The sequence below is a fragment of the Talpa occidentalis genome, unplaced genomic scaffold, assembly GCF_014898055.3.
Source record: "Talpa occidentalis isolate TD23 unplaced genomic scaffold, MPIMG_talOcc4v2.1 talOcc4.12, whole genome shotgun sequence".
In the NCBI taxonomy this organism is placed as follows: Eukaryota; Metazoa; Chordata; class Mammalia; order Eulipotyphla; family Talpidae; genus Talpa; species Talpa occidentalis.
Window position 1 is genome coordinate 79,372,660 of NW_023601212.1, and position 123,143 is coordinate 79,495,802.

The 123,143-nt window shown below is 51.2% G+C and overlaps 5 protein-coding genes, 1 long non-coding RNA gene and 1 pseudogene across 14 annotated transcripts; 5 read left to right on the forward strand and 2 right to left on the reverse strand.

Moving 5' to 3' along the window:
• Positions 1-10,883: 10,883 nt before the first annotated feature.
• Positions 10,884-22,029, reverse strand: SSC4D (scavenger receptor cysteine rich family member with 4 domains). Its single transcript, XM_037506867.2, has 11 exons — positions 21,705-22,029; positions 19,299-19,497; positions 17,903-17,938; positions 17,301-17,606; positions 16,507-16,584; positions 15,456-15,770; positions 14,448-14,525; positions 13,834-13,908; positions 13,409-13,720; positions 12,599-12,676; positions 10,884-11,923 (listed from the first exon to the last, which is right to left on the reverse strand). Exons 2-11 carry the CDS (start codon positions 19,462-19,464, stop codon positions 11,610-11,612), a joined length of 1,758 nt encoding a protein of 585 aa, XP_037362764.1. The 5' UTR covers positions 19,465-19,497; positions 21,705-22,029; the 3' UTR covers positions 10,884-11,609.
• LOC129145519 (uncharacterized) lies at positions 13,763-25,054 on the forward strand. Its single transcript, XR_008551214.1, has 3 exons — positions 13,763-14,000; positions 24,726-24,867; positions 24,978-25,054. It is a non-coding gene; the product is annotated as an uncharacterized LOC129145519 (long non-coding RNA).
• A 7,603-nt stretch (positions 25,055-32,657) lies between these two features.
• Positions 32,658-39,834, forward strand: ZP3 (zona pellucida glycoprotein 3). The gene is made up of 8 exons (XM_037504510.1): positions 32,658-32,973; positions 35,373-35,491; positions 37,023-37,126; positions 37,212-37,389; positions 37,748-37,865; positions 38,650-38,741; positions 38,819-38,946; positions 39,341-39,834. Exons 1-8 carry the CDS (start codon positions 32,668-32,670, stop codon positions 39,556-39,558), a joined length of 1,263 nt encoding a protein of 420 aa, XP_037360407.1. The 5' UTR covers positions 32,658-32,667; the 3' UTR covers positions 39,559-39,834.
• A 7,607-nt stretch (positions 39,835-47,441) lies between these two features.
• Positions 47,442-83,920, forward strand: DTX2 (deltex E3 ubiquitin ligase 2). Of its 7 annotated transcripts, none has more exons than XM_037506870.2 (12): positions 47,442-47,572; positions 48,786-48,948; positions 50,139-50,403; positions 60,994-61,345; positions 63,698-64,334; positions 70,593-70,693; positions 75,393-75,533; positions 78,145-78,218; positions 79,640-79,798; positions 80,423-80,584; positions 81,293-81,382; positions 82,632-83,920. In XM_037506870.2, the coding sequence occupies exons 4-12, from the start codon at positions 61,078-61,080 to the stop codon at positions 82,857-82,859; spliced, it is 1,860 nt and encodes a 619-aa protein (XP_037362767.1). In that variant the 5' UTR covers positions 47,442-47,572; positions 48,786-48,948; positions 50,139-50,403; positions 60,994-61,077; the 3' UTR covers positions 82,860-83,920. The 7 variants fall into 7 exon arrangements, with proteins under 7 accessions (XP_037362767.1, XP_037362768.1, XP_037362765.1 ...); XM_037506871.2 differs by lacking the exon at positions 50,139-50,403 and adding an exon at positions 59,207-59,331; XM_037506868.2 differs by lacking the exon at positions 50,139-50,403.
• Positions 56,530-56,627, reverse strand: LOC119242410 (U6 spliceosomal RNA; annotated as a pseudogene).
• Positions 83,921-86,483: 2,563 nt separating the features above from the next.
• UPK3B (uroplakin 3B) lies at positions 86,484-93,735 on the forward strand. Of its 3 annotated transcripts, none has more exons than XM_037506875.2 (6): positions 86,484-86,744; positions 86,892-87,041; positions 87,315-87,546; positions 88,624-88,703; positions 89,409-89,538; positions 93,208-93,735. In XM_037506875.2, the coding sequence occupies exons 1-6, from the start codon at positions 86,660-86,662 to the stop codon at positions 93,545-93,547; spliced, it is 1,017 nt and encodes a 338-aa protein (XP_037362772.2). In that variant the 5' UTR covers positions 86,484-86,659; the 3' UTR covers positions 93,548-93,735. The 3 variants fall into 3 exon arrangements, with proteins under 3 accessions (XP_037362772.2, XP_037362773.1, XP_037362775.1); XM_037506876.2 differs by lacking the exon at positions 93,208-93,735 and adding an exon at positions 89,856-90,905 and having other exon boundaries at positions 86,487-86,744; XM_037506878.2 differs by lacking the exon at positions 93,208-93,735 and adding an exon at positions 90,864-91,798 and having other exon boundaries at positions 86,488-86,744.
• An 11,783-nt stretch (positions 93,736-105,518) lies between these two features.
• Positions 105,519-109,697, forward strand: LOC119242326 (uroplakin-3b-like protein 1). Its single transcript, XM_037508050.1, has 6 exons — positions 105,519-105,600; positions 107,215-107,367; positions 107,554-107,773; positions 108,258-108,334; positions 108,596-108,704; positions 109,589-109,697. The coding sequence occupies exons 1-6, from the start codon at positions 105,519-105,521 to the stop codon at positions 109,695-109,697; spliced, it is 750 nt and encodes a 249-aa protein (XP_037363947.1).
• Positions 109,698-123,143: the final 13,446 nt, after the last annotated feature.

Genomic DNA, 123,143 nt, shown 5'->3' on the forward strand with positions numbered 1-123,143 from the left:
CCTCCACAAATGGGCTGGAAGAGACCCTCCTGATCACTGAGTTACTTGCAAACTGATCTTACCCTGCATCTTCACCATTCACTGGCTCCTTCCCTCATTCATTCATTCCAATGCTGAATGTTTACAAGGTGCATACAATCTGGTAGGTGACACAGATAATGACCTGTAATGAGAGGATGAGCCCAGGACAGTACATCACCTTATGTGCACCTCTCCAAATTCATGGCCTTTGGCCACAGCTAAAATGCTCCCTCTCCCAGAAAGCTTCCCAGAACTTCTACTAGGAATGAATTCTTCTGCCTCTGAGCTCATACTGCTTCTTCTCCAATGCCCAGCCCTCAACAGTCTTATGTGCCAGGCCCATATAATGTATAATCATTCTGTCCCTATAGATTGTAGCAGCACCGGAGCTTCCATACCAGTTGTGTGTCTTTGACCCTAAAGAAGTTTGGCAGCTACATAATACTTGATATCTTTAAGCCTCAGTCTCCTCATTTATAAAGTGGGGGTAATAATTTTCACTTCCCAGTGTGGCCAGATGGATCAAGTGAGATATAGCATGTGAAGTCCCCTGGCAAGCTGGAGGCTGTAAAACCGCGCAGCCGTGGGTTGTTGCTAATAATACAGCAATCTCCAGGCTGGAGATGGACTCAAGAGAGGCAGGGAGCAGGCGCCCCTCTGTCTGCAGTTTCTCCTCCTGCCTGACAGTGGTGGAGGGCCTTTTTGAGTCTGAAACAACCAAATGGGGCCAGTCAGACTGCAGAGGGAAGAGAGGGCAGTGAGAGCCCAGATCCCAACTTTCCAGGGTTGACCTTAAACAAGTCAGTGCTTTCTTGGAGCATCAGTTTCTCCATCTGACAAGCAGGAATTATGATCTCCAGCGGGCTGGCAGCAGAGATGAGGTGAGTTCCTGGTGAGAGTCTGAATACATAGGATCCCCACATCAACATTCAAATACTGTGCAGGTATGGGGTCACAGTGAGGTCTGTGCTAACCCTTGGCGGACATCACCCCTTCCCGTCCTCTTCCTGCCTGGATCAGACAGCAGCCCCTCCCTCTCCACAGAGACTGGGCATAATTTCTGACTGAACGGTGCTCAAAGATTTGTTGCATGAATGAGTGAATAAATGAACAAATACATGAATGGGGCAATGGGAGGAGGGTGGGGGAGCAGCACTCTAAGGCTCCTGAAGCAATTCATCCTCTTTGATCAGCTCTTTCACCGCCACTAGAGTCCAAACAAGCACCATCTCTCCCCTGCATTATTGTGGCAGTCTCCAAACTGGTTTCCTTGCTTCCATCTTATTCTCCTTCTACCTTTCTCTTCTCCAAAAGATACCTGAATGACTCTTTAAAAATCAGATCTGGGCCTCCCCTGGTGGTGCAGAGGGTTGAGCGCTGCACTGTGAAGCTGTCCACAGCCTCTGCAGCGCCGGTTCAATCCCAGCCAGCCGGCGAGGGTCCCATGTGGCACGGCAGACCTCTCCTGTCTTGCCCGCTGCTCCCCTCAGCAGTGTATTTCAGTCAATCTGCCTCTTCTGTTCCCCACTCTGTCTCTGGTGAATCCTCTCACCCTACCGCACATCTGGCCTGTACCCCAGTTCCTGTGTAAATGAATAAATAAATCTTAAAAAAAAAATCAGATCTTACTATGACTCTTCTCTACTGTAGTTAGGTTCCTAGACCCTTAGGCTAAGATCCCATATCTCCAATGTGCCTACAAGGCTCTCTACCCTTCTCAATCCACTATCTCCCTTGAACCTCTGCTCCAGTCATGTGATTCTTACTCCTTTTCCTTTTATGAAGTTATTTTTGTTCAAAAGCTTCCTTGAACACTCCCCCCCGCCCCCCGTCATCCCCCTCCGTGGACACAAACACTAAGTTAGGCACCCCTGCGACCTGCCGAGCTTTACACTTTGTTCTTCCTCATTGCAACTCCCAGGAAGCTTTGATAAAACTGGGTGGTCTGTCTCCCACCCAGGCTGTGATGATTCTTTTCACCCCTGCCTGGCACAGAAAGGGGCTCAAACATTTGTTGAGTGGCTAAGTGAGCTGGAAAGGAAGAAGGGCTGCACTGAGTCTTTCAAAGTAAGATCAGCTCAAACTGACCAAGACACATCAGGAGCAGAGGCACATTGGGTGGGTGGAGAGGGCCAGGGCCAGCATGGGAGATGTTTGAGAAGCATAAGTTTGAGGTGCAACTCCCAGGAGCACGCTGGGTGATTGGCTCAGAGAACCATAGAGATCCATAGGCCACCAACCCTCTTCCCCAACATACACACCTACCCCGCCTCTTTCCTACATCTCAAAGGGGCCTGAGATCCAGAGACCACAGGCCATATCCTCAGTATATTTCCACACCCTTTTGCTGGGGTGCCTCTATGCAGCTGGTTGCTGAAGCTCTGTCTAGAGTGCATGTGTGCCGGCTCCTTTCTCATCTGCCTTATGGAAACTGGCCTGGTAATTTTAGCAGGGCTCTCTAGGTTACTCTTGTATGAAATCAAGAATAAAGACCCCAGCCCCGTCTGACTGGGGGACCAAATGCTCTGCACACTGCCAATGGTCTGGCCGCACAGACCAGAAAAAGTGCCCCTCACCACTAGCTCTTGAGCAATCTTCCAGATCCTTCCTTCCAGTCGGCACAGAGGCCGCCTCAGGGTTGCGGAGCTCAGGGTTCTGCCCCGCCCCTCCTGTCGCGGAGCTCAGGATGGTCCCAAAAGTCCCTAGGGCCGCGCAGGGTGCGGGTAGACAGAATGGGAGGAGGCGCGTGTCGCCTTTGCCCTTGGCCCCGCCTCACCTGTACTCCGCAGCTTGCTGTGATTAGCTGTTGCAGTCCCTGGCTCTCCAATCAGGAGGCTGAGGCGGAACCAGGGGTAGGGCTTAGGACCCCACCAGGGACTGGCTCCTGCCCCCCAGCCTCCGCCCCTCTCCACGGCGGTGAGTCAGCGGGAAGGCGCGACCCAGAGGGCCGGAAGGGCCGAGCCACGCTGCTCTCATCCGCTTCACGCCGTGGAGTGGTTGGGCTTGTGGGGTGTGGATTTGTGGGGCGACATGGGAGCCCTGGTCCTCGATTTTTCTGTGTGACTAAGAAAAATCGGCCTTTCTCTACTCAGTGCAGTGGAGATTAGGATGAGCACGTCCTGGGGCCATCATGAGCTAGTTCTAGTTTGTCAGTAGGAAGTTGGGCTTTCGAATTTGTTAAGAGTTCGAAAACTGCCTTACATAGTTAGCTAGCTGTGTAATCCTGGCCAGTCCCTCAGTCGTCACGTGTAAAATCTGAGGAGTTTTACCTCAGTCTCACAGCTTGTGACAGTGAAATGAGAAGAGAAACAATGACTTAGTTTCCTAGGGGAGCCAACTTTGATGAGCAAAATAAAAGGGCAAGTTTGGAAATTTGGAAAGCTGGTCCTGAAGGCCAGGCAGTAGCATCTACTAGATGGCTAGAAATGAGCAAGAACCCCATTGCAAAATTGACTTGAATGGACATTCCCCGAAGAAGTTATGACAATAGCAATAGCCGATACAAGATATGCAACACAGTCATTAGGGAAAAGCAAATGAAACCAACAGATACCATGTCACGCCCACTAGTGTGGCTAAAATTAAAAAACATTAAAAGAGCTTGCAAGAATATGGAGAATTGGAATCATTGTGTATTGCTGGTGAGAATGTAAAATGGTAAAACCGCTGTGGAAAGCAGTTTGACCATTTTTTTAAAGATTTATTTATTTATGCATACAAGAGCTGGGGTACAGGCCAGAAGTGCAGGGGGTGAGAAGATTCACCAGAGACAAAGCGGGGAACAGAACAGGCAGAGCAACTGAAACACACTGCCAAGGGGAGCAGCGGGCAAGACAGGAGAGGTCTGCTGCGCCATGTGGGTTACTCCCTGGCCCACCGGGGATCGAACCCGTGCTGCAGAGGCTGTGAATAGCTTCATAGTGGGTTGCTTAACCCCTTGCGCCACCAGGGAGGCCCCAGTTTGACCATTCTTCAAAATGTTAAACAGAATTACCACGTGGCATAGCAGTTCCACCGTTAGGTATATTTCCAAGAGAACTGAAAACCAGAATGCAACAAATACTTTACATGTAGCCACAAGGGCATTATTCCTAATAGCCAAAGGTGGATACAGCCCAAGAGTCTATCAGCAGGATGTCAGGGTGACCTGGCTGTGACATCTGCCATCTCAATGATCACAGGGTAGATTTAGCAGATCTGGCTGGCTTGGTGGTATCCCTTCCTCCCTTACCGCTCCATGTGTGTCCATCTGGAAGCTGTGTGTTTGGTCCAAGAGGAGAACCTTTTGCAAGTAGTACTATACCCAGTCAAAGGTATAGGAGTAGCTGTGCTCCCCTGCTAGAACCTTCAAACAAGCTCTCAAGAGGAATGAATAAATACAATGTGGTAAATCTATATGTTAACTGAAAATAAAGTCTTAATGGTAGCTAGAGTTTATTAGAAAATCAAAGTGAGGATTCAAACCCAGGAAGCAGTCCCACAGATCTTACTCTGTTCCAATAAACACAAGTTTGAATTTATACAGGTAATGCCAGCGAGTCATTGACATTAAGAATGTAATTATTCTTTGTTAAATTTTATTTATTGATGCACACAAGAACTGGGGTGTAGGCCAGAGGTGCAGGGGAGGGAGCGAGAGGGTTCACCAGAGACAGAGTGGGGAGCAGAACAGGCAGATCCACTGCACTGCTGAGGGGAGCAGTGGACGAGACAGAGAGGTCTGCTGTGCTATGTGGGTTAGCTCCCTGGCTGGGGATTGAACTCGTGCTGCATTACCTGCCAATAGCTTCATAGTGCTGAGACTTAACCACTTGTACCACCTGGGAAGCCCAAGAATGTAATTATTCTTGAGAGAAGGGGCTTCGTTCTAAATTGAATCAACCTAAAGATAAACTGATGCTAGAGGAAAGTAATGAAGGATTTAATCTCTTCCTTTCTAAAGAATGCACCTGCCAAAATGCAAATGCTGAGTACCTATCGCTCAACCTTTTTTTATCTGACTCCTTGGTCATCAGTGGGGACTAAACATCAGATTTTGCCTAGTTGTTTCAGACATCAAGTATATGCATATGGCTTTGCTCTCTTGCCTGCTTGGGGGTGGGGGTGCAGAAAATGTAACAATATGTTCACACATATAAAGCAATATCATTTTCTCATTAAAAAAGAATGAAGTATTGATACATGCTACAATGCAAATGCACATTAAAAAACATGAAATGATAGAAGCCAGACACAAAAGGCTACGATTTGCACAATTTCTTATTTACAAAATGTCTAGAATAGGGAAATCCATAGAGATAGAAAATAGATTAATGGTTGCCAGGGACTGGGGGGAAGGGAGAGGACCTGCTAGTGGGTATGAAGGTCAGCCAGTAGCCACCTACAAGGGGGGCGGTGGGTGTGGGAAGGGAAGAAATGAAATATTTTGGAAACAGATAGGGTGATGGTTGCTCAATCTGCCAAGATACTAGAAACCACTAAATTGTACACTTTAATAGGGTAAACTTTATGGTGTGTGAATAATAGTTCAATAAAGTTGTTATTTAAAAAATAAAGCAATGAGCAAAAAATGTGGGACTCAGAAGACTTGCAAACTAGGGAGCAGGAAGGCAGTTGTAGGACTGTGGGAGGTTCCCTGCCCTGGGTAGGCCAGGCCCCCAGATAGGTCTAGAGTAATAAAAATTATCTGGGAGTATGTACATGGATGGTGGGGGTTGGGGGTGGCGATATGTGTAAATATGCCAGGGCTTTTTTAAAACAGGGTATCTGATTTTCAATTTTCAGTTGGCTGTTGGGTTCTTGCTCTAAATCATCAGCCAAGTGTGCTATGCACACACCCTGGAAGAACTTCAGGAGTGAAGGGCTTAGTCAGTGAAGAGGAAAGAGGAAAGTTGGAGAGAAGGGAGGGAATAGCAGATGGGAGATTCAGAAATCAGAAAAAGTCAGAGGCGCTTAGCAGAATCTAAGCTCCCTGAGAATTCTTAAGGTTTTTGGTAGGGTTGCTGGCACCCTATTTTAATGAAACTCACCTGGCTGGGTCATTTTAATTAAATCTTAAGAGGCAAGGTAAATTCAGCAAGTTGGAAGAAGTGGGAACTATTCAGAGGCTGACATCTGGGGTGCCTATCTCAATAATCTGCTGACTGATTCTCATCACCTTTAGAATAAAACTCCTCCCTGTGACCTAGAAAACCCTGAGTGGTCTGGCCCTTATCACATTTTCAGACTCTTAGCATATTCCTCTTAGTATATTCCTCCAAACACAATGCCCTTCTCTCTGGTCCTTCTGCAGAAGAGGCTCAATCCCCAATGAAGGGCCTGGAGCCATCCTTCTCAAACTTTTTCATGGTCAAAAGGTCATGGCCAGCCAACTCCCTCTCATTACTCAAGTTCAATCCAAGCCCCTCCTCAGAGGCCTCCCCTCACCTTCCAGTCCCTACCATCACACCCTGCTTTATGTTCTTTATTCCTTAAAGCACTCATCACTAGGCAGCTCTCCTGCCCACCTGTGACTGTGCAGATGCCTCTCTTTTTCTTTCTCCTTTTCCTAATAAACCTGTCCTTTTAAAATGTGGGGGGATAAAAACTCTCATCACTACCTCAAATTCTCTTGGGTCTTGAGTTGTTTGAAGGTAATATCCTTGAAGGCAATCTCTATGTCTTGCAAACAGGAAACTAGTCTGGATCTCTCCTTGCTCTGCAGCCCCAGAGCCTAGCATGCTCCAGAAATATTTGCTCATGCTCTTCATTCACTCGATGGATATCTGAGCACTGACTGTGTGTGAGATCTTGTGCACAAAGTTGGGGACAACAGGCCCAGCCTCCGTCTTCAAAGGGCCCTCGGGTCAGTGGTAGATACAGGCAAGCCAGCAATCTGCTGAGATGCAAGGGTGAGTGACATCCGAGAGAGGTACAGGGTGTGATGGCAGCTCCTAGTCCAGACCCTGGGTGGGAGGGGATAGATCAGTGAAGGCCTTCTGGAGAAAATGAAAGCTGAGATGGGAGGCTAAATAAGAATTGACTAAGGGGAAGGAGGGGAGAGGGTGATGCGTATTCCAGGCAGAGAGAACAGCATGTGCAGAGGCCCGGTGGGACGAGAGCCCAGACATTAGAGGAATTGAAAGTGGTCCAACCTGGCTAGATCTTGGCAGCAAGTGGCGAGGGGTGGTGCCGAAAACACAGGCAGAGCCAGACTGTGCAGAACCTTGTAAACTGAACTAAAAGTTGAGGAAGAGCACTGGGGAGCCATGGAAAGGATTTGGCAAAGGGATGGACAGCATCAGATGTGTTTACATTAGTAAGCTCGATGTTCTGGTTGGGGACAGGGAGATGGTGAAGAGGGTGTGGTAAGAAATGGAGAAAAGTGGACAGTGGGGCTGGAGAGAAGTGGACAGAGTCCATTCTATTTGGGAGATAGAATCAATAGGAAATGGTGATTCATTTGTTTGGGGTGGGGAGGGAATTATTGGAGATAACACCCAGGTTTCTAGCTTAGGTGATAGATTAGTAGTGCTACTTACCAAACAGGGGAGCCCAGCTGTAGGTGACAAAGTTCTGAGTGGGACAGGCTGTTTTTCAGGTGACAGCAGTGCCCTCACATAGGCACTGGATTATTCTGTGAGTTTTTCAAGGGCAAAAGTCCTTACTTTCCATGCACTACCAATCCCAGTAGGCCCTGGCCCACAGAACACCAAAGTGTGCACAGAACACAGTGAACAAAACCAGCCTTAGTAACTGGCTGAAAAACAGGTTGCAAGTAAACTCCACAGGACAGGGCAAAATTTAGCAGCCTCAGTGTCTCCATCAGGATGGGCTAGGTTATGTTGCTCTGATTAACGACCCAAATTGCAGTAGTTTATATCAGCAGTGATGTTCCAGGTGGCTCTCACATAGGAACAAAGGTCCATGATGCCATCACCACCTGGAATGTCACAGTCACCTTGAAGGAAGGGAAACTAGCAAACTGTGTGCAGTTCTTTGATGGCTTCTGCACTGCGAGGACATTGATACTCAAATTTCATTAACTGAAGCATGCCATAGGGATGTGCCAGGAAAGGGAGAGGTGGGCACATTGGTATCCACTAATAATGGGCACCAAGAATCTGAGGGCCATGGGCCTCCCTGGTGGTGCAGTGCTGCACCTCCCCCTGCAGTGACCCTCAGGGCTAATGGCTCTTGCCATGGTCCCTGAGGTCCGACGTGGGCAAGGAACCATGCGCGCAGGGGGAGAACAGCAAACTCCCTAAGATGCAGAGAAGCCGAATGCCTGCCAAGAGATAACGACCACCAGAAGCTGCCACAAAGATGATTAAAAGAAATGCTGACCACCTGGAACCTTATCTCGCTTTCTCAAGGCCCACAAACTTTATTCTGCTACAACTGTCTCTCTAAAATCTTTCCTTTTTCTGGTCATTGATTGCTAATTAAAAAACATACGTAATTTAATAATTAGGCTAATGCAAATGAAACATTACTAAACACTGTGTTATAATAGAATTGTTGGTTTAATAATCTTTCTGTTATGTGCTTGAATTTAGTACCTTTGATATTAACTGCATGATAATGTAAATTCACCCATGACAATTAATTATGAGTAAACATGAGTAGGTAGTAGTAGTAGTAGTAAGTACAACAAGAATATAATTATGTAGAACAAGAATATAAAGAGTTAATAGCCTGTCTACTTAGGAATACGGCTAGGTCCAGATGTATTTTGGACATAGATCACTGCCCTGTCAATGATAAACTAAACCTATGAGCAAGCTGATTTCTTTGATGTTCACTGTTCTATGCTTTTAGAAAACATATATATACTGACCACTGACTCAAATAAAGTTACACTCAGATTTACACTTTCTTGAAGTGTGTCTGTTTGTCATTTCTTTAACCGAATCCCTGACCACCCTGCGCAGTCTCTCAACCCTGAGACGGCCTCATCGTCTACTGCTGTGCTGGTCTGCGGCAGTGCAGAGGTTAAAGTCTCAGCACTATCAAGTCATCACCAGCCACTGCAACATGAGTTTGATCCCCAACCAGGGAGCTGACCCACATGGCGCAGCAGACCTCTCTTGTCTCACCCACTGCTCCCCTCAGCAGTGTATTTCATTCAGTCTGCCTGTTCTGTTCCCCGCTCTGTCTCTGATGAATCCTCTCACCTCCACCCCCTGCCCCTGGCACATCTGGCCTACACCCCAGTAAATATAAATAAATAAATAAATAAATAAATAAATAAAATAAAAAGGGACTATCATACTATCACCAGAGAGCTGCTCTGAGGATAAACTGAGACTGTCAGTGCAAACAGTTTGTTTAGCTGGGAAAGGGAATGTCAGGGGTGGGAAGTCAAGATATTTCTTAGGACAAGGGGGAGACACACTGAAACGTGTGTTAGAAATGTGGAGTGGCTAGGAGTGCGGACTAAGCAGAATCTCAGTGTGCTGCACTTAGATCTGGGGCTGCAGGGGTTTCTAGAGAGTCCCAGCATTCAACTCCCTGAATGCTTAAGTATTTTTATTCTTCCATCCTCCATCCCTCTAATGACACAGTGCATCTCAGAGAGCTCCTTGACAAATGGAGACAAATCCATTACTGCCAAGAACTGGTGGAATCTGGAGCTCAAGAATCTGCTTCACTCCTCAGATGGAGCCAGGACCCAATTTTGGAGCCTGCAGGATGCAGAACAATGGCCCCCAAAGATGTCCATGTCCTAATCACTGGAGTTGGTGGAAAATGTTACTTTGCAAGGCTCAAGAGATTTTGCAGAGGGCCTCTCCTGTGGCTCAGTGGTTGAGCGCTGGGCTGCGAAGCTGCCCGTAGCCTCTGCAGTGCGGGTTCAGTCCCCGGCCACCGGGCGAGGGTCCCACATGGCACGACAGACCTCTCCTGCCACACCCACTGCTCCCCTCAACAGTGTACTTCGGTCCTTCTGCCTGTTCTGCTCCCTGCTCTGGCTCTGGTGAATTCTCTCACCCTCCTGCACTTCTGACTGTACCCAGTGCTTGTGTAAATAAATAAGTAAATCTTCAAAAAAAAAATTTGCAGATGTGATTAAATTATCCTAGCGGGTCTCATATAATCACAAAGGGCCTTAGAGAATGGAAGAGGGAGGCAGAAGAGTCAGAAAATAGGTGAAGATGATGGAAGCAGCGGTTAAAGTCATATGGTTGCTGGTGGGAGGTCATGAGCAGGTATGGAATGCAGGAAGCCCCTAGAAGCTAGAAAAAGGCTCTTCTAGACTCTCCAGAAAGACAATCCTACTGACACCTTTAGTTTAGCCCAGGGGGATCCATGAAAGACCTGTGACCTCAAGAACTGTAAGATAAATGTGTGTTGTTTCAAGCCACTAAGTTTGTGGTCATCTGGTACAGCAGTAAGCCTGCGAGCTGGATCTGGAGGACAGAAGTTTGACCTGGATAGTTGTTACTGGCAAGCCACCCTTCCCCTCCCCCACCCCTCCCTGACAGAGGCTCTGGCAGCATCCTCACTTCTCTCTGCCCTGGAGGTCCAGGTGGGGTGCCCCAGGAGCAGACTTTAGGATGCCCCAGTATACTTTTCCCCTCACTTCCTCCTTTGCTTTCTCAGACCCACTCTCCTCTCAAGAATTTTTTCTATTGTAGTGACCCTACCACCTTGCTATGTGACCTTGAAGAGACCCCTTCCTTTGGCAGAACCTAGAATTCTCTACCTGTAAAAGGAAAACAGGGATCCTCTAGGGTCCACCAGGCCTGACACAGTGAGTCAGCATTTCTAGGATATGATGGGTCTGCTGGCAGCTCTCTTAGGAGGCTCTTGGATTGCTCTCCTCTCCATCCCCCAGTTTCCTCCAGAGTCTGAACCAGAGGCTTTCCTGCTGCCACGAATGATGTACTGAAGTCCAAACACCTCGGTTAAAAGAGGGGGACAATGCTTTATTGACTTGGCACCTATGAACGGGTGGCTATAGGCCCCCAGGGTTCTTTGCTTCTGCAAAGTGGAGGCTCTGTGGTGGGGGCAGCACAAATCAGGGATGCTGGTTCCAGCTGCAGGGAGGGGCCACTATCCCTGCTTTGGTCCCTCCAGTCCCCATGTCCAGCCAAGCACCATCTGAGTCTGGGCCCTCATGGAGCAGGCCAGGGGCACAACTCAGGCTCTTCTGCAGCCCAGGCAGTCTAAGGCAAGAGCTGCAAGACCCTCCTGCTTTGTCTTTTAGTGGGGATCCCAAGATAGGGGAGCAGGAAAGGAGATACCCCATTTACAGAGCACCCCTGAGTTTTTAGGACCAGGGTTCTGGGGTGCTGTTAACAGGAGCCCCACCAAAGAGGAGAGTCAGGAGTCATTCCCTTCCTCCATTTTTTGCTTGGGCTGAGCAGAAAGTGGGAGCTGTCTTTGAATTGGGGCCACAAGAGTTGATGAGGTGAGGTCACACAAGTTGATGGGGTAGAGTCAGGTTCCCCCACGCAGGACCACAACTTCTGGGCAGGCTGTCTTCCAGGCAAGGAGAGAGAGGGCAGATTGAACTGCAGTTGTCACAGGAGGAGGGCTTCCTGGAGGAAGAGGGGCAGGCCACAGTAGGCTCCCAGAAGAGGGGGTCTGCAGAGTGGGCTGGGTCACTATGGCCGGCACAGGACACTGGCATCCTCACTGTGGTCACAGTTGTGAGCATCCCAGCGGATGTGAGAGCAGAGTAGCAGAGCGCTCTCGTCCCCACGACACTTGACATTGTCCACGAGGATAGGGCCTCGACCTGGGCCAAAGTGGGCCTCGCCAGGGGCTGCCAGGGCCTGGCCACAGCCCAGCTGGCGGCACAGGACACCGGCGGCTCGCAGGTCCCAAGCATCATCACAGACAGTGCCCCACCGCTGCCCAAGGAAGAGTTCTACACGCCCCTCACATCGGTGGGCTCCATTGGCCAGACGTAGGTGCCCTGCAGGGGAACAAGGCCTGGGGCTGGGAGGGGCTGGCCCATGCTAGGCCACTCCCAAGCCAGGCCCGGGAAGGGATACACAGAAGAAGCAAAGGGTGGGGGTTTGAGACACAGCACTGTCCTGGGAGCCACTGGAAGGCAGACAAGTGAGATTACAATGGGACGAGCACCAGTCAACAGTTAAGTCTCCAGACTGGAAGAACAGCCCAGCAGACATGAGAGCATAGCAGGAGGACCGGTATAAGCCTTTGTGGGATGTTCTGTGCATGCTGGGTGTTCCGCATCTGCTCTCTCCTTAGTCCTCTGTTCATAAACCAGTACTCAGCCCCGGCTCACTCTCTGGAGACTGTGATTGTGTCCTCTGAAGGCCATTGTCTCCCTCACTCCCTGAACTTCCCAGGGAAAACAGTGAATTCTTTCATTGCCATTCTCAGAACAGGAGCCCCATCACCTCATTTTGGTCCCTCCTCTAGAAATCTGTAGATTGCTGTAACTTAAAATCCATTTTCTCTTTCTGAAAACCATATCCCTATTATGAGGTCCAAGACTAGCACAAAAGAACAAAGGTTCCAGGACCTGCTACAAAACCGTGTGACATCAGGTTATGACTTTCCCAATTCAGGTCCCACTGATCTTGATGCCTCCCTCTCACTCTTAGGGGCTATGGGCACCTACCGTCCCTGGGCCGAGGAGCCGGCACCGGGGTGGTCTCAGAACCATCCTGCTGGACTTGCAGTCCTAGCTCCTCTGGGCCTGGCTTGGCAAGAACAAAGAAACAGAGGTGACGGTCACACTCAAGGAACATGTTCCCTGAGTCCAGGCTGCTCCTACCTTCTTAGGCTAGCCTGATACATGAACAGAAAGGACTTCAGAGACCCCTGACAGAGAAGTGCTCCCCAATCCTTGAATCAGAAATGTAGGTTGTGGATCTTGCAGCCTGAGGCCCAAAGCAGAACCCTTTGTAGCCTACCAGCCCTCTGTGGCCAAAGCCAGTAGCCCCAGGGTATCAAATGATGAAAGTATCAATTCCCATACCAATCAATGAACGGAAGCCTTTTAAAATGTGTCAGACTCTGCAAACTCCCCTTTCCATTGATTCTTCCCAAAGGTCAGACGCTTGTTCCCCGAAAGCTGCTCAACTCTGCTTACTAGAGCTTTGCAGATCCTTGACTCAGCTTCGCAAGAGCTCCCCAGGCCCGCCCTTCACAGACTGTCAGACCGCGTCCCTGGCTTCCGGCTCCCACCTCCGGCCCCGCCCCCGACTGCCGCAGCGCGCCCCTCCCCTCGCCCCGCCCCTCGTTTCCTCTGGCCAGAGGGCGCTCCCTTCCCAGCCCCGCCCATACGCGCAGCCGCAGAGCGCGCGGACGGTTGGGCTCCTCCTCTGCAGTGCGGCAGCGAGGCCTCGCGGCCGGCCCCGCCCGGGCCCAGCGCCGCGCCCTGATGACGCTGGCGCATGCGCCACTCCGCCCACAGGTCTGACCTCACCTGAGCAGAGCGCTCCTGCGTCCTCGTGGTGGCCGCAGTTGTGCTGGCCCCAGCCCAGGTGGAAGCAGTCGCTCAGACGGGCCTCCGTGCCGGCGCAGCCCACGTTGTCCAACAGCACCGGGCCGCGGCCGTAGCCGAAGTGGCCGAGGCCTGTGGCGCCCAGCGCGGGCCCGCAGCCCGCCTCGCGGCAGGCCACTCGCGCGTCCGCGAAGTCCCAGTCATCGTCGCACACGGTGCCCCAGCCCCCGGCGTGCAGCACCTCCACGCGGCCGCGGCACGGGCTCGGGCCGCCCACCAGCCGCAGCCGCCCGCCTGCGGGGCGCAGAGGCCCGCGGCCAGAGGGGATGGGGTGGGGCCACCAGCTCCCTGGCAGAGCCCGGGCCCCAGCCTCTCCCACCCCCAGGGAACCCCACTTCACCACTTACTTTTCTTCCCTGCTGCCCAGGCAACTGTGGTGAACAGTGCCGTCTCCCTGGAAGACAGGGCACCAATTCCTGTAGCTGCAAAGAAAGGGCAACAAGAGACTTTCAAGATAGGAAGGAGGCATCTGGCCTGCTGCAAGGGAACACGGATGTCTCCTGAGATACTGCAGGTACCACAACTGAGGCTCCATCCGCAGACATCGTTTTGTCTGGGATGGGGTCCTCAGGAAATGATTGTAATGAAACCTAATTACAGACATTATCTGAATTTCAATCCAGTGATAGATCTAGCCCTAATTCCCAAATACATCACTCCTTTCATCATTATCTCGATCTTCTCACAAAATATCTGAGTTCTCAACCTCAGCACCAACCCAAATCTTACTTCAGAGCTTTAAAGAAATCTTTTACTACCTCCTCCCACCCTGCTGAACTTTTCAGAGCTCTGGATTTCATCCTTGCTCCATCTGCTCATCTGTTCTCTCACCCACCTCTTTCCCATCTGGCCAAAAGCCCTGGCCTGCAAGTGGAGGCCTCTTTCCTGTGAATCCAAAACAACCTTCCCAATTCCCAAACCTGCCCACTTTGCCCCTGCCATTTGTGCCTGAGCTCCTTACCCCCTGGCTCTGTGTGCCAGGCCCAGTCCTCCCTTGTGGCGGATGGTGGCAGTGCTGTGAGAGTCGGAGGGCCCAGGACTAGGATAAGAGAGAAAGGAGCATGGTCAGACAGAAGTCAACGTTCTGCTTCCTGGTAAGCCTTAGATTATCAGGGATGGATGGAAGGGTCTCCCTGGGGAGGACAATACGTTTTTACATGCAGAGCTGGGATCCAAGGAGGGATGCCCCACTTTGACAGTGGTTGTCATTTACTTGTTCTGCACAGGAGTACACTTAAGTTTATACAGGGCTTTCACAGACATGCGTTTGTTTCTCTCTAATGTTCTCAGACTCAATATGTTGGTCCATGGCATGGAAATATAGAAGATGAAATAGGATGAGAAAGGGCAAGGGATAGACTGGAGACCATGCAGTGAGCTTAGCCATGGCTTTGTCAACACTGTGACCGTGGGAAAAGCTTAGTTTTCCCATCTGTAAATTGGGAATGATGGCCCCCGGGCTGCTGTGGGAGGAAGGCATTGCAGGCAAGCCCTTTACATCTTGTAGAGTGGTGTGATGTATGGATTGTTTCTATTATTCCTATTTTCCCAGAAAACCTCTCAGAATAGATGACAGCCAGGTGTGGGGGGGGGGTGGTGGGGAGAAATACCATTATTAAAGTGTCAGGACCACAAATGGCTGTGCTAGGTAATTCTGGGGACAAACCTGTGCAGCAGTGAGAATTCTGGGATTTCTGGGGCAAGTCTACGGTATTGTTACTTTACTCTGAAGCAGTTGGAAATTGCTGGGAAATACCAGACGCATTCTTGTACTGCCAAGTGATTCTGAAGTACTGGTGGAACATACTGCTGTATTACATAGCTGTGTTACATAGCTGAGAAAATCTCAGGGTGCTGAGATTTTCTAAGGCATTGCTAGAACTATACAGAGAGTTAAAAGTAATTTGGGGACTTCCTGGAGAACTGTGGGAAGCACCCAGGTAGATCCTGGCCTAGAACCCGCACATACCTGCACAGAATGCTCCAGCGTCCTCGTGGTGGCCGCAGTTGTGCACGCCCCAGCCCAGGCTTAGGCAGGCTGCAAGGCGGGTCTCACTGCCTTCGCAGTGCACGTTGTCCAGCAGGATGTGCCCAGTGCCATAGCCGAAGAAGGCGTTGGTGGTGGCTGCCACCGCTGCCCCGCAGCCCAACTGACGGCAGACAACGGCGGCGTCCGGCAGTCCCCAGTCATCGTCGCACACGGTGCCCCACAGGCCACCATGCAGGATCTCCACTCGGCCCTGACAGGGGCCCATGCCCCCAACCAGGCGCACGCTCCCCTCACCTGGTGATGGGGTGGGGGCAGGGAGCATCTCCCACAAGGCTCTCCTCCCATCCCTTCCAAAAGTGCACCTAACCAAAACTTCCACAATGCCTCAGGCTCCCCACATGCCCACTGTTCTTGGTGCCACAGAACCTAAAACCCTGGAGGAGGTGCTTAGCCACTTAGTCCCAGGCCACTGCCTCCTCCCAGTCCCAGGTTGAGGGGGGTTTGTGGGGTCAGAGGACGGATTGGCTTTGACTGTCTCTTTTTCTGCCTAAAAGCAACCCTTCATGCTCTTTCTTGTCCGTGTTGTAACAGGCTAAGTGCTGCTTCCTCATTTTTTTCTGAAAAAAATTTTCTCACCTTTCCAGGTGGAGAACCTACAACTCTTCTTCCAGGATGTCCTGTTAGATCTCTGATGGACGGGACCCTCTTTCTACTCTGGATTTCCTTTTAATCTGTCCCTCTTTTAGGGCACGTTCCCTTTTCCTGTTCTACATCACCATGGGCATTTCTATGCCCATCTGACTCTCCCATTAGATTAATTTCCAACCCCAACCTCACTGACTTTCTCTAACCTTGTGCTATTTTTAGTCATCCCATACGTTAGAATCCTCTTTCCCCATCCAGACTATGAGGCTATGAGTGGCCTGAGGGCACCTTGGTAATGCTTCTCTTCCCCGTCTGGAGCAGGGTGCTCTCCTCCTTAGACCCCTCTCCTCAAGGCCAGATGGTTCCCCACATTGCCCTTACTTACCTTTCCCATTCTGGTGGGTTGTAGTGGGTACTCTACTGGTTAACACTTTCCTTATTGGGGGCTGAGTGGATAAGAATTCTGGGAAAGAAGCAGGATGGAAAGAAGGAAGGAACATGAACCTTTTTGTTCTCCAGCCTTGCACATACACAGGTGTGGACCCCTAAGGTACCTGCTCTTCAGGGCCTCTGACCACACGAAGGGTCAAAGCCAGGAGCTCTGGGTATGAGAGGAGAAAGGACCACCTGCATCCTGAAAGCAGTAGCTTCAGTGTCCTTTACAGTGTCTTTCAACTAAAAGAACATCACTTGAAAACTTGTTAATTCAAGTTTTGCAAATTTGCAAATTCTCAGTCCGCACCCCAGCCCTGCAGTATCAGAAAACTCTGGGATGGGGGCCACAGTCTGTTTTAATGAGCTTTTTAGGTGATTTTATTGAAAACTAGGACCACTGCTTTCAAGATGAAAGCCCCTCAGAGATTTCCACTGCAGCTCTATGCCAGTGTTATGGTCAGTGTGGATGCCAGTTCTAGTTTTCAAAATAGGGAGGGGGCTTTGCTGGGACAATCAAGGCCCTACATGGAAGCAGTAAGGCTGGTTTCACCAGAAGCATCACTGGGACCTAGGGGTGTTGGCAGCCAAACTGGGGTTCTTTCCCCAGGATTGTGCACGAAGCCCCTGGCTTGGCCTTCTGCATGGAACGGAGCAGCCTTACTGCTGAGGTCCTTCCTTTGACTAGCTTACAGTCCTGCTGCCTGTCAGTCTGGCTGCCCTCCCACATTGCAGGCCTCTGCTCACCATCACACAGGACGGCCACATCCTCATAGTGAAAGCAGTTGTGGATGCCCCAGCCTCGGCTGCCGCACTCGCTCAGAGCAGCTTCCTGCCCCCGGCACTCCACGTTGTCCAGCAGGATGGGACCTCGACCCTGGCCAAAGGCCAGGGGCCGAGGCACAGGCAGTGCCAAGCCACAGCCCAGCTGCCGACACACCACATTGGCGTCCACCACGTCCCAGTCGTCGTCACAGACACTGCCCCAGGAGCCACCATGCAGGACCTCCAGGCGTCCCCGGCAGCGATTTGGGCCCCCCACCAGCCTCAGCTCTGTGGAGAAGGTTGAGCTGGCAGAAGGGGGCGTGCCGGACCCCACCTACAGGATGCCCACTTTGCCTATCTGAAGCCCACCTGAAGGCATGGGAGCCTTGGGATCAGTCCTTTCTGGGCCTTATACTTTCTGTAAAATGGGGAAACGGTCACAATCCCTTTGAGGGCATATAGAACAATGGAGAGCTGATTAGCCACTGCTCCCTGAGGTCTTCTGTCTGAGCATCTGAGTACCTGGGGGGCAAAGTACAGTGCAGGGGGGAGGAGTAGAGGGATGGAAGAGCAGAGACACCTACCTGGAAAGGCCAGTAGGGTAGGCTGTAGGGCGCTGGCTGAAACAGTGAGGAAAGCACTGACCCCTCTGTCCCCTCACATGGCTGCTGGCCCCAGGAACACAGCCTCCCCTCCCCCCACGTCCTCATCATCATGCCCTCCTCATCATTACCCCTGCCTTTCCAGAGCGCCACCTCCTCTTCCCTTAATTGTGGCCTCCTTTCCCGAGGGTCACCCAAGAGAGATCTGCCTGAGACCCAGATCTGCTTAATTCAGCCCAGTGCTAAATCCCTCAATGACTCCTCATTTCCAACAGGAATCTCCACTCCCGAGTTTTCCCTACAAAACCTTCTAGTATCTTCTGACTAGCCTCCAACTTACTTCTTAATCTTCCATTAGCCTGGTCTCCAGGTCTTTAAGCAAGCAGTCTCCTCTGCTTAGACAGTTCTGGCTACCCCTGTTCCTTACAGCTCTGCAGCTCCTTCAAGACCCAGAAAGGGAAGGCTTTCTGGAGCCCACAGCTGGAAGTGCTCTCTCTTCCTTCTCAATCCCTGGACAAGGTAGACATGCCCCTTCTGCCTGGTGATACAGCCAATGCCTACCTCACATTAGTGTCCCCCAGAGTCCCCGCCTGCTAGTCAGCATATATGCAGTAGCTCCAGTAGCTTAAGTGTTTAAGTTGACCTTGGGATTCATTATGATTTCCCAGAAAGATTTACCTAGATGAGTCCTTCTGCTTTGGCTCTCATATACATACATGCAGGCACTGTGCTCATTGCTTTATGTGGACTGGCTCGCTTAATCATTAGGACAATGTATGAAGTAGGTAGGATTATGCAGGGGGAAAACTTCAGGTTCTGTGAGGTTAGGCAAGTTGATCAAGGTCACCCAGGGTAGAACTGGGACTCTAATCCAGAGTCACATTTTTCTTCACCATACACTTGTGAGCACGTGGCCTGAGGGACAGGCAGGACACATGGAACCTGGTCTCCCTTGGGAAACTGAAAACCTATAATTGTCCCTCATTTTGCACAAGGTATGACATTTTCACATCTATCACCTCACAGAATCCTTGCAATAACCTGAGACACATACTATGTATGTGTCTTAAGTTTCTTAAGTTAGGGTAGTCCCTAGGTCATTTAATTCCATCTCTTCTACCAGTTGCTTTTCCAATCACCATCAGTGAGCTAATTCACCTCTCTCCTTCCCTATTTCCAATGTCCCCTAATTGCCCATATTTAGTACACATTAAACCCTCATCTCCAGGACTAAGCCCTCTACTCCCTGAGCTCAGACCCTTAACTTCATCAACTGAGGGGCAAATGTCAGAGTTGGAAAAAACTTCAAAAATCACCTCACTAACCACTTCCCATGCTAATTTTACAGGTGAGAGAACTGAGGGGGGGGGGCACTCACCCAGCGGCAAGAAGAAGAGGAAGGACAGGGCTGGGGGGAACGGAGGAGGAGCAATGCTTCTGTGTCCCAGCATCCACTGTTTGCTCTTCTCATCAGGCTGGGGCCCAATTTGCATCTCTGCTTCCTTGTGCATCCAGCCAGTGGATGGCCCTTCAGAAGTTTCCATTAAGGGGCGGGGGAGAAGTCACAGCTGGGACATCTGGAATTCAAAATCCCAAGTCACTTCTTCCAGCTGGAAGGGTCCAGTGAAAGCTTCAGGAGGAAGTGACATTTCCACTAGGGGTTGGCATCCCAAGTGGAGGCAGCAGCTGGGAAATGAGAAAGACAGGAGCAGGGAGGGAACTAATGAGGAGTTAGGTTTGGCTGGAGCAGAGAGTGCATGAAAGCCAAGCAGAGGAGTGGGGCAGGAGAGTTCTCTGGGCCCAAACCCAGACAGGCCCGTGCAGCTGGGCCAGAGTTTGGAGTTTATCCTCTAGGGCAGCACATGCTACAGTGTGGTGTTGATGCCACTGGTGGCCACTCACATTATTTTCAGGGGAGACAGATAGACATTTATTGTTTTATTTTCATTGTTTTATTTCTTTTTTTTTAAAGATTTATTTTTTATTTATACAATAGCTGGGGTACAGACCAGAAGCGCAAGAGTATGAGAGAATTCACCAGAGACAGTGCTGGGAACAGAACAGGCAGACTGACGAAATATACTGTTGAGAGGAGCAGCGGGTGAGACAGGAGAGGTCTGCCACACCATGTGGGTATCTCCCTGGCCAGCCTGGAATCAAACATGCGCTGCAGAGGCTACGGACAGCTTCACAGCGCTACGCTCAACCTGCTGCACCACCGGGGAGGACCCTCATTTTTTTTTTTTTTTATAGTGCCTTCTAAATATGGCAAAGAATACGGATTTTCTACTTATTGGAGCAATATAAAATTTCTCTGTAAAATTCATTTAAATCAGAAGAGATAATCAATTTAAAGAAAAAGCATCAAGGAAATATAATTCCCATGACTCACTAACAGGCAAACACAGTAAAGGCCAGGATATTAAGTAGCATTTGGGACACTGCCTTTTTGGAGTGGGAAAACCTTGAAGATTTTTTTTTTTTTAATTTTGGATGGAGGTATAGACAAACAAGAAATTGCATAATCATAAGTGCAGAGATACAGGAATGTTCACACCACGTATCTAGCATCCCAAAAGTGCCCCCAAGGTCTCTTTCCTTGCAGACTTCCAGCAGTAGTCGGTAACAGTTTGTAGATAGTGACTGGTTGGAGGAGATGGTAGCCTGCTTTAGAGAATGATTCTGTTTGGGATATATTGAGATTGAGGTACCTTGGGACATAGGTGTCCCTCCCAGCAGGACACCCCCCGCCCATCTCTCCCTGCCTCTGCCCTGGCATACAAACAGTCTGGGTTGGAGAGAGGATGAAAACCTATCTGGATGTGGGCTCAGGGTTTTCAATACCCCATTCATGGAGCTCAGTTCAGCCCCCAGTGGAATAATCAGCTTTTGTCTTCCCTCAGCCTGGCCTGCAGACAGCTGGGAGATGGGCAGTTGAGAGCTGTGAGAAGGGGGGATCCACAGTGATCTGGGGCTTCCCCCTCCTCCCAGGCTTCAGGGCCATCCACCTCTCAGGCTGCTGGGACAGTGGCTCCCCCAGGTCAGGTCAGCCTCCACTATGTGAGTATGGGGACAGAGAACCTAGCTGGGGATCTTTAAGTCCCTCCACTATCGCCGGCCGCCTAGACCCAGGAATGAGAGAGGAAGACCCTTGATCCTGACCCCCACTGACCTCAAATCCCAGCGGCCCCAAGAGCTCTCAGTGGGCCTCCCGAAGCCTGCCTCACCCCCAGGCTTGCTTTTGCCTCACCCCTTGGAAGCTTTGGTTCCCTGCCTTCCATCCACGTAGCTCTCAGGAGCCCTCAGCCCCTCCTCTGCCCTTTACTAGTACACCTTTTGTCTCTTACAGTGCAGAGCAGGCAGCATAACACCATGTTAGAAGCCACTACCTGTGTGAGTTCACCTTGTTCAACCTCTCTGTGCTATAAAATGGAGTATTAGCCTTACCTCTAACAGGTGTTGCTGGGTTAAATGAACTAAAGCTTATAGCACACTGCTTGACCCACCATAACTATGGTAGCTATTAATATTATTACTGTCTCCCCATCTAGACTGTGGGCCCTCAAGGATAGAAACCAGATCTTGTTCAATGGTAGCACCCTGCACAGGTGAGCACTCAGAAAATGATTGTTAAATGACTGAATGAAATTTAGGGCTGTAGAATCATACAATGAAGCAGCCATAAAGGGCCTGGGAATCATTAAGAATGATTGATTCCACATTTGACCAGTGAAAAACTTATCACTTATATACACACACACACACAAAAGTGAAGGATTCATACCTGGGGGAATGTTCTGGACTCTTTTTGTTCCTTCTTCTACAGTCATCCAAGGCAAAAGTTTAGAAGGAAGAAGGATCCCCTGAATGCAAATCAACACAAATTTTTCTTCTTTTCTTTCCAAAGCTGGAAGATGAGCAGAAGCCAAGGCCCGGCCATGGAGCTGGCCGGTGACTCCAGCCTGTCTCCACTGAACCTTGGGGCAGAGGAAGGCAAAGGGAGAGTGGAGGTGGCCTGCACAGTCTGGAGTAGCCCCAGAGAAGGGGCACCCAGGCAAAGGAGGAGCTATGGGGTGGCGGAGAGACTTGGACTCTCAAACCAGGCAGCCCCTCCTTCTCCCTCCCCTATCCCAGGACTCAGGTTTCAGAAAGGTCTGGGTAGGTCTCCACCCCTTTGTAGAGCAGCCAAGCATCCCTGATACAACTTAGTGCTGTTGCCTGGGGAGTCCCCTAGACCATGTCCTGACCCAGGTCCTTCCTGGGGGTTTGGAAACTGGGTCACAGGAACCAGAGTGTGTGCAGTGGACTCCCCATGTCAGCAGGGTCTCCCTGGGTGCTGCTTATTTTGCTTGATTGTGCTTCCTCTTGAGTTTGGTACCTTTTGGGCTTTTGCAGTTGTAGGTGATGGGAAGTGGCAGAGGGCTTTTTCCACAGCTTGTAGCTCCACTAAAGTGCTCCGCACCATTCTGCTAGAACAACAATTCTCTGAGCTGGAGGGGCCTTGGCGGCCCCCACAGGGTGTTTCCCAAACCTGATTGTGCATGTCCATCACCTCCCAGGGGGCACTTAGAAATTTATGATTCCTGTCCCCACTACTTCTGCCCCAGAGAGTTCCATCCAGTAGTTCAGGCATGGGGTCCCCCCAAAAGTGTATATTTGTAAAGCCCCTGAGATTAAACAAGTCTGGGGTGCAGCCTCCTAGTCTAAGTTACTTATGGTTCCGGCTGGAAGACTGAAACCCTCAGAGGAAAAGTGGACACAGCTCGCGCACCCAGAGGGACTTGGCCTCCTGACTCTCGGGCATGACCTTTCCTCCCACTTCTCAGAAAGAGAGAACCCTTGGAAAGGAGTCTGCTACCACCCACTCCCAAACCTATACACCCTTGCGTGTGTACCCATCCGGCCTTCCTCCCCTGGCCTGAGAAGCCGCTCCCCCGCAGTCCAGACCCCATCTCCTTCCGCCTTGTCAGGGACCTCCCTCTCTCCATCTGCGCAGCTTCTCTCTTCCCCGCTCAGCTGCTCGTTCCCAACTGGATTCTTTGTGCCACTGAAAGCAAACAACAGAAAACCCTTTCACCCTGAGTCACTTGAGTCCCGGGGGAGCAAGAGCAGGCCCTATGCCCTACCATACGGGGTGCCTGGCTGGGGGTGCCCCGGAGGAGGGTGGCCCTCTGCAAAGGCTGCAACAGAGGCTGAAGGCGCTGCCCTTGGAGGCTGTCAGGTCGCCGGTGAGCTCGATCTGCTCTGGAGGTCTGAGCAGAGCATAACCTGGTGCCTCCTCTGCACCAGCTGAAGCCCCACCTCTGCCCATATCACAGCCACACTTCTCTGGAGAGCCCTCTAGGGTCACTTCTCCACCCCCTTACCCTGCTCCTCAGCACCTCTGGCCGGCAGGGTCCTCACCACCCATGGCCACTAGGTCAGGAGAGTCCAGGACAACTTTGACTCCTCGCTTTCATTAGACTATGGGCTCTGGCACCTGTAATATACAGAACCTGCAGTTGTCTGCTCTGCCTAATTGTGTGCATAACCAACAGCCCCTAAATCCCAATGACTTACAGCAACACATGTTTCCTCTCTCGGTTCTGTGCGTTGCCTGCGGTGGTCTCTTTCAGGCTGTGGGCTGGCTTCAGGTCTGCAGTACATGTCTCATTCCAGGGGCCAGGTCAGAGCCTTTACCGGGGGCATGTTCCTTCCACAGAGGAAGGCAGAAGCCCCAAAGACCAAGTCAAACCCTGCAAGCACGCTTCCCACAGAACATGCAGAAGTGAAATCCCGAGCTAGAGGAGAGTATTTTTCCAAATATTTCCTCTGAGAGTCATTGAAGCTTCATTCCTTGATCCTTTCACAGACAACTATAGGAGCATGTTTGAGGAAGCACTGGTGTTGAAGGAGAGTTTTGGGTGACCAGAAGCAGGGGGCATTATGTTTGTTCAAGGCTTACTTTCAGAAACAGCCTAAGGCCGAAGGGCTGCCAAGACACACATCCCAAGGGAAAGTGCTCTTGTATTGGGCAACCTATGGCTCAGAGGAAACTTCTGGCAGCAGCTGCCACATTCTGAGAATCAAGGAAACACTTGTGGGTCAGAAACCTTTTAGTGCAATATGTGTAAACTTTAACATTTATTTTTAATTGCGGTAAAATACACCTATCATAAAATGTATCATCTTAATCAGCTTAAAGTGTACAATGTTAAGTATATTCACATTGTTGTGCAACAGATCTTCATCTTACTGAACAAAATCTGTCTCCATTAAACAACCCCTCAAATATCCCTCCCCCAGCCCGGGGCAATCACCATTCCACTTTCTGTCTCTGATTTTGATGACTCTGTGCATCTCTTATTAATGGAATTATACAGTATGTTCTTTTGCGACTGGCTTATTCCTCTCAGCATGTCCTCAAGGTTCACCCAGGTTGCAGCATGTGTTAGAATGTCTTTCCTTCTTAAGGCTGACTACAATGGTTTATGGATAGACCACATTTTATTTGTATCCATTGAAGTCATTCTTGATTCTTCTTTTCCTTGCATCCACGGTCAGCATCCATTCCGCAGCAAATCTTCACCAGCTTAGTTTCAAAATACAGCTAGAGCCCAACTTCTTCTCTTTCTCCATAATGTCACTTGAATACAGGAAAACATTTCTCATCCCCAGTGACTTCACTCCCTAGTGGGCATTTAGCAACTTCGGGAAACATTTTTGCTGTCAACAACTGGGAAGGGTAGATTTTGGGGAATCATAACCAGCTTGATGCAGTCAAATGTCCCGTACCCTCCTTAACATCCATGTGTCTGTGGCCCAGGTCCATCTGGCCTAAAGTGTCCACCAGGCTGAACTGTCTTATACTCACCACCATAAAATCTGCTCTGACTCCGGCGGTAGCCTACTGATTGGTCTCCTTGCTTCCATGAATGTCCTTCAAAATATATTCTATGCACAACCAGGTATCCTTTTTTTTTTTTTTTTAAAGATTTTTTTTTTTTATTTTATAGAGGCACGTTTATTTATTTATTTATTTGTTTGTTTGTTTTGTTTACACATGCACTGGGTACAGCCAGAAACACGGGAGGGTGAGAGAATTCACCAGAGCCAGAGCGGGGAGCAGAGCAGGCAGAAGGACCGGAGTACACTGCTGAGGGGAGCAGCGGGCGGCAGGAGAGGTCTGCGCGCCATGTGGGACCCTCCTCTGGTGGCCGGGGAGCAGCCGGGGATCGAACCAGCGGGCAGGTTCGCAACCCAGCGCTCAACTGCTGCGCCACCGGGGAGGCCCAAACCAGGTATCCTTTTAAAGGTAAATCACATCCTGCTCTCACCCCGATAGAATGAGATCTAAAAGCCCACCTGGCCCTTCATGAAGTGGTGCCTGGCTGCCTCTGAGAGCTCACTTCCTACCCCTCCCTTTCTCATTTATTAGGTTTTAGCCACACTGGCTCCTCACCATTTCTTGGACAGCCAAGTCTGCTCCCACTTCAGGGTCTTTGCATTTGTAGTTCCCTTGACTTGGACCTGTCTTGCTCCAGATACTTGCATGACTCTCTCCCTCACTGTATTCAAGTCTCTGCTCTAAAGTCAACTCCTCCTAAGACCTTTCCTGAACATCCTTTCCAAACTAAGAGTTTGCAGTCATTCTTCATCCTTCCGGTCCAGTCTGACATGTCTGGTGGTCCTGTAACTTCAATATCACACTCCTGGCCACGGGAGGTGAGCAGGTGGTCAAAAACATACACCAACTCTTGGAAAGTTCTCAGTTAGTCTTTTACTTCTGTAGCTTGACCTCTGAGGAAGACCTATAGCTCACAGTGTAAAAGATGGCCATGTCTTTAGCAGACAGAATGCATCCCATACAATCACCTGCTGGGTAGGGAATATGATATGGATAATAGCCCCCCTTGCTGGATGAGTGTAGACACTGGGGACAAGCGAGGGGGAGACAGACATATCCATAAAAGGATGGTGGGGACAAAAATGGGTTCAATGTTAGTATCTGTGAACAGTGCAAACACATATACCATTTGACCCACAAATCTGCTTCTAAGATGTGATCGACAGACAGCTCCCATGCAGATGTGTAAAGAAAGATGTACAAGAAGTTCTACTGGGTTGTCGGAAGGGTCATGACCTGTTTAAACATAGAAAAAATATATCATGACTTTTCCAACAACCCAATAGTTTGTAGCAGGGGAAAAATGCAACCATTAAAGTAAAGGTTCAGCAGGAAACCGTGGGATTAATTGTGGTACACCCATATAATGGTCTTCTCTTCAGCCAATAAAAAGAGTTCAGTGATTTCAGCACCAGAGCTGTCCCCAACATCTTGTTATATCCAAAAGAAAATTTCATTGCTGTATAGAATATGATCCCCATTTTACAGTGTATTTTTAAAATAAAATATTTCTTTTGGAATAATTTTAGATTTACAGAAGAGTTGCAAAAATCGTGCCGCGTTCCTCTCTACTCTCGTTCTACTCCTGCTTCTCCTAATGTTACTGAGAATCTTCTATAACCACACTGCATTTGTCAAAACCAAGAAATTAACTTTGGTACATTAATATTAACCAATTTCCAGATTTTTTTTGGATAGTACCAGTTTTCCCACCAACACCCTTTTTCTGTCAGGATCCAATCTAAGACACCACCTTGCATTTAACAAGCATATTTTAAAATTATTATCATGGAAGTCTTCAAGGATTCACCACAACTGTTAACAATGGTTTGGGTGGGAGAGAGTGGTTTGCATTTTGACATTAGATATTTTATTTTTTAAGGTGATTTCAAACGCTCTATAATAAAAAGCCCAAGTATTGAATAAAATACTCATTTTCCTTCACTATAAGCAAGGTCATATACTTAACCCAGTGGGGTGAATTTTACACACTATTTGCCATTTTATAATGAAATTGTTTCCCACACACTTTCAAGCCCCTTTCCTTTTATACCCCCAAATTTCCTTTCATGTCATGTCACCCACTGAATAAAAAATGTGCTAATCTGAGGACTTTGGAGTCTGTCCAGCTAAAGTGTAGTTACAGAATTAATAAAATGGCAGTCAGACCAGGAGCATATGAGTTTGTGTATCTGGCAAATTCCAGCTGCTCCACAATTCGTGGCTATTCTTATTCTGCATCTCAAGCCAGCTATTTTGTCTTCCTAGGGTGACAAACAGAAAGGAAATTCCATTTTTTTTAAAGATTTATTTATTTATGCATACAGGAACTGGGGTGTAGGCCAGAGGTGGGGGATGGGGGGTGAGTGAGAGGCTTCACCAGAGACAGAGTGGGGAGCAGAACAGGCAGATTAACTGAAATACACTGCTGAGGGGAGCAGCGGGAGAGACAGGAGAGGTCTAATTGCCTTGTGGGTTAGCGAACTGGCAAGGCAGAGATCCAACTTGTGCTGCAGTGGCTGGTGATAGATAGCTTGATAGTGCTGGATCTTTAACCCCTGCACCATCAGGGAGGCCTCAGGAAAGTCCTATTTTTTAAGCACCTAATACAAACTAGGTGGGGAGATGGGAGTGTAAATATAGCACTTATCTATATGCAAGTTATTTATTTGGGTGTATCTCTTCCTGACACACAAAATGTGTGTTATTAACTCTCAGTACAAATGTTAAAGAGACAGGTGTAGAGGCACAGGGACAGGAACTGGGGTCCAGCAGATCTGGGACTGAACTTGGGTTTGAGCCCTTGCTGGCTGCATTACCTCGGACTCTCCCTGAGTTCTTGTTTGCTCTTGTGTCACGTAGGGTTGGTGACACTTCTGAATGGGCACAAAGAAGATCAGGGCGCTTAGCCTAGCCCTGAAATATTATAAGCCAATGATAATTACTGTTAGATTTAGGCTGATTATTTATGAATATGCCCTACAAAGGCACTTTTCTTTTATGATTCGTGCTGTTTTTGCGTGTGTGAGGGGGAGAGCAGGGGTCATATTTAGTAAACACTCTCTACCTCACTCTATCCTAGGAGGTTATATTTTCTTCTAAAAGTTTTCAAGTTTTGTTTTTTCACATTCAGCTCTTTAATCTGCCTAGAATTCATTTTTATGTATGAAGTAGAAATCCAGTTTTTCCCATATGGGCAATAATTGTCACAGCTCCTTTTACCAAGCAGTCCATCTGTTCCTTCTGTCACGTATCACATTTCCACATATGCAAGTGGCTGTTGCTGGGCTCCCTTTTCTCTTCCATTGCTTTTCTCCCCCTTGTTCTAAAGCTCCCTGTTTTAATTACCTGGCTCTAAAATATGTCTCAATACCTGATAGGGTGCATCTCCCCCATTGTTCTTTTCCTTCAAGAGTCTTGGCTTCGTCAGGCCTTCGCTCTGCTATATCAATTTGTCAGGTTCCACCCACATACACATGAAAAACCTGTTGGGATTTTGATAGCAATTACGGGTTAATTTAAGGAGAATTGATCTCTTTAAGATATTGCATTTCCCATCCATGAATATGGGCTCTCCCCGTAGGCATTCTTTGGTGAATTTCAATAAAGTTTCGTGATTTTATTTTCAAAGATCTTACAAAGATCTTTTTTTTTTTTTAATTTATGCATACAAGAGCTGGGGAGTGAGAGGATTCACCAGAGACCAAGTCGGGGAGCAGAACAGGCAGACTGACTGAAATACACTGCTGAGGGGAGCAGAGGGTGAGACAGGAGAGGTCTGGTGCCCCATGGGGGTTAGCAACCTGGCCTAGGATCAAACTCATGCTGCAATGGCTGGGGATAGCTTCATAATGCTGAGACTTAACCCCTTGCACCAACAGGGAGGCCCAAATTCCTAGTGATCTCATACTTGGTTTCAGCAATTGCTCTTACATCTGGTTAACAATCTTCACCTGAAAATGGATCCCATTGTCTTCCTTTTACTTAGATCTGAAATCGAAAGGATTTTTTAACTTTTTCTTTTGAAATCCTGTAAATGAACATTTGTTACCTATAGCTCATCACCCCCCACCCCGAATACACATATATGTATGTATATATGTATATATCCCCATACAAATTTTTTTCTAACCATGGGCAACCATCCCCTCACATCAGGAAGCACCTGATGCCTTTTATCCCACTAATGGGATCATGTTTTTCCACTAATGCTTGTCAGAGTTGTCTATTCACTATAAAGTAGCCACTTTACTCCTTTGCAGTTAATAAATCTTCCTGGAGAAGCTTTGAGACTATTTAACTGTCCTATTCCTATTCAAACTTCCATTGACTGAGAGTTTTGTTTTTTCTTTATGGCAGTAAAATGTACAGAGCAAAAATGACCACTTTAACCATATTTAAGGGCATAGTTTGGTGGCATTAAGCACATTCACATTGCTGTGCTGTTATCCCCACCCTCCACCTCCAGAACCTTCCCCCTATTTATTGGGCTATAAACTGACACATAACGTCGTGTGAGTTTAGCATTCAATGTGTTGCTTTGATAACCTTAATATTGCAGAATGATGACGGCTTTACCTAGCTGACACTGCCATCAGGCCACCAACTAATTTTGAACACGCACCGCCTAAATTCTTGCCTTGATCTATTATTATGATGATGATTGCAAATGGATATTTTCTAAGTTGCTCATTCCTTCTACAATGATTTGTTGGCATTCGATGTAAGGATATTTCTCATTTATTTTTATGTGTGCATTTATCTGTCATCAGCATGGACACTCATGGACTCTTATTTTAGTCAATGGATAGCCCTTATTGTCCTTGTTCACGTGAATGCTCCTTTGTCCCTGATTTGGCCTTTGGGGACCTTGTAGCCTATTCAAACCTGCCCGTGTGTTCTTTCAAATAATCATTTTTTTGAGCATTTTTTGGTATAACAAGATGTTGCAGATTCACCTTGTTCTTTCCTGGCTGTAGCCCTAGAATCAGTCAATTCTTCAAGGAGCCCTAGGTCCTGTGTTTAGAGAGGAATAGCGTTTAGAAACTATTATTTGGATTCTGAAGAATTTTTTTTAAATAATAAATTTTATTTTTATATTCCCCATACAATTGCAACCCCCCATTCTGACCCCAATCCCTCCCCTCCCGCCACCCACCCCCCCAAAAGTGTCTCTGGTTCATAGTTTTTTGTTGATTTTGATTTTCACTTTCTTATAGTTATTCATTTTCCTGGTCCCTTATTTAAGTTTTCTAGATTCCTGCTATGAGTGAGACCATCCGGTATTTTTCTTTTTCTTTCTGGCTTATTTCGCTGAGCATGATCCCTTCCAGTGCCATCCATGTTGCTGCAAATTGCATGTGTTTATCTTTTTTGAATGCTGAGTAATATTCCATGGTGTATATGTACCACATCTTCTTGATCCAGTCATCTATTTTTGGGCGTTTGGGTTATTTCCAAAGCTTAGCTATTGTAAACAGTGCTGCTATAAACATAGGGGTACAGGTGCTCTTTGGAATTGATGTTTCTGTGTCCTTTGGGTAAATACCTAGGAGTGGAATTGCTGGATCATATGGAAGCTCTATGTTTAGTAGGTCCAGAAATCTCCACACAGCTCTCCATAGTGGTTGGACCAGTAAGGGGAACACTCTGGGTTGGTGGAGAGGCCTTTAGAGAATTATGGCCACGAGGGGGCAGCATTTCTCAGAAAAATGCAAGTAACCTGGCATCCAGACTTTTTTGGATGAGTGAGAACACCCAGGTAGGGTAGTCCTCTCTCCCAAAAAACACTAACACAGCTCCTCTCACGTGGGATCACCACCCCATGATCATACAGACGCCCATCCTCACCAGTCTTACCCCCTGCAGCGCATGCCTCACCTCACCAATTTCTTCATCTTTTTTTCTGACACCTTCTAAGAAGGTATTAGGCTCCCCACAGAGTGAGAGGCGGGGATAGTTGCAAGGCTTCAGGGAAGCCTAGATAGCTGATCTCCAGACCACTTCACTGTACTTCCAGCAAAATCTGCAAACGCAGGGCCTCCCTGGTGGCACAAGGGTTAAGAGGCAACCTATGCAGTAATTCGCAGCCACTGCAGCAGGAGTTTGATCCCCAGGCCAGCCTGGGAGCTACCCACATGGCACAGTAGACCTCTCCTGACTCTCCTGCTGCTCCCCTCAGCAGAGTACTTCGGTTAATCTGCCTGTCCTGTTCCCCACTCTGTCTCTGGTAAATCCTGTCACCCCCCCCCACCATATCTCTGGCCTGTACTCCAGCTCTTGTATGCATAAATAAATAAATCTTTAAAAAAAAAATCTGCAGGGCCTCCCTGGTGGCGCAGCGGTTGAGCGCTGGGCTGCAAAGCCACCCACAGCCTCTGCAGCGCTTGTTCTATCCTCGGCCGCCAGCAAGGGTCCCACATGGCGCGCAGACCTCTCCTGCCACACCCACTACTCCCCTCAGCAGTGTATTTCGTCGGTCTGCCTGTTCTGTTCCCCGCTCTGGCTCTGGTGAATTCTCTCACCCTCCCATGCTTCTGACTGTACCCAGTGCTTGTATAAATAAATAAATAAATAAATATATTTTTTTAAATCTGCAAATGCAGCTGTAGTTAACAAGCACAAAGGCCCCTTCCCCAGCTGGTTCCACTCCTAGTACAGTCTCCCAGCTCAGTGCACCTCAGGGGCCTCTGAAGACCACAGTCGGCTCCTTCCCTCTGGCCTGGGAGGCAGGAAACCCAGAGGGGAGGGTTTCCTCATGTGCTCTGACCTCTGACCTGCCGCTTTTTTGCTGGCTGCCTCCACCCCTACCTCTATGTTGATTGGGTCAGAGGAAGTTGTGGGATAATTTCTTCCCTCCATTATTTTCCCACATGTAGAGTACTAAAACAAATAAAAAACACCAAGGACCTTAGCTCTATAATTCAATTACTTTAGAAGCAAGCATTTGCAAGTGAGTATACACTTCTGCACCTAGGATTCAGTTTTTGAAATCTTTCTCCCTTCCTAAAGGAGTTTCACTCAGGCTTGGCATAGAATAGGCCACTAGAACTTTGCAGGAGTCCTGGCTCTTGTCTCCAATCTTGCCCATCCCCAGCCAGAGCTGTCAGATCATTACAAGCTTCAGCACCTTTCTGGGGCCTTCCTCACCTGCACAGTCCAACATCCCAGACCAGGCACCTTCATTTGTCCTGCCTTGCGCACCCTCCCACTCCCTGAGGTTCAGCAACTCTGAGCTCCTGGGGATTTTTCTGAAACCCACTCTTCCTAGCCCCCTGTTCACCCAGCTGCTACTGCCTCAACTGACCTCCACTCCTGCCTCCCATAAAGTTGACTGCAGTATAAAACTCCCTGCTCTCTTGGTGGTACCTCCCCCAGTTTTCCCACTTGAAACGAGCTCTATGACATCTCTGGTCAAACTCTCCCACCCTTCAACCAAAGCCTTTCTCCCGGTCTTGCCAGCAACTTGGGACAGCTCTTGGCTCTGGCTCTGGCTCCTTTGCTGAGAGCTTGAGGGCAGGCCCAAAAAGGGTAGACATGTGAGGGGGGGTGGGAAAGTGATGAGGAATGATGACCTACAGACCAGGTTGCCCCTGCTTCACTGACATTAATACAAAGCAGTTGGGGAGCTAGTGAACCATGGGTTCTGGGGTGGGGCTGAGAGCCTGCATTTCCAACAAGCCCAGGTGAAGCCAAGGCTGCTGGTTTGTGGGCCACCTTGCGGAGTAAGGGCTGGCCAATGGGATTGGCTCGGGAAGGGAGTCGGTTGGCAGCCCAGGTGTGGCTGGCCTTCATCCAGGGTATAAGATGGTGGGTGGCCACTGCCTAGCAGTTCCCGGGAGGGAGGGGGTGTGTAGGCGCCATGGGGCTGAGCTACTGGCTCTTCGTCTGCTTTTTGCTCTGGAGAGGCCTGGGGCTGTGCTCCCCTCAGCCCTTCTGGAAGGATTCCACCCGCCACTCCTTGCTCTCTGAACAGCCAGTGTTGGTGGAGTGTCTGGAGGCCCAGCTGGTGGTCACGGTCAGCAGAGACCTTTTCGGTACAGGGAAGCTCATCAGGCCTGCAGACCTCACCCTGGGCCCTGATAACTGTGAGCCCCTGGCCTCCATGGACACCGATGATGTGGTCAGGTTTGAAGTCGGGCTGCATGAGTGTGGCAATCACTTACAGGTGAGGCTTTGGCTCCGCAGAGGCCCTGACTTGGCTTGGGGGTGGGGGTGGGGCAGGGGAGGCACCTGGGTTGGGGAGTGTGGATGCAAAGCCAGTGGGCGGTAGGTGGGACTGGAGCAGATCTTTCACGTGTGTGTGTCTGTGTGTGTGTGTGTGTGTAGAGCAGGTGAAGCCTGAAGCTGGGCTTTGGTGGCTTTAGTGGCATGGAGGAGGGGTAGGAGTATGAATGCCTACTTCTGGTCGCTGAAATCAGGGAGTTAGGGTAGAGTCCAGAGGTGCAATCCACTTTGGGTCAGACCTGATACTCCCACTCTGACTCTTAAGGCAGCATGAGCTCCTAGAAGGAATCCAGGAGATGAAGCTCCTCGGAGGGTGTGTGATAGGAAAACCCTGCGGTTAGGCCAGCTCTTGCAGGGGATGGGGGTGGGGTGTCTCTAGAAACCTGTGGGGAAGAGAATTTTGGTCTCCCTCTCTGTTAATGACTTGAAAAGAACTAAAAAATAGCATTTGGGGGAAGGGGACCAAGGGAGCATCTTGATCAACAAGTGAAAGATCATAAAGATCTTAAACTGGGGCCCTGGAGCGAGTTCCAGTGCAGTAGGAGGAGCTTCATGTGGGAGGCAGCACAGGAAGAGTTGAGTGCACAGGGTTGGGGGTGGTGGAGAGATACTCAGCTACAGGGAGGGACTTTCCAGCAAGGCTGGGCTGGGCACAGATCCTAAGAGGCCCACATCTCTGGACTGACTTCCAATCACCCCCAAAAGAACCTATCTGTAACAGGGTGATCCCCAGGAAAGGGGGAGGTTCTAGGTTTCCTGCCCCACCCAAAAGGAGGGTGGAGCTGAGCAGGGAGGAGAAGCTGCAGAGGAGACTGAGGAAGGAAGCAGCATGGAGAGCCAGAAGGAGACCTGCAGGAGGAACATGGAGCCGGGAGACACATGAAGAAACTGCGCTTGCCTTTTGGTCATGGACTGGGTGACACAGATGTGGGTGAGAGACCCGTGGGGCGGTGACAATCGATTTTGATTTTGCTCATTTCCTTCCAGACTTGTCTGGTTGTTTCTGATCCTTTTCTGTGGGTCCCCACTGAAAGATGCTTTAGACTTGTAATAGGCTTTGGGGCCTTGTTCTGGGCCAATCCTGCTTGGGTGGACTTTTATCCACGAGAGGACAGGTAACTTTGGGTGCTTGATTTAGAAACTATATTTTTTGCCTTTCCTGTATTGTTTCCTAATTGTGTTAAAGTTCTTTTTCACTAAAGTCTCATATGTTTCGTGTTGATGCGGTGGATAGCAGAAACTATTTAGAGCAGGCAGGTTTGTGGGGCCTGGGGTGTCCCTCTCCCTACCCTGTAACAGATTCTCCCCTCTCTCAGGACCCCCACCTTGCCTGAACTTGTTACAGGGCAGGGAGAGGGGCACCCCAGAGCCCCCAAACCTGCCTGCTCTCAATAGGTTTCTGCCATCTGCCACATCAAGGCAAAACATACTCTAGTGCATACAAGCTTTAATACAATTAGTGTGCAACAAAGGGAAGAATATAGTTTACAAATCAAACACCAGAAGTGGGTAAGTGTCCAGCCAAACTGGGTTGCCCCAAAGCAGGGCCACTGAGGCCCCAAAACCTGGCACAAGTCTAAGGCACCTCTTGGTGGGAACCCATAGGAAAGGGGCAGAAGGCGCCCAGCGCATCTGGGACAGAGGAGCAAAATCAAGATAAAAGCTGCCATTGTGAACCTCCCAAGTTCTCTCATCCACATCTGCTTCACCCAGTCCAGGACCAAGAAGCAAGTGCAGCTTCTTCATATGTCTGCTCCATGTGCCTCCTCCAGGTCTCCTTCTGGCTCTCCATCCTGCTTCCTCCTAGTCTCTCTCCAACTTCTCCCTGCTCAGCTCCACCCTTCCTTGGGGAAGGGCAGGGAAACTGGAACCCCCCCCCCCTTTCCTGGGAACCACCCTCTTACAAACCCATCTGGCTGGCCTGGACTCGGTAGCTTGGCTGGGTGGACAGGACAGGCCCCGGAGCCCTCCAACAGAACTCTGGTCTTAAGTGTGGTTCCCAGGTTCCCCTTTAAGACTTCTGGCCCTTGTTTCCCTGAGGAGAGGGAGGCCAGAGCTGAAGGGGTGATTTAAGAGAATTAGTAACTCCCAACTCTGAGAACGAGAATCACCTGGGGAGTGTCCAAAGGTCCTCAGGCCCTTACCCCATGCTAAGTCAGAATCAAAGTAGAAGCTGGGTGTCTTTAAGATTCCCAGGTGACTCCCCTCTCCAGGCGCAGGTTTTGCATTCAGGGCCTGTGTTCTAGGCATTTGTTGGGCTGGCCTCTCTGCACCCTTGTGTGGGTCAGGCCCACCTGGGCAGGTGACTCCAGGAGAGCTAACCCTCCCCTTCTCTTGCAGTTGACTCATGATATGCTGGTGTACAAAACCTTCCTGCTTCACGACCCCCACCCTTGGGGAAACCTGTCCATCTTGAGGACTAACCATGTGACGGTCCCCATCGAGTGCCACTACCCCAGGTCAGCACAGGACAGGGCGTGCCCCTGGCGCAGAGGTCCCAGCAGCCTCCTGGCAGCATGGCTGAGAGAAGGCTTATAGCCCCTGTTCTCAGGCTGTAGTCGCTATTCTCAGGCCCCAGAGCAGTGGGGGACTGAGCCTGTCTGAGTTTCTGAAGTGCAGCAGGGACACAGTCCCCCGCCCACCCCACCCATCCCCCCCCCCACCTGAGAGGGTGGGATGGGACAGCCCAGGTCCCCTTGGAATTCAGTGCAGGGGTGGGTTGCGGCCTCTGACCTGGGCCATCACCACCTGTTCCTCTCCTACCACTTCTCCCCGGATGCACGGGATGAGGAAACCCCTCCAGTGCCCAGCCTAATATTATGCCTTTGACCATGAGTGTTGAGATGTGGGGAGAGGGTCACCATGACCTATAAGGAAGATGTGGGCCCTCTGCTGGGCTGAATGCACAGTGCACAGGCCTTAGAGGAGGGTTGTGGGAGGTGCTGATATCAGTGAGGGCACCAGTGATGAGCTCTGTGCCTGGGGACAGTGGGGGTGGGGAGTTCCCAACAAGACCCTGGGTCTGGGCAGTGGGTGGGGCTGAGACAGTCTGGGCTGGGCCAGGTGCACATCCTAAAGGAAGGGGATGGATCACTAATAAGGGTTGAAGCCCCATGGAGGAGAGGGAGGCTGGACGGGGAGAGCAAAACTGGGGGCTAGTCAATAAGGGGAGGGGACGGTGAAGGTATTCAGGTTCACACCTGGTGGGTACCCCTCCCTGAAGACCACGCAAAATGGTTGAAGACAGCAACAGAAGGTCATCGGGAAGCTGGTACAGACAGGTGGAAACTGGTGAGACCAGGAGGGAGGTGGGAAGGAGTGAGGTCTGAGTAGAGCAGGGCCCTCTTGAGGGAGCTAGGAGAACTGCTGGAGCTCTGCGTTGGAAGGGGCAGGAGCTGACTCCTCAGTCTCTCAGAATGTGGGGTGGCCTGCCCTAGGCTCACTGCTCTCACCTACCTCCTGACATCTGAGGCTTCTGAGAAGATGCAGCCCCTGAAGTAACCTTTCTTCCATGAGGACTGGTGGCATCAGTGGGGCCAATGCCTAGAGAGCCGATGGTTCCAAAATTTCTAGTCCCAATACAGGCTGCACAGTGGCCTCTCAAGAGCCAGAGGCCAGTCTGTGTTTATACTGAAGGACTTCCTTCCCTTCAATGAACACTCCTCTCAAGGATCTCGAGGGGCGCTGAGCAGGGGTGGGTCTCAGACCCTAAACCTCTAGGATTAACCTTGCTGAGGAGCAGTTGTGGCCTAGAAACCAGACTTGGGGCCTTCATGGCATTGTGGCTGCTAGGGAGGGCCCACTCACAGGGATGGAGTTCTGGAGGGTTGAGGGGCAGGCTCAGATTTCAGGTGTCGGTTCAGTTGTCTTGAACTAGATGCCTTGCTGGACCACGGCTGCAGGCTTGGCAATAAGGTAGAAGTGAGACCTTCCCCAATAATGCAGGGCCAGATGGGCCAGGACAGGTGTGAGCAGCTGCTGTTCTTCCAGGCAGGGCAATGTGAGCAGCCATGCCATCCTGCCCACCTGGGTGCCCTTTAGCACCACCATAACCTCAGTGGAGAAGCTGACCTTCTTTCTGTACCTGATGGAAGGTAAGCAAGGAGGGTTGTCAGGGGTGGGGGGCAGGGGTGGGCGGGAGTTGTCAGGGCCATGGCTTCTCAACCGACTGTCTTTCAGAGGACTGGAAGACAGAGAGGAAGTCCCCTACCTTCCAGCTAGGAGATACAGCCCACCTCCAGGCCTACGTCCGCACCGGCAGCCACGTGCCACTGCGATTGTTTGTGGACCACTGCATGGCTACGCCCACGCCAGATCAGAACAGTGCTCCTTCTCACACCATTGTGGACTCCCATGGGTGAGGGCTGGGCTGCCTTTCTAGGGAACCCTCATAGCATCATCTCCAGTAGTTTCCTCTGCCTTTAATTCCATTTTTTTAAAAGATTTATTTATTCAAGCACTGGGTACAGTTAGAAGCATGGGAGGGTGAGATAATTCACCAGAGCCAGAGCAGAGCAGGCAGACTGACGAAGTACACTGCTGAGGGGAGCAGCATGCGCAGCAGGAGAGGTCTGCTCACCATGTGGGACACTTGCCCGGCAGCTGGGGATCGAACTGGCGCTGCAGAGGCTGTGGGCAGCTTCGCAGCCCAGCGCTCAACCACTGCGCCACTTGGGAGGCCCTTTAATGTCACTCTTTATTCATTCTCTCTAAAGTTGTCTTGTGGATGGTCTCTCTGATGCTTCTTCGGCTTTCAAAGCCCCCAGGCCTGGGCCAGCGACTCTGCAGTTCACAGTGGACATGTTCTACTTTGCTAATGACTCCAGAAACACGGTAATAGCTTTTTTAAAAGCCTGAAATAAGACTGACCTCTGTCAGGCTGATGGGGCTACCTTCCCTGTCACTCACTAGTACCGTGGGATCTTAGGCCCCAGTTAGCTTCTTCCTAGTTCATTCTTCTGAGGCTAAGGTCGACAGCAGTTTCCTTTCCTGGAATAGGAAGGACACAGAAGGACCCCGAAGTCCTCCTCTGGTGGGGCAGATAGAAGATAGGTGGCCAGCAGTGCATCTGGGCCTATTTAAGTTTCCAGAATGGTTTCCCTGCTGGTGCACTTGGCCACTAGATGGTGATCAAGATTTGTGGCTCTGCAGAGGGCTTCAGCTGGAAGGTGGTAGAACTTCATGCAGATTTGGCGGGGAGGTGGCATCCTAGCTGGAAGGAGAGCTCTGACCTGCAGATGCCCTCTGCCAGAAGACCAGGGTCAACTTTGTAAAGTCTCCCCTACCCCTGATGGCAGGAGGGGATATTGGCCTTTTGGGGCTTGATCCTTTTCTTGTCTGAGGTTCTGATATGATGGGCCTCGGGTCAAACATACTAAGTGATAGGCTAAGTCTGAGAAGGGCTGAGGGGATAAAGATAGTGGGTTCCAATCCAGGTTCTGATTTGCTGCTGCTTGCTCGGAAGTTTTGGGTGAGTTAACCTTTGGACCACTATTGCCCCATTGCCAAAATCGAGTTTTCCTGCCCCTTCATCTTATGCAAGGGTCATATTAGAACTGGCTTTCTAAAGTCACTGCCACGGGCTAGAACTAGCTTTTGTAATTGTTTTTAATTCCAGATATACATCACCTGCCACCTGAAGGTCACGCCGATTGACCAAGTCCCGGACCAACTAAACAAAGCCTGTTCCTTCAGCAAATCCTCAGAGAGGTGAGGAGACCAGGTTTGATAGCCCACCCTTTCCCCCAGTGCAAATTGTCCCTCTAAGCCTTTGTCTTTCCCTGCAGTTGGTACCCAGTAGAGGGCACCCCTGAGATCTGTCACTGCTGTGACACAGGGGACTGTGGCTTTTCAAGCCACCCCAGTCTGGCAAGCTCAGCGAAACAGTGGCGTGAGACCCGCAACCGCAGGCACGGTAGGTCTTGGGCAGCCACCAGGTTATTGCACCTCCACTGCTCACCCCTACCCCTCCCCCCCATTACTTCAGAAAGACATTCCTCTCCCTTATCCCCCATTTAAGGCTGCTTGCCCCTAGAGGAATGTACTTTTGGGTTTTTCTCACATAGAAATCTTAAAGCCCCTCCAATTTAGCACCTCCAATTTAGCACCAAGATTCTTCCAGCAAGTGTCATGGCTACTCTGTCATCTGAGGTTCTACTGACACATAATTGGGGACATAGGGAGAAGAAAGCAGCTGTTAGGACAAAGCCGCCTCGTTCAGCCTCTAAGGCAGAGCAAAGCGCCTGGCCTGCTTCCCAGTTAGGGACAACTTTTATCTTGCTGACTCCTTATATCTTGTTGCCTTTCAGTGTCAGAAGAAGCAGATGTCACTGTGGGGCCCCTGATTTTCCTGGGAAAAGCTGAGGACCATGGTGTGGAGGAGTCGACTTCCCATACCGCTGCGGTACTAGGCTTTGGCCTGGTCACGGTGGCAGCCTTGACCCTGGCTACCCTTGCCTTGGGTTTTGCCCGGAGACATCAAGCTGCTTCCCATCCTGTGGCATGTTCTGTGTGTGCTTCCCAATAAAAGAAGAAAGTGATCTCGGGGTGGTTACTACAGTGACTACAGGTGGGGTGACCTGGGAAGGGGCAGACTGTCAAAAGGGGCCATGCGTTCGAATCACACAATTTGAGTGTGGCCACACCTCTTGGTGTGAGACTGTCTACTCGGTGGAGAGGCCAGACACCACTGTGGGCAGCATGTCCGTCCTGCCAGGCTGGTCCTCTGGGGACTAGGACACTGTGCCCTTCAAGGAAGATAAAAGCTGTTGAGGCTGAATGTAAGGTGGGCCCTGTCAGGCTAGCAAAGAGTCTTGTGCGTCTGGTCCCAGGGATCCGATTCTGGAAACAGGGAGGAAAGGAACTGAGTCCTTTGCTGGAAGCAGTCGACTAGGGGCCAGAGGTGGCTGGGGTCTGGGCAATGATCACCTTGGGCCTGAGGCTGCTGTAGTGGACGGGGAGGAGGTGGCAGTGAGCTTACTGTGGTTAGGTGACTGGTTCTGAGGTGCTTGTCTGGAGAGCTGGGATTGGCTTTGGGATTATCCTCACTGAGGGGAGCAGCCTCTTAGCTCCCCTACTTCACATTTTTCCCACATCGGTTGCCTTTTCCATCCACCCTGGCCACAGTTCCTGGGGGTAACCAGGGGAATGAGGCCCGGGGGAGGTGGCCATGTTTCATCTGAGAGATGTGAAGCCCCTCACAGCAGGCTGGCCCTCAGCTGGTTCCATCTCACCTGCAACTTGACTCCTGTCCTAATGAACTTTCCCTTCTCTGTAAAATCCCAACTTCTCTATTTCCCTTTTGTGATCCCGAGGGTCCTCATGGGCAAAATGGGGCTGGTAACTTACAAGCAGAGTTATTAGGCATAAATTGATCAGAACCAAAAGGCATTTTAATGTTGCATCTGAAATGGCTTCATGGAGTCTGGCTGAGGGAAGGGGCTCACACGTGTTGGTGGGGACATGGAGGCAGGTGTTTAAAATACATTCAGAGCAAGGCTTTGTGATTCTGGGTCTGAAGTATGGAGAGGCCCTTGATCTAGGTCCTCACTTTTTCAAGGGTGGTCTTCGAATACAGCTGGTGTCACCTGGGCCCCAGCCTAGGTTAACAATTGGATTTAAAATCAGGTGTGTGTTAAGGTGCACTGGGCAGGAGATTTGCATCAAGAAAGAATCGTGCTTCTCAAGCAAATTATGGTGAGCTGTGAAAAGAAGTAAAAGACTAGGAGGAGAAAGCTTCCTGGAAGAAGTCCTCAAAGAACAGCCTGCAACATGGGAGAGGTGGGTGCCGTGAAGGAGAGAATGGGGTCAACCTGTACTCTGGGGAACTGAAAGGGGGGTGGGCAGAGAGGCATAGGGCATAGTGACGTGCAAGTACTGACTGCCACACAAGAGTGGACCTTCCTGCCAGCAAGATGACCTGAACAGCTGCAAGCACGGTCGGTCATGAGGCAGGGGAAAGCCAGCCAGGCTCCTTTACCCTCTGACCTGGCAGATCACCTCATATGTAAGAGGAAATGTGAGGATGCAATCGGGAGGGCGAGTTGAGACAGCACTTGGTGGGGTCCTGGTTCATGCAGCAGCACTGTCTCACACCCCATCCACTCCACACGGGACGAGACCTGCTTCCACCACCCCATTTCAAAGGGCATGTCCTTGCCTTCAGGGTCATTGTGCAGGCTCATGTGGTACTTAGGATCCTGCATGCGTTCAGTTGGAGCTGCCCTGTTAACTCAGGTACTCCCAGGACACCCTGGAGTACTGTCCCTGCTACCAATACCCATCTGTCACTTGCCCTTATGTTCTTGGATGTTGCAATATCCTGGGAACTCATCTTTCATTCAACTTCTGCTGTCCTCAGCAGAAAGAGGAAGTGGCTGTGTCTGATGTGGGGAGGAAGTGTGACAAGGATGTGACCCTGAATGTCAGTCTGAGTTTCAGATGGGCCTCTGCTCAGTATAACCTGGCCCCCTGGGGAGGGCAGGAAAGACAGCCTCCAGCAGTAATGTCAAAGGGCCTGGCCTTGATTTGAGGTGGAGCTTGAGTGGGAGAGGAAGAGGAAGGGCAGGCGGCTAAGGGCTGTCTCAACTTCCACTGCTTGCTGTGGTCTCCCTCCCTAGTGTCCGGAGCAGTTTTCTATTCTGTCCTTGAAACTCTTGGTGAATCAACACTTCGTAAGTTTTAAAATTTTGTGCTTCCTGGTAGCCAGGGGGAAAGGTAGATGAGTTACGTTAAAAGGACAATTTTGACAAGTAAACCATGATGATCTAAATACAAGATGTCAAAGATCTTGTTTCAACTCAAGGAAAGCTAAGATGGAAAAGCGCTGGTTAAAAGGAGAATGCAAAGATTAAATTTCTACAAAGGTAATCAGGAATGCAGAAATGAATTTGCTGATACAAAAACGACTGCTTCCATGGAGCAGAAATCAATTGCATCTCTATGGACAAGAGTTATTTATATTACATTACTATCAGTTTTCTACAATTTATAGGATTGTAGAATTCCTTAGTAAGGCTAGGAAAAGCTTATGGAATCAAATAATCTGGACCAGCGCTTGAGAGCATGCACTTATCTTTTTGCCTACTTAAAAGTCTTTCACAATGTTTCCTGACAAGTGTTAGATTTATCAGCTATTTTATGCAAGAGATTCTAAGCAGCTCCAAGAAACAGGCAAGTTTGCAGGGGAGGGTAGGCGCCCCCAGGGACCGCATTTCCAGCCCTTAGACTAGGAAGGCTGACTTGTCAGTCAACACACAAGGAATCCCTTGCTTTTGAGCAACTCTGGATCCCAAACCAGGCTGCAGGAGTATTCATTTACAATGAGAACAATAACAGTGTGTGGGGGTGGGGGATGTACAGGTTAACTGTGACTAGTGTTAAGACAAATTTCTCTGATGAATTAACTGCAAGTAGTTAACTCAGACTTGCAGCAAGGGAAGTAGCAAGGAGGTGAAGCCAGTTCAAAACACATTCCAAGGGGGCAGGACTTAAGTAAGACAATGCTTTTAGGGAGGACAGCATCCTCAGGGCTGCAAAGCATATCATTTTTTGTTGGTTGTGTGGGTCACACCTGGGTACTGAACAACTATATGACCCGGAAATGCCAGGTGCTGTCTATTAATCAGAAATAATGAGTGAGGCAGCTGTGGCTTCTCAGCAGACAATTTCTCCAGAGTGTCAGGTGGAGGCCAATTAGCTAGGGCACTAAGCAACAAAATTCTGCTTTTGCAAGCAAAACAGGAGAAAGCGCTCCTGCCCCTTAGCGGTGACCCGGGCCTGGTATGATGCCTTTTCTCGGGTTTGGTTGATCTTTTCCTGCTCCCAGGCAAGCAGGGGGCTGGTTCCAGGATTGGAATCTTCCAAGACAGTAAGCCCTGACTCCGGAGTGCAGTTGCAGGACTTTTTAAAAAAATCTAAATTACTTTGACCACTCCCCTCCCTGTGAACATATGTAAACACTTCTGGGGACCCCAGCCATGGTCTGGTTGACAAACAACAAGCCATCTCACAGGCTCCATCTTGTATACAGAAATCTGTCTAAAGGTGTCAGTCTTCAGATAAGGATTGAACTATGGGAATCTAGCCTTTGCATCTTGCAAGGCATTATTCAGATGACGTTGAATTATTCCTCTAGCGTCAGCATATTTTTTAAAAAAAACTTAATTGACATAACACTGGTGTACAACACTGTACATGATTTAGGGGAGTAGGTTCACACCTCCTAGGATATAGGTCACCACCCCTCCCCCACCACCAAAACACCCAGTCTTTTTCTGTAGACTGCTGGGCCTGCTCCTCAGCATATGCCTAGATAAGGACAATTTAGAACCAGAGCCCCACTGATCAAGAATAATTACATTCTTAATGTCAATGACTCACTATTCCTAGTTATATAAACTATATTCAAATTTATGCTTATTCAGAACAGCCCTCGTGGAGTAAGATCAGTTTGGATTGCTTCCCGGGCACAAACCCTCACATTGATTATCTTATAAACTTTTTTTTTTTAAGAGTTTTTATTTATTTTTTATTTTATTTTTTAGATTTATTTTAATTTATTTATACAAGCACTGGGTACAGTCAGAAGCGCGGGAGGGTGAGAGAATCACCAGAGCCAGAGCGGGGAGCAGAGCAGGCAGAAGGACCGAAGTACACTGCTGAGGGGAGCAGCGGGCAGCAGGAGAGGTCTGCGTGCCATGTGGGACCCTCCTCCGGTGGCCGGGGGAGCAGCCTGGGATTGAACCGGCGCTGCAGAGGCTGCGGGCAGCTTCGCAACCCAGCACTCAACCGCTGCGCCACCAGGGAGGCCCTTATAAACTCTTTGCCTAACTATACTTGAGGTTTTATTTCAGTTAACAAGCCACAGTCTTGGGCTGTATTATTCATTCTCAGGTGCTTAGGAACTATTAAAAGTGGTGGACAGATGGGTGGCACTAACTCCAGATATGCAAAAATAAATAAAAAAAAATTTTTTTTAAAAAGCTTCCCTTGTGGGCAGACAATTTAGGCTGTTTCAGTTCCCACTCCCCCCTGGCCTGTGTGCCTTTGTGAGATGCAAAGCTAACCTGCCCTATTGTCTATACGTGGGGTGGGGGCATGCGCACATTTTTCTAATAGAAAACAAAAGCATGAGTACATAATAAATTAAAAAAAAAAACCCTCAGTTGATCCCCTTCCTTCTTGGGCCTGCTCAGATTTCCTCCCTGAAACTCGGTGCCTTGAGGCCCATGGGTGCATTTTTTCAACACAAAACAAATGCAGGTTCAGCTCTGCCCTCTGCTCTGGAAGTTCCTTTTTTTACTAAACAATAGATCTCGGCCTCCACCTCCATCAGCACCTATGAGGCTTCCTCATTCTTTATACCCAGTGTTTCAGGGTTATTTAATCAGTCCCATTCTGCAGGGTGGAGAGTTGGGTTGTTTCTGGTCCTTTCCTGAGAGCAGTTTAGAAGTGGCCAATCCTGTTTGCCTCATTTGCAGGTCCCCCAGGGGCATCCTGCTGCAGCCTCAGAGCCCAGCACACTCACACTCTACGTCTAAAAATGAAGTCCTTGCCCCCACATTTCCCTTTTGCTGCTGCCCTATTTTCCCTCTTTTCACGACCAGAACTCTATTTTTCCTAAATAAAAATAGTCATTCTTTTCAGGCTATAAAAATGGAAGCTATTCAATGGGACACATTCAATGACAAGGGAAAAGTACAAAGAAGGTGAAATCACCTGCTATCCCACCCGTGGAGTCTCTTTGATGGCTAGTGTCCTTCCGGGGCACCCAGTGCCCTGGGCAACCTTATATAAGTGGCATCATTCCACATAGGTGGGTTTGCCCGCTACTGCTCCTCCTTACTCCCTGTCCCCAATGTATGGAACACATAGGTTGTTCTTGGAAGGGTTGTCTACTCCTGGACACCATTCCTAATTTCATAACCATAGACATCTGCCCCAGCCCCTAGCTTTTCATGAAATAGCCAACATGAAATAGCCTCTCCGTAGCTCATTGAAAGTTAGAGAACTTTGTTGAAGTCAGTTAAAGGACTGAAAAAGTGAGGGGGCCGAGAATGGGGAGGCAGGGGTCCTGGGTTCCGGTTGAGGCTGCTCTCTCAGGGGAAGCCTCTGAAGAGTGTCACCACTAAGCACCTCCATCATGGGACACTTACTTGCCATTGTACTTAACCCCATGTCCCTGAGTCCAGCCTTCCAGCCCCCTGCTCCCTCCTTCCTCCTCCTCCTCGACTTCCATGTCTTATCTGTTTTTCAAAAGTCCAAGTTTCTGGACGCTGGACTTATGGCATCTTCTGTGGTGTTCCCAAGTGATTTTATTGCCTGTGACCCCAAAACTCCTATCTCTAGCCCAGATATCTGGGCTATTCTTTCCTCATCTCATACTCACCATGTTGCTGAAGCCCCTTTCTAGCATTTTCTACCTCATGGAGGGCACATCTGCGTGCCTGGTCTTCTAGGCCAGGCCCTGCTTCCTGTCCCTGTTGAGCTTCTCTACTCTGACTTTCCCCCTTACTCCACAGTGGTCCCCAACCCTGCTGGCCCCAGCAAGTCTTCATCAGAGCTTCAGCTTCTCCAGTTCTCTGGGTTTAGAGGCACCCCCCTCTCCACAGCCTAGCTTCCAGAACATTTCCAGCCAGCCTCCACTGCTGTTCTGTTTGAGTCTCCAGGTGTAGGGGTGTGTGCAGGAGTGAGTATGTGTGTGTATATGTTGAACAATACCTATCATTCCAGAGTTTCACTGAGGAGAAAGGAAGCACTTGAGAAAGTATCTTTTGAATGTTGAAAGATTTTTCTAATGTTTCATCCATTTTATCTGTAACTTCTCCCCATGAGGCCAGTTATGTGGGGTGCTCAAGTTCAAAGTTAGCCACTACCTGGGTTTAAGATCAGCTCTGCCAGTTTTTACCTGTGTGGCCTTAGCCAATATTGCCTATGTTCTGTGCCTTAGGGTCCTCATCTTTAAAATTGGAGTATAAATAGCCCTGACCTCAAAAGGCACCATGTGAGGTATGTCAGGTGCATGGCACATCCTAGCTGCTTCAGAAAGTTTATACTTGGTGATGGCTGAGAAAATTGAGCCTGAGAGGGGAGGGGAAATGTTCCCATCCTGATCAGCAACCCTGCAGGTGTCTTGTACAAGTCACAGGTAGAATGTTACCCTCCATTTTTCTGGTTCTGGGTTTAACTGGGAGAATCTGACTTTGGGGCCTCCCCAGACTCAAAACCCATATTTTCTAAGTCAGCTCCCCAGTTGTAAGAGTCTTGACTTAGGGTACCAGAGCCTGGCTGAGAACAGGTATTCACTATCCTCCTTCACTAACTCAGGGCGGGTTACTCCCTCCCTCCTGGCTTTCTTCTATGAAATGAAATGTTTGAAGTAAATGGTGGGGTGATTCTCTTCTTTCACCCCCATAAGTTTCTGAAACATCCTCAAATCCCTGATAAAGTATAAGCAGCATTAGATTGTTTAAGGAAACTTAACCAGACTCGAAGATCAGAGGACTCTCAGGCCCCTGTAGCCACATGGAAAGTTATGCATGTGTATAGTACATGAGTATGGACTCTCAGATCTGAGCATTTTTCTGGGCATAGCTTTGCTTAACTGTGTATAGGAGATCTTTGATCCCCAAAGATTAGTCTTTAGCCTGGTTCATCACCTTTGATCTGGACTATAGCAATAGCCATTGAACTCTATTCAATTCTTTTCCCCTTTGATTGATACTCCACACACCACATGAGGTAAATCTTTAAAGTGCAATGCTGGTCCCATTGTTACTCTACTTAAGTCCTTCATTGGCTCCAGTTGCCTAAATTCCTTGCATGGCATTTAAAGTCCAACATAGCTTACCCAACTTTCTCCTCATAAGCATCTCCTGCCACGCCCAAATCCATTTTCAACGCTCTCACCCCTTCGATGTACTCCTTACCCTGGCCACAGGGAACATTTCACTGCTTCCTGAATATGTCAGGCATTTTCACATCTCTTTTCCTTTTCAAAGACTTCCCTGTACTCCAACTAGGTATCACGCAGGTATCACTTCCTAACCTCTTCAAAACCAGACACAACCCTCTGTGCTTCTACTTCTTTATCACATCTATCACCCTACACTGTGAGTTTAAGTGTGTCTCATCAACTAGATACAAGCTCTCCCAGGAGGCAAATTCAGCACTACTTTCCAGCACATGGACTGGCACCATGTGTTTATAGGTAAAAACACTTCAAGTGACTGAGTAAATTAATGAAAGAGTAAGTTAATGACGGAACAGGCCAAGGAAGACGAGCTATACCTGAACAGGTGCTCGGTCCCGCCCCCTGCTGCCCCACCTCACCCTCCCGCTCGGTCCGAACTACATTTCCCACAAGGCCCCGCGTCCTGGGCACGCGCAGCGGAGCGTTCGGAAGCTGCGACGCCGAGTTTCACTCTAGCTGCCTCCTCCTCAGAGTCGGAGCCACAGCCGAAGCTGTGCCTAGGCCGAGCCGGAGCTGCAGCCCGAGCTTGGCGGTGCCTCAGGCTGCCCCCTCGCTCTCCTCAGCCTCGGTGAGAGGGGTGGGCACACCACCTGCTCTTCGCTAGGACTTGGGTCCCGACGGCGCGGGGGGCCACCGAGGGGGCAGCCGAGCTGGGACCGGAAGGGGGCGGGCGTGGGAGTGAGGGAGGGCAGGGCCGGGCCGGAGAGGAGTCCCGGGGTGAAGTGTGAGGGGGGTGTGTGTGCGGTGCTTGTGTGTGTGTGTGTGTGTGTGTGTGTGTGTGTGTTGGGGGGGGGGATTGGGAACACTAGCGTCCGGACTGTAGGTCCCAAGGCTAGAGTTGGGGGAGACTGGGAGGCGCTGGGAACTTCCAGAACTGAGCGCTGGGTGCGAGGGTGCGAGCCCTAGTCTAACTGGGGGAGGGGCACAGACCCTGGCAGTTTGGGCCGGTCGGAAAGCGTGTGCCCCTTCCCACAGGACCTGAAGGAGGCGGTGGTGATATTGCCACCGGGCTACCCAGTTAGGGTGTGGGTTCAGCTGGATCTGTCTCCAGGTGAGGGGCTCATTGGAGCTTAGGGCTGTACTTTGGAGGAGTTTGCCTGTTAACTCCGCTTCCCCACTTCTGAAGTAGGGTCCGCCTTCCAGGAAGCTCCTGTTTCCTGGGGCCTTGGGTCACATTTGGGGGGGTACATGATGTGTGCTGAATAACGTTGAGAAGACTTCCTTTTTCTGTAGCTATCTGTTCATCCTGTCTTTCTCAGCGAGCCACTGCCCTCCACCCTAGTTCGACTTCCCTAAGAGCCAACCTCGTGGAAATAGGGTGTGTACAGACATTGGGCCATTAAGAAACTCAAACTGTTTATTTCTGCGTGCCATTCTAGCTCCTCTAGAGTTCTAGAAGAGGGACTTTCTGGTAGCCAAAGTCAGGCTTTACTTAAATCATCAGGTAATTAGGCCTCTTATTCATTTGCTGTGTGACCTTGGCTAGACTGTTACCCTCTCTGGTGAGTTGATTTTCTAGATACCTACACTGCAGCCTGCTTCTGAAGTCCTTTTAGGCCTTTCTGTGAAAGGGCTCAAGTTTTTTTCTAATCATCCCCTTGATTATTGAGTGGGCCGAGGGAGACTACTGTACCTTATGCTCTGCCCAGGCTGTTGGAAAATAAATCTGGTGGTTTCCAGTCCCCAGCCACAGCACACAACCCCAACATCTGTGCATTCATTTTCACTAACTGCTGTTTTCTCAATTTAAAACCTGATCATCTTCTTCCTTGTTGGCAAAGGTGCCTTGGAATTTGTGTTGCTGAGTCAGCAAGCCTTTCAGATTTGCCCAGTTTATGTTGTTTGCATTTTCTATCAAGATGGGAACTCAAACAAGTCATTCCTCCTAAGGATCTGGTGTCTCCATCAAGAAGGGACAGTTTGTGCCAACTCTCCAGAGAAGAGGTGAGCGCTGCTGTAGGGACTTTACATTGAGGTCTTCACAATCTAGCTTGTAGTAGAAAAGGTGGGGACTGGGGAGGGTGGAATTGAGGTCTCCTGGATGAAAATGAGCCTTGGGAGTTAATTGTTGATTGCCAACTGTCTCAAATTCAAGTGGCCTCTTGCCAACAGCTTCTTTTGTTTAATTAGTCTTTGAGTATGCTTTCCACATGGTTCCCACTTGATTTGTGGGATGAAGGACACAAGTCATGATTTCTGCATTTGAAGTGCACTTTTTACTTCTTTTATTGTATGAACCTTTATTGGGTGCCTCCTTCCTATCAAACCTCATGCTCAGTGTGGGGGTACCATGATACACAGCAAGAATTCTGTCTTCTGGGAGCCCATTCTTTAGTGGAATAGACAAAGCATAGACAGTGGCAAGGTGTTGTCAGTGTGATATGTGTTGAGGAGTGGGGAATCATAGGGCTGAGCCCCTCCCTCCAACTCCTCCCAGAAGGTATAGGGTAGACGGTCAGGAAGACTTGCAGAAAGTGATAGATGAGTTGTGAAGGAGGAGAAGTAGAAAGTACAGGGAGTAGCTGGTAAAGGAGTCAGCATATGCAAAGTTGTGAAGCTTCATGCTGTGTCTGGACCACTGTAAGTATCTCAACATGGCTGGAGCTATTAATGTGTGGGGTGAGATAGAGGAGGCTGACAAGGTAGGCAGAAGACTGTGTGTGGAGGGTTTTGTGGACAATGCCAAGGCTTGAGGAACAGCAGGATTTTAGCAGAATTCCCTTAGGGCCATTTTAAATTAGTACACTAGCTGGAAAGTGTAGAATACACCACACCAGGTTCTAATAGGGGAGATAGACATGAGATTCTGCCCACATTCTCAGTGAAAGGATAAAATGGACATAAGGAACTGTAAAGGACGGACAGAATGCTGTGGACTTTAAGTTTTCTTTCAATGGGGCACATCAGAGCTTCATGGAGATTTAAATTGGGTCTTGCAGGTATGGGTAAGGTGAGAGTGGGTGGTCAGAGCTGAGGCTTGGAAGTGGGGAAACTGGATGGATATGGAGGTAGCAGGTCATTGAAGGGAAGTGCACTGGCAAATACTGCTGATAGGGAGAGACAGGGAGCAGGTTGTGATGAACTTCAATTGTCAGTGGGAGGAATTTGAACTTATTTTTATTTTGCATATCCAGGGGAGCTGTAGAAGAGATGGGATAGAGCTATACTTCAGAAAGCCCAGACTGATCTCTGAGGTGAACCAGGAGTGACAAGAGCTGGAGAAGCCAGTTAAGAGATTACATACCAAGATGAGAGGCATAAAGGTCCCATTGAGATGCTGGCAGTGGGGCTGAGGAGGGAGGAGCGCAAACCCTGGCAGCTGTTAGGGCAAATGTTGAGGAAGAGCAAGAATCCCAGGAGCCAGTGTATCCAGGAGGAAAGGGAAAATTAGGAAAGAAGGTGAGTTTGACTTCTCACATATGGCAGGTATCTAGGAGTTGGTTCCAACAGGACTGAGACTATGGGCTAGAGGGAAAAATCCCTCATTCATTTCACACATGCCTATAGAAATTGTGTGCTGAGCACTTGTGCTTGGCACTTTGGTTACAAAGATGAATGAAACACCTGTTGTGTGCTCGTTTTAATTTTTGCCCCAACTGAACAGAGAGCTAGATTAATACACATACTTGTTCATATCTGACCTGCTTTTTTGTATTTTCTAAGTTATTTTTAATGAATGTAGTAAGCGCCTAAGTTCCAGCCATGAAAACCAAAGCTAATGCCTTGAAACAAAAGGATACATCTCATCCTTTCACCTTCCTTTCCCCTTCCCATTCTGAGATAACCACTGTCCTGTTGCTTTTGTTTTTATGTAGTTTTCCTCTGCCTGTATGTTTCTAAGGAAATTGTTACATTACTAAGAATTAGCCATATTATTACATGTCAACTGGTTTATTTGATGACTGAATAACATTCCATGGTGTGAACATACCACTGTGTGTGTCTGATCTTCCATTGATGGGCACTTATTGTTGCCAGGATTTTGCTTTTGTGAAGATACTACTCTGAACATTTCCAGACCTTTCTTTCTGTGGTACATGTGTAGAGTTTCTTAGGTATGAACTTGGGGATGGTATTTTTGGTATTTTGCTGGCTTCACAGGTAAATAAGTGTTCAACTTCCACAGACATTAGCAAACTAGTTTCTGAAGTGTTTTTTTTGCCACTTTGTACTCCTCTAGCAGAGTGCATAGAACTTCCACTTGCTCCACATTCTTGTCAACACTTGCGACAGACTTTTTTATTTCTGCCAGTCTACTAGGTGTGAAATGAGATCTTTGGGATCTTGATTTCTATGCTCCTGAGCCCCAATGTTGAAAATCTCTTCCTAAGTTTATTGGCATTTGTGTTTCCTATGAAATATTTGTTCACGTCTTTTGTTAAATTTCTGTGAGGTTCTTGGTGCTCTTTTTCTATTTAGTTGATTTGTAGAGAGTTCTTTAATGTTTTCGATTTTATCAAGAAAGTCCTCTAATGTTTGGGCTCTGTAAACAGACTTTGGTTTTATTATACATGTGTATCCCGGGGCACATTGTTTGTCTTTTTGCATATTGTACATGTTGTGAATGTATAATGTATTCTCCCAGATTGTAGTTTTATCTTTCTACCTTTTTTTTATTCATATAAGAATGGGGGTACAGGCCAGAGGTGCGGGAGGTGAGAGGATTCACCAGAGACAGAGTGGGGAGCAGAACAGGCAGATCTACTGAAATGCACTGCTGAGGGGAGCAGCGGGCTAGACCAGAGAGGTCTGCTGCACCATGTGGGTCAGTTTCCTGGCCAGGGATCAAACTCATGCTGCAGTGGCTGCCAATAGCTTCATAGTGCTGAGATGTAACCCCTTACACCACCAGGGAGCCCTATCTTTCTACTTTAAGACCTCTTTGTTGAACAATCTTTCTTAATCTTAACATAGTGAAATGTGTTTTTCATTCAAGTCAGTGTTTTATCTCTTGTTTAAATAAAATCTGACCGTAATCCTTGCCTTGAAGGATCTTTGCATAGTGAAAGTAACAGGTTGATAATTGCACTCAGTATCACATGGACACTGATTGTTCAGAGTTACTGCTTCTCCAACTACATACCAGAAGTGGGTGTAGGAAAAATTTCATAGGGTAGGGCCTCCCCAGTGGCTCAGGGGTTAAAGTCTATGCACTATCAAGCTGTCACAGCCACTGTAACATGAGTTTGATCCCCGAGCCCTGGCCAGGGAACTGACCCACATGGTGCAGCAGACCTCGCCTATCTAGCCCACTGCTCCCCTCAGCAGTGTATCTCAGTAGATTCGCCTGTTCTGCTCCCTACTCTGTCTCTGGTGAATCCTCTCACTCCCTGCACCTCTGGCCTCCACCCCAGTTCTTGTATGCATAAATTAAAAAAAAAAATCTTAAAAAAAATTCATAGGGCATAGTTTCTTAAGCTGGGACTTAAGAGATGAGCAAGTGGATAGGTGGGATGGACACATTCACTGGGTGGTGAGGATCATGAAACAGCTTGGCCAATTCTGCCCCCATCTGCACCCACTGAGTTCCTGGTAACTGGAGCAGAGAGCTTGAGGGGCTCTGGAAAGGCATTTGAAGAAAGATTTAGATGAATCATGGCCTCTTGAAGATTTGGGAACAAGTAAATGGCTCCAGAGAAGTGTGGGGATGGAAAAGAGGGCAGCCAGGGCTTGACTTCCTGATAGGGAGAATAGTATCAATGTCAGGTGTGACTCTGGGAAGCTTTGGGATTTTGGTGGGGTGACCCTGAGAGCATACTAGCTGCTGTGCTGTTGGATGTTATAATTCAACCTCAGGTACTGGGCAGAGAATGGTATGTCTGAGGAGTGCAGGGCATGGCGTTGGGGTAGCTAGTTAGAGGCATAATCACTCTCCCACTTTTTGATGAGAAATTGGGTTCAGAGAAGTATTTCTCATTCTAGGACAGTGGGAGCACAGTAATAGGTGTTGGGAAGGCAGTAGGGCAGCAGTGGGCAAACCAGGGCCTGAAGACCAAATCTAGCCCACTGCCTGTTTTTAATAAAGTTTCATTGAATCATATCCATTGTGGTTAGTTATACATTGTTTGTGGCTGTTTTCTAGCTAAAGCAGGAGTGTTGCATAGTTGAAATAGACAGCCTCTCTTTTGCAAAGCTTAAAATATGTACTTTCTGGCCCTTTATAAGAAAGTGCTCACCCTACCATGGGAGTCAAGGTAACTCTGCCAGCCCCCCACGGTTGTTGCTGGGTGGATAATGAATCTAGGTCAGATCTGAAAATGTTGCCAACTTTTCTGGTTTTTGAGAAACTGGAAATATGGATTTTTTTTTTTGAAGTAGCATTGGTTTACAACACTGTATATGACTCAGCGATACAGGATCACACCTCTTCAGGTGTATATTATGGAAATGCAGATTTTTAAAAAATGGTGACTATCCCAATGTTATTTTTTTATTTTATTTTTTATTTTTTTTAAAGATTTATTTATTTATGCATACAAGAACTGGGATACAGGCCAGAAGTGCGATGAGGGGGAGTGAGAGGATTCACTAGAGACAGAATGGGGAACAGAACAGGCAGACTGCTGAGGAGAGAGCAGGCGAGACAGGAGAGGTCTGCTGTGCCATGTGGGTAGCTCCCTGGCCAGCAGGGGATCAAACTCATGCTGCAGTGGTTGCGGATAGCTTCACAGTGCTGTGCTTAACCCCTTGTGCCACCAGGGAGACCCAAATACCCAATTTTAAAATGGAAGCTTAGTTTTTAAAAAAGCTTAAAAACTGAAGGCCAGTCAAAACACTTCTGGCTGTCCGATTTGTCCAGCATTAGTTTGACTTTTTGTCTTTGGACTCTGGAAACAGATTTGAGTTTATATCTCTGCATTCTTGAGCACATTGCTTGTCATCTTTTGCCTCACTTTTCTCATTCATAAAATAGAGATAACACCTGCCTCTCACAATTGTGCAGACTAAACAAGAACACCTGTAAGGTGCCTGCACAGTGCCTGCAGCATCGTGAGCTCTTGGTAGCCATTGCTGCTATTAATTGCTACTGCACCTGCCACTGTTTTCTGTTCACCCCCAATTTGGCTTCAGGGTTGGTCTGCCCTGTGTACCTGCAAGTGGTCAGGTTGCTCCTGGTGAATAATGAGCAGCAAGTTCTTGGTGCTGGCAGAGGACACTCCCCACAAAGGAAGCAAGGGTTACTCAGGCCTGCACCATTGTCACCTTGTGGTTTTCTGAGCACTGCTTGGACGGTTATGCTCTGACCAGCCCCTGGAAGACTCGGTGGGCAGCAGCCTGAAGAGAAGTTGTCACTTCCCTTCCAGCAGCCCAGTGTGCAAGGGACAAGTATGTTAGTTCCTTCCATTTCTTAGGGACCTAGTGCAGTCTGGGTGGCACTGGCTTGAACCTTCTCTTTTCAGGACAAGTGCTTGGGCTTGCAGAGCTCATAGTTTAAGTTCCTAGTTGGTGTGTTTTACATATTTTCTTGGAACCTGAGGATAGGGAATGTGTCTCTTGTCAGAGGAGTGCTGGGGTACTTTGACAAGGCCTCCTATGAGTGAAACCACTGGGATAATAGCAGCCATTGAAAGTATTAATGGTAAGTGGCGGTGGTTTGCTTTTTATTTATATGATCTTTTAAAAGTGTGGGGCATTTCAAAGAGATTTTTTTCCCTGCTAACAACAGTAATACTGTCTCACATTAGAAACTGGAAAGTTCACAGATATAAGCAAGCTGAACAAAAGTTCTGTAGTTTTTCCACTGAAAGGCAGCGTTGTTAGCATTTGTGGTATCTTACTGTGTTTTCTCCATGTTCCTCATTTAGTTAAAATAGTGTTGTGGTGACTATCTCTGTTGAAGTTTTCCTGCAATCTTCTTAAGTTAGAATCTTAATTATTGGGACAAAGGCAGTGAACTTTCTGCAAATCTCTTGATACATATTACCAAATACTTATCTGGAAAAGATTCATCCTTCCCAGCAGTATGAAGTTGCAGTGTACTCTTTGCCAGCACTGGGTGTTGAGATTAAGTTGTTTTTTACTTTTGGTAGTCAAAAAATGGTATTCCGTTGTTTTTAATATATATTAAATTTTTTTTCTAGTAAAGTAGAGCATTTCTTTGAAGTGTTTGTGCACAGGATTCAACTTTCCCAGGGTTTGGGGAAGGCTTCTGGACAGTGGCCAGGGTGGCTGGCTGTACTGTAAGAAGTCTTTGAAGGTCATGCTTACCATGTCAGCTGGTGGGGCGTGGAGTTTCTGGCCCATGCTTCTTGGAAAGCACCCGAAAGAGAGACTAGAAAATAGGACTTGAGGTCTCATTGATCTCCCATCCATGCTCCTTGGAACTCTTTTGCTAGGCAAGAGTCTCACGAACTCTCTAGAAATAGGAATGGAGACTACCTTTATTTAAAAAAGAGCACCCCATGTTTTTGTGGTGCTCAAAAGAGCACCACATTTTATACATTGATGGGCATTATAGGATCACATCTGGAAAGGTTTTGCTGTTCACAGAATACTAGAAAACCTGTACAGCTACCTCAGCAGGTGGGCCCAGAAAAGTTGGGAGGCAACTATCCCAAGGTCACTGAGCTTGTGGGAGACTAAGTGAAACCATCAAGCCTGTGTCAGAGCCTAGGGGAGGGGCCTAATGGGTGGTCTTCATCGCCACCAGTGCCAGAGGAAGGGCAGCTCTGCAGTGCTGTGGGCTAACTCAGGTTAAGGCCAAGACCCATCCCAATTTTGGTGGGCTTTAGAGGGATGGGCTTCTCACGTGCTGGCAAGTTGACGGTCTGAACACCTGTTAAAAACACTGTGGCTTCTTCCCAGAGGCTACAGCTCTACTGGGATCCATTTGTATGGCTCACCCACCCAGAGGCTCATAATTAGGCAGGAGGCTTTTCACTCAGATTCCTGTGCCAGCTCAGATCTTGTTGTAGAGCTTTTCTAAATCCTCTGGGAGAAGAAAGACTCTTGGACACATGTAACTTGTTTCTTTTGTGTGAAAACACCTCTGGTTGAATGACAGGGCACACTGTGCCTCTCAACTGGCAGTTTTAAAAAAGCCAAACACTGTAGCTGTGTACGGGACTTTGCAACTAAATCTGACCAGAAAATGCAAAGGAAGGCAGAAGGGTGTTTTTTCTTTTTGTGGTCAAAGCTGTTGATATTAAAAAAAAAAAAAAAAAAAAGAAAAGAAACCTACCATTCTGATCATCATTGTGACCAATGTATAGCATTTACCAATACAGAAAGGTGAAGGCAAAATAGCCCATGGTTTCGTCACTCCAGTGAACATTTTATTTTAGAGTTGTTCTTTAAAGCCTTTAAAAAATTAGGTTATATGAGGTAGGAAAAACAGACTTGATGGTTTCACAGACTGGCTGCCTGACCTAAGGCAAATTTTTTTTTAAATTATATATTTGTTTATTTCAATTCAAATTTTCACAGATTGAAAGACTGCATGTTGTTAAAGTCAACTTTTGTAGGCAGTTCACAGCAAAGATTTCTCATGAAAAAAAAATGACAGTAATCACTCAGATTGCAGACAAAAATGAGGGACACTTCACGAATTTGCATGTCATCTTTGTGCAGGTGCCCTGCTTCCCTATATAGTTCCAATTTTAGGATATATACTGTCAAAGCACACACCTGGGGCAAATAGTTAATTTCTTTTGACTTCAGTTCCCTCATCTGTAACATGGGTGGATAAACACTATATTTAAGGCCAGTCAAGCGGTGAGAAAACTGAATGACAGGGCCTCCCAGGTGGCGCAGCGGTTGAGCGCTGGGTTGCGAAGCTGCCCGCAGCCTCTGTGGCGCTGGTTCGATCCCCGGCTGCTCCCCGGCCACCGGGGGAGGGTCCCACATGGCGCGCAGACCTCTCCTCCTGCCCGCTGCTCCCCTCAGCAGTGTACTTCGGTCCTTCTGCCTGCTCTGCTCCCCGCTCTGACTCTGGTGAATTCTCTCACCTTCCCGCGCTTCTGACTGTACCCAGTGCATGTATAAACAAAACAAACAAACAAACAAAATGGATAAATAAATAAAAAAACATGCCTCTATTAAAAAAAAAAAAAATGAATGACAACACTAGAATACCTGGCACGTAGTAGGTACTCAGTGCATGGCACACTCACCTGCCTAAGAGTATGGTTTGTGCAGTTATATATCCTGTATTTTTAACTTATCACAAGCATTGTCTTGGAGTCCTTAAGCTCTTTACATTCCATCTTTAGAATGTACTATAATTTATTTAAGAATTCTCTGATAAGATGTTTAGGTTGCCTCCATAGTGAAGTTTTTTTCATGAACAATTATAATAGTAATAATTTCCATAATTAAGAACACCCTAAATAGCTTCTCATTAGGAACTGAAATAAATTAGGTTTTTGAGCTGTAGTTTCTTGAAGGCTTAGGTTGTTGCAGAGAATGAGTGCCTTGAGAGGCTGCTGGCTGTGCATAATTGCTGTGGTCAAGCAAACACCCACTGGGCATTTCTAGGCTTTTCCTTAAATGTGCCCCGAGCCCCCAGAGCAGAAGGTTCTCTCTTTTGTCCTCTGGTGTTTCAGACCCTCTAGGATTTTAAGACACTCTAGGATATTCAGACCCCCTGGAAATCTCTCTTGGATTTGAAGAGCTGTAGACTCAGATCTGGGTCAGCGTAAGCTCTGCCCTCAGGGGGTTCCTGTTCTAGTGGGGAGACAGGCACTGAAACCAATAAATGCAGTCATGTTCAGAGAGTGGAATATGTGATGAAGCCACACTTGAGAGTGGAGTCGGCACTTTCTGGTGTGGGTCAGAGGACTCGGGAGAGGGAGTGCTGCGACTGAGTCTGGAAAAATGGTCAGGTTTGCTTAGGACCTTTTGTGTAGAGGGGACTGGAGCCTGGACACCTGCACAGGTGGGATGGATGGCTAGGAGGTGAGAAATAGAGCTAGAATTTGATGTGACTGGACATAACTACTGAAGGCAGAGTCCCTCCTTTGAGTGGGACATGGTGGTCTTGGAGGGCCATGACTTCCTCATCTCTGGGTCTCCAGCACCCCAGTGGGGCCTAATAGGCCCATCGTTTATGGGGGCTAAAGATTTTCATGAAAAGCTTTAGTTGAATTTTTTTTTTTTTTTTTTCAAGATTTATTTATTTATTTATACAAGCACTGGGTACAGTCAGAAGTGCGGGAGGGTGAGAGAATTCACCAGAGCCAGAGCGGGGAGCAGAGCAGGCAGAAGGACCAAAGCACACTGCTGAGGGGAGTAGCGGGCGGCAGGAGAGGTCTGCGCACCATGTGGGACCCTTGCCGGCAGTCGAGGATCAAACCGGTGCTGCAGAGGCTGCGGGCAGCTTTGCAGCCCAGCGCTCAACCGCTGTGCTGAGGCCCTAGTTGAATTTCTTTTTATATTTTTTAAGATTTATTTATTTATGCATACAAGAACTGGGGTGTAGGCCAGAGGTACAGGGTGGGGGCGCCAGTGAAAGGATTCATGAGAGACAGAGTGGGGAGCAGAATGGGCAGATCTACTGAAATACACTGCTGATGGGCGCAGTGGGCAAGAATGGAGAGGTCTGTTGCACCATGTGGGTAAGCTCCCTGGTAGGCCAGGGATTGAACTTTTGCTGCAGTGCCTGGCGATAGCTTGATAGCCTTGTGTCTTTAACCCCTGCGCCACCACGGAGGCCCCTAGCTGAATTTCTTGACTCTATGTCTGAGGTTGTTTGGCAGAATTCTGTGAGTTGGTTCATCTGGGGCTGTGTGGACTTGCTGGAATATCCCCATGTGCTGATATATGGGAGACTTGGCTGCCTGAGAGATGAGTGATGCCTGCCAGGAGGGGCCAGAAGGGAAGTCCCAGTTCAAAAGTAGTTGGCTCTGAAACCAGTCCTGTGATTTGTACCTGGATGTAGTTACAGAGACTTCTAATTGCAGGCTCTGAGCTAAGCCAACCAGCCTTCCCAAGGGCATCTTCGGTCTAATCCTCCGGGGTGGGATATGTGCTTTTGTTGCAGCAGTTGACGCTCTTCAGCGGGAGCAGTGGCAGGTGTTCAGAGTTATTGCAGGCCTGACTCATCCCCTAAGTTCTTATGCTGTGTAGTTCAGTGCTGCCCTGGGCCACCATGCCTCACCATACTTGGGTGGGTAGGTGTGGGGTTGAGGGGGCAGGGAGAGGAAGGGCAGCCAAGATTTGCTCATTATCTGCTGTGTGCCTGGTGCCATGCTGGGTGCTTTAGACATGCCTGTCCGTCTTAAAACCATGAAAAGCACTTAGGATAGAAGTGGTATCTCCATTTCTAAATGAAAAGAAGATGGTCAGAGAGGACACCTTCATCAGGATGATACAGTGAATAAGAGTCGAGTAAGTAAGCAGCATGTTGGCACCTGAGCCCTTGTCTTTTCCTTTTCTGTGCTACTCCAGATCTCCCTTTCTTTTGGGGTAGATGGCCTCGGCCTTCTCATTAAAATCTTGATGGTGTAGTACACTCTAAGGTACAACAGCAAAAGTCCAGGGCCCCAGCTTTATTAGTAGCTATTTAAATAAGTTGATGTGACTGCCTAGGCCTTGGTTTCCTCATCTGCAAAATTGGAATAAAATTTGATGTGTTTACTTCAGTGGGTGGTGGGAATCAGAGCAGATGGTCTGATGAGGAGCCCTGTTAGCACTAGGACTCTTCATGGACATGCCATGACACTGGAAGGTGCCCGGGGCTGGCAGTTCTCTCTGCCTTCCTCCTTCCTCCTCTCTAAGCAGGGACCTGTAAATGGAGCCCAAAGTAGAGTTCAGATTGAGCCTTCCTTTCTAAGAAAACGAGTGTTCAGAGCTGGATTGATTTGTGTTTTCTATGTGCCCCTTGGCAGTAAAACTATGTCCTCCAATAAGACCTTGAACCTTGGCTTCCTGTCTATAAAGTGGGAGAAATGCTATTTAGCCTGTCTGTTAGGCTTCAACGAGACATGTACATTTGGTGTTTATCGCTAAGTGTTGGTTCCCCATTCATCTGGCACTGTAGAACTGGTGCCCCGAGGATGCCATGATACAGCCTCTTTTCCCTTTTACAGCTGCAGGTGCATCATCCACTTTCATTCAGCTATGTTTGAACTAATATCTGCGTCACAATACATGACAAGGTCTGTGTTGAGTTGGTCACACCTCTGTGGGCAAGACCCTCTTACTGGGTTGCTACTATCTGGGGAGTGGGTCAGGACATGGGACTCGCCATATCCATGGCGAGTGGTCATTAGAGTGTTGGCTGGTGCTGTGAAGAAATTCATTGCTAGGTGGCTGGGTGAAGTATCCCTGAATGACAGATTGGGCCTGAAGGATGAGTAGTTTACGACAGAAGAGGATGAACTAGAGTGACTGGGAGAAGAGTGTGGACATGAGGATGAGCTCTCTGTGACCTTAGTCAGCAAGCCCAGGCCCAGGGATTAGGGTGGAGGGAGGGCTTTGGCATCTCTGGGATTTTAATGTCTACGGTGTCCTTTGTGGTCAATGCCTCCAGGGGCAGCCAGACCTATGCTTTGAGTCCCTATTCTACCATTGGGTTCCTGGTCTTTTCTGAAACATGCCTCCCCACAAACCCCCCAGTGTGTAGCATATTGGGTATTAATACGAGTCTCACAGACAGCCTGCTTTGGAAACCTTAGAATCCTCACAGAGATACAGGGGTCATCATGGCCTCATCCCCAAAGGATTTGGGGTGACTCATACATACAGTATAAAAGAATTTGCTAAGTCATTGGTCACTGGGGATGACAGGTAAAAAGGAAGAAGCGGGGCTGGTAATTAGCACTCAAAATTCACTATATTTTCTAGAATATTTGTAAGGGGGTAGGCTGTCTGATTTACTGAATGCTTCATGGCTGCCTGAGCAGAGAGACAGAATCAGGTACTTGATTCATGATGCCCTCAAAGTATTAGGTGAAAAAGTGGAAAAGCTTGATTTTTTCCCCCCTGCACTGAGACTGCCCCTGGTGGACTGCTGTGTGGTTGATAACTGCTTATCTGTCCTCTTTACAGGTCTGCTAGATGCACTGGGCAATGAACCTGAGACTCCAGGCCAGAGTGGTCTGAGGCGTTTGGGGAAGTAGAAGTTTGGAGAAGATGGCCATGGCCCCAAGTCCTTCCCTGCAACAAGTATACAGCAGCCCCGTGGCAGTGGCTGTGTGGGAATGGCAGGATGGACTGGGTACCTGGCACCCCTACAGTGCCACTGTCTGCAGCTATATCGAGCAGCAATTTGTCCAGCAGAAGGGCCAGCGCTTTGGGCTAGGAAGCCTGGCCCATAGCATCCCTTTAGGACAGGCTGACCCATCCCTGGCCCCTTACATCATTGACCTTCCCAGCTGGACTCAGTTCCGCCAGGACACTGGTAAGATGCTGCCTGCTTCCAGTATGTATCATGTTGGGGTTATAGAATAGAACTCCATCCCACCCCTAACGCACGCACACACACACACACACACACACACACACACATGATCAGGCCACAGGCCATGGGTGCTGTAAATGATAATAAGTACCACACAGTGTGAAGTAGACCTCTTTGTATAGAAAGTCCCATGAGACCACAGCACAAAGGCCTTCCCTGCCCCTTCCCCCTGGTCTCCCAAACCAAAAAATGCCTGCCTCCACCTGCAGAGTTTTAAGAGTTCCTCTGGCAGGTAAGCTTTCATGCAGGTGGTATGTCCTGCTAGTTAAGAGGCCCTGTGATAAGTTCTGGCTCCACTGCAGTGGCTCTGTGACAGAGGCAAGTTTTACTTTCTTCATTGCACTCACATTTGGATTTTTGAGAATGGGGCTACCAGCTTCCTCCCAGAGCAGTGCCTTGCCCCTCTAACCCAGAATTTTCAACTGGGAAGATTTTTTTTCCCCCAGAACATTTGGCTGTCTTTGGAGACATTTTTTTTTTTTAGATTTATTTATTTATGCAAATGAGAGCTGGCGTACAGGCCAGAGGTGCGGGAGGTGAGAGGATTCACCAGAGACAGAGTGGGGAACAGAACAGACAGATCTATTGAAATACACTGCTGAGGGGAGCAGCAGGCTAGACAGGTGAGGTCTGCTGTACCATGTGGGTCACTTCCCTGGCCAGTGTTCAAACTCAGGCTGTATTAGTTGCAGATAGCTTCATAGCGCTGATGCTTAACCCCTTGCGCCACCAGGGAGGCCCCTGGAGACATTTTTGATCATGACTTGGCGAAGGAAGATTGCTTTTGGCATCTAGTGGCTGTGGCCAGGGATGCTGCTAAACAATCTTACAGTGCACAGGGCTAGCCCCACAGCAAAGGATTACTGGTCCAGAATGTCACACTGCTCTAATCCCTGTGAGCAGAATCCTTGGATGTGTGAAGACTAAAGCTCCCAGTCATTTGCTTACAGATAAAGGTCCCTGCCTTCATGATCTTTGTAGACAATTAAGAAAGCTGCAGTAGACAAGATAAATGCCTTGAAATTGTGTGTGATTAGATGTCGATAAGTGCTCAACTCAGGGTGTGGAAGTGTAAAATGTGGGGAGGGGTCAATTTGAAGTTTGAGTTCAGGTGACCAGTTCACCAAGAAGGACTGGCGACAGACCACAGAGGGGGCAGGAGGGAGGGCAGGTTGAGCAGGAAGGATTTGGTCGGAATCTGATTTAGGGATTAAAAGTCACCCTCTGGCTTCTGTGGATGGAGGCAAGAGCTGAGACCTTGATCCCGGGTAGAAGGTAGTTGCAGTGATTATCTCCCGGCAAGTGCTTTTGGAAGCCTGGTGCAAATCGATTTTTCTTTTTCTCCTTAATCTTCAGGTTTGGTTTATTAAGAATATAAGCTAACAACAGGGTGATTGCCAGTAGTTGCTACTTGAGAAGTCAGAGTGAATGGTATATTCATATGAGAGAATTAAGTAACAATTAATAATGCATTTTATGAAATTTAGAGACAAGAAGTCCTTATGACATGATGCATGAAAGTAGCAGGAACCTTTTTCAGTCGTATTGTCAGAGACCTAAAAGCACAGACTGGAAGACTGGGGGGAGACTGTATTGCAGTACCAATGTCGTGCTTTCCTCTTGGTGGTTGCATTATGGGTGGTTTCATTTCTTTTTATTTTCTTGTTTTCATTTTTTTTTTTAAGATTGATTTATTTATGCATACGAGAGCTGGGGTACAGGCCAGAGGTGTGGGGGGTGAGAGGATTCACCAGAGACAGAGTGGGAAACAGACCAGGCAGATTGACTGAAATACGCTGCTGAGGGGAGCAGCGGGTGAGACAGGAGAGGTCTGCTGTGCCATGTGGGTAGCTCCCTGGCTGGGGATGGAACTCGTGTTGCCGTGGCTGCGGACAGCGTCACAAATTGTGTCCTAACCCCTTGCGCCACCAGGGAGGCCCTGTTTTCATTGTTTTTAAGTGAGTCTAACATTGGTTTATCATTAGTAATATTTTGAAAAGCCTGATCCAGTTTGAAACTCAGCTATTCTTTGTACTGTATTTCTGCTGAGGAGCACTGATCCCCTTTTGTTACTTGGCCCCTTTGGGCTGAAGTTTCTTCACCTAGAGAGAGAGCTCTCCCTTTCACCTGCAGCTTGGAAAGAACAACCAAAGCCAATGTTTAAGTCAGATAGCCGCGTAACCCTAAATCCACTGTGATCATATTGGTTTATTTTGGTTGTGCAAAAAGGAATTTTAAAATTGGGGAGACTGGCAGAGTAACCATTTATGTGTGACATTCCTTTGAAAATAGGTACCATGCGGGCTGTACGGAGGCATCTGTTCCCCCAGCATTCAGCTCCGGGCCGGGGCATCACCTGGGAGTGGCTGAGTGATGACGGCTCCTGGACTGCCTATGAAGCCAGCATCTGTGACTATCTGGAGCAGCAGGTGGCCCGGGGTAACCAGCTCGTGGACTTGGCTCCCCTTGGGTACAACTATACTGTCAACTACGCCACCCACACGCAGACCAACAAGACTTCCAGTTTCTGCCGTAGAGTGCGGCGCCAGGCAGGGCCCCCTTATCCGGTGACCACCGTCATTGCTCCGCCGGGCCACACGGGAGTCGCCTGCTCTTGCCACCAGTGCCTCAGCGGCAGCGGAACTGGCCCTGTGTCAGGTCGCTACCGCCACTCCATGACCAACCTCCCTGCATACCCTGTCCCTCAGCCCCCCCACAGGACTGCCATTGTCTTTGGGGCCCACCAGGCCTTTGCCCCGTACAACAAGCCCTCACTTTCTGGGGCAAGGTCTGCTCCCAGGCTGAACACCACCAACCCCTGGGGTGGGGCACCGCCCTCCTTGGGGAACCAGCCCCTCTACCACTCCAGCCTCTCTCACCTGGGACTGCAGCACCTACCCCCAGGATCGTCCACTGCCAGTGGAGCCAGGTATCTTGTGTGTGATTGAGGGTGGTTTTGTCGGCAGCCCTGGGTTTCTCCTTTTATGTAGCTGGAAGCCTCACCATATACCTGCAGGCCTGGTGCCTGCCCCTTGGTTATTCTGCTGAATTGTCTCCGTTGCTTGTACCAGGCAGTGATGAGGCATCAGACCATCCACAGCCTTATGTCCCTACGAGACTTGATACTTGAGTGCCAACAGTTGCCACATGGGTTAAAACCAGTGATCTTTTTATTACTTATGTGACAAAGTTACAGACCTTTGGCGGTGCCTGTGTGCCATATAGCTAATACCATGTACCTGGCGACATTTGACAGACTGCTATGTACTATGCACTGAAGACAGACATGGAAAATTCAGTCCTACTGAGCCCATGGTCTTGTCCAGGGGAAGGATGTGAGCCCAGTTTTGATGCTTAGAAGTTCATTGGGGACAGCCTAGAATGCTGAGTGTGGTGGGTGGCACAGTCTAGTCCAGTGTCTCAGAGCTCTCTGCGCCTCAAGAAAGATGATGAAATAGGCCTTGTCCAGAGTGGGTAACACACGAAAATGAGAAAGTGAGACTGGAGTGGCAGCAGGGACCCTGAGTTGCTTGGAGACCTGCCACTGACATGTAGAATGTTGCGGCTTGCATAACATTTTGGAAATTCAGTGTAGGCTGGCCTGGGGGCTGCTTGTGGGTAAGGGATACCTGGGCAGGTAGTGACTGGACAGGTAGGCCTATGGTTGCCCTGTTCCCTAGGGGTCAACATCTTGTTGGTTTGGGCTGAGGTTGGTCAGTCAGCATCTTAGTGCCACCTTACTCACTAGCACCATCCCTCCCTGCCCACTTGACCATGTTAAGGGATGAAGCTTCCCAAGGTGACTGAGACCTCCTTGGTTGCTTCTTAGGCCTCTAGTTATTTTTTCCAAGCTAGGTTTCAAAGGACCTGTCAGCTTCTAGACGACCCAGTAGCAGAATTGACATCCATTGAGCACACATTACAGCTAGCCCTTGTTGAGCAGGCTGCCTGAGTGAGTTCATTAAGTCTCATAACAGCCATGTGGTAGGTAGTTTCCTCAACTTACAGGTAGACTCACTGAGGCTGATGAGGTTGACAACACAGTCAAGTGGCAGATCTGGGATTCAACCCAGAATGCATGGGAGTTCCTGAAGCTCTCTTGAAGGCAAGTGAGAAAAAGGAAGGGGGTGTTCTGAGGGAGGAGTATGTAGACAGGAGGGTGAAGGACTCTAGATTAATCATAGCCTCTTCTGGGAGTTGGGGCAGGTAATCTGAGATCCTTCTGGGAATTGGGAGTATATGGAAGTTCCCCGCGGGCCCTCTGTAGACTCTCAGATGGACATAAGTGAGCAGCCCCCTCCGATCAGTGGACCAGTCTCCTAGAGAAAAATATGCTGTCTTTCACCCAGAATGGTTATCAACAGGGCTGGAGCTTCTGTTCAGTCTGTATCACATAGCCTCGTGGCCTTAAGTTCTTGCAAAGGATCTTGAGACAAATTTTCAGGCAGTTCTAGAACTGAGATTCTAGGATGGAGCCAGATGACTTAATGGACTTTGTTTCTTCTAATACATGGCTCCCATTAGTCTCCTGGATATTCCTCTGGGGTCTCCCCTTCCCAACCTGTGGGCCCAAGAGACTGCTGATGTGGGCCTTAGGGCACAGGCCAGGCAAGTTGCAGAGAGGAAGGAGGCTGGGCCGGCCATTCCTACCTTTGCTGCTGGCCTATGCATGTTGCTGCTTGCCCTGCATTATGAGCTAGGAGGGAACCAGGCCAGCCGGCTCTGTTAGTTGAAATAGCCTCAAAGGGGCCTGCCTCCTGAAGTGGGTGTTCATCTTGCTCTCCTCCAGCGTTTCAGGAGCTGGGAGGGGTATAATTCACTTGCATGGGCCTATCCCGACTTTGAAAAACAGGGTTTTCCATTTCTCATTTGTAGTGGGCCTGCTCCACTTAGCTTTTCTGTGATGGGTGTTGTAGAGCCAGGGATGGCTTAATAAATCCCTGACCTCTTAACCAGCAGGGCTGGGAGAATTGAGGACACTCTGCTTCTTGGTCTCCCTACGGGCTGTGGTTTCTTTCTGCAGCCAAATGAAAGTCAGCAACACTAGGTGAAAGTTACCATTGTATGGAGGAGTTGTGGGCTGGCAGGGCCAGGGGCTGGGGAAGCCTGGGAACCTTGTGCTTTTGTGTTACTGGTAGCCACTAGAAATAACATGAGCCAGTAAAATAAAAATTTGTGGGACCCACGTGGGGTTGTTATGGGGAACCCATGTGGTTTCACATCATTTCTTGCTCAATCTGGGTAAAACCTGGGTGACTGATTTCCTTGTGCCTGGGAGACTTTCTGAGCAGGCAGTAATATGTAGAGAAGGTGCAGCATTTGTCACTGAGCTGCTGGGTTTAAGTAAATTTCTGGTAGCTGAAGTTTATCCCTTTAAGCACCAAAACTTGCGTTTAATGGTGTTGGATGGAAAACTTTCCAAAATGTGTCATGTGTATTCTCGTCATCTTTAATAGAGGGGTGTGCCAACTCGGTTAGCATTTTGTCGACTGGGGGTGGTAATTATGATCAGCAGTCTGTTGCAGCTCCATGTGGCTCTGCCTCGGGGCACTTCACCCCTAACTGACAAGCCTAGAAAATGACTGTCCCCGTTTGCTCTCCTGGGCCCTGTTCTTGCTGCTCTATTCTCCCTGCCTTTAAAAGCACCTGACTTTCCTCGGCAGCATGCATGGTGGGAGCCCTGGGTTCCAGTGGGCTTTCTTCCTAACTGCTATAGTCCATTGGGTCAGCTCTTCATCCTTTTCCATCTTTCTTTTCTCTTAAGATTTGGGAGTTGGGCTGGTCAGTTTGCCGTGGTTTGCAGGATTTTGTAAGGGCCTGGTGGGACATTGTCTGGCGGCCCTTCAGACTTTCCTCCACTCCATTCTGCTCTGGAGACCTGAGAAGCAGTGGGCATTTGTACTGGGCTTCACATTGAACTTTACGACCACTCTTGGGAGGGCTTTTGCGATTATTCTCATTTTACAGATAGAAAAATGGAAACTTAGAAAGGGGGCTTGACCATGCCCAAGAACACTAAGAAGTGGGGTCTCTAGATTCTACATCTTTACACTCCTTGTACTGCACAAGCTCTCAGAGACTCCCAGGTCATGCTGGCTGCCCATCCTGAATGCTGAGATTACGGGGAGGTTTGGGGGAGAGGAGGTAGGTTTTGCACTTCTTTGCTTTCCAGCCTCCTGTCTCTGCCTTTTACCTAGGACTGTCAAATCCCATCTGAAGAGAGGACCAGGAGTCCTCATGGTGCATCATTTAGTTCCAGTTGGAAGCTCCAGGAGATGGTCCCAGATAGGACAGCCAAGTAGAGTCTAGTAGGTAGACCCAGGAACAAGGGAAGCAGGAGGCGTACCCAAGGTAATGAATGACTATAGGGAATTCTCAAGGAACGGCACTTCTTGGGGCAAATAATGCCCCATATGGGGGCACAGTCTGCCAGCCCAAGCCCACAGAGAAAGGGTCGGTGACAGATATTTGAGTTTCTGTCTACCCATGAGAGTGCCCCCCTTGGGAACCTGGAAGTCCTGAGCACAACAGGGAAATGTTTGGGAGAGGCGCTGGGATAAGTCTTAGGGGCAGGGGCAACATTGTGACAAGCTGGTACACTGAATTTAGTCATTCCTGGTCCCTAGTCCCAGGCAAGGTGCCTTTGGGAAACCTCACTGCTTGTCTGCAATGGGCCTAAAACTAGACCTTTTCCTGCAGATACATGTCTCTTCCCGGGAAGAAAGACCCTACTTCCTCTACTCTTCTGGACCAGTGATGCCTAGCTCATAGAGTAGCACACTAATTTTTGGAGTTATAGAGCCATGCTTTAGTTTCCTGACTTCCCAGCTAAGAGCTCAGGTTCAGTGTTCCCCAAGAGTTGACTTGGGAGGTGAAGGATGCTTGGAGAGGCTGTACTTGATGCCTTTACTTACAGAACCTGAGAATTCCCTGCAAAGAACATCAGAGATGGTTTATTTTCGTTTAAAATGAATAAATAAATATTTTCTATATATATACACACACATACACATATACATATACACACACACACACACACACACACGGAGAAACAGGCTCAGGAAGCAGTGGTGGGGCTTGTTCCATATTGAACAGTTTATTGGGGCCAGAACCTTCACCCAGGTGTCCTGAACTTCCAGCCCTTCTCCCATGGCATCAGAGTTCAGAGGAGATGAGAAGGGCAAGAAGCTGCTATTTGAGTAGCACTTCCACACAGGTTGTTCTGTTTGGGGAGAACAATCCTTAAATGAGAACATATGAGACTCTTTTTCTACTGAGACAGATAGTGGTGAATATGCTGTGCTCAAGGCCCTGATGTCTTCAGCATCAACTGAGTATGAGGTTACTGCTTTGGATCCTTTTAGTTTCCACCAGTGGAATCTGACCTGCGGTTGGTAGTAGGGAAGAAATCTGGGGTAGCTTCCAGAAGCATTTGCTGTAAATTGTTGGGTAGCTGGCAGCTGTAAGGTCAGCATAGTAGACCAGAGCTGTCCATCATTTCCTAAGGACCTTCCCAGTTCCAGGCTCTAGGCTGTGCCCAGTGGAACAAAGATGAGTGTACCCAGGCCCTGTCCATGGGGACTCCAGTGTAGACATACTTTTGTAACCCTTCTTATTTCAGTGTTTTTACCATGGGCAGATATGGATTGGGGGAGGCACATGAATGACAACAGAAAGGAGCTGGCAGTTTTCTCAGGCCTTCTGTGCCAACTTTTCACTAGTACAGGACTCCCCCCAAACCATAACGACATGGATTTGTTATCATGTTAAAAATAGGATTTAACACCAAGTGAATGATGCAAACAGAGTCACTTTAGGAGTCATACCTTTATTACTATTTTTAAAGATTTATTTATGCATATAAGAGCTGGGGTACAGGCCAGAGGTGTGGGGGTTGGGGGGTGAGAGGATTCACCAGAGACAGGGTGGGGAGCAGAACAGGTGGATTGACTGAAATACACTGCTGAGGGAGCCGTGGGCAAGACAGGAGAGGTCTGCTGCACCATGTGGGTTGCTCCCTGGCCAGGGATCGAACTCATGCCTGCAGTAGTTACGGATAGCTTCATAGTGCTGGCGCTTAATCCCTTGTGCCCAGGGAGGCCTCTAAACCTTTATTTTTAAACTAGTTTTAGATATCTTGAAGAGTTGCAAAGGAAGTACAGTTTCCACGTCTTCCTCACCCAACTTCTAGTGTTAACATCTTTCATAACCACAGTTGTCAGAGCCAGGAAATTACCAATGCATTTGGTTTAGTTAATCTGGTAAACTGATATTAACTAGACTTTTTCCAGTTTGCAGCATTTTTCCTAGTATTGTTCTCCTGTCCCAGGATCCTATGTGGAATCCCATTTTGCACTTATCATTTCTCCTCTCTCGGTTGGTAACAGTTCCGGGGTCTCTCTACATCTTTCTTAACTTTGATACTTTTAAAGAGTTACTTTGTCAAATGTGCCTTAATTTCCTTGTCAGATATTTTCTCCCCATTGAAGGAGGTTATGCAATTTGGGCAGAACTGACAAACACAGCACTCTGTCCTTGAAGCTTTGATCTGAGGCTTCTCCTACGATTTGCCTTATTACTGGTGGCTCTGGTCTTGGCTGCGCATGGGAGTGGTTTCCGCCTATCTCCCTTCTGTGCAGGAGGTAGAGTCCTCATTTGAATGAAGCTAGTGCGCTCAGCATTCTTTTAGGGTTGTCTTTGGAGTCTCTGAATGGCCCAGGGAAACATTTCTTTGACCTCACAAAGCTTTATTCCTGGTAACTTAAAAAAAAGACAAGGCTCCTAGCACCACAGTGTCCCTTTCTGTCACTGGTCGAACCAGAGGGTGTCTCTGTCCTGCCTGCCTGTCCCCTGTGTTGGCTGCAAGTTTGACTTTCCTCCCTAGATTTTCATAGATGGTGGCTCAGGCTCTGAGTTAACGTCTGAAATATTCAGGTACTCTAGGTTAGTTTGGGTCTGAGTGGTGAAATTCAGATAGCTGTGCTCCTCTTTCCAGATAATATTTATCAGGATCTTTAATTTAAAAAACTAGAAAAAACCCAAAGCTCACGCTCACAGGGGCAGTGTGAGGGCGAAGTCATGAAGGGGCCTTGGCGGCTCTGGTGTAGTCCTAACTTAGTGTTTCTCTGGCTCTCGTTCCTGCAGAGAGCCTTGCGCATGTTAAGCTCTGCTCTCTTTTCTTCCCAAGTGCCTCCCTCCCCAGCGGCCCTTCAAGCAGCCCTGGGAGTGTCCCCACCACTGTGCCCGTGCAGATGCCGAAGCCCAGCAGGGTCCAGCAAGCCCTTGCAGGTAGGCTCCTGTTCCAGAACAAACTTGAGGAGGGGAGAGGGAAGGGTATGGTGCAGAAGGATGGTGTGGGTAGGAGGGGAAGATTGTGGGGCTGGAGGTCTTGTTACCTCTGTGATCTCATAGATACCAAAGTGTTAGGGAGCTACTAAAGGTTTCTTTTAACTTATGGGAAATGTGAAATACATAGAAAGTTAGGACTAAAGAGTGTTGATGAACCTTGTCATTTAAAGGTTGAAGTGGGAGAATAAGATTAACCATAGTTCCTATGTTAGGTGAGTGACTAGAGTACAGGAGGACTAGGGTGGGGCAGGTGTAGGCGTCGAGTCAGGGAGCTACCTGTGGAGCCTGACTTCATATCTCAGGTGAGCCAGAGAGGCCTGATGAGAGCATGGCAGCAGAATGGAGGCAAGAGCTTCATATCTGGTGATTGCCTTGGTTGTGAGACAGGAGGAATAGAAGAGGCGGGTATCCAACTTTCATTATTAGTAATGAGAACTGACTAAATAACTAGGGACTGTGCATGTTTGTTAATTTATTTAATTCCAGCAACAAGTCTGTGAGGTAGGAACATTTATTTATATTTCACCTTTGAGAAAACTGAAGCACAAAGAATTCTTTTTATTTAAAAGGTTTATTTATTAACTTAAAGATTTATTTATTTGTGCATACAAGAGCTGGGGTACAGGCCAGAGGTATTGGGGGGGATGAGAGAATTCACCAGAGACAGAGCAGGGAACAGAACAGGCAGACTGAAATACACTGCTGAGGGGAGCAGCAGGCAAGTCAGGAGAGGTCTTCTGCACCATGTGGGCTTCTCCCTGGCCGGGGATCAAACTTGTGCTGCAGTGGTTGCAGATAGCTTCATAGGTTGCGTCTTAACCCCTTGCGCCACCAGGGAGGCCCCAAGATTTATTTATTTATGCATACAAGAGATGGGGTACAGGCCAGAGATGCGGGGGAGTGAGAGGATTCACTAGAGACAGAGTGGGAAACAGAGCAGGCAGACAGACTGAAATACACTGCTGAGGGTAGCAGCAGGCGAGACAGGAGAGATCTGCCTCGCCATGTGGGTTGCTCCCTGGCTGACTGGAGATTGAACTTGTGCTGCAGAGGCTGCAGATTGCTTCATAGTGCGTTGCTTAACCCCTTGCGCCACCAGGGAGGCCCAGCACAAAGAATTCTAAGCTCTTCTCCAGGGTCAGCCAACCCTTGGCCAGCTGGGATTTGGCCTCAGAATCCGGGATCTTCCTCATCACACTTTGCCCTTCTGAGTCTGGGGAGGTGGGCATTCAAAAGAGTAAGGTGTAGACAAGGCAGAGCTGACCCAAGGCCTTGAGAGTTTGGATGTGCAGCTCAGAAGAGCAGTCTAGGTGAAATGAGGTAGCCTTCTCCCTGTGCGAGTGTGTGCGTTCACAGGGACAGCAGGGGAATGGGAAGCGGTGCCATTGAAGGAAGTGGAAGGACTAGTTAGAAAGGAGGTAAAGATGAGTGGGTGGGGCCAGGAGAGCCCAGAAGGGAGACCCTGCCTAGCAGACCCTCTGGAACCTGCTTCAGCTACTCATCCATCAACCTCTGCTAGGGCCAAGAGAACAAACAATAAGCAAACATGTGACTAGAAAGTTCCTGCCCAGTTTAGGTTTTGTGGCATCAGATAACATAGGTGAGTCATACCTCTGTTTGTGTGGTTATAAACATGTGTGCATGCATGCATGTGCTTGTGTTTAATATGTGTGGCAGTGGTCTGCTAGAGAAAGATTATAGGGAAACAGGCCGGCCTGCACATGACCTAGCACCTCTCAACTCTCAGTACTAGGATCCTAAAACAGATCTTATAATAACCTCTCTAAACATATCTCTGAAGGAGTCGGGGACTGAGTAGCTCTTGCTCCCTTTCCTCTGCTCTTGAGGCTGAGGACCCTCTCTAGGCTGTATCCCAGATTATCTAAAGTGTCCCATCATCTGGGTTCACAGAGCAATCCTAGAGGCACAGGCATTTTAATCTCCATTTTGCTCATTGAGGAAATTGATCCCCACAGTTCAGAAACTTGGTCCCAGCTAAGATAGATTAAACTCTGGAGCCCATACCAGGTGCCACTTCTGAGCACAGGACTCTGGTTGTGCCTGTTGGTGGGGTTGTTGTCTAGGGTCCCAAAGGAGAAATCCTGGGATAACCCCCAAGAGGCAGCATCTGGGCGATGTGCATGGGTTCCTTCTAGAATATGCATGATTGCAGTCAGGTGGCATTTGGGCATAGGGATTAGCAGGTAGGTTTACAAGTAGCTGGTTGTGCTGAGGAAGGACTCTGTACCCTTCTGTGCTGGCAGAAGAGGTCTCCAGACAGAGGCACTACCTCCAGGTCAGGCATGCCTCAGGTGGCAGCCTTATTGGCTGTGGCCTGGCCGGGCCCACTCCTTTGTGGAGGTGGGGGGTGGGACAGCCCACAAGGCTTGGGCCAGATTCCCCAGCTTCAAGGGAGGAGGAGCTTCTCTGAATTTTATACTGCCTCAACCTGTCCAAGCTGTGTCAGCAGGGAGGGGCTGCACTGACTGGAACCCAGCTTGATAAGGCTAGAGCCAAAGGAGGAGCGCCTTGGATCTGAGCCCTGGGCACTAGACAGAAGCCCAAACTGTGGTGTCAGAAAGGTGTCTTGCAGGGACTTTACTTTCTTGGACTCCAACAGATAAAGTGAGAATCCATTCCAGTGAGTAGAGAACCCTCTACTGTGACTGGGGGTGTTAGGAGTTTAGGGGACTGTTCCTTACCCTTTGCTGTTAGGGAAAATGTGATGGTCCATTCTTGGTGTCTCCCTCTCACCCCCTCCACTGAATGTTGCTTTTGAGAAGTGTTGGGTGTGGGGAATTTCAGACCTCACAAGGAGACCCACAGACTGGATGCTTCTCTGTAGGCTTCCCAGTTGAGGTACTGTGTCTGTGCCCCAAATTCAGGGGAACAGGTGCTGCATTGACTATAGCAGGCCTCTTGAGATATCTTCATTGGGGATATCTTCATTCCCTGAGAGTCTGTGTACCTCCTATGATCAGGTGCTGCCCTGTGGGCTTAGTGGGGTAGGTGCAGGGATGACAATCACAAAACAGATATGAGCTCTTCCGGGGGGGTAAGGCTGTCACATGGAGTAAAAGGGAAAGGCTTGGAGAGGAATGTGACCTTTTAGGCAGGGTTGTGAGAGAAATGGGCCTCGAGGGAGAGGTATGGTAAAGTGAAGTGAGTGTATATTGGGGTGGAGGTCAGTCAGCACAAAGTCCCAGGTTCTCCTAAGGAAAATTCTTCCTGTTTCCTTTCTGTCCATATTTCTACTCCTTTTCGTGCTTGTTATTCTGTCCTTCTGACACTTAATTTCCAGGGGAACATGCATCTGAGTTCAGGAACAACCTCGGGGTGCTGGTAGCATTGCCCAGGTGCAAGCCTCAGCCTTCTGAGGCACAACTTGCCCAGCTCAGCTGTGTTGCCCAGGCTGTTGGCTGGCTTCTGCTTCTGCCCTGACTGAGCACATTTGCCGTCAGAGTGCCCCTGTTCTTCTGTCCCAGATGGATTCCTGAGTCCAGATTTCCCTTCCCTTGCTGAGTCACCTTTGGAGGGGGCAGCTGTCTGCTTGGCTTGTCCTGGGTGGTATATAGAGCCCTGCAGGGGCAGTGTCGCTACTTCCTGCTCCAGGATGCCCACTCTGCCTGGAAAGCCACACTCGGTGGTGCCTGAGGAGCCCCACAATCTTGGGGGAGGTGCTTTTGAGCCAGGCTGAGGACAGGGAGGGTTGAGTAGGTGCTGTGGACAGCAGGGCAGGCTGGGTAGGGCAGAGAAGTAGCAGGAAGAGGAACTCTGGCAGTTGTACTTGCTCTGTTCAAGGAACTATTGCCCTCAAAGTTCCAAGGGAGCAGTATGGGGTAAGGGCTAGCCAAGGATGCAGCACCAGGCTGAGGAATGTGGCCTTTTCCCTGTGGGCACTGGGAACAGTGGATAGTTCATCTCAGCATGGCTACCTGCTACATGTCTCACCCCCTGTGGACATGTATGCCCACCCCAGGGCAGAGGGACTTGTACCTCCTCTGAAGGCAGCAGGGAATGAAGGTGCATTCCAGCATCTTTGCTGTTCCAGAGGAGTGGTTACAAGGACACCTCCTCCACGGAGCAGGCCCAAGAGCAGCATTCCTGTGGCCCTGAAGGCACCTGGGTAACACACCACTGGAGGGCGGGTGACCAGAATCAAGAGGGCACAGTCAAGGGAGCAGAGCCTAGGGCTGTGAGTGGAGACCTGTCCAGGTCTTCATAGCTTGGCTGTGCCCTTCCGTATTGCCCATTTTGCTCTCCTTCCTGTGCCTGGCACAGGGAGACACCCCTGGAACTGCTTAGGAAGCCTCCTGGGGTGGTTCTCCCTTCTGCCCTCCTGGAGCCAACATGCTCTGGGTATGGGCCAATGGGTTGCACATATGGACACTTGGAGGACTTGGGGCAAGGCTCTGACGAGCAAAGCATTTCACTGTTTCCTGGCCAGAAGCTTAGTCCAGCCGGCTTGGTTGGGCCCAGGCAGCCTTTGGTGGTTGGGTTCTGTGGGAGATCAGTGGGTCCTGATGGCTGTTCAAGTGCCACCTCCTGGATTTGGCCAGGGTTTGTGGATGTCATGTGCTTTATGACTCCTGCTAACGTTTCTCCCCTCTCTGCATGTCTGATCTCGCATCCTGTGTAGGCATGACGAGTATTCTGATGTCAGCCATTGGACTCCCTGTGTGTCTTAACCGCGCACCTCAGCCCGCCAGCTCTCCCGCCTCCTGTCTGGCCTCTAAAAGTCACAGCTCAGTTAAGAGATTGAGGAAAATGTCCGTGAAAGGTAGTTCCTACTCACAAATCCTCTCTGGCCTCTGCTAAGCCTCCAAGTCTTGCTGCCTCTGACTGTCCCGCATTGAGCTTCTTCTCTGGACCCCCATGGTCCTCCTCTGCTTCCTTTCCCTGCTGGGGGATGGGCTCAGTGGCCCTTTTCCCTGCCCTGGGCAGCAGAAGCAGAGGTGGCCCCCTGGGAATCTACTTTCTGAGTAAGACCAGAGTCCAGGTCCTGTTTCCCTGGCGCAGTTTGAATGAGAGGGCTTACTCTTGAGGCCTCTGTGACTTTGTGAACACACAGGTGTGGGTGAGGCCTGGTTCAGGATGGGGGGGTGACTGTCACTTCCCCTAGGACCAGCGTGTGCCTCAGGACAGGCCCCCAGCCCATGTGGGGCTACTTAGAGAGCCTCCCAGTGATTCACTGCCCAGCCCAGGGAGAAAGGGGTTTCAGAATCGTGGAAGGTGTAGCGTTTTAACAGGACTTGTGTGGAGGGGCCTGTGGGTGGTACGTTCTAAAACTGCTATTTCTGAGGCCAGCTGTGGCTCGGTCAGTGATTCGGATGGCCTACGAGCAGGGAACCCAGCTCTGGCTCAGCCCCTGCTGGGTTTCAGTTTTGGCTCCAGTGCTTGGAGGCTTTGTGATCTCACCTGTCACTATTCATGCGCCGGTGCTTCCTCCTCAGCAGATAGGTTGTGGGAGGGATAGGACATACACAAATAGTGGCTGCTTTCAGCATGGCCACTGTCACTCCACAGGGAGGGAGGTCTACCCAGATCCCCCAGACCCTCTACCACCCCCAGCTGTCAGGGCAGCCCTTGGAGCTCCTGGCCTGGGAGGTGGAGATGGAACTGTGGGCAGGGCAGGCCTCCAGCTATCTGAACCTTTTGAGCTAAACCAGGGGGAATGTGTGCTCATAAGAGACCCTTTGGCCTTTCTGACCCTCTGGGCTCAGGTGTCCTGTTCATGGGGTTGATGGTCGCTGACTGGCCCCCTTTGAGAAGAGTGCTCACAGAAAGCTGGACTCGCCAGAGATTGGCCAGAAGCTAGTCTCAGCAGATGGGGTCTGGGGTCCATCTGGAGACTCACTTGTGGTCTCCAGTCTCCCCTCATTCTGAGGAGAGTCCCAGCCCCCAGGACAGCCACCCAGTGCCAGTGGTCATTGTGCTTTTAGCCTGACTTTCTCACCACAGTGACCAGAGTTGGGGTCCTGGAAGAGTGTGTGTGTGGGGGGGTGTGGAGACAGGAGTGTTTGTGTGTGTGTATATATATGGGGGGTAGTATAGTGTGTGTGTTTGTGTGTGTGTGTGTGTGTTAGGGGGAGGGTAGTATACAAGAAGTATGTGGGGATGTGTATTTATATGGGGGGGTGTGATGTAGGTGGTGTGTGTGTGTTTAGTAGGTGTGTGTATGGGTGTGTGTACAGAGGTGGTATATGAGTTGAGGGGAAATTTGTATATATGGGAGGGTATTGTGGGGTGTCTGGTACTCCTTTGCCTGTAGTTGCCATTCAGGTAATAACAGCTAATGCTTTTATAACCATCACATCCTCAGTCAGCTTTAGGCTTCCCCATTTTAGATGAAGGGTTTAGTCACATGGTGACGTGATTTGGTCACAAGAGCCAGAATCAAACCTGATGTCAGTGGGTCCCAACCTCTGCTCAGCTCCTGACTGTACCCCTGGCCTGCTCTGGTAGAAGGAGCTCAGTCACTGAGCCTTAGGCTTGAAGTCTGTACAGCACAGTCTGATCACTTTAAGTTAGGGTTAAAACTAAAGCCGACAGTGACCTTGAGGCAGGTGAGGAGCTCCTGCCAGGGTGCTGATCTCTGACCTCCCCTTTGCTCCTGCATGGGTTTTGCTGCCATCCTCTGGTTCTGCTATTGCCTTTCCTGGAGAAAGCCCAACTCTCACTGGGGGATTCTCTGGGGTGGGGCCTGTTCAGTGCAGCCCTGCCCCCCACCAGATTCATGCATGAGTATACAGAGGAGCAGGGTGGACAGGGAGTCCTTCCTGCTGCATGGACTAGGCATGTAACTGAGCCCCCACAGTCCAGGGACAGGTATGAGAAGACTTTACAGTTTATCACAAGTGTCAGTGTGGTTATCCTCTGCAGTCAGCAGGCACAGACGCCCGCTGTGCTTGGCTAATAAAACTTCTCTTAATGAGACTTTCACACAGAATGATGAAAGTTGAGTAAAATAACATCACTAGAATATGCCACAGAGTACTTCATTTCAGAAACTGCAATTTGACAATTTTGTGTGTCCTCCCAGGAACCTGGGTCTAGTTTCCTGATTGATTGTGCACAGCGACGAGGCTGGGGCCCAGCACTGCCTCCTGGGGGCTGTGACAGGCTGCTGTGTTTTCCGTACTTGCCTTCCCCGGGGCTCCTGGCCTGGGCTAGATGGCGCCCACAGTGGGTGGGTGGGCCCACATAGGGCCTTTGCCAGTTAGAGCTCTGGAGTGTTCCTCGTCTGGCATCTTTCTTGCACACTAACCCACCCTTCCTAACCCTCTAACATCCCTTGTGGCAGCTTGGACTCTCCTTGGCCTCCTTCCTCTGATTTCAGTATCTCCAGTTCCTACTTCTTGGAATACCAGTTATGTTCTTCTGTCTTCTAGGAGTGACTGCAAAGCCAGAGCCAGAGCAAGTGATAAAAAACTACACTGAAGAGCTGAAAACACCCCCAGATGAGGTATGTGTCATGGGTACTACGTTGCTTTGGAAACGAAGGGTAACTCCAGACGAGGAGGATACCCACCTGTTCTCTGCTAGAAGGGTACTTCCCCAGGTGCCTCTGAGTGCCAGGCACCAGGCTTGGGCACTTAGATTTTAATCTCTCAGTGTCCCATAGGAGGCAGGCATTGCTGAGATGCTTCAGCCATGGCTCCTGAGACCTACAATTCCCATCTTAACTCTGTCACTAACGAGCTGTGGTCCCAGGCAAAGCTGCTTTCACACAGGCCTGTGCCTCACCCACTCCCTGTGCCATCCTGGGGGTCAGGGGTCCTTGGAGACATGAGACAGGAGAGCCTGCCCCACTTCCCGCTGCTGACACTGGGGTAGATAGAAGTGGAGGGGTCTTGTCCAGGTAGCAGAACTGCCCTCTGCTGCTGGAAAAACCAGTCAGGGATCCGGTGTGATAGCACCTGCCAGACCCCCCTGCATCAGCTTCGGTAGGACCTGACTCTCTGCTGAGCCAGGTTTTGGGGACTGTAGTGCCACTTTTCTCTAGTTTGAGGCCAGGAGGATCTAGAGCAGGTGGGTTAAGATCATCAGCCAGCACAGAAGCAAATAGTCTTCACTTGCCTCTTTCCTTCAAGTCTAGCACTTGAGAAAAATCTGGTTGGTAAAGGTTTGAATAGAAACTTTACTGTCATGCTCATAACCCCCATCCTGCCTCAAGTCCTCTCTGTCCTCCCACTTCACAGCTCTTCATCTGCCTCTTTCTCTGGGCCCCTTTGTTCATCCAGCTCAGCTGGGCTGCTGTGCCTCAGTAGGCTCCTCTCCAGGCTGCCATCTACACGGGTGGCAGCAGTGACCTTGGGAGTACCTCTTCCTAACGCCCCTCAGCGGGGACCCCCTGAACAGGGAAGCTAAAGCTCTAACTTCTGAGCATGGTGATCAGAACTTTCCAGCATCTGTCCTCTCTCCTGTCCTTATCTCCTACACCAGCTTCACCCCTGCCCTCTGTAGGGGCCAGTGTCCCTCCCCAAATTACATGCTGCTTCGTGCTTCAGAATGTTCTTTCCTCTGCCTGGAATGCCAGTTCCCATGCTCGTCTACCTGACAGGCCCTTTCTATTATGAAACCCAGCTTTGAGGGCCTCTCCTGCTCTTTCCTCCCTATGTGGCTATCCCTGCTGCCCTCTGCGTCTGTGCTGCTGTTACTGCAGTGGCCCCACACTCAGTGTTGCCTGTCGTCCCCTCTTCGCTAAGTCCTTTGAGGACACAGCTCGCCATGACTCTTCTGTGTTCCCAGCCTTTGGAACTGACTGTTGAATTTACTTTGACTGTAATTCCAGCATTCCAGCAAACGAGGGCCTTTTCCTACAAGACTTGCCTTGCTGGGCACAGCTGCCAATGACAAGTGTGCTCTGTGTTTGGTCCCCTCCAGGACTGTATCATCTGCATGGAGAAGCTGTCTGTGGTGTCTGGGTACAGTGACGTGACTGACAGCAAGACCATCGGGCCGGTGACTGTGGGCCGCCTTGCCAAGTGCAGCCATGCCTTCCACCTGCTCTGCCTGCTGGCCATGTACTGCAACGGGAACAAGGTGCCCATGCACTTGGCCCATGGTGGGGGGTGGTGACCTGAGCAGGTAAGCTCAGGGGCAGCGAGGGACCTGGGGCATGCTTGCAGGCAGCCCTGAGATGTCTGTAGCCCTTGCCTTGCCCAGGGTAGGGGTCGGCAGCTAGAGTGGCATGATACCTGACTGCTCTTCTTTCAGTGGAGTTTATCAGAATGGACAGGGGTTGGGGGCAGAGAACTGAGCCATATGGCAGACCTTTAGGCCGCTGTGCATCTCCTGCCGATATCCCTGTGCCATCCTGTACCAGCCGGGGTGGCAGCATCAGTAGTTAATTTATTACAGGGTTTTGTTTGATTTTAAATGTGGTTACACTATTGAGACTTACTCAAACCTGATTTTCCTCCCTGATGCCAGTCTCTCGATACCTTACCCATTAATGAAAATGGCTTCACAAGTTTCCAGTGCAACACTTGCCTTTCCAAGGAAGCTGTTGAATTGAGTTTCTGTGAGGGGAGGTGGCCTGGGATCCCTGTATGGCAGCTGTCGACCAACTCCCCTGTGGGCCCCTTTCCCGTTTAGAATGGTGAGTGTGCTTCGGTGGTCTCTCAGGACTGCTGGCTCAGTCTGTGACATTCTTCCTTGTCTCAGGATGGAAGTTTGCAGTGTCCGTCCTGCAAAACCATCTACGGAGAGAAAACTGGGACCCAGCCCAGGGGGAAGATGGAGGTGTTCCACTTCCAAGTGTCCCTCCCTGGCCATGAGGATTGCGGGACAATACTCATAGTTTACAACATTCCTCATGGCATTCAGGTAAGGGGCCCTGGTATAAGAGGAGCTTCCTCGGACCTTTCTGGAATCAGTCACTCTGAGGGTGCTCTTCATCCTACCCTGCCCTTTCCCAGCAGGGCTCCTGGGTCGCTGTGAGAATTCCCAGACTGCCAGGCTCAGGTTCCCAGAAACCAGGAGACACTAGTGCTGGGGGCTAGAGTTAGTTCTTAGAGCTGTGGAAGCAGAGAGGTGGCCCTCTATCCTTTCCTGAAGGGAGGGCTTCCTGGAGGTGGAGACATCCTAGCTGAACTTGTACTGGGCAGAAGACCACACACATAAGCAAGAAGAACACTGTGTTGAGGGACTGGATAACTGGGGAGCCCATGGTTGGGAAGCTTCCCAGGGACAGCATCAGGATAGGGAGGTACCACCACTGAGGACTCCTGTCCTTGAGAGATGCAAGCCTAGGTTAGGTGGCAGGGCCAGATCTGTGTACCCAGTGACATAACCACCTACAACTCCAGGTTCTCCCCAACGTTGTGGCTTCACTCCCATCTGGAATGTTTTTTAAATTTGACTTTAAGTCATGGGAAAGAAGTGTAGGGAAACCAGGCAAGAGTATGTGATTCAACAGAGGGTTGTCCTGCCTAGCGCCAGGCTTTAGCAGGGGTACTTCAAGGCAGTTGTCAGGGACAAGAAGGAGCCCCTCTCTGGGCACTCCCATTCCTGAGGTTTGTGTTCTTTCTGCAGGGCCCAGAACACCCCAACCCTGGAAAGCCGTTCACCGCCAGAGGGTTTCCCCGCCAGTGCTACCTTCCTGACAATGCCCAGGGTCGCAAGGTAAAGGCCTGGCCACTGACTATGAGGAGGGCCCTTGGGCTAGCAGGACTGCACCTGGCTGCCAGGTGGAGTGCCAGGCAGATGGGGTGGGATGGGGCTGGCCTGGCAGTGGAGACCTGGTGACAACACTCACACCTGCCTCTGTGCACCTTCTTACTGCTACAGGAGGAGATAGATGAGCCTTGGGGACTAGCTGGGGTGTTGCTGGTCCTTCTGGAGGCCCCCATGGGTTAGGCAGCCTCTGGGTGCCAGGGATACAGGGAAATGTGACCTAGCTTGTCTGGCACTCCCTGGCTGTTGGGCTGGGTCACATGCTCTTCAGTCACGCTAGCTGAGGTGCTAGGAAGAGGCTGGGGTCAACCGGGGAACTGCCTTTGCACTCACACCTAAGTTGAGACCTTCCAACTTTTGAGATGGCAGGGAAGAACATTCTAGGAGAACAGGTAGTTTTTGATTTGGAGATGGAAATGGCTCCTGTGTTTAGGAGGGAGAACCAGGCCTGTGGGTGGAGGAGTGAAAGCAGCTCATTGTGGGAATGGGTTTTTTTACCCAGAGCGCTGTATCATCCCGGGAGCAAGAGCTGCTGACTTTGGGTTTGAAAAGCTCCCTTGGGCTGCCAGGCCTGGTATAGTGGTGGAGAGCAGCAAGGAGGAGGGAGGAGGAACTCATCTAAGATGTTCTTGGAAGAGGGGCAGAGTCAGGATGGTTCCAGGGCCTGGCTGGAGGAGCTGGCGGCATGGCTGGGTGGGAGGGCTGGACATGGGAGGCCACGACACACATCATGGGCAAGTAAGTGTGAGGTTCTGTTCGCCTGTCAGGGTGGCAGCTGGAGTGCCGGGGGTCAGAGCTGGAGTTCAAGGCTGAGGAATCCCCCTGATGGGGTTTCAGGCCCAGGGCTGTGGATGAGATCTTCTAGCAGGAACTAAAGTGGAGAGAATGACCCGTACCCACTCCTGCCCACCGCTAGCAGTGCAGGTGGATGGAAGGGAGGCGAGTGCCCGGTGCTGCTCTACCCACAGCTGATTCCTGGTGGGTGGTTGTGGCTGCTGTCCTTGACCTCAAGGCAGGAGCAAAGCAAACTTGTAGGGGGGGCCAGTAGATGCCCCCACCCTGCCACCCCTGCTCCAGGGGTGAAAACCAAAGAAGACACAAGCCAGCTTATTCACCGACCTTCCCTCTCTCTGCCTTCTTCCTCTCTCCCCTCCTCTCCTCTTCCAACACTGCCACCCGCCACCACCACCACTGACAGGTCCTGGAACTGCTGAAGGTGGCATGGAAGAGGCGACTCATATTCACAGTGGGGACATCCAGTACCACAGGCGAGACGGACACAGTGGTGTGGAATGAGATCCACCACAAGACAGAGATGGACCGAAATGTCACAGGTCACGGCTACCCTGACCCCAACTACCTGCAGAACGTGCTGGCAGAGCTGGCCGCCCAGGGGGTAACTGAGGACTGCCTGGAGCAGCAGTGACTCTCTAGCCTGGCTGGCCCCGTTCCCCACCATCATGCTTGCCTCTGGCACCAGCAGGGCAGGGTTGCCCCCTGGGATGGGCCGGCAGGAAGGTGCCTTTTGTGAGAGGTTGGAATGTTTGTCGTGGGCACAGGCATGCACCGCTGAAAGCTAGGGCTTCTCCTGCCTGCCTTTCCCCCATCCTCCCCTCCAGGCCTGGATCGTGTGGGAATTGGGCAAGACTAGGGAGTTGTACTTGTGGGGCTTAAGAGGCAGCTACCTCAGTGCAAGGGCCCTCTGTCCTCGGTGGGTGGCATTGGGCCCTCAGTGCCAGGGGCCTGGCATGGGGCCAGGAGAAACTGCTCCCTTCCCATCCAGGGGCAGGTATGGGTCTGGGTCAGCTTCTTATACCTCAGATGTTCTGTTTGCAATAAATGCCCTGTAGCCAAAGTCAGCGGGCCCTGGTATGTCTTTCAGTGGAGAGACTGTGATGGATCTGGGGTGTGTGTATATGTGTATGTGAGAGAGAGATGTGGGGTGTATGTGATCTGGGGTGTGTCTGTGTGATCTGATGTGTGAAGGCCAGCACACACATGTGCTACTACATCGGAATAGGAAGGCACCTCATGGCTGCCCACTTGACCCCCAGTTCCCAAATGCAGCTGTGGCTCCCACTCCCACGTCCACCTCCCCTCTGGTTCCTCTGGCCTCCTCAGGGCTCTGGTTTATATGGTGCAGCCCACATGGACCAGGAGCGCCTTTCTCCATTTCACAGATGAAGAAACTAAGGCTCCAGGCTTAGGGTGGAGGTGAGGCTAGAAGCCGGGCCGGGACTGCTCTGAGGCCAGCCTCAAAGCTGCAGTTCTTCTCGACCCTCTCAGAAAGAGGATCAAGTTCTCTCACATTTGCTTTCTGCCTGGGGCTGGAAGGACACAGGGCCAGGTTATGCCTGGACCCTTGCGCCATAAGAGAAAAAACTAAAAGTTCTATTTTATGATTTATTGGTATAAAGATAACTATATATTACAGCGTTTTTTTCCCCTTTTTCCATCTAAGTTTGTTTTCCTTCTTTCTTTAAAAGAAACTAAAATGGGGCCTCCCCGGTGGCGCAGCGGTTGAGCTCTGGGTTGCGAAGCTGCCCGCAGCCTCTGCGGCGCTGGTTGAATTCCCGGCTGCTCCCCGGCCACCGGAGGAGGGTCCCACATGGCGCGCAGACCTCTCCTGCCGCCCGCTGCTCCCCTCAGCAGTGTCCTTCTGTCCTTCTGCCTGCTCTGCTCCCCGCTCTGGCTCTGGTGAATTCTCTCACCCTCCCGCGCTTCTCACTGTACCCAGTGCTTGTATAAACAAAACAAACAAACAAACAAACAAACAAATAAATAAAACATGCCTCTCTAAAAAAAAAAAATTGTAATAAACTAAAATGTTTTTGTGGCCCCTGGGCATCATACCCACTCTACCTCCCTGGGGAGCCTGGAGGCCTAGATAGGGACCTCACTGGGTTCCACCACGAGGCATGAGACTGACTCACAGCACAGGAGGTGTGCACCCCAGGGCCCTGCCACCCTCGACTCACAGTTAAAGTCCGGCAAGAGTCAGAACAGAAAACAACTGCAGGATGTATACCGGCTAAGGCTCTAATATCCAGATTTGTGTATCTTATATCCAGATTATGTATCTAATACATAAAGGACTCATAATTCATCAAAAACCACCCATTTTTTAAAAACGGGCAAAGCACTCAAGTAGCCTCTCCCAAAGAAGATGTACAAATGGCTGACAAGCACAAGCAAGCTGTGGGATGTCATCAGGGAAACACACAACCTCAGTGATACCACTGCACACTCAGGGTCACTATTATTTAAAAAAATAAAATTAAAAAAAAGGAAAGTAAATGGTTAGGAGGTGGAGAGGCTGGAACCCCGGCCAGAGAGAACAGCCACTTCGGCAGTTCCCCAAAAAGGAGCCATCACGTGACTCAGCAATTCCACTTCTAAGTACATACACGTCCCGAAAACATGTCCTCACACAAACTTGTACCAAATGTTCACCCCAACATTACTCATAATAACCCAAAAGGGGAAACAACCCAAATCCATCAGCTGATGAATGGATAAACAAGATGTGGCGCATCTATACAGTGGAATATTTAGCCAAAAAAGGAAAGGCTGACACATGACAACATGGAACATGCGAGGAGAGGAGCCAGACAGGACACCAGTGTGTGCCCACTTAACCCGCAGTGTCTAGACCAGCAGGCAAACGCATGGAGGCAGAAAGTAGGCAAGTCGCTGCTAGGAGCAGGGGGTGGAGAGTGACTTAATGGGTAACGGTTTCCTTCTAGGGTGATGAAAAGGCCCGGAAATAGTGATGATGGTTGCACTGTCTTGTGAATATACTAACCCTTGGAGCTGCACGCAGACTTGAAGAGGATGGATCTTAGTGATGGAAGTTTGGAGTAGAACACTGAGGATGAAAATTTCACAAGGGGGCCTCCCTGGTGGTGAAAGAGGTTGAGCGCAGCACTGTGAAGCTGTCCGCAGCCTCTCATCGCGAGTTTGATCCCCGGCCAGGGAGCTGCCCACATGGCGCAGCAGACCTCTCCTGACTCGCCCGCTGCTCCCCTCAGCAGTGTACTTCGGTCAAACTGCCTGTTCTGTTCCCCACGCTGTCTGTGGTGGATCCTCTCACTCCCCCGCATCTCTGGCCTGTACCCCAGTTCTTGTAATCATAAATAAATCTTTAAAAAAAAAGAAAATTTCACAAGGTCAGAAACCAGAGGTGGTTTCTGAAATGATTAACGAGCTGTTAACATGGCCATGGAAGATCCACAGGACGGAAACAAGGTGGGGCGAGGTGTTGGTCATTACAAAGAGGAGTCCTTGTGGATGATCCCAGTCAGAACTCAGTCGTGAAAAATTCCACAATAGATAAAATTCCCAAAGCAATGAGTCCCCCTCAAAGAACACTATATAAGTGTACCCCTTGCTCTGGCAAACTGCAGACCTCGGCCATAACGCTGCCCACCTGTGCCCCTTTCAAAATACAGCTCCTTGCCTGTTTGTGTCTCTGCAAATGTTTTCCTTAATAGAACTGCAGTGTGTCACTGAACGGGGACTCTGCTGAAATCATTCTCAGAGGAACCCAAGAACCATACTCACTGAACCCCAGCATTAGGGCATGTGAATTATATCTCATTTTAAAAATAGAACCAAGGGGAGAATGTAAATGCGAGGGTTGTCAAGTGTCAAGGGTCTGCAATCCTTTCTCTGACACCAAGGTCTAGGACAAAGGAACTGAGGAGTGGGGAGGATGTGGCCTTGTACAGGAAGGGCAGGGCACAGAGATGGCAGCAGGGCCTGGAGGGATGCTTTGATGGGACTGGAGCTGAACAGGGTGGGGCTGCCTGCTCAGCTTTGGCTCCTGGTCAGTGGGAGGCTCCTGGCACATGGGTACAGGAATTTCAGGCATGCAGTCCTGAGCCCCTTTCTGGAGATTGGTCCTCCTCCCCAGATCTGGGAGGTTGGGTGGGGCCCATAGACTTGCAGCTCTGGGGAGGCTTGAAGCATCTGGGAGTGCAGTGGCCCCTCTCCCTCAGCTCTGACAGTGGAAACTGCCCCCACCCCCCACCCCCCGCCCCCACTAGAACCCCAGCCAGTGCCCTCCCAGAGGTGGGCGGGAGAGGGTAAATTTACATTTTCAGGTCTTTCCAGCTTTTGACCCGCCTGCAGCCTGACTAACCAGCTTCTCCAGGCCCAAGGTGTTGGGGGAGGGGTGCAGCAGGAGACAGTCAGACTCGGCTGTGGCTGTGGAAGAAGGCCGTCATGGGGCTCCCCCTGAGGCAGTCTCTGCCTTGGCTGCTGCTCCCTGTGGTGGCCCTGGCCTGGTCCCAGCTCTGCATGAGCCTGGGTGAGTGGAGGTCCCAGGGTGGATGGACTTAAGGGGTTGGGGCACCTGCTGCAGCGATCAAGCCTTGGGAACCCAAACCATCCAATGGGGAGGGGCAGCCTCCTGGGCAGCAACCCCAGGACCCTCACGCTGTCTCCATGGCTGCAGAGCTGATACCCTACACGCCGCAGATAACAGCCTGGGACCTGGAAGGGAAGGTCACAGCCTCCACGTTCTCCCTGGAGCAGCCACGCTGTGTCCTGGACGGACATGCCAGGGCTGCCGACACCATCTGGCTGGTAGTGGCCTTCAGCAACGGTGCGTCATGGTCAGGTCTGGGGCTCGGGGTAGGGCCGAGGGGCTGAGGAGTCCCTCTCGATCACCTTCATCTGGGGGTGGGATTTATCCTAAGGGAATCTGTCCTGAGGGAATTCCTCAGGATATCCTGAGCTTTATCCTGAGGGAATGCTAAAGGGTGGCAAAATGTACTTTGTGTCCAGAGGGCTGTCTGGACCCTGAGACCTGGAAGGCCAGGGCTGGACCCAGCCAAGGGCCATACTCCCCAGCCCTATCTGTCACTCCCTCCCCCAGCCTCCGCAGGATTCCAGAACCCACAGACACTGGCTGAGATACCAACTTACCCACGGCTATGGACCTATGGCCACTATATGACCATGCCACTGTCCCTGCACCAGCTGCCCTGTGAGGATCCAGTGGGCGGTGGCAGGGCTGTGCCCGTGCTGCGGGTGGGCAATGACCCCAGCTGCCTTGCTGACCAGTCACCCTACTGCAACGCGCCTCTCCCTGGCCCTGGCCCTTACAGGTGGGTCATCCTCTGGACCCTAGGTTGAGGGCTGTGCCAGGAGAGGCGGGGCTTGGGGACCAGGGCTGCCCCTTGTCATAACCTTGTCTTCGCCCTTCTTGGCAGAATGCCCTGCCACTTCACAAGCTTTGGCTTCTTCCTCTGCGGGTCGGGCGGTGCCACTCACCCAGCTTGGGGGCAGAAGTCAGTGAGCCCCAGGACTGTGGAGGAGGGTGTCTGCAGGCTCAGAGCGGGGGGCTGCTGGGATATAATCCTGGGGCCCACTGATCCCTCCTATGGGTGGATCTGGTAGGAAACTAAGCCTGGGAACTGAGTTCAGATCCAGTCAGGAGGGCATGAAGCAAGAAAGGAGGAGAGAAGACTCACGGCTTTTGCAGGTGAAGGAACTGAGGCACAGAACATAAAGTGGTTTATCAAGGTCAAGATGCAGCTGGGTGGGAGAGCGGAGTCTGGAATTGGGCTGCCTTGCCACGGACAAGGTCAGGGGTCCTCAAGCACACCAAACCCAATTGGAAGAACCAGCTCCCAATCCACCCGCCTGCCCTGACCTCTCACCAGCCCTGCCAGGCCCACCTTGCCAACAACCATGGCCTGGCTCAGCGCCCAGGGGCACCTTCTGCCCCACCCTTAGCAGCCATTGGAGCTGACTTCCCTCCTCTCCGCTGGCCTGTGTTCCCCCAGTCAGAAGCTGTCCAGAGCTCCTCTCCCCATACAAAGATGCAGCTGGAGCCTGTCTGAACCGTCTCAGTGCCCTGGAAGCTCAGCCTGCCCCTCCCTATCACCATGGACTCTGCGTGAGCCCTGACCACACCCCACCCCAGGTCTCTACCCTGGATGCCTGCCCTTATTGAGGGCTTTCCATGGCTCCATGCAGCCAGTGGGTCTCCCCTGGGAGGCCTGGAGCGCCCTAAACCAGAGAGGATGTCTGGAGATGGGCAGCTCTGATGGAGTGGGGAGGCTGGAAGTGTCACCGTGACCCATGAGGTCTCAGAGGTTTCTCAGCAGGGCCAGCCAGCAGTGGTCACCCTGCCCAGGACAGCTGAGGCCTCTAAACCTCACCACTCCACCTCTCTCTAGGGTGAAGTTTCTTCTGATGGACGCCAGGGGCTCACCCCAGGCTGAGACGAGGTGGTCCAATCCCATCACTCTGCATCAAGGTAGTGCTGGGCGAGTGGCACTGGCCCTAGTATGCTTCCGTGAAGTCACCCTCTGCAAAATGGCCATGTGCAGCCATGGAACTGGGGGCCTGGAGGCAGTGTCAAGTCCAGGCTGTCCCTACAATAGAACTTTGTGCTGGGGGCTTGGCCACTGCTCAGTCCCCTCAGCACAGGCACTGGCTCTGTCCATCCACAAATGTCTGTTTGCCAGCCCTTGGGTGCCCAGGCCCCAACCCAGTCGTGGACAGAAACAGCCCTTCCCCTCGTCCAGGGAGTCAGCCCTGTGCCAGGCACTCCCAGATGGGAGGAGAAGGGGTGGGTCATGGGTTCTGGGAGTTTGCCTTCTTCAAGGCCCAGAGGTTCCCAGTGATTGACCAGGTCAAAGTCCTCAGGGTGGGGGGCGGAGGGAGTCTTGGTGCCTGAAGCCCTCGAATGGCAGGCTCCAGGGAGCAAGGCAGCGACATGGTCAGTTCAGATATCTGCCTGCTATAGGCACAGCAGTCAGCAGGCACAGAGGTGGAATAGTCTGGAAGGTGAGACCAGGGTAGAAGCTGGAGCGAAGTGTGGTCCCATCACTGACAGGGGTGGATGGGTGTTTCAGGAGGCTGCCTGGGAACAGGAGGCAGCCAGGCTTTGGTGTGCATATGGGTGGAGAAGGGACTGCTCTGGGTCCACGTCAGCCTCTGAGCAGCTGCTATGATGCAGGGAAGTGCCCAAACTCCATCGACACTTGGCCAGGGCGGCGAAGCGGTGACATGATCGTCATTGCCTCCATTCTCTCCTCCCTGGCTGGCCTCCTGCTCCTGGCCTTTCTGGCAGCCTCCACTGTGCGCTTGTGAGTGTCAACATCCCCCTGGGCCCCTGAGTATCTCTTACCTGGGAGGTGGTCCGGCAGGCTCAGGGAAGGAACACCATGCTCTGCCCCATCCTTCAGGGAGTCTGGCCTAGGCCTTTCTCTCCCTGGGCCTTGTCTTCTCTCCAAAATGCCCTCTGTCATTTCAGAGAATGGACACCGCGGCAGTCAGGGCAGCCACCTGGAGAAGGCGGGCCTCCAGCTGGTTCTAGAAGGGGGGGAATGGGAAATCGGGGGAAAGGAAGATATGGGAGGGCAAGAAGGCCCTGGCTTGGCAGCCTCCTCTTCTCCCCGTCCAGCTCAAGCCTGTGGTGGCCTGAGGAGGTCCCCGAGCAGCTTCGGATTGGCTCCTTCATGGGGAAGCGCTACATGACCCACCACATCCCACCCAGTGAGGCCGCCACTCTGCCTGTGGGCTACGAGCCTGGCCTGGACTCCCTCCCCAGCCTCGGTCCCTAGCCTGGTCTACCGGACTGGGACTGGGGCAGTAGGTTGTGGGGGGTGAGGGGAGGGGTAAGCCCCTGCACCCCCACACCCCTCCCCAATGCCCCTAGCGGCCTGGCCTTGGGTTTTCCCACTCCCACCCTCTCCAGGCAACTGAAGTTGGATTCTGGAGAGTCTGGGGGAGGGCTGTGGTCAGGCTTGTTTTCCTCCCCAACCTCTGCCCCTGATGCTGTTTTGTCTGGCTTCCTGCAAGCAAAACTGGAGGCATGTGGAGATGCCCCCCTAATTGAAGTTTCCAGGTCCCAGTTCAAGGCCTGCAGGGGATCTTGCCTCTGCTGTGTGCCAGGGGACTGGGATGGATCCTGGGGGTGTATGAGACCTGAGCCTCCCTGTCCCATCTTCCGGTGTCAGAGGCACCTCCACTGTCCATGGGCACTGGCTGTCTTTGAGCCTCTGGCCACCATTTTCCACCCCCATGCGCATACACATGGCTCACTCACTTCTTCTCTCACACACATTTATTGAGCACCAGCTGTGTGCCGCACCTTGTTAGAAAAGAGGCCTCTGGCAGAGTCCTCGGGAATCTCACAGCCCTGGACCTCAGATGAGCACCTATCCAGATGTGACCTGTGACTACGGGGGGCTATCACACCCTCCGATTGTCACATGTCCTCAGTCTTACACTCAGTCACCCCAATGGGCACTCTGGAATCCTGGAGCCCCCCCTTCACCAGGGCAGATATGCTTCAGACTACCCTTCCCCAGAGTCGGAGCCCCCAAAGCCGGTAGTTCCCATTTTGGCCACATGGGGGTGCTGGGGCGCTGCAGCCACATGACCCATGCACGTGGGCTCCTCTTCACAGACCAGAAGGTCGCTGTTGGTGTGAACTCCCACTGGGTGATAACCTGATGCCCAGGGGCTTTCCCTACTCAACGGGGTCTCGAGCTCAGGGCCCCGGCCTCGCCTTGGTCAAGACAGAGACTGGGGCTGTCACATCTCCCACTTGAGCCCTACCGTGTGCCGTCTAATCTGCACAGCTGCCGTCTTTTCTACATGGGAAAACAGAGGCTTGGTGACCAGTGCTTCAATCTTTGTCCGCTGCTGCCCCAGCACTGGCCTACTAAGGACCCTGCAACCTTTACACGGCCGCCACCCTCTCTGGAAGTGAATAAATGGGATCTGACTCCTTTCGCAGATTGGTGCCCAGGATGTTTCTGGGAGAGGAGCTTTTTACATGCAGGTTCAGCCCCAGGGCTGCACTGAGCCTGTTGATTGCTAGCCCTAATTGTCCTTTGAGGGTGCCCCATCTCCTGATGGGCCTCAGAGAAGCCCACCTGGTATTGCAGGGCTAGGAAGCCCCCCAGTAACTCTGCTTATGTGGATTTAGCAGCCTCCTTTCCAAACACTTCAGAGGAGTCTTTACTTTCAGAATTCATGAACCACTGGTCACTGGTGGTCACTCCCCAACCCTGCCAGCACCCCTGCCCACCACAGAACCCCTCTAGATGTGGACAGAAGCAGATTCAAATGCAGCCAGGAGCTCAGCCTCTGGCGTCCCGGGTGACCCCTGGTAGTAGGAGCCAGCCCTTTTGGGCAATTCTTTTGAAATGCTGCTGTGGAGCCCAAGTCCCTCTTGGTCACTTGGGATTGAATGGGAGCTAAAAGTGCCACCGCCCTCACCACCACCACGTCACAGAGACCCCCACATAGCCCTCTGCCTACTGTCCTGTCCAGACCCGGCTCCAATGCTGGACCCAAGGGCCTCAAGGTCTGCAAGGCCTGGCTTGGGGTCTGCCCTGGGAGGTGTACGGTGGGAGGAAGAGGGCTCCACTGGGGTTTGCTGAGTGAAAACATGAACAAACCCATGAAGGGTCAGAGGACCAGCCAAGAGCAGGAATTGCCCCAGGCTTTTGTGTGTCCTGGAGCCCGTACAGCTGTTTCTTGGTGCCGGAATCTGTTAACTGAGGCACAGCTCCAGCGATAACCTGCATTCCATGACTGCCCCTCTTCTGAACAGTCCCCCCAAGCCCTCTGAGGAGCTGCTCTCACCCCACCGCTGCCGGGATTGGCCACTGAGTCGGAACGAGCAGACACTGCTGGTGGTGGATGAAGGCTGTGAAGCCCAGCGCCAGCTGGCTAGTCCACAGGAGGCAGCGACCCCGCCTGAGGGCTGATGGGGGTGTCATAGGAGTGGTTTCTGAACTGAGTCTTGAGGGGCAAATGTCAGCCAGATAGAGGAGGAAAGAAAGGAAGGAGGAGAGGGTGGCTTGGGGACACAAGTGTAAACAGTCTTGTCCTGCAGTGGCACCGGGAGGGGTGGCAGCAGGGACTGGGGACAGGGAGGCTGGTGTGCTCTTCCAGGCTGATGGAACAGGGAAGAGAGTTGGAAAGGGTCAAGGTGGGCTCCAGAATACTCAGGAGGTAACTGGGGAAACTGGGATTTCTTAGATATGGGTAACGAACCAGGAGACCAAACCCCAGTTTCTGACTTGAGGTTGGGAGGGCATGAAAAACGGGGTGCTTTTTGTTCCAAACTACTTCCCCACCTGACTTTAGAGCAGATCCTCACATTTCAGGTTCTGGGGGCATCATCTTAGGGGCTAGTGAGTGCCTGAGGACATTAACAAAGATGGAAGTCTGTGCTGGCCAGGGGAGGCCGGCCTGTGTGCTCGCGGAGGGCGAGTGCCTGTTCTGGGCAGCCGAGGTGTCTCAGGATGCGTGTGGAGAAGGCGCAGCAAGGCCATCCTCCTCTGGGCGTTCAGCTCCAGAGTCAAGCTGGGGAGGGTCACCAGCTGCGAGAGCCGCTGTGAGAGCCAAACTGTGGAGAATCTTAAATCAGCTTTTGCATTTTCCCTGGGACTGTAGTTGGGAAAGTGCCTCACACAAAAGTCATTGGCCCTTAACTTAATTGCTCAGTGATTAAAAACAAGCCCATTGTTAAAAGGATAAACAGCAAGACTGGGGTGGGGGGGCGGTAATGACTCGCAGATGATTCATCAAAGGAATCAGGATGCAGCAGGTGGGGACCAGCCTCTCCCTCTGGGCTCTCTTTGTCCCTTGCTACCTCAGAGTCCTCCATTTCTCTCCATCCTCTCTCCGTCGTCCCTCTGGTCAGGCCAGCCGCCTTGGTCTCTTGCTGTCAGTAACTTCCCCTTGCTGGTCTACCCACACCTATATTCCTGACCCCACCCCTGTTCTTTTCCCAGCATCCTGAGGGGCATGGTGGTGTCATCCACCCTTGCTCACAACCTTCGGAGACTTCGCGCTGCGAGGACAGACTCCACATTCATCACCTCCATCACAGGCCTGATCCATTCCCAGTTCTCTGCCTTCCAAGGGCCACCAAGGCCCTCAGCTAATCCCCCACCTCCACCACAGGGCCTTTGCACTTGCTTTCCCCCAATTTGGAACATTTCTTCATTTCCCTCCCCTTCCTCTAGATCCCTCAGCTCCAGTGTAGCTTTTTCAAGGGAAGTTCTTCCTGACTCCTGTACTTTTCCTTCGTGGTGTATCTTCCATTTTGTAAGTAGACATTTAAAATTGTGAACATTTGCATCTCCCCTACTAAATAACAGAGGGATTACAGAGATCATGTCTGGTTTGCTCCCAGGGTGCCCCCAGAGCCAGCACAGTGCCGGCCCCTAGTAGGTTTTGAACAATTATTTGTTGGTAGAATGTGTTATAAAAGGCAAATATGTTTTTACACTTAAAAAATATATATATATCAGCTTCATTGAAATCTAACTCAAATACCATCCATATGCCTACTTAAAATGTGTGGTTCAGTAACACTTAGTAGGGCCCCAGCGTCGTGCAGTTACCGCCACTATCCCTTCCACAGCACTTAAACAACTCTGAAGGAACCCACAGGCCAGAGACTGTGACACATCTGACAGTCACTCCACAGCCTCCCGAGTCCTGGCGACCACTCCCCCCTCGCTGGACATGTCACAATAGTCAGGCCTTTGTTCTTGGCTGGTTTCACTGAGCATAAGTTTGGGGAAAAGAAAACAGAAGCCCTGGCATTGCTGTTGTGGGCTGTCCCTTGCTGCTCGTCTTGCTTGGCTGAGCCATTTTTTTCTGACTGGGTAGCACTGTCCAGTCTGGTAGAAGAAGGGTGTCTTTCAACCACCCTGGACAACCATCAAGGAAGCTCTATCCTGGGCCTCCCCGGTGGCGCAGTGGTTGAGCGCTGGGTTGCGAAGCTGCCCGCGGCCTCTGCGGCACCGGTTCGATCCCCGGCTGCTCCCCGGCCACCGGAGGAGGGTCCCACATGGCGCGCAGACCTCTCCTGCCGCCCGCTGCTCCCCTCAGCAGTGTACTTCGGTCCTTCTGCCTGTTCTGCTCCCTGTTCTGGCTCTGGTGAATTCTCTCACCCTCCCGCGCTTCTGACTGTACCCAGTGCATGTATAAACAAACAAACAAACTAACTAAATAAATAAAAAAAAAACATGCCTCTAAAAAAAAAAAAAGGAAGCTCTATCCTCACAGGGGCCCAGGATCCTACCTTAATGTGTTCTTAGCCAAAAATACCAGGAACCAGCCTTAGCTAACTAGGTGGGAAAGCAACACATGAGAGATTGGGGCGCTCCCAGAAGCTCTGAGAGCTGGGGCTGGAGCCCACATCAGGAAACCTTGTGCAGAGCAGAGCTTCGCAGGAGCTTTTGACCAGGTCACTCCTGGAAGCTGGGCATGGTGGCTGCTGCCCTGGCCCAAATGGGCTGGCTAGGCCCACGGCCTTGTGCATTCCCAGCTGGCACCCTGGCTGCCCTGGGGCAGGAAGGCCAAGACTGTGTGGCCCCAAGGCCTCCACCTTAGGTGGGCTGAGCACCTTGGGTTTGGTACTTGGGTTTGGTGAGGGGCTGAGCTTCCCCGGAGAAGGGAGAAGACATCAAGTGATTAGTGCTGGCTTTGTGGATGCATGTTGCAGGAAAGTGATGTCCCAGAGGGGGTTGTAGGAACTGTGTGGTCAGGAAGAAGGCAACCATCTCTCTTTCTCTCCCAGGAAATCCAGGCCCCAGGTCCTGGGGGAGCCTGAGGTAGTCAGGCTTGGCTTCAGGTTCACAGTATCCACGTTCAGTCAGGTTCTAATCCCCTGTGTCTCAGAACGTGACTGCATCTGTGGTGAGGGCCTTTAAAGATTAAGTTAAATTGAGGCCTTCAGGGTGAACCCTAATCCACTCTTATTGGTGTTCTTATAAGTAGAGATTAGGACATAGAGGCACCCAGGGATGCACAGACAGATGTATGGGGCAGATGTACAGATAAATGACCCTGTGAAAAGGCGGTAAGAGGGTGGCTGTCTGCAAGCCAAGAAGAGAGGCCTCAAGGGAAAACCATATGCCGATGACTCGATCTTGGACTTGCGGCCTCCAGACTGTGAAAGCCAAATGTCTGTTGTTGAAGTCACCCAGTCAGGGGCATCTTGTTATGATGCCTGTGCAGACTGGTCCGCCCACCACTACAGCATCTTGGGTACAGCACGAGCAGTAACAGAAGTGTGTCCAGAGGGCAGGTGCCATCATCCCACTGACCTTCAGTGGAAGCTGACAGGAAAGCAGCAGGCTTGGCTGAGGCTTGGTGGTAGGGAAAGGCTGGTGTGACATGCCTGCCCACTGAGGCCTTCAGAGGGGCTGGGCCGGGAGGTGAGTGCTTAGGTCACTTGCTCATACTGGCCTCTTGACCAAACTTTCTATCCCTGTAGCTAGAGAAACTGGAAGAAGACACTGCAGCCCGCCCTGCCCTCACCATCACACCCCCACCCCCACTCCCCACTCCCCTGCCCCACCCCAGTCCCAGCCGCATGTGCCTGACTCCTGGGAACAGAGCCCCGGGAGCAAGACAGGGCTTTATGCCTCAAAGGCTGGGTAAGCCCCACAAGGCCGCTCTGCCCATCTTCCTGGGCCTCAGTTTCTCCTCTGCAAAATCAATGTTCAACCTAGAAGATCTCTATACTCCTTTTGGCACAGACACTCCAGTCCTGGCCTCCCTGAAACCCCACTCCCTGTGGGTGAGGCAGCTAGAGTTATCCACTAGAAAGAATGTGTTACTCTTGACAACCATTCTTCTCTCTGACTTCTCCCCCAGGGACAGAGAAGAATGTCTTATTACTCATGCTGGCCTCTCCCTCCTAGACTACAGGACCCCTCCCTTGGCTCCGTGGTGGAGGTGGCCTCCAGTCCCCATGAGTGTTTCGTGGGAACTCTGGATTCAGCTTTGCCCTCCCAGGCCCTGTGCCTGCAGCCCTGTCCTTGTCTGAGTCCCAATTCCATGGGATGGGGCCAGTGGGAGAGCCCTTAGGGCAAGAGATAGGGTGGATCTGGGGCTAGGGGGCTGAGAGTGGGCTCAAGCCATCAGAGCCTCTTCTTCCCAGAGTCCATTGCCAGCTTGACAAAGCCTGGCGCAGGAAGTACAATGCAGGGGGAGAGGACCCATGTTGGACAACAGGCAGTAGTTGGACTCCAGAGGAGGCATCTGGCCCAACCTGAGGGATGGGGGCACAAGAGGGCCTTCCTGGAAGAGGTGGCCTTCTTTTCTAAGAATGGGGGGATGGGAGGGAATTGGGCATCACCGGGAGTTGAGGGACTTAGTTGACTGGGATGAGGGGATGTGTTGAACTGGGGGAAGTGTAGAACAATAAGTGAAAGACATGTCTTGGGGCAAAGCATGGAAGACACTGAGTGCCGGGCCTCCCTGGTGGCGCAGCGGTTGAGCGCTGGGTTGCGAAGCTGCCGGTGACCTCTGCGGCGCCGGTTCGATTCCTGGCTGCTCCCTGGCCACCAGAGGAGGGTCCCGCATGGCGCGCAGACCTCTCCTGCCGCCCGCTGCTCTCCTCAGCAGTGTACTTCGGTCCTTCTGCCTGCTCTGCTCCCTGCTCTGGCTCTGGTGAATTCTCTCGCCCTCCCGCGCTTCTGACTGTACCCAGTGCATGTACAAACAAAACAAACAAACAAATAAATAAATAAATAAAACATGCCTCTATTAAAAAAAAAAAAAAAAAAAAAAGACACTGAGTGCCACTCTGGGGAACTAGGACATGCACAGGATGTTCAGTGAGGTGGGCAGACTGGGTTTCTAGACCTCAGAGGCTGACAAATGAGTGGCAAGGAGCAATGAATCCTGGGTAGACCAGGTGGCCTAATCCGGGCCATGCACAAGGGTGCTGGGGAGTCTGGTAGGGCCTGGACCCCGCTTCAGTCCCTGACATTACCATTGCAGCAGCCAGCAGCCTGCTGGGCCCCCGGTCGTCTTGCTTGGGGCAGAGAACTTCTGAGCTTCAGCAGACTGTGTCATGGAACCTTCTCACAGAGCTGGGGTGGAAAACGAAGTTAGAAAGGCTCCTCTTACCTAGACAACAGCCACAGCTTCCTCACAGGGCACCCCAAAGCCCTTGCTTCCTGTATTGGGTTGACTAGTGTCCCACCCACAAATCATGTCTACCCAGAATCTATGAGTGTGACCTTACTTGGAAATAGGGTCTTTGCAGTTGACATCATACTGAGCTAGGATGGAGACTAGTGTCCCTGGAAGAGGAGCATTTGGCTATGGACGGACACACAGATGGCAGCCGTGCCCAGGACATGGCTCAGCCTCCAGCAGGGAGCAGGGAGGGAGCATGGCTCTGACACCCAGCCAGGCCATTGGCCTTCAGACTGTGAGAAAATAAACTTCCATTGTTCTCAGTCACCCAGTCTGTGGGGGTTTGTAACTGCAACCCCGGGAGACTAGCCCATCCCCGCCCCTGGTCTGTTCTCCCGGAGTGCTCTGCTGGCCTTGACACAGCCTGGCGCAGGAAGTACAGGCGGTCCTGACCACCATCTGGGGCATCTTGTTATGATGCCTGCGCAGACCAGTCCGCCCACCACTGAAGCATCTTGGGCATGAGCAGTAACCGAAGGGCTGGAGGGAGGTCAGGAGGTCAGGCGGTCAGGCCTTCAGAGGGGAGGGAGGGAGGTCAGGTGGTCCTGACCACCATCTGTGCCCTGTGGTGACACTGCCTCTCAGGGCCAGAGCCTGTCCTGAGAAGACCTACAGGCCCCACACCATCTCTGCTGCCCCCTGACCTCACCGACATCACCCCCTAGCCCCCTCCTGCCCCCTAATTAATCCCCTAACCACACTGACCCCAGCAAACCCACCCACAAAGGGATGCTTCCTCCCAGGACTTGTGGATTGTTCCAGGCTGGGCACTGGCATTTCCACCCCCCCCTCCCCTCAGGCGGTGGCCCCATCCTTCCACCCTACCCTTGAGCCTGGGCTGACTCTGGCTGGTTCAGGCCACAGACCATGACTTCAGGGATGAGGAGTGACTTCCAGGCTTTGCCCTTGAGAGGCCTGTCAGCTTCCATGTTTGCCCTCTCGGGATTCTCACTGCCATATAGAGAAGATCAGGCTGAACTACTGAATGTAAGACTTTAGGGAGGAAAAGAAGGTGGAGAGAAGAAGGAGGGGGGGTTGGGGGAGAAGGGAGCAGAGGAAAGGAAGGAAGCGGGGTGGAGAGACCCAGCCGGCCCTCAGTTGTTCCAGCAGCTCAGACACGGCGGTGAAGCTGAGCTCCCAGCTAGATGAAGATGAACAAGTGACTCCAGCTAACCCCACATGGAAGAGCAGAACCACTCAGCTGGACCCAGTCCACCTGCAGAATTATGGGAGATGATAAAAAATGACCATTTTAGTCTTCAGAGTTTTGGGGCTTTTGTTACATGATAGATAATGACCCCAGGGCCTTTGCACCTGCTGATTCCTCTGCCAATAGAATGTTTTCATGGGGGGCGGGTTCTGAGGGAGAGGTCCCATGGTTCTCCCTCTCCTGTCTCTTTCAGTCTCTATTCATAGATCACCTTGTCAGGGCTCCACAATCTCCTTTAGCCTTGCTTTTGTGTCCTGGGGGCCTGCAGACCACTTAATATTCCATTATGCCTGTATTTGTTTATTTACTGTCTGTCACTCCCAACCAGGATGTCAGACTTGGTTTTTATTCCATAAAGTACCTCAGAACCTGGCATGGTGCCTGGCACAGAGCAGGGCTTCCGTGACAACTTGTTAAAGGAATGAATGCACTAAGTGCCTGCCCTCTCCCACCCCCTACTTTCCTCTGTGGTTCTGCCCATAGCCGGCACCCCCATCAGCATGTGCCTGGCACAGGTAGACCCTCAGTAACCAGAGCATCAGATGCAATGACTGTGGCAGCTAACAGGCCTCAGTAACCCTGGGTGACCCAGTGTCTGTGGGGTGTGGACACCCAGAGCAGGCAGGACCTGACTCCATGGTCCGTGGCTCAGGTCAGTGGCTCCATGGTGAGACAGGGGCACCTGCCTCTTGACCCCCAAATTATGAGAGTTCACTGGAAGGAAGCACTCCTCTTCCAAGAGAGCTTTCTGATTCCAGGTGCGTGATTTTAACTAGACTGAGAGGGGGGCCAGCAGCTTGCTATCAGGGTCCCATGGACAGGTCACATAGACAGTTTCCTAGCCAGGCAGGGCCTGTAAACTGTGGGTCTTACCCCCCAAATATTAGTGCAGACAGGTCTCTATCAGAGCCAGGGGCATGGCCGAGAGGCCAAGATGGTGGCGGGAGAAGGATGGGTCCCCTCCAGAAGACAAAGCCCCAGGCTGAAAATCCAGGGCCTGTTTCTACCAGGAAGGGTGGGGAAGAGTCAGAGTGTCTCCTCAGAAAAAGGTTGTGATGGTTGCCATGGAGCTGGAGCCTTGTTTGGTGACACAGGACTGGGTGTCCTTTGAGAGCCTTTAGCCGATTGACCCGTGTGAGGGGGCAGCGGGAGCCCCACCCGCTCCCATGAGTCAACCCTAAAGCTACACAGCAAAGTAGATCCTGGGGAAAAGACCATTCCCCAGGGCCTGGCCCCCTGTCCTTCTGGGCATCAGGGGCCACTCCCTGAGACTCACTGAAGTTGAGGACTCACTCGCTCTGGGGACAGTGGGGGAGCAGCCTCTGCCTAGAAGCCCTGACAATCTGCTTTCAGCCTGATGCTGTGCGGCCAGAGGCGGCCCGCAGTGCCCTGGGCAGACTCAATGCAGGGAAGGGTACACAGGAGCCGTGCAAGTAATCACTGACACAGCCCTTGTGCCAGAGCCTGGGCTCCGAGCCAGGCATTCAGGGGCTTATTTGAAGTTTAGTTAAGAGGTATATGTTCTGGCCCAAATTGGTTAAAGCCTAAAGCAACTGGCACAGAAAGGACCCTCTGTGATTTAAAATTACTCTAGGTCCTGAACATCCGTTTGTGCACATCCATCCTGCCCCAGAGGGCACTCAGCCGCCCTTTTCTGAATATGTCTTTCAAGCAGGGGCATTATCTGTTTCAAAGCTACACTGTGCCCACATGGCCAAGATTCTGGACACACCACCCTGCTTCCTCCCTGCCCAAATACCAATAGCAGTCCTATGAAAGTCCTAACTCCCTTTCGAAAAGGATGACAGTGGAGTGATTCCATGTCTTGTTGCTTGATTCAAGTAATAAAACTCTCTACCACAAATCTCCATTTTGGTCTGGTCAGTTGGCTGACATGTAAACTCTTGCGGGAAGCCAGCTGTCATGTCCTGAAGTAGTTCAACAGCCCTTGGCGAGGCCCAAGTGCCAAAGAACTAAGGTGTCCTTAGATATAGGCCACCAGTCCCCTCCATACCACCCCCGCCGAGCCTTCAGATGATGGCAGCCGCATGAGAGACCCTGACCCACAGCTGCCCAGCCAACCTGCTTTCAGATTCCTGACCCTCAGAAGCTCAGGTAATACGTGTTTATTATTTGTGTTCATTATTTGTAGCTATCAGTTCTGGGGGAAATAAACACCCCCCTTTGTTTGCTCTGTGTTCTTACCACTCACAGAATTCTCTACCTCACTCTGGCACGTCTAATCATCAGACGTGTGGAGGTTTTCATCACGCCAATCAGTTCTGTAATATCAGCTGGGTGTCCAGCAATTTAACTCAATTCTGGCACCCTCTACCCACATAGCTTCAGATCCCCCAGGTTAAGGGCTCAGCCCCACTAAACTTCCTGCACTGCAGACACCATAATTTGGGTTTGGGGATTCATTTGCTAGTGCAACTCACCTAACTCAGGAAACGAGTTTACCTGCTAGATTACCTGTTCATTACAGAAAATATCAACAGCCAGCCAGATGAAGAGATATCTAAGGCCAGGTCCAGAAGGATCCTAAGCAGAGAAGCTTCCGTCCTCTTGGAATTTGGGTTGTGACCCCCTTCCAGCAAGCAGATGCATTCTTGTTTACCAAGCCAAAGGCTCTAAGAACCCTATCCTTTTTTTTTTTTAAAGATTTATTTATTTATGCATACAAGACCTGGGGTACATGCCAGAGGTGCGGGTGTGTGTGTGTGTGTGTGTGTGTGTGTGTGTGTGTAAGAGGGGGAGAGAGAGAGAGAGAGAGAGAGAGAGAAAGGATTCACCAGAGACAGAGTGGGGAACAGAACAGGCAGATTGACTGAAATACACTGCTGAGGGGAGCAGCGGGTGAGACAGGAGAGGTCTGCTGCGCCATGTGGGTCAACTCTCTGGTGGGGGATCCAACTCGTGCTGCAGTGGCTGCAGATAGCTTCATAGTGCTGAGATTTAACCCATTGCACCACCAAGAAGGCCTGAACCCCATCTTTTTGAGTGTTTATGAAGGCCTGTAGGGTAAATGAATTAATCAGGCTTTTTATGCCACTAGCCTCTGTGGCTATCACCTGTGGCCTTAACGGTGCTAATGGAGGAGGCACTTGGGTACGTGGGTGTGGAGAACATGGGATGATTGTAGACACCTGGAACATGGGTGCGGGCATGCGTAAGCGTGCACACCTGCACCTAGAGGCCAGCGCTATAAGGGCGGCGTCACTCAGAGACAGGATGGCTAGGAGAGGAAGATGGCTATTGGCGGATGAGCTGCGTGACTACAGAGAGGCAAGACCACGAGGGTATGCCAGAGAGAGCCCTGAGAAAGTGTAAAAGATTCACTGGGGGCTGGGGGGCTAGTCAACTGTAGGGTAAGGAAAAATGTCAGGCTTTTCTGCCCTCCCGCCATCAGGATAGATGACGGAACCCTGCGGTCCTGAATGCATGCCTGATGGCGGGCACCTGGAGTAGGGTGTGGGCATAGGTAGATGGGATTCACCTGGGCTGAGGCTGGGCTTTTAAGGGCGGCGTCACGGGGATGCCAGTAGAAGCCAAAAGAGAAGCTGAGAAAGAAGCAGAGAAGACCGGAGAGGCCAGATAGAGTGAAGACTTGCTGGGGGCTGGGAGGTCTGCCAGCCTCCCGGCCCCCCAGCACCCCTGCCTGCCATATGCCTGGTAAATCTAAATAAAAGACCTGCAAAAGCCACTGAGGACTCTGACTCCTCCTTTACCCGGCCTGCTGGATCTTAGAAAACCTGCTCAGTGTCCTTTCCTGTTCCTACACCAACCTTCTGGACCCGCACCCCGGGCCCCTGCCTGCCCTGCCTCTGGTTGCCCCACTACAAGGCCTGATGCAAGCATGTTTGGGTGAATTAGCAACCACTGGGGATGAACTCGACCTCCAGTCCCTCTTCCTTCACTAAGGATTGGAGACTGTAGAGGCAGGAATGACACAGGGCAGGTTTTCTGATCCAGCAGACCGGGTAAAGGAGGATCCTGGAGCCCTCAGTGGCTTTTCAGGCTTTTGTTGGGATTTACCGGGTACATAGCAGTAGGGGTGCCAGGGGGTCAGGAGGCTGGCAGGGCTCCCAGCCCCCAGAAAGTCTTCACTCTATCTGGGCTCTCCAGCGCTTTCTTGTGGTTCTCTCTCCCTCAGCTTCTCTGCTTCTGTTTTTCTTCTCTCAGCTTCTGCTGGCGACCCTGTGAAGCCATCCTCAAAGGCCCAGTCTTAGCCCAGATGAATCCCCTCTACCTATGTCCACACACTCTATCTGGGCTCTCTCTGGCGTTCTCTCTGCTTCTCCTTCTCTAGGCTTCCGTTCGTTCTTGGCTTTCTGCTGGCGTCCCCGTGATGGTGCCCTTATAAACTCAGTCTCTCAGCCCAGGTGTACCTACCTCAGGTGCCCGCCATCAGGCATGCGTTCAGCACCACAGGGTTCCCTCATCTATCCTAATGGTGGAGGGCAGAAAAGCCTGATATTTTTACCTTACCCTACACTGGGACACAGAGCAAAGTGACCAGCGAGGAGGCCTGGAGCAGGTACAAGAGTGGCATAGAGAATGGGGGCGGAGCCAGAAAGCCAAAACTGGGCTTTGTGCTGAGCGGTAAGGAATGTGCCGCAGACTGAGGACACCTGTCCAGGCCCCAAGTGAGACAGGTGTGCTGGGAGGACTGTGGAGCTGAGCAGCTGGGCTCTGACAGGCCGAGGGCAGTGGAGGCTCCTGTACAGTGACCTCTGCTTTCAACTGCCTTTTTTTTTTTTTTAAAAGATATTTATTTATACAATCACTGGGTACAGTCAGAGCGCGGGAGGGTGAGAGGATTCACCAGAGCCAGAGCGGGGAGCAGAGCAGGCAGAAGGACCAAAGTACACTGCTGAGGGGAGCAGCGGGTGGCAGGAGAGGTCTGCACACCATGTGGGATCCTCCCCCGGCGGCCAGGGATTGAACCAGCGCTGCAGAGGCTGCAGGCAGCTTCGCAGCCCAGTTCTCAACCACTGCGCCACCAGGGGAGGCCCTCAACTGCCTTTTAAAAGGTAGAAAGTAAATTTATATTAACATTTATTCTATGAACATATATAAGCCCATATTATATAAAATCCGTGTGATACAATGTGTATACAATAGATGCAATTGTATGTACATATAGATATTATTAAATAACAAAACCCAGCCAGGTTAAAGACCTAATTGGCTTTATGAAAGATTCTCGAGTCGGGCGGCATGCCCCTGCAGGTAGACGAGAACTCCAAAATGCTGTCAAAACTAAAGGTTTTTATAGACAGAAAGAGGGCAGCTTCCCTATGGGGGAGGAGGGCGCCCAAAGGGTCCATGGCAGCCGCCCTCCTCTCTTTTGGGGACTGGAAAAAGGGACTTCCTTGCTGCAGAACAACACTCCATCCTGACCAGTTAAAACCGCATTCCCGGGAAAGGCTGAAACGTACTTGAGTATTTGCACAAGTGCCTCCATTTTCAGACTTTTTCTTAAAAAGAAAAGAAAGATGGGCCTCCCCTGGTGGCGCAGGCGGTTGAGTGTAGCGCTGCGGAGCTGTCTGCAGCCTCTGCAGCGCCGGGCCGGCCAATGAGAGTCCCACAAGGTGTGGCAGACCTCTCCTGTCGTGCCCGCTGCTCCCCTCAGCAGTGCATTTCAGTCAGTCTGCCTGTTCTGCTCCCCACTCTGTCTCTGGTGAATCCTCTCACCCTCCTGCACATCTGGCCTGTACCCTGGTTCTTGTATAAATAAATAAATAAATCTCTTAAAAAAAAAAAAAAGATACACTCACACACACAGAGAAACAGTAAATATCCATAGTATATATACTTGGATATTTGGAAGAGAGACAATCAAGAGCAAATATAACAAAATGTTAACAATTACTGAACCTGAGTGGAGGTTCCCTATCTGGACATTGATTGTGCTATGTACGTTCAGCTTTTCTATAGGCATGACCACTTTTAGTTTTTAAAGTTGGGGAGGGAAAGGCTTTCCAGGGTTTGTCTGACAAGACTCGAGAGCTCGGCCAGGAATGGGGCCACTGGGGATGACTATCTATTGGGTTTTCAGGAGCCACGATGCCTGGCATGATTTGAGTTCAGGAGGGTGGCTGGGCTGAGGTGAGCTGTTGCTTGGGCCAGGGAAGCCCATGAGGGGCTGCTGCTTCTTCATGGGGGCATTGTCTCTGCCCACCTGCCCTGGGCCCCATCTGGGAACTGTCTCCAGGAGACCTTGCGGTGCCCTGGCGGTGGCCAGAGATGGAGGAAGGAGAGAGGGCGAGAGGACACGGTCAGGGAGTCCAGCTCCCAGGCCAGGCCGGGGAGGGGGCTGCAAGGCTTGAGCGTGGGGGTAGAGATGTTCCCATGCTTACGCTGGGTGTGAGCTAATGCTGGGCTCTGCCCTGGCTAGCTGGGTCGTCTTGGACAGGCCCCCCACCCCTCCTCTCTACGTTCCTCTAGAAAATGAGGGTAAATCCCTCCTTGGGTGAGAGGCGCCATGGGAAGCCTCGCTGAGAGCTTGGGGATTGTTTAGAAGGAGATTCCACTGGGTGTGGCAAGCTGTCACTGGGGTTGCCTCCCCCTCGGGGACTGTTGTGTCCTTCCTGGCCCCTTCCTGGCCAGGGCCTCCTGGAGTGCGGGTGGGGTGCCTTGCCTTAGAAGCAGCAACTGATTGTTATCTTCAGACCCACCCTGGCCATGCCAAATCCAAGGGGCCTTCAGATTCTGCCCCAAACCTGTCCAACCAGTTGGCTGGAAGGAGGGGGCACCTGGGAGGTGTGGCAGGAGGTTCCAGAAATAGCCTCCCCCAGGCCGGCTCAGACAGCAAAGCCTCTGGGGCTTCGGACACTGCAGACAAACCCTCAGATGGACAGATATCAGGCACCTGTCCTGGCCATGGGGCACAGTGGGGGACAGTCTCAGCTACTGGTGCCCCTGTTGGTGCTGCTAACCTGTCTCCAGCCCGGGAAGGGCCTGGGTGAGTGAGGATGGGGGCTGGGGAGGGGAGCTACCTCAGGCTGCAGGCCAGTCCCGAGCGTCCAGGGACTGGGTCCGGGTGGGTTAGGGGAGAAAGCCCAGCAGAAGAGGGCAAAAACCGATACCTGTACTGGCAATGTTCCCTTCCTCTCTTTGGGATAGTCACCCCTTGTATCCCGAGGCTCTACCCTCCTTCCTGATCCTGAATAAAGATTTAAAGTCTACAAGGACAAAACTTACCCTAAAAGGACTGTCTCTGGGGGGTTGCAGGCACTGTTCAATAGTTGGGGTCTTAACAAGAGGGGCTTAGAGACGCAGTCCCCACCTCCATCTCTGCTGCTCACTGTACCCTTACTGAGGGCAGTGTGGCCGGCGCCTCAGCGGAAGGAGAGTGCTTACAATGACAGCTGGACTTAGGCTGAATAAAATGGAAATTAATCTGAACCAAACTGAAGGTTCTGGAGACTTGAATAAAAGCCCACCTCCTCTTTCTCCTGCTCACTAGTATTGAGCTGGAAAGAGGAGCCCAGAAAGTGTTAGGGGGTCTGAGCTCCCTGAGGAGCAAGGCTGGTTACGTTGTCTGTCCTGAAACCCCCAGCATGGGGGCTCTGACTTTTGTCCTCCACCTGGTCCTGCCCTTCCCAGGTAAGGCTGAGGAGCTGACAGGAGTTAAGTTCCAGAAGGGGAAGGTGCAGAGTGGAAAGTAGGGGAGCACTGGGTAGGGGGGAGGGGCTCTGAGCCTGGACCAGCCCCTTGCTGATGGCCCACATCCAGGCCTGGGGTGTTAGCGGGGGCTTTCCTGTGTCAACTCCCCACTCCCCAAGTCAGTCATTCCTCTCTTCAACACCAATATGGACCGTGCGGGTGAACTGGGGCTTGGGTTAGTTGGGGCTCCAAGTCTCACCCCAACAAGGCCTAAGACCACTTCCCAGAAGAACTGTGCTGGTCGCTGGGGAAGGGGCCTCATGTGCCTCCTCTGTCCCCTTCCCCAGGTCCAACCATCAGGCAGGGATCCACTGGAGCAGGTCAAGGCTGCTCCCCCGCCCCCCACAATGCCCACCCTTAGTAGGATCTCCAGGAAGGGGTGGGGCTGGACGCAGGCCACCCACCATGCCCCGGCACACAGCCTATAGGGCGCCCTCCCAGCCAAACCTGATTGAACTACTAGAAAGAGCTCTAATTCCTCCCACAGACAGGCCTTCCAAGACAAGCCACAGAGGGTACGTGGTGCACACACAGTGGTTTTCTCCAGTGGGTCTCAGAAGCCAGGGAGGGCTAGAAGAGAACTGGTCATTGGAGAGCCCAGGTTTACAGAGTTGAGGGAGCTCACAGAGGAGGCTCATGGGAGGAACGGTGAGATCCTGGCTGAATCTGAGGAGGAAGGGAAGCCATGGTGTGTGGTCTGGAGGGCAGGATAGCTGCTCAGGTCACAGGGTGTCCGCAAGAGGACTAGTCTGAAGGGTGGGGTGTGGGGAGGCTAATGGGCACCCTCCGAGATCAGCAAAAGATGATCATAAAGAGAGGGAAAGGCCTGTGTCTCCCCCCTCAGACTGGGCTCCCAGGGGGGCTTGGTGGTCCTATTGAGCCTCTTCTCTCTGCTCCTACCCCATCCCAGAGCGAATCAGCTATGTACCCCAGCTCTCAAGAACCAGCCTGGCAGGGAAACTCACCCAGTCCACCTTCACGCTGGAGCAGCCACGGGGCCAGTTCAGGCACCTCAGCATCTCAGACTTTGACCCCATCTGGCTGGTGGTGGCCGACAGCAAGGGTGGGTGCTGCCGGGCAGGCCTTGGGCCTTGGCTTCCCCGCTGTGAAATGGGCAAATGGGTCTGCTAGTGGCAGATGACGGGGGTGTAGGTGCTGCCAGGATGTGTCAGAGGGCTGGCTGGCTTGGTGGGATGGGGCTGGGACCTACCATGCAGCCCCACCTTCTGACTGGCAGTGCCACCCTCAGCCACCCAGAACTTCACCCCTCCTCAGAGAGAGGAGGACATCCCAGCCCAGGCTGACCTCGCCCGGAGGGGCTACTACCTCACACTGAGGGCCAACAGGGCACTCTACCCAGGGGACCCCGCCAGCAACCAGCTCCAGGTGCTCCGAGTTGGTAACGATACCCACTGCTCCCCAGAGACAAGGGGCTGCAACCACCCACTGCCCAGTCCAGGGCCCTACCGGTGAGTAACACTCCAGGCCCGGCTGGGTGGGGGTGCCCCTGCCTGTGTCCAAACCTGATCCTGGAGCGACTCCCAGCCTGGGTCTCCCTTCTAGTTTGACAACAGGAGGAGGGGCAGGGCCCCCCACTTGGACCCGACCCCCATGGCCATTTGGACCCCCAGACTGCATCTCCCCATCCAGGCAGGGTGTTGCCCAGGACAGGACTATCTCCAGCTCCATCTTTCCGCACTAAGGAAGATTTGCTAATGTGGGGGGCTCTAATGCACCCGCACACATTTCCCGAGTGAGGCCCAGAGTGGGTGAAGGATGCACCCAAGGCCACAAAGCAGGATTGGAGCCCCTTCTCATGAGCTCCAAGGCTGTGATTTAAGCCCAGATGTCCCTCCCTCTTACCCCCAGGCCCTGGGAGTCAAGGGGACAGGCACCAGGGTCTGAGGGTTCAGGAGCAGGGGGCCCCACCGCAGTGCTGGGTCTCTTATTTAGAGTCAAGTTCCTGGTGATGAGTGACAGGGGGCCTGTGGCTGAGACAGAGTGGTCCAGTGAGACCCACCTACAGCAAGGTATGCGTGGGCCATATGAGCAGGTCAAACACGAGGGCTGGGGGCCGGGAGGCCCAGGGGGCTCCCTAGGACTGGAGTGGGCTGAGGAGAATGGGCCAGCCCCTCCCCGTGAGTCAGCATCCTTACCATCCTGCCAGTCCTGGGCAGGGCCAGGAGGGAGATGGGCATTGGATGGAGGATGTTCCAGGTCTTCCTTCTCAGTCAGATCTCTCTCTTCCCTGCCTGCCCTGCCTCTCTCTGGGGTCCCCTTACACCCCTCAGCGGAGGCACTCCAGGCTGCCCCAGGGCCCCAGAGCCCTGGCACTGTGCTCATCATTGTCATCTTGTCCATCCTGCTCGCTGTCCTCCTTGCTGTCCTCATCTACACCGGGTAAGTGGACAGCACGGAGGCTGCTGGTATCCCCGGAAGGGTGCCATCTCTAGCCTGGACCCCTTCATCCCCTGCCCTTCCCTCAGGCCTTCTCCTACGGCAGGCCTGTGCCTGTCCCCAGCCCAGCAACCCTTGCTAGTCCAGCTGAAATGGTTCTCCCTGAAGGTCAGACAAGGGGTCTCCATGATTTCAGAGCCTCTATGTACTGAGCTAAGATGGGGGTGTGTGTGCATCAGCCCCTCTCGCCCTGGTCCCTCAGTCAGCTGCCTGTCCACTGGGTCCTCACTTTCAGTGGCCCCTCTCGCCCTCTGGTGGCAGCGGCTAGAAGTGTGAGTGGGTGAGCCGTGGCAGCCAGGTGGGAGGCCTGAGGCTGTGGTGAAACGCTTCTAGCCCAGGGCTGACCTTTGCCTCCAGACTTCATTCAGAACTCAGCCGGGGCCTGATGGAGCGGGGGTCCACAGGCTTCCTAGGGGCAGAGGGAAGCCTGGCCCCGGGGCAGGACTTTGGGAGGAGAGGAAAGGAAGAAGGTGGGCAGGTGCTGGGGCAGGAGGGTTGCCAACAGGCAGGCAAGGCCAGGGTTGAATCCCGGCTAAGGAAAGGACCTCAGAAGTCAGCAGGAGCCAAGTGTGCGTCCTGAAGAGGGGAAAAGACTTGCGGGGATGTGGTGAGTGGAGGAGAATACGGAGGCCGGGCAATGACAAAGGGTGGGGCGGAGGAGCTGAATTTGTGAGCTTTAGGAATAGGTTAGAGGGATAATCCTTTGGTTAATCTAGCCTGGCTGGTAGAACCTCAGTTTCCCCGACGCTGCAAGCTCCCAGTAATAGCTGAGGGATCGGCCCTGGTTGATCTTTCCCCCTCGTTCTTCTCCCCATCCCCTACCCAAGCTTTACCGCCCGCAGGAGTGCTCCCATCTCTGGCCCAGGGGATGCGGTATGTTTGAGAAGATATAACAACCACCATATGTGCATCCCTCCAGCTGTGGGGAGCTCCTGAGGGGCTTCGGGACCCACATTTGCCCCTCAGCCTCCTCCCTGGTCAGGGCTGCAGAGACTGGGTGGGGATACCTGGCAGCTTCTGGAGCCCTGGGAGAAGTTGTTCTAAACGAGGGGGGAGGGTGGGTGTCCTTAGCCCAAAGCTTGGGCCTGTCATTGTCAGGAATAAATGTCACCAATATCCCCTGAATGTCTGGTGTCACTATCCCAGGTGTCACTGCACACCTGGCTGGCCTTCCTGCACCCCATCCTGGCTCCTCTGGGAATTTCAGGAGGATATAGGACCAGGTGAGGTGCAGGGTCCTAGGCCGGCTGAGCCCTCTGGGGCAGGGTGAGCCTCGCTGTCCCTGTCTGTTAGTGAGGAGGATGCTGCTGACCCACTGGGCCATGGGGAGGCAAAATCAAGGTAGTGAACATGGCCCCCTCCCCTCCCCTTCTCCCACCCCGCCCCGCATGTCTCGCCAGGAATGAGAGAAGGGAGACTCAGACGGAGGCTTCCTGGCAGGTGTAGCCTCTGAGAAAGAGCAGCGCCCCGCCAGGTGGACAGGGAAGGGGGAGCAGGGAGTGACAGCTTCTGCAAAGGTTTGGAATCAATTGGGGACTGTTTGTCTTGTTTGTTTTTTTTTTAAGATTTATTTATTTATGCATGCAAGAACTGGGGTACAGGCCAGAGGTGTTGGGATGGTAACAGGATTCACCAGAGATAGAGTCGGGGGCAGAACAGGCAGATTTATTGAAACGCACTGCTGAGGGGAGCAGCGGGCGAGGCAGGAGAGGTCTGCCGTGCCATGTGGGTCAGCTACTTGGTTGAGGATCGAACTTGTGCTGCAGAGGCTTTGGATAGCTTCACAGTGCTGAGACTTAACCCCTTGCGCCACAGGGAGGCCCTGGGGAGTGGTTTTGTGGGCAGGTTGGGTCAGCAGAGGGTGGGGTGAGGAGGGGCAGGGAGGCTGGGAGTGCCCCATGGCTGGGTTCCCAGGTACAAATGGCCCTAAATGGTTTGTTAGCAGATGCAGGCACATCTGGCTCCAGCGACGGTGGAAATGCTCCCATAACCATGGAGGAGACAGCCGGGAGGTGCAGTGAGTTAGTGGGCAAACAGGCTCCCAGCCTCTGCCCATGTAAGCTGTGGCCTCTCGGGAGCCTTTTCAGAGCAGACAGGAGCCCAACCTTGGGGCCAAGTGACCCTGGAGAGATGGCTTAGCCTCTCTGGACCTCAGTTTCCCCTTCTGTGAAAGCAGAGTTTGAACTGGGTGACCCCTGATCCTGCACACCACAAACTGATGGATACCCTGTGCGGGCGGGGCCGGCCAGGAAACAGATGGCAGGCTATCTAGTAGAGCAATTGCGAGCGTTTGCTAAGGTGTGGGCAGTGTTAGGGCAATAAACAAGAGATGGGGGCCCCTGGGTACTGATGGGGCTATATAAGTGCTTCTGTACTGAAGGCTGAAGGAGAAGGGAGTGGCGTTTCCTGAGCTGTGACCTGGAGCCAAGGGAAGGCTGTCCAGCAAGAGGAGGGGCTTTCCAGCGGGGGGGGGGGGGGGGCACAGCCCCTGGAGGGAGCTCTCCCCCAGCTTCTCACCGCCTGCTGGCGCCTCCACTGGCCACACCCTTCCAGAAGCAAGAGAGCAGGGGTCCCGGCTCATAAACAGGATTCCAGGGGGTTCTGGAGGCTGCAGGGCCTGTACCAGCCCTCTGGGCCCCAAGCAGGAAAGGGAAGATTCAAGAATGGACAGAATGGACAGAAGATTCAAGAATGGACAAGGTGGCACTAGGGGCTGCCACGCACCCACGGCACCCGCACTTCTGCCACCACATGCTCTCAGGCCCACCATATCGCCATCTCCAGACACCAGTGGGCTGTCCTACAATTTAACTGGGTTCTGAAACTAGCTACTTGGAGTTAGGGAAGACCTCACAGGAGAAGCACTCAGACCCTCAAGACTGCCCCAGCTCAGACACCAGTCACAATTATGGGTGCTCGGTACGCCCACCTCTGTCCAACTTACCCACAACACCCTCCTCAGATTGCAGCATTCACTAGAGTCGCTCACTAGTAGAGGGGCATGCGCAGGGGGCTCTACAGGAGCTGACCCCTAATTCTTAGAAGACAGGGGCCCTGGATGCCTCCCATTGGATACCCCAAAAGTCTCGCAGGTCACCACACCACACCCACAGCGAAACCTAGAGCTGCCCCAGCCCCAGGCCTCCTCCTGGCTCTCTGGTCCTGTGGCTAGTGCTGGAGAAAACCCCAACCCTCCCTCCTGCCCCCAGGCCTCCCGGGGAACTTGCACCACCTCCTGGGGCAGGCACGACCTGACCACAGAGACTGAAGCCACTGCCTTGGGACAGTGCTGGGCCCAGAGCAGGGGCTGGTGGTGTGACCCTGACCACAGCAGGTGGCTGCACCAGCCCGCTCCACACTCCAGCTCTCAGCACACAGACCCGGGAGAACAGACTCTGATAATGACCCTGAGCCATGGAGTGAAGGAGTGACATGCCGTGGGCCTCGAGGCACCTGCCATCAGCCTGGAAATTAGCACATGGATGGGGGTGGGGACCTGCGCATCGCCTTCTGCCCTCTCTATATTTCTGTCCGTCTCTCTGTGTGTTTCCTTCTCTTATGTTTTTCTGCCTAAATCTCGCTTGGCTCTTATCTCTATTTTTAACTTTGACAAGCCCTGGGAACTTAGCTCATTTCCTGGGGGGATGTCGTCTGAGCTGGTCCAGAGATGGGCATGACCTATTCCCAATAAACACAAGATAAAATCAGAGAGCTGGCTTCTGTTCCAGTTTTGGGCTCAACAGGAGAAAGAGACAAAACTGAAGCAGAAGAATGAAGGGGGAATGAGGGATGGGACCGTTCACAGCCTTCTCCCCCAAAATGCAGCAGGTACTGAAGTGTCGCCCCAGGCCCAGCCCACTGGCCCTTACCCCAAGGCCCTTTGCAGCCTCCACTCCTACCTCCATGTCCTGCCCCCTCCTCCAAATGCCCAGTGTCCCCTGCAGCAGGAGCCTGGGTGGCCTGAGGGGACCACTGCGGGAAAGCGGGCAGTTCTGCCTTCCCCCTCCCACAAGTGTGTGTTTGCACCTGCTCCCTTGGCACAGGCTCTGGACTCTCCAAGGATCGCTGGCTCACACAAGGGGTTGAAGGCTCGGGGGGCACTGGCCCCAGGAAGGTAGGAGGGCTGTGAGGTCAGGACAGGAAGGAGTCAGATCCTCCAGGAGTCTGGGCTGCTTGTTGCAAGGTCTGACCCCAGCAGTCTAAGCTCCCTGGGGAACATTTCCACCTTGGGGCACAGAGATTCGGGGGTGGGGTGTGACCCTATTCTCCTGGAGAATAGGGGAGGCTCCTCCTAGGAAGCTTAGCTCAGACAGAGGGAGAAGACTTCTCCTCCCTCCCAGGACCTACGGGTGAGCCCCAGGTTGAGATGCATCACAGGCTGCTCCCCTGGGGACTTGCAGGGAGGCTGGACATAAGACATTGCAGGGGCTGGCATCTGTGCCTGCTGGGAGGGCTTTCACTGCCCACAGTCAGGCCAAAGGCTCCTGGGTCTGCTGGATGATGGCACAAGGGCTCTTGCCCACCATTCCTCTGGCCCCTGCTCCCACCTCCTGTCCCTTTACCTGGGTCCCAACCTCCTGATCCTTCAAGCCTGGCTTGGACAGTGCTTTCCCTGTGGCCCCTTCCATTGCAAGTTTCTGTCCCCTTGGAGTCTCCTGGACCCCAGAATATCTCCTGATGGCCCCCAAAGCTGATTCCACATCCATCTCCTGTGGGGGCAAAGGACTGAAAGACTGATGTGGAGACACAGACCACCATTGTCAGCTGCCCCTGGTCACTCCACCCGACACCCAGAAGGCCTGTGTCTCCCAGAGGGAACCGACCTCAGTACAGCATTTACTGGGTGCCGGGAACTGGCCTGAACAAATTGTGCATGTGAACCCTGAAATTTGGGGACAATCCCAATTAGCCTCATTTTGCAGGTCAGAAGAGGAGGCCTGGGAAGCACTGTCAGTGTAAAAAGCTGAGGACAGAACCCAGCGGAGAGCGGGGTAGGGACGGATCTCCGAGGAGCCCCAAGCTGAGCAGGTGGAGGAGCAGGTAGGGAACTGGGAGCAGAAGCAGCAGCACAACACAATGTGACTTGCTGCTGAGGAGCAAGACCCTATATTTGGCTGGAGCCTGGGGTGCCGGGGAGAGGTGGCTGAGGTCGGTCAGGGAAGGACCTGGGCAACAGGACTGTACCCTGCAGGTGCAGAGAACCCACGGGCGCTTTGAGGTGAAAATCATAAGCTCATTTGGATTTTGCAAAGAAAACTGCAAGGGGCTTCGGAGGGCGGGTTGGGGTGTCCTTCATGGAGAAGCATCGTGCCCAGCTCCCTCACCCCTGCCTGTGGTCAGGGAAGCAGCTCCCTTAATGTCCCGCCCTGACGCCCCCAGCTTCCTCAGTGGGAGGATGAGGCAGGGCGTGCCCAATCCTTTGTGGAAGGTTCAGAAGGTTAATGAGAACAAAGCACGTAACTCTATTTAGAAGGATGAACTTCTGGGAAGAGAGGAACTTAGGTCTGGGCTGAGGGCCAAGGTCCGGTGGGTGACCAACAGTACCTCTGGTAACTGCCTGTTGAGTTGGGGCCATGGGTGGGGCCTCTGACCAGCCACCATGTCCATAGTAGTCTCCAAGAACACCAGAGACCCTGAATGGAGACATCTCCTGCCTCGACGGGGCGAGAGACCCCTTTTTTTCCCACCAAGGGCCTGCTCTTGCCTGGGCTGTTTGGGAGGCGGGTACCCAGGGCCTTGGTTGTCCCCACTGAGCATGAATATAGTGGAGGTGAAGGGAAGAGTAGTTCTGAATCCCACCTGGACCCTAGAGGGACCCTAGAGAAGGCATCTGCTCCAAGATATTAAAACGTCAGGGACGTCAGGCCTGTGTTAAGTCCCCAAAAAGTTTCAAGCTGCCCTATGCTCGAGCAGGAGCTGGCACTTGAGCCTGCGGCTCCGGGCTTGGTCCCCAAGGTGGAGTCTGTTCTCCCCGACTCCACCTTTCTGTGCGTCAGCACTGTCTGGCATCGGCCCCTTGGGGCCACGGGTGGGGCCTTGGACAGGGCCTCAGACAAGCCGCCAGGTTGCCTCCCCTGGTAGCCTGCTGGCGCTGGGGGCAGAAGCAACTTGACCACAGTCCTTGCTGGGGTGAAGTATGGGTGAGCATGACCAGGACAGAGGGACAGTCCCCAAGGGCCAGAAGAGGAGCTCTGAACCCTCAGAACATTCTGTGTCCTCTTAGGGAGAAGGGTTTCCACCATGGGTCACTAGAGGGGACGGAAGAGAAACCTGGGGGTCCGCGGGCCACAGGGTGGGGACAGGGGTGACATGCCCGGAGAAGGGCCGAGAGCTGACCCTGCTAGGGGCCTGTTGGTAGCAGCCCAAAATGGACGCGCTGGAGCTCTGTCCATACTGAGGAGGCACGCAGCTCAGGGCACGCTCCTGGGCATCCTGTGCCTATGAGGAGCAGGGGAGAGGAGCACACCCAGTGGGAGGCCATCCAGGAGAGGGCCTGGGCTGGGTATAAAAATCCGCACTGTCCACTTAGCACTGGTGTGTTTTACTGGATGAGGGAGAGCCGTGTTCATTCAATAAGCCTGTTGCAAGCACCCACCGTGAGGCCCTGCAGCCACAGAGGGAAGAAAGTCCCTGCCAATGAGGAGCAGGATTGAGGGGAACCTTTGGCGGGGAGGCCTGGTCCCCCCTGCACTACCCACATTTCAGCCATGCTGCCCCTCCCTGGCCTAGGACAGAGTGTGGGTTAAAAAGAGACTGTGTGGGGTCCATCAGGCAAAGGGGGGACAGTCACACAGAAAATCCCAGGCAGAGTAGAAGCAGAGACTCCAGGAGGGATGGTGAGTTCTGCTGGGGCGACTAGGCCAGGGACACCCCAATGAGATAAGGCTAGAGGCACCCAAAGGCCAGGCCCCCGCATGCCCATCCTGTACCAGGAGCTGTGGGAGTGGAGGGGGTGGCAGTGGGGAGATCACTGCATAGAGGACTGCCAGGTAGGCAGGGCATGAGGGAGCAGTCTGAACAGAAGTCAGGCTGAGAACCAGTAGCCTCTGCCTCCTATTCCCTCCCACATACACCATGGGGCTGTCCTTCACCCCAAGACTCCTGGTTCCTGTCAGTGCAGGCAGGTCCTGTCACCAGCTAGAGTGGGAAGGCGGTGGCGCCAGAAGCCATGACAGGTTTATGTTCTGGCTGCTACACTGGCTCCATCCCAAGTCCCCCAGCCCGGGAATCAGGAGAGGCCCAGCCAAGGCCTTGTGTCTCCTCCAGACCTGGGCACTCAGTATTCTGGGGGTGCTCTGAGAGCTGTGACTGGCCCCTTTGTCCCAACTTCCCAGCTCTGCCTGACTCCTTCAAGTCCAGCCAGGTGTCACCTCTTCCAGGAAGCCCACTGGAGCAGCTCCATCCTGAATGGGAAGGGTGTGCACTTGGTTACTCCCAGAGACCATGGCAGAGATCTGGATCTAAGACTCTGGACTCCCAACTTTTAGCACCCAGGACTCCTAGGTTTTCAGTTTCCCATTTTGGGAATTGGGACAGTAATTTTCACTGACAGGGGCTGGGGCTGAGGGAGTCAAGTAACTGCAGCTCTGGGGAGGCCTCAGAGAAAGGGACCTCTGGCAGCCACACTGATCCTGTTGGGATCCCCATACCCACAGGACACCCAAGGGGCACCCATCACCAGCCTGTGTTGGCCTCTGTCCACCCTGCCAAGACCTCTCTCAGCCGCCTCGGGATGCCCAGAGGGACCATTGTTCCGGGGGAGAATTGGGAGGCAACTCTGCCCCCAATTCAGTCCAAGGTGTTGGAGTTGTCCCCCGTCTTTATTTTTCTTTTCCTAGTGTCCCTCACTTTGTTCTCATTTTCTTTCTCCTTCTCCCCCCTTCTTCTGACTCTTTCTCCACTTATCTCTTTCTCTCTGTCCTCCCAGGAAGGTTGGGGGCCTTGCTAGGAGTGGGTGACTTGTAGCTCACACATGCACAGCATTTAGTGCTGGAGCTGCAGTGAGCAGGCAGGGAGGGTACTGGCGGACAGCCACACGGAGTAGGGGTTCAGTCCCGTTTCTCACTTAGAAAAGGGCATGATGAGAGCAGTCCCAGTGCTGGGCGGGCTAGTGAGAGTGCTCATTAGCACTGAGCACCTCTGCCCAAATCCCCTCAAGCTCCCTGCTCCTTCCCCTGATCTAGGGGCTCTGATTTCCCTCTTCTAGCAATGCTTTCACCTACTCATCCTCCCATCTGTCTCCTCCCAGGAATCCATTCTTGGAGCTGTGGCACTGGCAGGACGGGCTCCAGCAGCCGCTGTCAGGGGAATGGAAGGGTGGGACCAGAAAGCCTTTCCTTTGGGCCCTGGCCTTTGGGTGCCTCTAGCCTCAACTCACTGGGATGTCCCTGGCCTAGTCGCCCCAGCAGGACTCACCATCCCTGCCCTGGCTGGTGCAGGTCTGTGCCTGTGGGCACAGGGCCTCCAGCTCATGAAAATCCTTGAGGCCTGGTAGGGTAGGAGGTGGTGGGGGGAGAAGGCATCTGCTCCAAGATATTAAAACCACAAAATATTTAAAAATAGTAAATACTTAAATGTCTTCTAAAGGTGACATTATGTCAGCTTCATCCATTATTAAGTATAGTATTTTAAAATGCATCAGTGTTGGGCCTCTTTGATGGCACAAGGGGTTAAGACACAACCTATGAAGCTGTCCTCAGCCACTGCAGCACCAGTTGGATCTCCAGCCAGGGAGCAGCCCACATGGCACAGCAGACCTCTCCTGACTCGCCCGCTGTTCCCCTCAGCAGTGTATTTCCATTGATCTGCCTGTTCTGTTCCCCACTCTGTCTCTGGTGAATCCTCTCACCCGCCCCCCACACCTCTGGCCTGTGTCCCAGTTCTTATATGCACAAATAAATAAATCTTTAAAAAAATTAAAAACATAAAATGTGTCAGTGTGTGTGAAAACAATGTGTAGGTCACATTTTCTCACTTTGGAAGAGTCCCTAAGATTCCCAAGAATGCATGTTGTTTGTAGAGAAATCGGAGCCAGGAAATAAAATGTGTTACTTGTACACAAATAGTTTCAAAAACGAAGATAGAAAATTCTTTTCATATATTTCAACAGTCAAAAAATACATAACAAGTTGAAATATTTGCTTTTTTTGTGGCAGTAAAAAAAATCATGTGAAATCGACTATTTTAACCATTTTTAAGTGTCCAGTTCAGTGGTTATCATGTGCCCATTGCTGTGTAACAGATGTCCAAAACTTTTTTATCTTGCAACACTGAAACTCTGTGCCCACGAAACTCCAGCTCCCCACTGGCCCTCTTTCATTCTGCTTTCCATGTCTAAGAGCTCGACTTCTCCAGCTGTCATATCACGTGTAGTGGCCGCTGGTCCCATTTGTCTGCTTGTGCCTGGCTTATTCACTTAGCCTCGTGTCTCCAGGCCCATCCATGTTGTAACATGTGATAGGATGTCCTTCTTTTCTTAAAGCTGAATAATATTCCACTGTAGGTGTGTGTGTGCAGAAAGTGTATGGACAATTGTCAGAAATCCCTGCATGGCATCTGGGTTGCATCTCTCTCTCGGCCATTGTGAATAGAACTGCAGAGAATGTGGGTGTGCAAATATATCTTCAAGATCCTGTTTTCAATTCTTCCGCACATACCCTGACAAGCGACATGCTGGATCCTATGGCAGGTCTATTTTCAGTTTATTGAGGAAGGCAGTGTGGGTACATTTTATTTTTTTAGTTTTATGGAGAAATAATTGAATACAACATTGTATTCATTTGGGGTGTACAACTTAATGATTTGCTGTATGTAAATACTGTGAAATGATCACCACAATGAGCTTAGGTCACATCCATCACCTCATGTAGTTACTGCTGTTTTCTTTTAAGATCTGCTCTCTCGGGACATTTGAAATTTGAAATATGGAAACAGGACTGTTAACTGGACTCTCCTTTATTACACTGACACCATACATTACATCCCCAGGACTTACTTACATATAACTAGCAGTTTGTACCTTCTGACAACCTTTTCATCCATTTGCCCACCTCTCAACTGAGGGCATGAGTAAACGTTTACTAGGGTTGGAGTGGAGCCCTGGCTGGTGCAGGTCCAAAAATAACCCTAAGTGATGGGCAAGGCATGCAGCCCATAAGCTCACTAAAACTTATTTTTCCATCATTCAGTCTAACCGTGATCAAACCCTATTTCTCTTCTCAGTCATTTTGGCATCTGCCCTCTACCTGACTCATGGGGTCACCTTATCTAAAGCGCTTTTCCCGTCCCTGGCAGAAGCTGGAGGGTGGTATTTCCAAGACACCCCTATGCTCAAAGACCCAGACACTGCCACACTCTCCTTTCAAACTCATTGTTCCGCATCAAAGTTCAAGAACTGCCCCTGTCCTATGGCACTGCACTTTCCCGGCCCTGGGAACTTTCCACGAGTGTGCATCAGGAATTTAAAATTGGGCTTCCCCTGGTGGCACAGTGGTTGAGCGCTGGGCTGAGAGGCCGCCCGCAGCCTCGGACCGCAGATCTCTCCTGCCACGCCCGCTGCTCCCCTCAGCAGTGTGTTTTGTCATTCTGTCTGTTCTGTTCCCTGCTCTGTGTCTGGTGAATTCTCTCTCACCCCTCCCGCGCTTCTGACTGTACCCAGTGCTTGTATAAATAAATAAATAAATCTTTTTTTAAAAAAAGGAAAGAATTTAAAATTATGTTTTATGACTGTTTGGTATGAAAAGGAACACATTCCAGGCTGGATTCATAGTTACATATTCATTTCTACGATATTCATTCTGTTCTTCCAATTCTAAAAATAATTAAAACATTTTTGTGGCTCCCTAAAAATATGTGGGCAGAGACACTCTACTCATCTACCCACGTATGTTTGGGGGGTGGGAGGAGACGCATGTACTAACACTTCATAGTGTCAGCCCTCTGCATCTCCAGCACCCAGGTCCACCCATGTCACACCAGGCTCCAAACCCTGCCCAGAAGAACATTCAAGCTCTCCCCCAGCATTTCCTTTGGTGACTGGTTCCTACATACTTCTCCAGCCTCCTACACCTCCCTTGCCGATGTTTCCAGAACACCATCAGCCGGCATTGCTCTTTCACCTCAGTACCATCATGCACATCTGTGCATCCTTCTAGCCCTGGGGAAATGTCACGTCCTCTTCAAAGTGCCCCTCCCCTCTACTCAGTCATTTCTTCCCAGTGACACTTAACCTCCTTCTCTTCCCTTCTTCTGTGAACCCTTGAGGGCAGGGATCATGGCTGGTTTTCTCTGCATCCCAGTGCCCAGTACAGGGCCCAGCACACAGCAGGTCCTCCATGAATGCTGAGTACAGAAACAGATGAGTGAATGAATGAGTGAATGAATGAATGAATAAGGCAAATAGGCAAGGAGGGTAGTGGTCAACTCAGTAAAGAGGTCCCCTCTGTTGACCCCCATGGTTGGAGGATCTGGACTGATAGTGGAGTTAGCGCTGAGCTCCCTGCCCGGGTCCGCTCACTGACTCACTCCCCCTCCCCAGAGACTGGTTTCTGGGAACACACTGAAGGCTTGGCTGGCTTCCCTGGCCAAATCCTCCATGTTGATCATGTTCTTCACCGGGAGTCCCCATGTTCAAGTCTGTGCTCCCAGGCCACCAGCTGGGGCCAGAGCAGTGCAGAGGGAAGGGCCTCTCGTGTCAGCAGGGACCAGAAGCCTTTGCCCAGAATGGTGGTGCGGGAGGCAGAGCCTGAGACTGGCAGCCCCCATGGGGTCTCCTTCCAAAGTGGAGAGAGCTGCAGGATGCAGGGGCACCACTGGCAATTCAGGGAGGTGGATGACTGCACCAACCAAATAGGCTGTCATGGAACAAAAGGAGAAAACTGTGTGTGCGCCAGGAGGCCGGGTGGCTTCAAGCAGGCCCTAAAGGGGTATCACGGGGGAGTGACATGGAGCAATTCAAGACCCTACAGGGCCTGCTATCATTCTTTGGGATACATGGCACCTGAACCCCTTCCTCTGTCCAGAGCCCTCCTCCCTCTCTGCCAGTCTGACTTCTGAGGTAGGATCCTCCCAGCGCAGAGCTGACAGTGCTGTTACTGGCTTCTCATGGTGACAAGGGACATGCAGTATTGTAGCAGTTTAGTGGCAGCATCTGGCATCCGGTGTCATGGGTCTGGGGCCAAGGTGTCTTCGCCAAACCACTTCTGGCATGTGATTTGGGGTATAGTTCCTGACTGCACATGGCCTTTGAGCTTGGTTCTGTAACCACCCCTCCCCCAGACAGTGTGTTCTACTCGATAGTCTAATGAATCCCTCTCTGTTTAAATGAGTCAAAGCTGGCTTCTGTTGTTTGGGGCCAGAAACCAGGAAAGTGCTGCCCAAGAAAACTAATGGCATATGGGCTCTGTCACTAAAGGTCTAGTGTCCAGAAGAAAGGAGGGTTTGGTGTGTCAATATCTCTCTGTGCAGTGCAGAGCACTGTAGGTAGCCCTAGCCTCAGTCTGGGACCTACATTCAGGAAGGATCGGTGATAAATTGGAGGCTCTCTAGGGGACAACGGGGGTATAGAATTCATGGCAGGGGGGTTTGGCTTGGAGCTGAGTAAGCTGAGGATTCTAGGGTTGGTTTAGGCTGCGCCCGAGAAGCAGCTCAGTGTGGTGGGGTCCAGGCCTTGCTCATAGCTGGAATGGCTCGAAGATGGACAGAACTACCTCTGAAGAAATAAGCTCCCAGCACTGGAGGTGAGCAAGGACTGGTCCTGAATCAGACAAGGGCAGCAACTTCCCCAGGCTCGGCCCTGGACTGTGTGTCTCCAGAGCAGGTGGAGGAATTAACCTGCAGAACACTAGATTAAGCATTAACTCTTCTAGTACCCAGCCCCCAACCAGACCTCAGTGACTGCTCACTGTGGGTGGCAGGGGAGCGAGCCCCCAACCTACCAAGAAGCCAAGAAAGCTTTTTTTCACTCCCCAGGTGGCCTGGCTGGAAACCCAGGGATGAGAGAAGGAGGGGACATGCCTGAGGTTGAGTACACCAGAGAGCAAGCCTCAGTAACCAAGGGTGAGTGATAATGGCTCTGAGAAATAGCACAGATCCCCTAGGAACCATTGTTCTCCCACTGAACACAGACTGATAACAAAGATCAGAGACTGATAACAAGTGTGCTGGTGAGGACAGGCGTACATTGGGGGCCACGAACAACCGCTGTAGCCTGAAACTTGGCAAATCCTTTGGAAGTCCACAAGTTCATATCTCTGGCACAGGCTCCATTTCTAGGAATGATCCTCAGCTACATTCAGTCACATGCAAAATGATGTGTGAGCCATGCTGTTGTTCGTGAAAACAAAAAATGGCAACACCCTTCGAAGAGATGATGTCCATCAACAAAGGAAAAACTGGATGCTTTTTCATATAGAGATGCTGGCTCGCCAAGATAAAGTGAGTGAAGCTGTAAATACAACCAGTAAGCTTCTGTGCGTGCCTGTGTGTGTGTGTGTGTGTGTGTGTGTGTGTGTGTAAGTAAACCATGTCTGCTGATGCACTGTAGGTAGAGAGTGTCTTCAGAATGATGCACATGGAAGAGTGGGTACCTTGGGGAGGGAGTTTGTGTGACTGAGAAAAAAGAGACTGACATTTCATTGAGAGCATTATAAACCTTCAATAGCTTTTGAATTTGCTCAAGTGTGCATGTGGTGTATACATTAGAAAATAAAAAGAGCAGACACAAAGTAATAGGAACTAGAAACTGTGCTGGGTACCCCACCTCCCACCCACCCACACTCTCATTCTTCACACCATATCTCCTGGGTACCTTTGGCAGGTGTCATTGCTACCTCGTTGGAGGTGATGCTATGGAAACTGCTCTTAAAAGTTGAAGAAGTGGCCCACCTGTCACCCAGCGAGGGAGTGGCCGGGCTGGGTGAGTGGCCTCTGTGCCAGTTCCAGCACTATGACCTCTAGATCTGGGAGGCAAACCGTGAAGATGGACGACTCTAGGAACTCAGCTCTGGGAAGACTGCAAGACCCAAGGTCATGGAGCACTGGGGAGGCCCAGAGGAGCTACACTTGGGGCCAGCAGTGTGACCTCCAGCAAGTAATTTTCCCTGTGCCCTGAGCTCCCATCCAGGGTCCTACTGCAGACGCTGTAGAAGGGGTAAAGGAGGCAAAGGCTATTAAAGCAGGTTATCAAATATAATCCAGGTATTTCAGATTTGAATGACCCAGTCCCCAAATCTCTGGCTGCCCTAACTCTGGCTGCCTTCTTCTGTGTACAGGGGACTCTAACACAAACACGCCTATTGTTTACTAAATTCGTCGGATCGTTCATTCACTGTACTTCTGCACAGGGCCTCCCATGCAGCAGGCTCGGGTCCTCAGGGAAGTCCT

Bases quoted from the DNA above. Each gene is read 5' to 3' on its own strand.
- LOC119242326 (XM_037508050.1), top strand. From the start codon at position 105,519: ATGGGGCACAGTGGGGGACAGTCTCAGCTACTGGTGCCCCTGTTGGTG. The intron at 107,774-108,257 runs GTGAGTAACACT...TCTCTTATTTAG, and splicing joins CCCAGTCCAGGGCCCTACCG to AGTCAAGTTCCTGGTGATGA. The intron at 108,705-109,588 runs GTAAGTGGACAG...CCCCTACCCAAG, and splicing joins GCTGTCCTCATCTACACCGG to CTTTACCGCCCGCAGGAGTG.
- DTX2 (XM_037506870.2), top strand. From the start codon at position 61,078: ATGGCCATGGCCCCAAGTCCTTCCCTGCAACAAGTATACAGCAGCCCC. The intron at 64,335-70,592 runs GTATCTTGTGTG...TTTCTTCCCAAG, and splicing joins TCCACTGCCAGTGGAGCCAG to TGCCTCCCTCCCCAGCGGCC. The intron at 75,534-78,144 runs GTAGTTCCTACT...TCTGTCTTCTAG, and splicing joins GAGGAAAATGTCCGTGAAAG to GAGTGACTGCAAAGCCAGAG.
- UPK3B (XM_037506875.2), top strand. From the start codon at position 86,660: ATGGGGCTCCCCCTGAGGCAGTCTCTGCCTTGGCTGCTGCTCCCTGTG. The intron at 87,042-87,314 runs GTGCGTCATGGT...TCCCTCCCCCAG, and splicing joins GGTAGTGGCCTTCAGCAACG to CCTCCGCAGGATTCCAGAAC. The intron at 88,704-89,408 runs GTAGTGCTGGGC...GCTATGATGCAG, and splicing joins TCCCATCACTCTGCATCAAG to GGAAGTGCCCAAACTCCATC.
- SSC4D (XM_037506867.2), bottom strand. From the start codon at position 19,464: ATGGAAACTTCTGAAGGGCCATCCACTGGCTGGATGCACAAGGAAGCA. The intron at 13,909-14,447 runs GTAAGGAGCTCA...CTTTCTTTGCAG, and splicing joins CTGGCACACAGAGCCAGGGG to CTACAGGAATTGGTGCCCTG. The intron at 13,721-13,833 runs GTAAGTGGTGAA...TGCGCCCCGCAG, and splicing joins CTGGGCAGCAGGGAAGAAAA to GCGGGCGGCTGCGGCTGGTG.
- ZP3 (XM_037504510.1), top strand. From the start codon at position 32,668: ATGGGGCTGAGCTACTGGCTCTTCGTCTGCTTTTTGCTCTGGAGAGGC. The intron at 32,974-35,372 runs GTGAGGCTTTGG...CTTCTCTTGCAG, and splicing joins AGTGTGGCAATCACTTACAG to TTGACTCATGATATGCTGGT. The intron at 38,742-38,818 runs GTGAGGAGACCA...CTTTCCCTGCAG, and splicing joins TTCAGCAAATCCTCAGAGAG to TTGGTACCCAGTAGAGGGCA.